At 42.3% G+C, this 143543-nt stretch overlaps 4 protein-coding genes and 1 non-coding gene across 22 annotated transcripts; 2 read left to right on the forward strand and 3 right to left on the reverse strand.

Moving 5' to 3' along the window:
- Positions 1-7824: 7824 nt before the first annotated feature.
- Positions 7825-15774, reverse strand: TMEM230 (transmembrane protein 230). 16 transcript variants are annotated; one of them, XM_081559172.1, is made up of 6 exons: positions 15507-15774; positions 14426-14575; positions 13579-13692; positions 13147-13225; positions 12145-12267; positions 7825-8917 (listed from the first exon to the last, which is right to left on the reverse strand). In XM_081559172.1, exons 3-6 carry the CDS (start codon positions 13599-13601, stop codon positions 8777-8779), a joined length of 366 nt encoding a protein of 121 aa, XP_081415298.1. In that variant the 5' UTR covers positions 13602-13692; positions 14426-14575; positions 15507-15774; the 3' UTR covers positions 7825-8776. The 16 variants fall into 16 exon arrangements, with proteins under 16 accessions (XP_081415298.1, XP_081415293.1, XP_081415289.1 ...); XM_081559167.1 differs by having other exon boundaries at positions 15356-15774; XM_081559163.1 differs by having other exon boundaries at positions 15324-15774.
- A 500-nt stretch (positions 15775-16274) lies between these two features.
- Positions 16275-28085, reverse strand: PCNA (proliferating cell nuclear antigen). Of its 2 annotated transcripts, XM_081559159.1 has the most exons (7): positions 27827-28085; positions 21777-22020; positions 20531-20628; positions 20326-20393; positions 19400-19594; positions 17523-17646; positions 16275-17434 (listed from the first exon to the last, which is right to left on the reverse strand). In XM_081559159.1, exons 2-7 carry the CDS (start codon positions 21995-21997, stop codon positions 17355-17357), a joined length of 786 nt encoding a protein of 261 aa, XP_081415285.1. In that variant the 5' UTR covers positions 21998-22020; positions 27827-28085; the 3' UTR covers positions 16275-17354. The 2 variants fall into 2 exon arrangements, with proteins under 2 accessions (XP_081415285.1, XP_081415284.1); XM_081559158.1 differs by lacking the exon at positions 27827-28085 and having other exon boundaries at positions 21777-22186.
- CDS2 (CDP-diacylglycerol synthase 2) lies at positions 27898-81845 on the forward strand. Of its 2 annotated transcripts, none has more exons than XM_081559155.1 (13): positions 27898-28126; positions 67560-67696; positions 68985-69081; positions 69837-69934; positions 71943-72082; positions 73883-73941; positions 74577-74659; positions 77486-77573; positions 78073-78141; positions 79038-79190; positions 80655-80774; positions 81210-81313; positions 81555-81845. In XM_081559155.1, exons 1-13 carry the CDS (start codon positions 28070-28072, stop codon positions 81685-81687), a joined length of 1338 nt encoding a protein of 445 aa, XP_081415281.1. In that variant the 5' UTR covers positions 27898-28069; the 3' UTR covers positions 81688-81845. The 2 variants fall into 2 exon arrangements, with proteins under 2 accessions (XP_081415281.1, XP_081415282.1); XM_081559156.1 differs by having other exon boundaries at positions 28036-28295.
- On the forward strand, positions 73462-73563 carry LOC145533604 (small nucleolar RNA U6-53/MBII-28). The gene has a single exon (XR_014074191.1). It is a non-coding gene; the product is annotated as a small nucleolar RNA U6-53/MBII-28 (small nucleolar RNA).
- Positions 81846-99263: 17418 nt separating the features above from the next.
- Positions 99264-111766, reverse strand: PROKR2 (prokineticin receptor 2). The gene is made up of 3 exons (XM_081559157.1): positions 111579-111766; positions 108793-109393; positions 99264-102311 (listed from the first exon to the last, which is right to left on the reverse strand). Exons 2-3 carry the CDS (start codon positions 109248-109250, stop codon positions 101615-101617), a joined length of 1155 nt encoding a protein of 384 aa, XP_081415283.1. The 5' UTR covers positions 109251-109393; positions 111579-111766; the 3' UTR covers positions 99264-101614.
- Between the last annotated feature and the right edge of the window lie 31777 nt (positions 111767-143543).

Below are 143543 nucleotides of genomic sequence, written 5' to 3' on the forward strand. Positions count from 1 at the left end.
TTCCCATTCCAGGATATCTGGCTCTAGGTGAGTGATCACACCATCGTGATTATCTGGGTTGTGAAGATCTTTTTTGTACAGTTCTTCTGTGTATTCTTGCCACCTCTTCTTAATATCTTCTGCTTCTGTTAGGTCCATAGCATTTCTGTCCTTTATTGAGCCCACCTTTGCATGAAATGTTCCCTTGGTACCTCTAATTTTCTTGAAGAGATCTTTAGTCTTTCCCATTCTATTGTTTTCCTCTATTTCTTTGCATTGATCGCTGAGGAAGGCTTTCTTATCTCTCTTTGCTATTGTTTGGAACTCTGCATTCAAATGGGAATATCTTTCCTGTTCCTTGCTTTTCGCTTCTCTTCTTTTCCCAGCTATTTGTATGGCCTCCTCAGGCAGCCATTTTGCTTTTTTGCATTTCTTTTCCATGGGGATGGTCTTGACCCCTGCCTCCTGTACAATGTCACGAACCTCCGTCCATAGTTCATCAGGCACTCTATCAGATCTAGTCCCTTAAATCTATTTTTCACTTCTACTGTATAATCATAAGGGATTTGATTTAGGTCATACCTGAATGGTCTAGTGGTTTTCCCTACTTTCTTCAATTTCAATCTGAATTTGGCAATAAGGAGTTCATGATCTGAGCCACAATCATCTCTGGTCTTGTTTTTGCTGACTGTATAGAGCTTCTCCATCTTTGGCTGCAAAGAATATAATCAATCTGATTTTGGTGTTGACCTTCTGGTGATGTCCATGTGTAGAGTCTTTTGTGTTGTTGGAAGAGGGTGTTTGCTATGACCAGTGTGTTCTCTTGGCAAATCTCTATTAGCCTCTGCCCTGCTTCATTCTGTACTCCAAAGCCAAATTTGCCTGTTATGGCAGGTGTTTCCTGACTTCCTACTTTTGCATTCCAGTCCCCTATAATGAAAAGGACATCTGTTTTGGGTGTTAGTTCTAGAAGGTCTTGTAGGTCTTCATACAACCGTTCAACTTTAGCTTCTTCAGCGTTACTGGTCGGGGAATAGGCTTGGATTACCGTGATATTGAATAGTTTGCCTTGGAAACGAACAGAGATCATTCTGTCGTTTTTAAGATTGCATCCAAGTACTGCATTTCGGACTCTTTTGTTGACTATGTTGGCTACTCCATTTCTTCTAAGGGATTCCTGCCCACAGTAGTAGATATAATGGTCATCTGAGTTAAATTCACCCATTCCAGTCCATTTTAGTTAGCTGATTCCTAGAATGTCAGCATTCACTCTTGCCATCTCCTGTTTGACCACTTCCAATTTGCCCTGATTCATGGACCTAACATTTCAGGTTCGTATGCAATATTGCTCTTTACAGCATCGGACCTTGCTTCTATCATCAGTCACATCCACAACTGGGTTGTTTTTGCTTTGGCTCCATCCCTTCATTCCTTCTGGAGTTATTTCTCCACTGATCTCCAATAGCATTTGGGCACCTACAGACCTGGGGAGTTCCTCTTTCAGTATCCTATCATTTTGCCTTTTCATACTGTTCATGGAGTTCTCAAGGCAAGAATACTGAAGTGGTTTGCCATTCCCTTCTCCAGTGGACCACATTCTGTCAGACCTCTCCACCATGACCGATCTGTCTTGGGTGGCCCCACATGGCATGGCTTAGTTTCACTGAGTTAAACAAGGCTGTGGTCTGTGTGATCATATTGGCTAGTTTACTGTGATTATGGTTTCAGTGTGTCTGCCCTCTGATGTCCTCTCACAACACCTACCATTATCTCTTCACGGCTGCTCCGATCTACTTAGAATAGCAAAAATTTTTCAAATTACTCATTGATAGTACTTATTGCATTTAGCCAGTTCAGGTATGGATCTCTTTCTCTCTCAGTAAGCTGAAAACTTCTGGAGGAAGTGGACATTCCTATTTGATGTCTAGGCAAATGTTAATAGTAGATGTCCCCAAATATTTCATGGATATACTTAAAATTAGAATTCATGGTGAATAAACAGGCAAATTTAAATCAAAGTCTGGAGATAAAATGAAGGTTAACCCTAACCAGTAAGACTCATGGAAGACCTAATTGTATCAAGATGGACTTGGGAATTCCCTGGAGGTCCAGTGGTTAAGACTCAGTGCTTTCACTTCCATGGCCCAGGTTCAATCTCTGGTTGGGGAACTAAGATCCTGTAAATCGCATGGTGCAGCCAAGAGAAAAAAAAAAGGATAGATTTGTTTTCAAAGCTTGTGGTCTACTTTTCTGGTTAATGTTAGAGTTGTTTTAGTAATGACATATTTTGCCCCCAAAGTACTCTTAAGTTTCAAGTTTTGGTGACCTGAGCCTTACTTAGTAAATGTGGTTTCACTCTGCCAAGACTGTATGTGATTTTCACAGACGTTGTGCTTGCCTTGTTTTTCTAGATTGCAAAATCTGTATCTCTGTATTTTGAGGAGTTAACTTCATCAGAGAAGGCAATGGCATCCCACTCCAGTACTCTTGCCTGGAAAATACCATGGATGGAGGAGCCTGGTAGGCTGCAGTCCATGGGGTTGCTAAGAGTTGGACACTACTGAGCAACTTCACTTTCACTTTTCACTTTCATGCATTGGAGAAGGAAATGGCAACCCACTCCATTGTTCTTGCCTGGAGAATCCCAGGGATGGGGAAGCCTGTTGGGCTGCAATCTATGGGGTCGCTCAGAGTTGGACACGACGGAAGTGATTTAGCAGCAGCAGCAGCAGCAGCAGCAACTTCCTTTATTGCCAATTAATGAGACTGGAGGAGAGTGAAGACTGCCTGGTTCCTTGATGGAGGCGGGATGCAAACACCTTTCAGAACAACACAATGGAATACCATCTTGAGTCAGTATTCAGAATGAGCTTGACCTAGGGCCAGCATCATTCCATGGCTCTTTTGGTCTCACTGTGGTTTCTCTCTCCATTGGATAGGGAAAATACTTGTAATTTTCTGACATCCCCAACAAGCAGAAACTTAGAGCTCTCAGCTAAAATGTTCAGATCATGGTCCAGGGGCAGGAGTAGGGAACTATGTCCAGAGAGATCTAACTAACCACCAGCTCCACAAGGTCATCCCTCCCACCCAGGATGAGTTATTGTCTCAACTCGGCCTGGCCATAAACCCTCCTAGGCTATGATGGTGAGTTTGCTGCTGCCATCTTTTCAGTTGTTTGGGGATAGTGGTCCTGTGGGTAGTGATCTCAGAGCAAACTCAGTGGACATCAATCTGAGAGAAAACTCTTTTGAAGGATTAGCATCTTGGCCAAGAACTTTTATCTCCCAGACTGGCGCATTTTCTAGTTGGCTCTTTCCAAGTTAGTGACAGCAATGAAATACTGGAGGCATCAGAGACCCATGGAGACAGGGAGGAAAGCCAGCAACTCAGTGTTCATGGTAAATTTCTTAACCACCAGGTCGGCCTCCCCCAGACATCAAGACAAAACATCCTGTCTCTAATTAGGTCATAAAGTATACGTTGTCCCTTCTTCTGGCCTTCAGAGCACCAAAGTGTGCTTCCACTCCTGCCATGGATCTTCCCCATCTGTGGGAATTTTTCTGTTTCTATTTCTCAGTGCTCACAAAAATGAACCTTCACAAAGCTTTCCTGCATTGTTTCTGTGCCACTTCTGTGAAGCTTTCCCAAGACCCTGGTGGTTACTATTTAGCTAGAGAATAACGGTGGATGGAGGAGGGGCTACCCTTTTGGGTACCCTCTATCCCTATCTATTGGCACTACCAGAGGAGGTCCAATTCTAAAAGGAGGGAATGGATTGAGGCACGGGACACCCCAGATCAGTGCTCCTCAGGCACTGACAAGGCAATGACTCCCCGGAGGTCTTGTTGGAATGCAGGTTCTGATTTAGAAGTCTGGGGCAGGGGCAAGATTCTTCATACCCAACTAGCTCTAGGACACTGCTGATGCTGCTGGTCCACAGAGCACACTTTGAATAACAAGGGGGCAAGACTGAGAAGTGAAAGTGCAGGAAGAGGCCCAACAGGGACCATGGGAGGAAGAGGCCACAGGCTCTGGGAGGGGTGGTGTGACGGTACTCTCCAGCCGCATCACCTCACCTGCACAGCCTTCCTTGCAAGGCCTCTGGCGGTCAGTGTGTTGGTTACAGTGAGATGCCATGGTCCTTCCCTTCCCTTGTGTTCAGCCAGAGCAGGACCAGAGCAACTATATGCTGGAGAAGGGTGGGGGCTGAAGACCTCCTCACTCCCTCCCACAGGCAGCTGTCAGGGAAGGGGGCAGGACTGCCATGCTGGCTCTGCCCCCTGGCTCTGGGTTTACTCCACCATGGAACAGCAGTTTTCCCAGGTTGGCCTCAGGGATAACAGATAGGCTCTCTCCTCTCCCTGTTTCATTCCCAGCACTACTCCCTGAAGCCAAAGGAGTGAACATCTTCCCTCTCAAACAGCAGCTTCCACTTACTGCGTGCCAGGCTCTGTGTGAAACACCCTCCCACATTGTTTTATTTAACCCTCACAATTACCCTGGGCTTCCCTGGTGGTTTAGCAACAAAGAATCCACCTGCCAATGCAGGAGACATGGGTTTGATTCCTGGGTTGGGAAGATCCCTTGGAGTAGGAAATGGCAACCCACTCTAGTATTGTTTGGGAAATCCCATGGACAGAAGAGCCTGGCAGGCTACAGTACACGGGGTCTCAAAAGAGGTGGACAGGACTTGGCAACTAAACAGCAATACAGTTACCCTATGGGGTAGGAACTGGTTTATCCCCACGTTATAAGGAAACTGAGGATCCAGAAGAAATTTGTGCAATACCTTGTGGCAAATGAGACAGTCTATGCCCACCCCACGTTGGCATTAAACCATAATTGAACTACACAGTGAGGCTAGGGGCCAGTGGGACTGAATTCAGGAAAGAAGCCTTAGGATAGGAATTTAGATGACAGAGCAAATCAAATAACGTGAACTGACTTGGTTTATGGCCCTCTGAAGGTAAGCAGAGTCAAAGCTGTTCTTGTCCCTTTACCTGCCTCCCTCACTGTACCAGTAATGGAGGTTCCTCTGTGCACAACCTGGAGGAGGGGACTTGGAGGTGGTTGTGAACTGGGCTCAGTGGCCTGAGCAGAGGGTGTCACGCAGAGACTTGACTCACCAGGTAGCATCAAATCTATCTACAGAGTAGCCGTCCTCCCCAGCAACTGAAGAGGGTCATTTAGGAGATTGAATGAAACAATACCAGCCCATCTGTTTGTACCTCAAAACACTGCATCCTGGTGCAGAAATGCGCTGGTTCTTCATTCAATAAACCTAAATGCCCACAAGCACTGTATTAGACTTTGTGGAACTGTAAGATACACTCTTTGCCCTTATTGAAGAAAACTAACAGGATGGAGAAGGCAATGGCACCCCACTCCAGTACTCTTGCCTGGAAAATCCCATGGATAGCGGAACCTGGTAGGCTGCAGTCCATGGGGTCGCTGAGAGTCGGACACGACTGAGCGACTTCACTTTCACGCATTGGAGAAGGAAATGGCAACCCACTCCAGTGTTCTTGCCTGGAGAATCCCACGGACAGAGGAGCCTGGTGGGCTTCCATCTATGGGGTCGCACAGAGTCGGCCACGACTAAAGCGACTTAGCAGCAACAGGTTTGATACAAAAGAAACCAAGCAATGGTGTGGACTGCAGTGAATTGGACAATTCTGCTCAAAGCTGCTTCACTTACTATTTTGCTCCAATTGGTTGCCTCTGAGCAAGAAAAATCTATTGATTTTTTTTCAAGAAAAGCCCCAAATCAAGTTCAGCTGAACTTTTCCATTTTTAAAACAATTCTAGCCAACCTCTGCTCCTCACTGACCAAGCCTTATCTTTTCCTATAATACTCAGCACCTAAAAATTCTTGGCAGAAAGGAAGCAACCAATATGTTTCTAGCACACTGACCAGGTAAAGCTTATCCAGAGAATGGGCCTGAAACTGCCATCATATGTATTAATAGAACAGCTGACACAACTGGGGATTTTTAGCCTTGGAAATGACTAGCGAGAGGCATAAATGCTGTTGCAAATAAGAAAATCCTTATAAATCTAGGGCACACTTTGCTTAAACATGAGTCCCAAATATTAACTTTTTACCTAAGAATCTTTCTCAATTCAGGGTTTTCCTAAATATTAAAATAAAGTAGAAACATGTAATGAAATTGCCTGGCACAACATTTGGCAAAGCATTCAAGAAACACTGACCATTATTATGGAGGTTTATACATTTTCTATAAAGCACAAGAATATACCATTACTGTCATTGCATAGTTACATAAAGTCTGATTTTGGCTTAATAAAAAATACTTCTGTAACAATTCCAACTACAGTATGAGATTATGAACCTGAATGTTCAAATACAATAGCAAAGGCCATTCCTCAGGGGATTGAAGATATGACTACCACTTCAGGAATCTGACTATTATGGTCTCTGTTCTTAGGACCCTATGACTACACGCACAACTTGGAAAACTATACATATGATGTGCATTAAAAAGAAATGTGTGGCTAATCTCTGGGATACAGAAAGATACACAAAACTGAGTATGTAGGGAAAAAAATTATAGAACTATAGAATGGGAGTCAGTTGTTTTTGAAAAATAGATACAGATAGTGCTTAGAACATTTCTAGAAAGGGATACAAGAAACTTACCTAGACAACCTTGGGAACTGGCTGTTTACTCCCTGTTTACTCACCATTCCATTTTTATTTTCCCCCCCTTATTAGTAGTATCATTACTCTTAAAAAATGGCCAAATAATTTAGTTTGGCCAAACCCTTCTGGTTCTTAGCTTTGCAAACACTGCCAAGGATACTAAGCTTTATACATTTCTTCACATTTTCACTGTCACAGCCCAAGAACTTTAGACTACTATACTCCCCAACCTACTCTCCCATTACCAAATGCACCTAACCTTGGTGGCTGCTTCAGGTCACCCTCTCACTGTCCCTCATTTCCTAAGTCTTAGACTAGATTTTTTTTCCCATTTGTGCCCACTGTGAGGGTGTAACAGCTCTTAGATACCACACCAACACTGGCTCCCAAATTTCTAACTATAATTTTGACTCCCTTCTCAAACTCCAAACTGCATATTGCAATTGCCTACTTGGATGTCAAGTAGACATCTAAATTTAATATATCCGAAGCTGAACTCATCTTCCCCAATACCGCCACTCTACCTACAGTCCTTCAAATCTTAAGCCAATGGCACTTCCAGCCTTATAATCATCCAAATCCATTCATTCTGTTCAGTCGCTCAGTTGTGTCCAACTCTTTGCGACCCCATGGACTGCAGCACGTCAGGCTTTCCTGTCCATCACCAACTCCTGGAGCCTACTCAAACTCATGTCCATCACATCAGTGATGCCATCCAACCAACTCATCTGCTGTCATCCCCTTCTCCTCCCACCTTCAATCTTTCCCAGCATCAGGGTCTTTTCCAATGAGTCGGTTCTTCGCATCAGTTGCCAAAATACTGGAGTTTCAGCTTCAGCATCAGTCCTGCCAATGAATATTCAGGATTGATTTCCTTTAAGATTGACTGGTTGGATCTCCTTGCAGTCCAAGGGATTCTCAAGAGTCTTCTCCAACACCACAGTTCAAAAGCATCAATTCTTCACCACTCAGCTTTCTTTACAGTTCAACTCTCACATCCATACATGACTTCTGGAAAAACCATAGCTCTGACTTCAGAATAAAACAATGACTGGAAAGCAGTCTAAGCACAATGCTAGTTAACTAAAACTGAAGGTTGTCCTGGGGATTGGGATCCAAGACATATAATCATTCAACTGTTTTCTAAAATATGTTAAAATTAATTTTTAAGTCTAGGATTTAGATTTTGACATTTTAATTTCTTTTGAATACAAGTCACATTTTGCAAGCTAGGAGGCAGATCAAGCTAAGGCAGTCCAGTCCTCTAGAGATCCAGGCCAATTCTTAAAATCTTCAGCAGAATGACATTAATACAAGGTGCCAACAACAGGGTTATAAACTCTAAATAATAACCATTCGTTTACATTTTTTCCTTAGGAAACAGCCAAAAGTCTAGTCCATAAAGGTATGATAAAAGAACATCTTGATCTACACAGGACAGAATGATCCAAATTATATGCTGGCCAGCCTATCAGTGAGCCAGATCAGAGCTGGCCAAGGATTGGTATACAGAGAAAGGTGTTTACATTTTGAAAATTTGCTTTGAGGTTTAAAAAATTGCTAGTTGTTGTTAATAAGAAAGCAAGTAAAAAATATTATAGATGCACCACACTGATATTTGATTGTGCCAAGGTCTTCCACTAGAACACAAAGTTAAAGAGTATGGGGAGAAGACACTTAGATATTTTCAAAATAAATTACTTAGTAATAAGAAATCTGACATATCGCATTCTTCCATCTGCCATAAGAACATTCTGACCATGAGGACTATTGTAAAGAATGCTCAACTCCAAAAAGGGTGGTGGCAGAACACTTTCCACTACAGAATAACCTCCCACTTTCCCATACAATTAATATTGCTACTCTCCCATGATGCATATTCATACGGAAAACCTTTGTCAGGAGCTTTCTGCTAGAGCCAGAAAATGAAAAATAAGAGAATGCCCGAATGACAGTTACTTGTGAGCTTAGTTAACATCTTTCAGGGTAGACCCATAAAATGTGGCCACTGTTTTGTTAAACATCTGCCAACTGTAGAACTCCTTAGCCCTTAGTCATAGTTTCTGCTCAGTGTCTTAAAGCTGGGCTCAGTTCCATCTGTGACTCTTTTCTTCAGGGCTGGGGTGGGTGCTAGTCATCAAAGTCTGGAATGTCATCGTAGGAGTATCCCCGGTAGCCTTTGGATGCATAGTAGGCGATGCGCAGGTGGTAAAATCCTGGCAGGAACACCAGGATGCCAATGATCAGGACAGGAACGGCCCGGTCTGCCCCCTGGTGGCAGAAGGAAGCAAACATTACCGCCATGCAAGTTATTAAATTTTAAAATAAAGTCATGGGTCCAATTCATAAATCAGTTATCATATACTTTTCAGAGCTTTGGGAAGTACACTACCAAGAGAAAAGGTTTACATCTCTTTGTCTCTTTAACAATTGCAGAAAAATTGCAAAGTACTAAAATTATAAAGAAATTATTCATGTTCATCCACAGATATTTTGCCTAATTTTTACTCCTTTAAAGTTTTTAGTTGTGAATATACCAAACTCTGTGCCTTGTTTTTTGTCCCTCATTATAACACAATCTGGGTTTCCCTCGTAGCTCAGTTGGTAAAGCATCTGCCTGCAATCCAGGAGACCCGGGTTCGATTCCTGGGTTGGGAAGATCCCCTGGAGAAGGAAATGGCAACCCACTCTAGTATTCTTGCCTGGAGAATCCCATGGATTCTGGCAGGCTACTGTCCATGGGGTCACAAGAGTTGGGCACGACTGAGCGACTAAACCATCACCACAACACAATCTATAAAGATCTGCTTTTAGCAGAGCTATACATGCAATGTATTGATATATTGACAGGCTGCTTCATTCAAAACTGAAACAGGATTCTTTACCTCAGATGGTTATTGTGGAAATTAAATGAGGTAATTGATACATGTAAAGCAAGTAGCTTCAGCTGGCACACAATGACAATAAATGCAAGCTTAAGACCAAAGGAAGAGAACTTGAAGGGGATTATTTGAACATTAAAAATGATGGTCTACAACTTTCATAATTGACATACTTGGTGCTATTTCTATTATCTTATTTTACATTTTCTACTTTTCTGTTTATTTTTTTCAGGATTTCGACTGTACATCCATAAGGAGATATATCCTAAGGATTAAAAGAGTTGCTAAGAAAACTTACAGTGCACTCAGCCTTCTTTTACTTAGCATTAATACTGCTGTTACTTTTAAACTGCTGCTGCTGCTGCTGCGAAGTCGCGCCAGTCGTGTCCAACTCTGTGCGACCCCATAGACGGCAGCCCACCAGGCTCCTCTGTCCCTGGGATTCTCCAGGCAAGAATACTGGAGTGGGTTGCCATTTCCTTCTCCAATTACTTTTAAACTATTTAATGTCAAATAAGGCATTAAGAAATTATTTCAATATCATTGGGATAGACATACATACCTACAAGCAAAGAAATTAAGTTCAAACTGTAATCTTAAACTTGCATGGGAAATATCTAATACTACAGCTATTATGACATACTGGATTGGGCAAAAAGTTCATTTAGGTTTTTCCGTAAGATGTTTTGGAAAAACCCAGAAGAACTTTTTGGTCAGATCAATGTCTATACAATATATCCTTGTTTTCTATAGGATACCTATTTCCTAATTCTGTCTCTGAAAAAGCCTAGAAAAAATGAAAGCCAATAGTAAACGGCATCATTAATGCCCAGTTTGTGAGCTCTAAATCTACTTCCCATAAAGAAACCAGAGCTCCTTAGTGAAATGGCTGTTTAAAAGTTGGGGGACAGAGAATATACAGATGGGCCTGGGATAATGTGCTGAGCCAGAAAGCAAGAAAACTATCAAAGGCTTTGAGAACCCATGTGTAATAGCAAACACAGAGCATCCCTATGAAATATTCTTTCTAAAAGAAAACTAAAGTAGATCTAAACCTAAGCAAGTTCCTAAATCTATCAGTACACAAGAAAAAGGGGAATAGAAAAACAAGGTAAATTGTATTAAGACAATACCCCTAGATTTATGTAAAAACTGTTAGAGATGCATATTGAAGATGCACACTTAATAATGATTTACCAGCAAATGTAAATCTGGTATTTGCTTTAGTATATATAGGGAAAAAAGTTGGGGGTATAGATGAAACAAAAGGTCACTAACTGTTGATGTTCAGCTGTGGATATATACTGGGGGTTCATTATGTTATTTCATGTACTTCTGTTTTGTTTTAAATGTTTGCAATAAGAAGTGAAAAAACCCCAAACCAAACCAAAAACCAAAACAATCTAATAAGTGATTTTCTTAGTTAACACCTTTATCCTTACTTATAAAGTAGTCTTTTATAAATCACACAAGGTGAAGTGCTATTTGTGATCTCACCTCCACTCTCAATTTTTACATCATTAATAAAGTTAACTGAAGGCACAGTTCTGAAGTTTGATGTTCAAATTTAGATAGCACTAAGTAAGTCTCTGGTAGCCACATAATACTTTTAAAATAGCTAAAGACAAATTGCTACACAGCTAAAGCAAATTTATATACATCTCAAAAGCCATATGCAGCCATTTTATTGTGACAGTCTACTATTCCCAATTCCAAGGATTAATGCCCAGAGTTTTAGCTCTTTGCTGTGTTCCCTATACAAAGCAATGTGACCATCATCCTCTGGTCTGGTGTGTGTTGAAGATCAGATGCGAACTATGGTCCATATTAGTTTAGATGCTGTGTATAAGCATCTGTATTGGGCTTCCCTGGTGGTTCAGATGGTAGAGAATCTGCCTACAATGAAGGAGACCCCGGTTCAATCTCTGGGTTGGGAAAATCCCCTGGAGAAGAATATCCTCCAGTATTCTTGCCTGGAGAAACCCACGGACAAAACAGCCTGGTGGGCTACAGTGCATGGGGTCACAAAGAGTTGGACATGACGGAGTGACTAACACTACCACTACTATAAAATCCAAGAGAAAGAACCACCAAGAACCACTTTAGGTTTCTAAGGTATCATACTGAAGCTCAATAGGAACTTCAACCAAATCCAATTTAAGAAAGATCTGGTCCATGAGCCAAAAGTCTTGCCTTGGTCAGTGGCCCCAGACCTATACAAGCCTCACTGCTTCTGCCCAAACACTAACTACAGTTTTATGTCTGTGGCATTGCAAAGTTACAACAATAGCATCCCACTCCAGTTACAAACTTTATCACTCAGGAATCCTCAGTGCTCGACTCAGCTGTGCTGTTCCAAACTATGACAGTAGGAAAACTACTCACATCTCAGAGGGAAAATTTGCCTACCTGCCATACCTACATCATAGGAACTGTGAGAGAAGTTTGTTGAGGCTCAAAGGAAGAAATATCTTGTTACCTGAGAACAAAATCTTAAAAAAAAACCAAAAACACCCTTTTCTTCTTTCTGCTGAAATATGCTGTACTAGATATAAGACAACAGAGTGGCTCACATTTTAAACATCTTATGGAAATCCCACAAGCCCCTCAGCTTACCCCTTTGCTGATATAGCCTGCCAGCAGGAGGGAGCCTATGATAATGAGAAAGGCGCCAATCAAAAACAGCACTGTAGCAAGCGCAATGGCCTTATATGGGATCTTAGGAGGGCTTTTCTTAAACTGGAAGAGAAACAAACAAAAAAAGACAAGGAAGAGCATTATGAATATACCAGGACTCAGATACTTAAAAGCAGGGAGGGTAAGAAGAATCAATCTTGGTGTGTCTTGAAGTAAGTCCTACCACCCAGTGTAGCTCTGGGAGAGAAAGGAAAAGGACTGCAGGAGATGAAGCTCCAGTTATTGCTCTAACAATAACTCGAGTAAGGAAATACCAGCAGAATGTTATTTTTTCTAGTTCTAGTCTCATTCCACAGACCACTCATTGTAGTTAAAAAAAATCATTTTCTTACAAAAACAAGACACTTTATGTTAGACATGTTTTTAATAAACATGCCTTTGCACATGGAAGGCTGTACTAATCTACAGGGATTAAGAGTGAACATCAAGCTCTGGAAAAGTAAGAAAGAAAAAAATGATTTCTGGCATTCAAAGTTAAGTTGGCATCTAGTCAAAGTTTTAAAAACAGCTTTTTCTGAAGCATCAGTTGCCTGCCCCACAGAGCAAGTAACCTGCCCTATTAACAAGTTCAATTCAAGGTTAACATTCAAAGACAAATTTCTAAGGTTTGGCTCATGTTTGCGTGTGACCGAACTGCCTGGAAGCTTTTCCAGCCTGCTTAAAAAAAAAACACAAAACTCTCTCCTTCAAGTGTGGGTCCCAAAAGTACAAAGAATAATTGATCTCTTCATACTGATACTTATTTAAAAGGATGGGGTTCCTGCTACTTCTTTGATCCTAGTTCCACCTAAAATAGTCTAGTCTAAAGCAAAGTGGGCAAAAGGAGATGCTACATCATTAAGTATTTTATAAACAATATCAGGGAGGACACACATTTAAAAAATATTCTCTGTTTTACTTACTGTTTGCCACAAAGAATACCTTTAATAAATTGGATCTCATGACATCAGGAAAGAAGGAAGATTCCCACAATCTGCTGGCTTTAGCAGTGAGTTTCTCCCTTAAAAGATGAACTGGTTTTGACTGAAGTGTAAACAAACTGGTAACACAGTCTTTAAAAAATTCTACCTAACAAAAGATAATCTGATTATTTCCAGATAAACTAAATAAAATTTGCAACTATTGGACTCTGGCATCACAGCTAAAATTTCTCAGAAATGGACAATATTTATACCGGTTTGAGACTGCTCTGCCAAGGTCCCTCTTTCTGCAGGCTATGGCTGAGAGTCTCAGCAGTTTCTTTCCTGCCGCTCCCTCTAATCTCTAGGAACAATCCGCAAAACCTGGAAGGCCTCCCTGCTAACTCAGCATCAACAGAGCCAGCTAATCTCATCAGGTCCTTTCTGCATTTACCTGAAGGTCAATGTAGCCATCATCTGTACTAGAGAGTCTTGAGTATTTCACTTTGCTACTGGGAATTCCAGTAGCCAGGTTGGTACGAGACGGCATCATAACACGCTGACACAGCTACAGTATGAAAACAAAGGAAAGTATTATTGTCTGCAGGCTACAACAATGTGTTTGTTATACATACTGGAGTTCTGGGCTGCCATGTTATACTAGTAATTGGCGATTTAAGCTCCACTGCTCTTAGAGCCTTATATTCCTTTGACATGAAAACATTCTCATTATGCCTCTACTCTAGTTTCTCCTGGTAGAATGAGGATCAAGACATTTGCCAAGAACCAGACTTCATATTTATTTTGCCATTAATGTTTCTCTGCCTCGCCATTAATGTTTCTCTGCCTCCTAATTTTTTCAAAGTCACAAGAAAGTAGGTGAAACAGTGGTCACTTAAATCCATCTGACATTTCAACCATTCTGCTACAGTACTGCCTGTGCCCCCGTCCCTGCATCCAGAAAAAGAGGAGCATATACTCAAGTGATTCTCTTATTTGACGAGGACAGAGGAGAGAGGGTGGGAAATGAAATACATTCACATCAGCATTTTGCCTATTTCCCTCTGATGGATATTATCCGTTTAAGGCAAAAGATCTGTAAAAGTTCTTGTAAATTTGGATAAGCTACTGGCTACCAGTATTATACCAGTGTCCTCTGATTTGCCTGTCTCTCTGCTCCACCCCAGAGGGCTTCCTCGTCGGCTCAGCAGTAGAGTCCAATGGAGGAGACCCATATTCAGTCCCTGGGTTGGTAAGATTCCCCTGGAAGAGGGCATGGCAATCCACTCCAGTATTCTTGCCTGGAGAATCTCATGGACAGAGGAGCCTGGCAGGCTACAGTCCATGGGGTCGCAAAGAGTCCAACACCACTGAAGTGACTGAGCATGAATGCACTGCTTCACCCCCAAGCAATGCAAGTAGCAATTTCACTTTCCAGGTTACTTCTTCAGCTACATCAAAAACAAAACAAAACAACTCTGAATAAATACTTGGTTTTTGTCCAAACTAGTCAAAGTTGACTCCCATAATGAAATCGTGGCTATTACGTCACCAGCTTAAAAGACAGTAGATAAGATTAAATTGAAAAACATTTGTAATTCGTGTACTTTTCCTCCTTAAAACCACAAAGTTATGTGAATGAAACAAGTAAACCTATTTTGATCATGAAGTTACTTGATTTCTAAAAGTGAAACATATCTAAGCACTTTATATATACTTAATTCTGAATATTAATGAGCTGTTTTAAGTGGCCTGCAGTCAACCTAATTAGCATTATAAAGGAACTGGTGCTAAACGCTCCTGTTCCTTTTTAATAATTTTGTAATGATGCAGAAATCAAGTACTGAAAAAATAAGAGTGTGCTTTCTTATATGCTTTTCAAAAATGGTTAGATCAAATTATGTCAAAAACTATGTTTTTAAGGGTTGTGATCCTGATTACACGATAATCTAAATTTAAATCTATAAAACTTTTTAAGTCCAAACTACCAATAAGTGGGGGGTTTTGAGAGCATTTAATCACCTCTGATTTGTATCAGTCTTTAAAAAAGTTTACATACTATCATTAACTATTCATACACTGCATCAAAACATAAAAATGGGCTTGGCGTGAGGAATACGAGACGATTGCTTATTGGTAGCAGAGTAAGAATTCGAAAAGAGGGAAAAGGAAAAACGTAAAGCAATGTTTTCTGAGTACCTGCCCAACAGGCTTTTTTTTACCAGCCTCACCGGAATCCCAAAATTTCTTCAGCACTTGAATGTTGCAAGAATTTTTAAAGCATCAGCAAAGCACTTAGCACACAGCTTCGTACTACGCGCCTCTCCACACTACTTCCCCGTCCGCTTCCAGACCCAGCCAGCAAGAGAAATAAGAACCGACGTGAATTTAGATGGAAAAATCTGGTTTCAGGAAAGCGGCCAGCCGTGCCCCGGGAAGGTGAATGCTCCACACCGAGGACTCCAGCCTTGACTGGCGGAGAACGCAGTCCGGGCCGCGCCGCAAGCCTGAAGAGAGCGCTTCCGCTTCCGCTTCCGCTCCCGCACAGCGAGCACGCACGTCTTATCCGGGGCCCGAGCGCGGACAGCTCGCTCACGGTGGGCAGCTGGAGCGCCCGAGGCCTCCCCCAACTGCCACCCCGCCTCGACCAGCAGGACGCCGGAAATGCCGTATTTTGGAGGCTGCGGGCCGGACGTGGCGTCAACGGGGGCGACGCCTTCTCATTCTACTTTCTCCGGTATCAAGCCCGCCTTCTTTCCAGCGGCCTGCAGGCGTCGGGTCTTACCGCTGCGCTAGCGGGCCGCGCGAGTCCGGTGGGTTCCTAGGCAGCGGCGCCGCCTGGGTCACAGTCAGGCCCAGGGCTACCCGGCCAAGTGTTTCTTTCTGGCCACCCAGGCAGTGTAGAGAGCTCAGTGGCGCTGCGAAACGCGGAAGCCGAGCTGACGAAGCTCCAGAAAGCTGGAGCTGCCAGGTCTCCATGTGCCCAAGGAAGGCCGCCTTCCCCGGGGTCTGCGCAGCGGTCTCCGTCGCCGTCTACCTCACCCACTAGTCTCGAGTAGCACCCCACATTCTCGCGCTTGTTTCCTGCACATCTTCGGGCCATTCCCCATTAAGAAGCCTGCCCACAAGGAACATTTTGCAATACATAAAGCTCTTTAAAATGTCAAGCTTTATTAAAGTATAATTTACATATAATAAAGTACAATTGGGTTAGTTTGACAAATGCAGTTTCAGAGACATCACCACAGTGTAGATAAAATATTTTTTTCACTCCAAAAGCTTCCATCAGGCCCCTCTGCTGTTACGTCTCCTTCCCCAACACACCCGGAAGGTAATTTATCTACTGAATACAGTGAGTTCTACCACCGAATAACTAGAATAGGTGACTTTGTAGCACAATTACTGCTGCGCCTTTTTCACTTTCTTGGTTGACTTCCGACACCCACGGAAATCATTTTCATCCTTCAAGGGAATAAGTCCTCCTCGCCCCCGCCCCCAAGTCTACTTACACTAGAAAAACTATTTTTGCACAAACATACTTCTTGGGACCTATCACAGATCTACTAACACTTGCAAGACTACTGTACAAGGCTCCCTAGGCTAAAAAAACACTGCCCTAAAACAATGCTATAAGTGGCCTTATAAAGGCCACTGAACTTTGCAAACATTAAGCTTCTGTAAAGTGTTAGTTTCTGCTAATACAAAACTATTACATGTGTTCTCTCTTCATTTCTTGAGCTCAACTCAGAATACCAAAGTAAGTTTGGCAAATGAATCACCCCAAAATACTTGCTGTATTTGAAATACTTTAGACTGAAAAAATAGAGCAGTTACATGAAAGAGTTGCTTGAACTGTAATTTGTTTAGGATACTTGCAATCATTGTAGTCCAAATGAAGGCACTGTCTTGTGATGCTTAAATTCAAATGACTTTTATTTAAATTGAAAACGATACTTAGAACACATTTAGAGTCAAAACTCTTTTGTTTATAAAAACTATAAGGATTATTCCTAGGTAAGGCAGAAGTATTACTAGGTTAACAAGACCAGATTTGACTTTGGACTTTTCTTTAAACAAGTTGTAGAGAATGGAGAAAAAAAGTTATTTACAGAAAACAGTATCTACATATGTACTCAGAGGTACAAAGACAAAAGAGACTTAAGTGTGTGCTGGCATCTCAGAAGCAGTTCTCAAAGAGCTTAGTTTTATTTCTTTGAATTTTAAGAATGTCTAAGATCCTTCTTCATCCTCGATCTTGGGAGCCAAATAGTACTTTAAGTGTCCCATATCAGCAATTTTATACTCTACAACTGAAAGAAAATGGGAACATAGTTAATTATTGAGAAGTACCACATACACTACCTACAAAACCAAGATTCAACAAGTTTATTATCTTACCAAGGGGTACATCTGCAGACATACTGAGTGTTACTGTAGGAGAGAGTGGAGTGGCTTTTGTAAAGAAGTTCAGGTACCTCAGTGCAAAAGTTAGCTGAACTGGTTCATTCATCTCTATGGCAACCTTAGGGAGAAAACAAAAGATTCATTATACTGAACAACATTAAGATAACTGCAATCCATTCATTTATAGTATACATTAAAAAATAATCAGCTAATAAATAAAGGAATAAAATATATTAATATATTACAATTCTGCAAACCCTAATGACTTAATGATTATAGACAAAATTTATTATGGTTGATAAAAATCACAAAGATAGCCAAATACCTCATGTCTCCTATAGAGGGACACACCACTATCTATAAAATGTTCTCGTTCTCCCACCTCTAAACACCTTGAAAATCATCAAGCCCCTAGAGCTGTATCTATCAGAAAATGGATCTGAAGAACAGACTAACTGACATAAGGAACTCAGTGGGCAAAATCCAGACTTTGGGAAATTTGATAACAAATGACTTAGCTTCTTCAACAAATGAAATTGTAATGGAGAGAGGGAAATGGAAACTGGAGAAACAATAGATTAAAAGAAACCTAAGGAGCACATCCCAATCAAGTGTAATGCTGCTGCTGCTGCTAAGTCGCTTCAGTCGTGTCCGACTCTGTGCGACCCCATAGACGGCAGCCCACCAGGCTCCGCCATTCCTAGGATTCTCCAGGCAAGAATACTGGAGTGGGTTGCCATTTCCTTCTTCAGTGCATGAAGTGTAATGTATGGACCTTATTAAAAATCTTGATTCAAATAAACTGAAATAACAAGGGAAGCAGGAACACTGAAAAATTCCTTAACATAAATTTTCTTAGATGTCATAAAATGTTTATACTATAATAACAGTAAGATATTCATGTGTGAACTTTTTAAATTTCTGGCTGTGCCTCACAGCTTGCAAGATCCTAGTTCCCAGACTAGGGATTGAACACATACCCTCATCAGTGAAGGAGTGGAGTCCTAACCACTGAACTATTGAGAGAAAAACAAAAATCAAGATTGGCAAGGAAATGAGATGTAATTTAGAATAAAAGAATTAGCTCCTGGAGTTTTGTTACTAATATATATTTATTACATATATATATATTTAAACTCTTTATTTAAAAGTTAGTATATAAGGATTACATAAGAGCTAGATTTTCCCGCCAACCAGATCCTTTTATTGAGTTGCTCAATTATTCAGTAAAAACACAGTAAATACCTCCAGAAAGCCAAGGGTAGCCTCCCAATCATATTCTTAAGAGTATGTGGTAGACTGATACACAAAACCATTGTTCTGTAGTTTATACAAGTTGCACTGAATTTGCATTCCCTTCTCACAAATTTAAGTTAGATGGCATTTATAGATCAGTTACAGATTTCAGAAGTGTCTTTCAATTCTCACAAATCAGTTACTTGAAAATGCAAATTGTTTTTCTTTAGAGCTTTCTTTAATCTTAGCAATTACCTTGCTATGGACTGAATGTTTGTGTCCACCCCCCATCAAATTCACATTAAAACCAAATTTCCAATATGATGGTACTGGAGGGGACTTTGGGAGGTGCTTAGGTTAGGAAGGCAGAGCCCTCATGAATGGGATTAGTGCCTTTTAGAGACCCCAGAGAACTCCCCTACCCCTTTCACCAGGTAAGGAGGCTGCTGTCTTCTTAAACCGAGAAGCAGGCCCTCGTCAGACACCAAATCTGCCAGCTTCAGAACTGTGAATAATAAACTTTTGTTGTTTATAAGTCACTCAGTCTATGGTATTTTGTTATAGTAGCCTTAGCAGACTAGGACATAACCCAGTGTAATTCTTCAAAGTATTTTGTTTACTTAAAAACTACTTACAGCTTCCTCCTCTTTATCAACATTACTCGTCTGTGACAACTTAATATTTCCATTTCCAAGTTCTCCACTTGCAGAAAATTTCACTCCATCTTTTGCACAGGAAATTACAACAGCATCTCCAATATGACTGAGATCTCGGCATATACGTGCAAATTCACCAGAAGGCATCTTTACTACACAGCTATACTCTTGTTCCTATAAAACAAAGAAATGTAAAGGTCATGGAAATGAAAGATTTGGCACCCTCACTTCCTGAAGATTCAACATCTAAACAAGAACTCAGAATTCAAATTTTCTAATTACTCTGAAATATCATTCATTGTGCAATTTCTTAACGTTCTCCTAAAAAAAAAAAATGCAGATATAAAAAAGTATAGGAATAATCATACTAAGAAACCAATTAGAACTTAAACTTTTAAAAGTAAATGCACTATCCAGGGAACAAGAGCCTTCACCTAATCACTCTATAGGAGGTCTAAATCAAGAAGACATTAAGATATGGCATACAAATGGTAACAGCACAAATAGGTTTGCTTTCCAAAACAAGAGCATGTTAGGCATTGTAAACATCTGAACACATCTTCTATTGATGTTGATAAAACCTAACCATAATGAATTTCTGCTAAAATAGCTTTAAAATCTCCTCTCAATAAAAATCAAGCACTCTAGGAATAATAATTTTTTTAAAAGATGCAGAGGCTAATGCAAATATGTCCTTGGCAGCAATGAATTCAAACCAATGAGCCACTGTAGAATACCATAATTTAATAAAATGACAAATATGTAAATACCCTACTCTGGAATATACATGAGCAGATACATAGAAAAGTTCTGTTAGGAAGTAAGCTTTAAATTATTATATAAATATGTTATGTAACTATCATGACTGTGTACAGCATGCTCAATCAGAAACTTCTGATACTCACTGGAATTCCAAGTTGTTCAACATCTAAATCCATTAACTTCATTTCATAGTCTGAAACCTTTTCCTGATCTACCAAAAGAAAGCAAATTTGAAGAAAAATATGTAAGTTTACAACTAAGAGGTATATTTACAATCATCAGACTTGGGAAATACTGACATTGCATTTTAGTTTCCTCTACCATAACTTAGCAGAAGGGTGGACTTACTTGGAGCTTCAAATACTAGTGCCAAGGTGTCCGCGTTATCTTCAGCCCTTAAGGTAATGATGTCTTCATTGCCAGCACATTTTAGTATTTTGGACATGCTAGAACAGAGAAGACAAAAGGTTTTAAATCAACACCATCTTCTCAAGATCATTAGTTTTCTAATGGAATTAAAATCAGGAGTTATCATTTTTAACTATTAGTTGCTGTTGTTTAGACCCTAAGTGGTGTTTGACTCTTTTGCGACCTCCTGGACTGTAGCCTATCAGGGTCCTCTGTCCATGAGATTTCCCAGGCAAGAATACTGGAGTGGGTTGCCATTTCTTTCTCCAGGGGATCTTCTCCACCCAGGGATCGAACCCTCATCTCCTGCATTGGCAAAGGGATGCTTTACCAGTGAGCCACCAGGGAAGCCCTTAACCAGTACACCACCTGTCAGATTGGTGAGTCAGGAAAACCTACTGCACGGGGGGATATGCAAGCCGGTCCGGACATTTTGGAATGCAATCTGGCAGTATTTATACCCAAAAGGCCCACAACATACCAAGAGCATTTCACTTCTGGATATAAATAAAAGAACACTATTTTATGAATTTCAAATCCCTTATGGTGGGTGAAGTAAATTATCGGGCCAACTAGCTTTAAAAATGATCTAATAAACCTATTAAAGTACACTGAATGTACTATGGGTATTCACCGTAAGCTTTTAAGATTTCAACATGGCATTTATAGTAAGCTTTAAGATTTAAACATGTATAGTTCAAAAGTTGAACGCCACTGCCCTGGAGAAAAGTTTCAAGTCCAGGATCTTAGGGTGCTCACCGCAACTTGGCAGTAATAAAAGAAATACTCTGGTCCCTAGGTAGGGCGACAGAACTGGGATATACTATAAAGCACTTTCAGTCAACCAGGACCAAGGTTTCTCATCCAAGTCGCCTGCACTTAATGACCAAAGAGTTCTGCAACAGTCTTTTCCTGGCACCGCAAAGTCCATCATTTTCCCGCCACCACCCGCTTTGTGACTTTGGCGCGGAAAACAGCCGGTTCGCTGTTCGCGCTGCAGCCAGCGCGGGCTTTGCAAACCGCGCGCTCCGCTGGGTCCCGCCACCACCCCCACTCCGCAGCAGGCCAATGAGAAGACGCAGATGGCCCACGCCAGCCAATCAGGGCCCAGGCTCACAGGAGCTCCCGCCAAGAGCCAGAGGTAGGAGTGGACCATGGCCCGGATGTCCGAAGCTTTGGAGCTCACCTAGTGAGGTTCACGCCCATGGCCAAGTTGCGGTCGCAGCGGTAAGTGTCGAAGCCCTCGGAGCGAAGGGTTAGCTGCACCAAGGAGACATGAGACGAGTCCATGCTCTGCAGGTTCACACCACTCGAGCTGATGTCCCAACAGGCCTCGTTGATGAGATCCTTAAGCGCCTCCAGCACCTTCTTCAAGATGGAGCCCTGGACCAGGCGCGCCTCGAACATGGTGGCGGAGTCGCAATGACACGCTACAGGCAGAAGGAGTGAGAAAGGTGTAGCCGGCTTAGGCTTCAGAGGATGAGAGCGAGAGGCGGAAGACGACTACGAACGCCTGAGACGAAGGAAGCCACTAACAGCTCGCCGCGCCTGCAGCCGTTTAATACTGCCGCGTCTCCTAGCGCGCGCTACGCCCCCGCGCCCCTTGTTGATACGTCATCACGCTGCCCTCTCGCTGCCTGGGCGGAGAGACTGTAGAGCCAATCCTGTCCCTGCACTGCACGAAACCCGCCCCACCCCGAACATCCATTGGAGGATGCGGGTATGGGGGCGGGGCAGAAGCGCAGCGCTTCGGAGGCCGGGCGGATAGGCGTGCGCTGGAGTCCTGGCCTTTTTGCCTTGTTCCGGCACCCGTTAGAGGAGTCCCTGTGAGTGTGAAAATCAGTCCTAGACTGGGCGGGAATGGTTGGTGAGCTGCGACTCTGTGGTGCCTCATCAGCCTCCTGCTTGAGGGGTAGAAAATTTACAGCCGTGAGTGAAACGTAAATCCAGCCTGTGTGCTCAGTCTCATCAGTTTGTCTGACTCTTCAGGAAGAAAAGCCACCTTGTAGCCTGAAGAGTGTAGCTGCTTTAAGGGATGTACAGTTATGATAAAAAACAACAAAACAGTTAACCTCCCCACCACCAGCTCTTAAACCTCCACAAATTGATATCATTTATTGTATGTAACTTTCTAACTTTTTTTTCCTCTACAAGTGTATATCTTTTAAAAAACAAAAATGAGTTCATGCCATAAAGAATTCAGCAAAGTGCTTACTAAAGTATGTTTAATTTTATGCCAGGTTCATGTTTTGTTTATCAGCACCTCTTAAAAAGATGGCATCATATCCTACAAATGTAACCTGACCTAATTGCCAACCTCTTGTAATTCTGGCAACTCCCTGAAGTAGTATTTCTGGATATAGGAGCTTACGCATTAAATTTTTGATAAACATTAACTAAGTTGACTTCTAAAAGATTGTAATTTACATTCCAGCCAAGACTATGAGCATGCTCCTTGCCCCTAATTTTTCTAACTATAGTTATTAGCAATCTAATTTTTAAATCTGTGCTCATTTGTGTGGAAATTTCAATTTGCATATTAAAAGACTGGTGTAAATTGTATATCTTTCATACAGTTCTTGACCATTGCATGTTTATATTTTTTCTATTAAACTGTCTTTTTCTTATTGATTAAAAGCATTTCATATATCAATCATCTCCGTATTATAACTATTCCCCCTTTGTTTCTTTTTTCCTTTGTTTACAGCATTTCTTTTTAGTTGCTTCTAATGTTTTACCTTGGTCTGTAGAATTCTTTAGTCTTTCTACCATGTATGGTGTGGATTTGGTTTTATTCATCCTGTTCATAGAATTTTTGTATTCCTCAGCCAAAGGATTCACGCATTTCATAAAGTCTAGAATATTGTCAACCATTATGGTTTCAAAAATTGCCTTTCCCTACTCAATGCTCTCCCTCTAGTATTTCTATTAGATGTGTCTTTAATTGAATTTAAGATACCTTCAATTGTAAGATGCTCCATTTTATGTAGCACAAGAAAATAAAATAAGAAACTATCCTGATTTATCATTTAGATTTTCTGTTTTGTTATTATCATAGAACTTTGACTTTTAAAAACATTTGTATCATATATCACTTTTGTGCATATGATGCACACATATATAATATATATGTAAAAGCACACACATATATAGAAGCACTCGTAATATATCTTAACATATAGTCTCTCAGTCAGTTGCTGATACTGCTGTTTTTCCATATATCACCGTTGTCAAGGCTGTGAATGATGCAGCACTCTTAACAGTGATACTGGGCTTCTCTGGTGGCTCAGTGATGCAGAGTCACCTACTGGTGTAGGACCTCTGGGTTCAATCCTAATCCTGGAAGATCCCACATGCCTTGGAACGAGGGTCTATGCACCACAACTATTGAGCCTGTGCTCTAGAGCCAGGGAGCTGCAACTACTGAAGCCTGAGTGCCCTATATCCCATGCTCCGAAACCAGAGAAGCTATCACAATGAGAAGCCAGTGCACTGAAACTGAAACCAAGAGTAGCTCCTACTAGCCGCACCTAGAGAAAGCTTGCACAAAGTAACAAAGATCCAGCACAGCCAAAAATAAATAAATAAAATTATTTTAAAAAGAGTGCTACTATGTTGTTTCTGGAATTTATTCCAAGACTCTGCCACGCATTTGTAAATTTTGATGCTAGCACTAACTTCCTTTACGTATGATCAACTATCCTTTTGATATATATATATCAAAACACAACAGTTTCATCTTTTGTGGGTATTTTCCTTTCTAGGTCATTTTGGTGTCTGGGTTCCTTTGCAAAATGTGGAATGCATTTATTCCTCCAGTGAGAAGTATTTGCTTCACTAATAACATGTGTACTCTGTTACTCTGTTTCTGTGCTTTCTGCTTACATAATAGCATTTTGGTTTAATGCCAAATCAAAGTGTTATTAATTTGAAGGTATTTTAAATGGCAATTTAACTCCACTCATGATTTAAGAATGGCTATGAACTGTGGTCAGATATGGCCTTCTGAGTAGTTAGCATTTTACCAGAGAAACTAGCTGTTTGGAGAGTGGGAGAAAGAGTATTCTTGGCTGAAAAAATAACATGTTTAAAAGGACAGCATGCTTAGAAGGTGTTCAGATAGTAGTTTGTTTTAAAATTCAAAGCTTTTTGGACTTCCCTAGTGGCACAGTGGATAAGAATTCACCTGCCAATGCAGGGGACTTGGGTTTGATCTGTGGTTCACGAAGGAAGATTCCACGTGCCATGAGCAACTAAGCCCATGTGCCACAACTACTGAGCCCACACTCTAGAGCCCACAAGCTGCAAGTACTGAGCCTGAGTGCCTAGAGCCTGTGCTGGGCAATAAAGGAAACCACCACATTGAGAAGCGTGTACACTGTGAGAAGCCACCACAATGAAAAGCCTATACCCTGCAGTGGACAGTAGCCCCTGCTCGCTGCAAATAGAGAAAGCCCAAGAAAAGCAACGAAGACCCAGTGCAGCCAAAAATAAGTAAATAAATTTGAAAAAATTCAAAGCTTTTTAATAAATATTTTCCCCCAGTTTTATTGAGATGTAATTGATATATAGGCTTCCCTAGTGGCTCAGTGGTAAAGAATCAGCCTGCCAGTGCAGGAGTTTGATCCCTGGCTTGGGAAGATCCCCTGGAGAAGGAAATGGCACCTACTCCAGTATTCTCGCCAGGAAAAATCCCATCGAAAAATCTCTGTGTAAAAGCCCACAGAGGATCCTGCTGGACTGTGGTTCATGGGGTCGCAAAGGTTTGGACATGACTTAGGGACTGAACAAAAACAACTGACATAATAAAACTCAAAGATTGATAATGTCTGGAACACACTGAACAACGGGGAGAGAAGTTGCAAAGAGAGGCAGGGCTGAGATCTTATAGCACTTTGCAAGCCTTCTATAAGTGAAAAAGTTATCAAAGGAAGCTTTGACATGAGACTTCTATTTTATGAGGATTACTTTAACATCTAGTAAAGGTGCTATTCTAAACAGTGAGAAAAATGAATTAAATTATGATAAAAAATTCATTAAACTTCTAGGAAAGAATAAAGCTATAGACTCTTCCTAATTGTTTACTGAAATAAATTCGACAGATTAATTAAAATTCAAATATGTGTAAACTCAAGAAATGGAAAAATATATTGGTAAATATTTAAAAGATCTTGCTGTGGACTTCTAAACATAAAAGGAAAAAACACCCCATAAAGCATAAGGAATGACTACATAAGTTTTAAAACTTCCATATGCCTAAAAACTTGTGTTGGTTAATATATTTGAAGTTTTCACAATAGAGAAACCCAATTCAATGTATCTAAACAAAAACCAAAGGTCTTTGGCTTTCAGTGTCTAAGGTCCAGTCTTAGTAAATGTATGAAAAAATAGTTTGCATTCTGAAATTGTGTGCACTGGTTCTCCAGTTAGGCTGGGTTTCAAAGCAAACAGCTGAGCTTCCAGGAGGACTGATGTAATGCTTACTTGGATGTGACTTTTCACATGTTTCCCAAAGGTGAGAATCTTGTTACTAACACTTTCACTTGTCTTAAAGGATGAACTTGTGGCTCTCTCTATTGACATCCTTTTATATCCTATAGCTAATAAACCTTGTATAATTTATCCAAGAAGTGTCTAGTCTTCAAGAGGTGATCACTAACAGTCAAAATAGTGGTCACACAGTCCCCAACAGATTAAGAGTTTAAAAATTACAATCAGCATGTTATCTACTTTTATAAATAAGACTAAGACAAAATAAAGCACAAAGCAAGGCTTTCTCTAAATAAATAATGGCCTGAATGGAGTGGTCTGTTTCTCTCAAAAAACAAAACAAAACCAAGTATTTGTGCAATGTTGTTAATAGGGAACAAAGCATACCCTGAATTCAGTGTTCCTCCACACCTGTTTTGGGCTTCCCTCGTGGCTCATCGGTAAAGAATCCGCCTGCAATGCAGGAGGGAGACATGGGTTCTATCCCTGGGTCAGGAAGATCCCCTGGAGGAGGGCGTGGCAACCCACTCCAGTGTTCTTGTTTGGAGAATCCCGTGAACAGAGGAGCCTGGCGGGCTACAGTCCACTGGGTCGCAAAGAGTTGGATACGACTGAAGCGACTTAGCACGGATGTCACGTCTACTTTACTGTAGACTGTAAGCAGTGTTACAGGCATTTGGGGATCTAGTTTCATAGAAATCAAGAAAATAAAACATCCTTTCCAGAATTCTCACTATTTTCCCCAAACCTCACAGTTCAGGTCAAAATTGCTAACACAAAATTGCATCCCCTATGTGTGCAAATTTCTCTCCTTGTTAAATTACAAGATGCTAAGGGAAGAGGCCCCATTTTATACTTGTTTTACATCACTTACAAGGCAGCGAACAGGAACTGCTGAGGGCAATGCTGAGCAACACAGATATTAACAATTTAAGAAGGCCGGGGGTATGCTAGAGCGGGCATTGGTGGCAAACAGATTTATGTTCTAATTCTTAGTGGGCACTTTTTAGCCGTGATATCTTGGCTAAATCATTTTCTTTTAGGAGAAACTTCATTCATTAGGGACTTGGGATGTGTCAGGTACAGAGGGGATCCGGCTGTGAACAAAGTAGGCAGCATTCCTCCCCACCTAAAAAGGTCTTTCAGTAGTTCAGAAGGCAGAAAAGAAATCTGAATAACCATGGAAAACCCTAGCTGTAAAGTGAAAATCATATCCACTTCCAAGTGTTGTGCAGTTTAAATGAGATAAGTTAGATTACATAGTTCAGTGCCCAGCACATAAAATAAAGCAGACGATACAGACTTAAGTTTGACTTTCACTTCCTTATCAGTTCAGTTCAGTTCAGTCGCTCAGTCGTGTCCGACTCTTTGCGACCCCATGAATTGCAGCACGCCAGGCCTCCCTGTCCCCTTATCAGTAATCTCCTCCTTTTACACAGGTGGGCTCCCCAGGCCTTTCCGCTCAGGGCCTAATAAGCGGATACTTATCTGTGTGAGGGAAAGTACTGACTAGGCAGGCTGGAGACCGGGGAGGTAGTCTATTACCCCCAGCAAGTTGTTAACCTCTAAGATCCGAAACGCACGCCTTTTCCGGCCCCCTTATGCTACTATCTAATAATGCACGCCTCTCCACTGCGTTTCATTTGCCCCGCCTCCGCCCCGCCTTCCTAACGGGTTCGCGCCATTGGTGGATCTCCCGGGCCGGGATGGCGGTGGCGCGCCTGCGCCCTCGCTCCGGGCCTTTACCAGAAAAGGAGCTAGCAGGCAGAGGCTGGAGAAGGCTGGTCAAGCTCCGCCCGGGTGAAAGGGCGGCGGCTGCGCCGGGCGGGGCCGAGTTCCAGGGCTGGCAGCTGGGCTGCGGTGGGGCTAGCGAGCCGCTGCGTAGCTGCGCGCTGCTTTGGCGACTCGGGGCTGGCCGAGCAGAGTCTGCGCGCCGGCCCCGGCGTCTGCGCTACGCGGCAGCGGCGACTAAGCGCTGGTGTCTCCAGCATGACGGAGCTGAGGCAGAGGGTGGCCCGCGAGCCGGAAGCTCCGCCCGAGGACAAGGTAGCGGCGGCACCGGGTGGGCGCGGCCGCGGAAACGGCGTCCCCCAGAAGTCCGTGGGGGGCGCGCACAGAGGGGTCTTCTCTCCATTTGACTCTGGCGCGGCCGCCGGCAGCATCGGGCCCCACTAGGGCGGACAGTCCTTGGGTGCAGGGTCCTCCGGAGCTCGCGGTAGGGTTCAGCAGGTCGAGGTCCCGAGGACACGGCTCTGGGGTCCGGTTGGGATTGGTATCTCCGCGGCGCAGGAAGGAAAGCGCGGGAGGTTGGGCACGTCCGCCTGCCTCGCTGGGCTGATAGGGGCGGGGGGAGGGTCCCCACTCCAGTACACCTCCCCAGGCCTTCCCGGGTGTGAAGACGTCGAGACCCCGCAAAGATTCCTCAGAGCGTGACTTAGCCTCTCTGATCTCCCGTTAATTGTTGAGGGGTGAAGGTGTGTCAACACAAGGCCATGGGATTTGCCTGTTAGGGGATTTAAACCCCTTCTCGAAAGTTAAATCTGTTGGCTTTAAGCAGAGAAGTCATGCAGTCATTAGGTGTTGAAAGGTATATTCCCCAAAGATGGACTTGTTTCGTGCTTCAGATGTGGGCTTTGTTGGGGTAGAGAGGAGGGTAGAACAGAGGCCATCTTGGGGGGGGGGTGAGGGATGAGGTGAGTAGATGTCTTTGGTTGAAGTGAAAGGTCTGTGTAGGGAAGTTGAGGAAGGTGAGGAGTGGCCTTGTTACTGTGGACTCCAAATGACAGCACAGACTTCGTGGTAGTATTTCAAGCCTGGAGTTAGTTGTGGTCAGGAGCAGTGTTATTTGGTGGATTGATGACAGTGATGTGTAAACTGGACTGAGGGAGCCTGGACCAGAATGAAAGAGAGTGTCTAACTCGTGGGTTGCCAACTGGTGACCCGCAGTTGTTTTCTTTGGTCCCTGTGTTGCTTTAAAAAACCAGAATATTTCTCCCAGCCATTTGAATTTATTGCCTGTTTTGGATCATTGGAAGATCTGCCATCATATTCCCAGCTGATTAATGTTTGGCTGGAACTGAGGAACAACTGCTCCCACCAATCCCTGTTGCCCGTACATCAGGCCCTCAATACCCATTTATGTAGCTTTCTATTTTAGAAAACCGGAGGAAAGGAACATTAGGGAGATATCAGGAAGGAAGAAAGCCAAGATTTGATGTCAACGTGTCAACAGCAGTTACACTAGAAGGGTGAAAGATAATGGAATTTGATTTCTAGAATATCTTTTGGAGAAAAAATTGGTTGCAAGTTGAGGAGTCACTTACAGAGACAAGGTACTTTGAAGTTTCTAATCTTCCCATTAAATACCCTAGTTTGGCCTGGAAGAGCTCTGTTGCCACCATGCATATGCCTACTGGGACGTTACCAGATGTTTTGAGGCTGTATAGTCCTGTATAGGGTGAGAGATCAGACTTGATGTTAATGGGACTTTGTGGTTTTAGGTGTGAGAAGAGCAGTCAAAAAAGAAAGCATGATACCTAGTGGGCTGTATGTTAAAAAGCTACTTGTAAGAATTAGACTTAATGGTAAAAACAAGCAAACCCACATACCCCAAAACCGTGAGGTTATGAGATAAAACAAAATTTCTACCCTCCCCATCCAACTGCTTGGATCCATTTCTCAGACAAAAGTGCCAGCTGATTATTAAGTACTTTCCCATCCCCTGTTTTAGGTAGGGAGGGTATGAAGAACTTAAATTTTTTTACAACTTTGCTTCAACTGCTCTTATGATGAGAGAATGCCTGGGGCTTTGAAGTTCACTGAATGCTTGTTGCCCCACAAACACTTAGTCCATTAGCTCAGAACAAGGCAGTTGCTCCATTGCCAATATTTCTGGATTACCGTGCATGGGATTTTTTAATAATAAAGATTCCTTTTAAGAACTGTAAAATGCTTTATTTGTCTTTGATGAATGTATGCTGTGCTTAGTCACTCAGTTGTGTCTGACTCTTTGTGACACTGGACTGTAGCCTGCCAGACTCTACTAGCCATGGGGATTCTGCAGGCAAGAATATTGGAGTGGGTTGCCATGCCCTCCTCCAGGGGATCTTCCCAACCCAGGGATCAAACCGAGGTCTCCCGCATTGCAGGTGGATTCACCACCATCTGAGCCATCACATGAATGTATATAAAGTATTTAAATTAGGTTTATTTTATTTCATAGTTTGAAAAACTTACTTCCATGATTCTGACTTTGCTGATATTCTTGGGTTAAAATTTAAGAAAATCAAAAGTAGTAAAACAAAGGTATCTTTTAAGGGAAATAAGTGGTGAAATTCAAGCTTTCTTATTTCATAGTAGAATTCAGAAAACAGTGTCAGGTCAATTCATTCAAAGATTTGAAACAAATTTGAAAGATTTAGGAAAAAGTGCTACAGTTGCCTAACTGGTGTGACAAAATTTAAATAAACAGTCATTTCAAAATAATCTGGGGAATGTGTTTATTATTATAAAAGTCAGAATGTGTTATATTTAGCATCCTAGAATGGAATTGTCAAGCCAGTTGCTAATAAAGGAAATTTTTCCTCTGGGAACTGTGCTTACAATTTTAAAGTCCCAAAGCACAGTATTGTTGCCAAACGAAGAAACTTGGAGTTTAAGGTTTGGAAGTGATCTTCCTCGCATCAATCCATGTTTGTCCATTGGGCTTAGGAAAGGAGAGGATGGAACTTGGGCCAAAACATTGGCATCTTAAAATTTATGATTGGGTTGGCATTTCAGGAGACTTTGTTTTGGAGGTTAGAAGGAAGGATGTTTTCTGCTGTCCTTAGGTGCTAGAGTGCTGTTTAAACTAGAGCTTTGCTCATTCAAGGTTTTCTTTCTAGATCAATGAAACCAGTATAAAGATGAAATAAAGGCGTCATTTAGAAAGGGGAGTTTAGATTTTAACTAAAGATGGTGGTTTTAAGAGCAGGGGCATAACAGTCAGCTAGAGCTATCATCAGCCTGGACAGTGCCACTTACCAGCTGTGTGTGTGTGTGTGTGTGTGTGTGTGTGTGTGTGTGTGTGTGTGTGTGTGTGTGTGTGTGTGTGTGTGTGCGCGTGCGTGCCACTTACCAGCTGTGTGTGTGTGTGTGTGTGTGTGTGTGCGTGCGTGCCACTTACCAGCTGTGTGTGTGTGTGTGTGCGCCACTTACCAGCTGTGTGTGTGTGTGTGCCACTTACCAGCTGTGTGTGTGTGTGTGTGCCACTTACCAGCTCTGTGTGTGTGTGTGCCACTTACCAGCGTGTGTGTGCCACTTACCAGCTGTGTGTGTGTGTGTGTGTGTGTGTGCCACTTACCAGCGTGTGTGTGCCACTTACCAGCTGTGTGTGTGTGTGTGTGTGTGTGCCACTTACCAGCGTGTGTGTGCCACTTACCAGCTGTGTGTGTGTGTGTGTGTGTGTGCCACTTGCCAGCGTGTGTGTGCCACTTACCAGCTGTGTGTGTGTGTGTGTGTGTGTGTGTGTGTGTGATATCACTCAGTCCGTGTTGCTCGGTTGTGTCCAACTCTGCCACCCCATGGACTGTAGCCTGCGAGGCTTCTCTGTCCATGGAATTTTCCAGGCAAGAATACTGGAGTGGGTTGCCATTTTCCTACTGAAAATGTAGGAAATGAGCTGTGTAACTTTGAGCAAATACCATACCAGCTGTGTAACTTTGAGCAAATCACTTAACTTGCATAAAAGCCTCAGCTTGTTCATCTCTAAAATGAGGGTGATAAAAAGTAGCATGTGCTTCAGAGGATATTCATGTGGATTAAATGAGTATGCATGTTACATATGTAGAGCAGAAAAAGTCACATTGTGCTGTGTTAAGCCTAAAAGATGATGCTGTGAACGTGCTGCACTCAATATGTCAGCAAATTTGGAAAACTCAACAGTGGCCACAGGACTGGAAAAGGTCAGTTTTCATTCCAGTCCCAAAGAAAGGCAATGCCAAAGAATGCTCAAACTACTGCACAATTGCATTCATCTCACACACTAGTAAAGTAATGCTCAAAATTCTCTAAGCCAGGCTTCAGCAATATGTGAACCGTGAACTTCCAGATGTTCAAGCTGGTTTTAGGAAAGATAGAGGAACCAGAGATCAAATTGCCAACATCTGCTGGATCATCGGAAAAGCAAGAGAGTTCCAGAAAAACATCTATTTCTGCTTTATTGACTATGCCAAAGCCTTTGACTGTGTGGATCACAGTAAACTGTGGAAAATTCTGAAAGAGATGGGAATACCAGACCACCTGACCTGCCTCCTGAGAAACCTGTATGCAGGTCAGGAAGCAACAGTTAGAACTGGACATGGAGCAACAGACTGGTTCCAAATAGGAAAAGGAGTACGTCAAGGCTGTATACTGTCACCCTGCTTATTTAACTTATATGCAGAGTACATCATGAGAAATGCTGGGCTGGAAGAAACACAAGCTGGAATCAAGATTGCCGGGAGAAATATCAATAACCTCAGATATGCAGATGACACCACCCTTATGGCAGAAAGCAAAGAGGAACTAAAGAGCCTCTTGATGAAAGTGAAAGAAGACGGTGAAAAAGTTGGCTTAAAGCTCAACATTCAGAAAACTAAGATCATGGCATCTGGTCCCATCACTTCATGGGAAATAGATGGGGAAACAGTGGATGACTTTATTTTGGGGGGCTCCAAAATCACTGCAGATGGTGATTGCAGCCATGAAATTAAAAGACGCTTACTCCTTGGAAGGAAAGTTATGATCAACCTAGACAGCATATTAAAAAGCAGAGACATTACTTTGCTGAAAAAGGTCTGTCTAGTCAAGGCTATGGTTTTTCCAGTAGTCATGTATGGATGTAAGAGCTGGACTGTGAAGAAAGCTGAGCGCCGAAGAATTGATGCTTTTGAACTGTGGTGTTGGAGAAGACTCTTGCGAGTCCCTTGGACTGCAAGGAGATCCAACCAGTCCATCCTAAAGAGATCAGTCCTGAATGTTCACTGGAAAGACTGATGCTGAAGCTGAAATTTCAATACTTTGGCCACCTAATGCGAAGAGCTGACTCACTGGAAAAGACCCTGATGCCAGAAAAGATTGAGGGCAGGAGGAGAAGGGAACGACAGAGGGTGAGATGGTTGGATGGCATCACTGACTCAATGAACATGAGTTTCGGTAGACTCCGGGAGTTGGTGATGGACAGGGAGGCCTGGTGTGCTGCGGTTCATGGGGTTGAAAGGTTGTTGCTGAACCACAAAAAGACGCCGGGATTCTTGGCCTCTGGAGGGGAAGAATTCAATCTGGGGCCAGAGACAAGGCCTGATTGCTCGGAGCTTTAGTGTAATAAAGTTTTACTAAAGTATAAAGGAAATAGAGAAAGCTTCTGACATAGGCATTAAAAGGGGGCAGAAAGAGTACCCCCTTGCTAGTGTTAGCAATGGAGTTATATACTTTCCAATTAGTTATTACAGTGAATCGAAAGAATGTCTGGAGGTTTTAAAGACCTCACTAGATCTACTCCCATAATTCACATTTTGAGATAACAGGATTAGCCAGAAGGTTTTTTCCAGTGACTGTCCTCAAGCAGGATACATTATTGTAATATAATCTTAAGGAATGTAGAGGGAAAAAAAGTTTGTCCTTTCTTCCTCCTCGAGAATTCCAGACCCCTCTCTCCTTGGGGACCCCTGGACTTCTTATCAACCTGCCTAGGAAATAACTGTCTCAGGGTTGCTAAGAGTCGGATATGACTGAGCAACTGAACTGAACTGAAATGTGTTAAGCTGTTGTTTCTGGTTGAAATGTAGTTTTACAGGAAAAAACTAATATTCACCTTCTGCTCTTGGAAGATGATTAAATCTTCAAGTTATAGAAGTTCAGAGTAGTCTTTTCCTGTTTATCACCTTTTAAAGAAAATTTTATAGACAGAGCTTGGCCTTTTATGACCCACCTTTTCATTTCATTTTCTTACTGAATTTTTCAGTGCTCAGAATCACAGTCAAACTTCAGCTGTAGAAGGAATATTGCTGCATGCAATTGTCTTCCCCTAATAGCTTTTTCAGACCTCCCTCATGGCTCAGAATCTGCCTGCAATTCGGGAGACCTGGGTTCGATCCCTGGAGAAGGGAAAGGCTACCCACTCCAGTATCCTGGCCTGGAGAATTTCAGGGACTGTATAGTCCATGGGGTTGAAAAGAGTCGGACGTGACTGAATGACTTTCACTTTCATAGCATATTTTAGAATAGTGGTAGATAATTAAACATAGTTTTCTGCTAGACTTTAAAAGTGAACTCCTGAAAAAATAAAATCTTATTTTCAGAGCTCTGACTACTTCAGATGCAGGAGAAATGCTTTATTCTTTCAATCTTTTTTTTTTTACATTGAGAAATAATTTAGGTTTTGAATAATCAGTAAACATTAACTGTGGCTCTCAGACTTAAATAGAAAGAGAAGATGAAAGATTAACTTGTCATATAACCCAGTATTTTAAGTTGCTGATCAAACAGTATAATTTTATTTTAAAAACTCAGTTACTTTCCAACTTATGGCTACTTAAAATTAGGTTTTTTCAAAAAAACACTTTGTTTAAAATGTTTTGTGTCAATTTATGTGATATTTCATTAGCCTTTAACATTTTAAAAAATATTAAATTGCTCTTATCAGATGTTAGAACTAGAAGGGATTTTAGGGCTAGTTATTTTGTAGCAGAGTAGCCTGGAGAGCTTGTTATTTGCTCAATGTCTAACCACAGCTGGGTAGATGCCGAGTTGTTAATAGTATGAAGGTTTTCTGATTCCTTTTTGCTCATTATGTTGCACAATGTTGCCTTTTAGGATACAGACTTAATTTACAGACTTTAAAAGTTTCTGCATTGATTGACTTTGATTTTTTAAAAGCCCAAATATCCTTTTTTTTTTTTTCACAAAAATGGCAAAATCTTTCAAAATGCCAAATATATATATATGTATATAAACGTGTGTGTGTGTGTTCATGAGTGAACATTGAAACTCTGACAAAACTTTTTTTTTTGGTAGAAAAAGTTGATTAAGTCCTGTTTTCCTGGTTATTGGAAAAGTGGTGATTTATATATTTTAAGTTCACCCCTGGGAACAGCCACTCAGGTATCCTTGAAAGGAACTCTTAGCAAGTTGTCAGCTCCTCACTCTGAGCTTCATGGGCAGCTACTCAGAATAAATGCTTTCTGGTTGATGGGTCTTAGTATTAGAACTATTTATCCTAGCAACAATGTCATTCAGTATTTACACATTTTCTTTTAGAATGTTCACTGAACCCAAGGTCTGCTGTATACAGTCTCACTAACTCTGAGAGAGGGCTGGTGTCTGTGCTCATGGGGAAAACGTCCAGGATTTTGTATCACTTTTGGCTCCAAATAATCCATTCTTTCTCCACTGATTTCAAGAAATCATAATTTCGAATGTATCTGGGAAGCTTTTGAAATGACTCTCCTAATTTTACAGTGCACATAATCATCCTTTAAACTGAAAAAAATAGTGCATCATTATTTCTGATTTTTGCACTCTGCTATCTTTTCTAAGATCCACATAGATGGAGTGTATTGAATTTGTTAGTGTTGCAGAGGGCTTGTCAAGTAACTCTCCTGCGCACAGTTTTTTTTAACGTGCTCCCCGTGCTGTGCCAGTCTCCCCAGCCTTCCTGCCTGGTGCTGGAGGCTGTGGGGGTAATAAAACACAGCTTTTCGCTTAACAGACTGTCTGGTTTGGAAAAGAGACTCTTGACTATTAATTTTGCCAGCCTCTCCTTGGAAGAATACTGATTTGTTCCCGGGGTTGGGTTGAGTTCCTGCCTTTCAAGCCTTGCTGTGCAGTAGTTGCCTCGATGGGGTGGTGGTGCGGCACCAGCCAGGGCAGACCTGGCCCCCATTAGGCAGTTCACCCTGACACTCCCTGGTCTTTGTTCTTCTGCTCAAGTTTGCCTCAGCAGTGGGGATGGCATAGGGCCCACTCAGTTGAGTGACCTTTTATTTATTTATTTAGAGTGACCTTTTAAGGAAGGTTAAACTTTGTGTTATTTTGACTAGACAGTGTGTGCATGGCTTAGAATTTGAAAGGTGACGGTGTACACTGTGAACCCTTCCCTCCTACCTCCCTGATTCTCCTCCCCAGCAGCAGCCTACCCCTGCCAGGAAGTAGTGCTCATGAGCGCCTGCTGCTGGCATGGAAGGACCCGAACTGTCCTTTGAATTTGTTGCTCTTTGGCAGCAACTCTTTTGTATTAGAGTCACCCAAGGACCATCCTGAGACTTCTCTGTGAAGACTTTGCTGTGTTTTTGAAAGAGCCCTTGAGATTTGAGATTTACTGGCAGCGTTCTCTGCTCTTGGGTCTCTGACATTGAGAGGATATGTGTCACTGACCTGAATCCCTTAGTGGGTGGCTCTCAAAGCCTTGTACCCATAGTCTGTGTCCTGCTAGTCCTGTGATTTTAGTGATCTGCAGGAAATTGCTAGGTATATGTATACCTCAGTCAGCACAAACTTACTTTGTCTCAAATCTGATTTTCTCCTTTTAGACATTGACCTTCCTTCTCCTGTCTGCTCTGCTCCAACTGGGAATCCATTAGTCCCTGTGTCTCTGCTCCCTCATCTAGTCCAGGCCACAAGTTCACATCAGATGATACCTGGATTCCTTATCTATTGCTTTTCCATGTTTAAGATAGTTCAGGACTTGATGCCTGAACTAGTTGTAAATCCTTCTAATTGAGTTACCTTCCTTCAGAATTTACTCTCAGCCCCTTCTAGTCGTCCTGACCTTTCTTTGAACAGCTCTGAAACTACTCTGTGAGTTACAGAAGGAAAGAAAAAAATTCTGACCCTCTTTTCAGGTCTCTTAAATTTGGTCCTTTATGATCCTGTCTCTTAACCAACCACCTTCCTGCTTGGGGCCTCTGTGACATGGATCTTGCCTCTTGCTATTTCCAACCCTAGGAAATATGCTTGTTTTCTGTCACCCCTCTTTCCACCTCTACCTATTGAAGTCCTGTTTTCTCAAAATCTGTTTAAGATCTTCGCTTATCTCAATATGCTCCTTGCTATTCTCTGGAACTGCATTCAGATGGGTTTGTCTTTCCTTTTCTACTTTGCCTTTTGCTTCTCTTCTTTCTCAAACTAGGCTTCAGTAGTATGTGAACCAAGAACTTCTGGATGTACAAGCTGGATTTAAAAGAGGAAAGGGAAACATATTAAATTGCCAGCACGGGTTGAATCATAGAAAAAGCTAGAGAGTTCCAGAAAAACCTCTACTTCTGCTTCATTGACTATGCCAAAGCCTTTGCCTGTGTAGATCACAACAAACTGTGGAAAATTCTTAAAGAGATGGGAATACCAGACCCCCTTACCTGCCTCCTCTGAAACCTGTATACAGGTCAAGAAGCAACAGTTAGAACTGAACATGGGACAACTGACTGGTTCAAAATTGGGAGAGGAGTACATCAAGGCTGTATATTATTACCCTGCTTATTTAACTTCTATGCAGAGTACATCATGTGAAGTGTTGGGCTGCATGAACCACAAGTTGGAATCAAGATGGCTGGGAGAAATCTCAATAAACTCATATGTACAGATGATACCACCCTTATGGCAGAAAGTGAAGAGAAATTAAAGAGCCTCTTGATGAAAGTGAAAGAGTGAAAAAGCTGGCTTAAAACTCAACTTCCAAAAAACTAAGATCATGGCATCTGGTCCCATCACTTCATGACAAGTAGATGGAGAAACAATGGAAACAGTGACAGACTTTATTTCCTTGGGCTCCAAAATCACTATGGATGGTGACTGCAGATGGAAAAGGTCAGTTTTCATTCCAATCCCAAAGAAAGGCAATGCCTAAGATTGCTCAAACTACTGCACAATTGCACTCATCTCACACGCTAGTAAAGTAATGCAAAAATTCTCCAAGCCAGGCTTCAGCAATACATGAACCGTGAACTTCCCAAGCTGGTTTTAGAAAAGGCAGAGGAACCAGAGATCAAATTGCCAACAGTTCAGTTCAGTTCAGTTGTGTTCGACTCTTTGCGACCCCAGGAGCTGCAGCATGCCAGGCCTCCCTGTCCAACACCACCTGCCGGAGCCCATCCAAATTCATGTCCATTGAGTCGGTGATGCCATCCAACCATCTCATCCTCTGTCGTCCCCTTCTCCTCCTGCCCTCAATCTTTCCCGGCATCAGGGTCTTTTCCAGTGAGTCAGCTCTTTGCATTAGGTGGCCAAAGTATTGAAATTTCAGCTTCAGCATCAGTCTTTCCAGTGAACATTCAGGACTGATCTCTTAAGGATGGACTGGTTGGATCTCCTTGGAGTCCAGGGGACTCTCAAGAGTCTTCTCCAACACCACAGTTCAAAAGCATCAATGCTTTGGCCCTCAGCTCTTTTATAGTTCAACTATCACATCCATACATGACCACTGGGAAAACCATAGCTTTGACTAGACGGACCTTTATTGGCAAAGTAATATCTCTGCTTTTTAATATGCTGTCTAGGTTGGTCATAGCTTTTCTTCCAAGGAGCAAGCTTCTTTTAATTTCATGGCTGCAGTCACCATCTGCAGTGATTTTGGAGCCCAGAAAAATAAAGTCATCCACTGTTTCCACTGTTTCCCCATCTATTTCCCATGAAGTGATGGGACCAGATGCCATGATTTTAGTTTTCTGAATGTTGAGCTTTAAGCCAACTTTTTCACTCTCCTCTTTCACTTTCATCAAGAGGCTCTTTAGTTCCTCTTCACTTTCTGCCATAAGGGTGGTGTCATCTGCATATCTGAGGTTATTGATATTTCTCCCGGCAATCTTGATTCCAGCTTGTTTTTCTTCCAGCCCAGCATTTCTCATGATATACTCTGCATATAAGTTAAATAAGCAGAGTGACAGTATACAGCCTTGAAGTACTCCTTTTCCTATTTGGAACCAGTCTGTTGTTCCATGTCCAGTTCTAACTGTTGCTTCCTGACCTGCATACAGGTTTCTCAAGAGACAGGTCAGATGGTCTGGTATTCCCATCTCTTTCAGAATTTTCCACAGTTTATTGTGATCGATGTAGTCAAAGGCTTTGGCATAGTCAATAAAGCAGAAATAGATGTTTTTCTGGAACTCTCTTGCTTTTTCGATGATCCATCGGATGCTGGCAATTTGATCTCTGGTTCCTCTGCCTTTTCTAAAACCAGCTTGAACATCTGGAAGTTCACGGTTCATGTATTGCTGAAGCCTGGCTTGGAGAATTTTGAGCATTACTTTACTAGCATGTGAGATGAGTGCAACTGTGCGGTAGTTTGAGCATTCTTTGGGATTGGAATGAAAACTGACCTTTTCCAGTCCTGTGGCCACTGCTGAGTTTTCCAGATTTGCTAGCATATTGAGTGCAGCACTTTCACAGCATCATCTTTCAGGATTTGAAAGAGCTCAACTGGAATTCCATCACCTCCACTAGCTTTGTTCGTAGTGATGCTTTCTAAGGCCCACTTGACTTCGCATTCCAGGAAGTCTGGCTCTAGGTGAGTGATCATACCATTGTGATTATGTGGGTTGTGAAGATCTTTTTTGTACAGTTCTTCTGTGTATTCTTGCCACTTCTTAATATCTTCTGCTTCTATTAGGTCCATACCATTTCTGTCCTTTATTGAGCCCATCTTTGCATGAAATTTTCCCTTGGTATCTCTAATTTTCTTGAAGCGATCTCTAGTTTTTCCCATTCTGTTGTTTTCCTTATTTCTTTGCATTGATCGCTGAGGAAGGCTTTCTTATCTCTTCCTTGCTATTCTTTGGAACTCTGCATTCAGATGGGAATATTTTTCCTTTTCTGCTTTGCTTTTTGCTTCTCTTCTTTTCCCAGCTATTTGTAAGGCCTCCTCAGACAGCTATTTTGCTTTTTTGCATTTCTTTTCCATGGGGATAGTCTTGATCCCTGTCTCCTGTACAATGTCACGAACCTCTGTCCATAGTTCATCAGGCACTCTGTCTATCAGATCTAGTCCCTTAAATCTATTTGTCACTTCCACTGTATAATCATAAGGAATTTGATTTAGGTCATATCTGAATGGTCTAGTGGTTTTCCCCACTTTCTTCAATTTAAGTCTGAATTTGGCAATAAATCAACTTATGGAAGATGCTATCTCAGAAGGTAATGGGACCTAAGTTTTTTTGAACAGTAAATATTTATACATACATTTACCATTTTATGGATTTTGCTAAGCTCTTTTGGTGATATTTTTTTAGTCCTTATATAGGTTTTCGAAACAACTAGCAATGTATATTTATAACCTATTTCTTTAAACATAGCGAAATCTCAGGCTTCTTTGCCAAAAAGTAGCCCTTGCCCTGTTTAATTGCAAGTGACTGAAAACCAAAAATGATAGAGGATTAAACACAATAGAAATGTATTTCCCTTACATCAAGGAAGGTTAGAGGTTGGAGAAGGAAATGGCAACCCACTCCAGTACTCTTGCTGGGAAACTCCCATGGACGGAGGAGCATGGTAGGCTGCAGTCCATGGGGTCGCTAAGGGTCGGACATGACTGAGCGACTTCACTTTCACTTTTCACTTTCATGCATTGGAGAAGGAAATGGCAACCCACTCCAGTGTTCTTGCCTGGAGAATCCCGGGGACGGGGGAGCCTGGGGGCTACCGTCTATGGGGTCGCACAGAGTTGGACATGACTGAAGCGACTTAGCAGCAGCAGCAGCAGCAGAGGTCAGTAGACCAGCAGCTTCATAATGTCAAGGATTCAGTTTCCTACTCTTGCTCTTCAACCATCCTGAGTGTGTGACTTCTGCCTCTAGTAAAGGAAGGCTGCTGCAGTTCCAACCATTGCATCCATATTTCAGAAAGCAGGGCAGAAGAAGAGGGCTGCTTCTTTCCTGTAAGGACATGTCCTTGAAAATGCTCACTGTTTCTTTGTTTCCTTGAAAAACTCACTGTTTCTTTGAAAATGGTCACTGTTTCCTTGAAAAACTTACTGTTTCTGCTTACAGCTTATTGGCCAGACTTTGTCACATGTCTTCCTCTGGTTGTAAGAGAAGCTGGGAAATGGCCATGTACTTGGCTAAGCATTGGGGTTCTGTTACAATGGGGAAAAAATGAGAATAGATGTTGGGGCAACTAGTGATCTCTAAGCACTTCCAAAGGTTTGAAAATGCCTATTAAAAATGGGCAGGAGATCTGCTAAGCAAAGAAAAAGAAAAGGTGGGGGAAGATGAGGGCAGAGCATAGAAGAGATCAGTGATGGCTGAGGGTCTCCTCCAGTGGTGGCAGGCAGCTGATTTCATGGACAGTGAGGCAGCAAGGAAAGGGGGACTGTTTTGCAGGTTTGGGGATGGGAAGGAAGGGGCTGAAAGAAGAAGGCTGAGAGCTGCCTGCTCAGTGGGAGAACTGTTGAGGCACAGACCTTGAGCATCTTTTGGATGGTGCAGTACATAAATGTTTGGCAAACAAAGGAATAATATGTAGAAAAGTTCCTGCATCCTTGTAACTCCCAAGATGGATGTCTAGTACCACTTTGTTAAAAATAGAGGAAAATCCAGGCCCTCAGTTCCTGTCCATCATCATCTAATTTATATCTTTTGATCTCTATAGGCTGGAGCAGTAATTGTTGTTTAAAATGATGCTCTTAATTCTTGCAAGTTTGTATGGTGGAAATAGCCAGAAATGGTGCAGCTTTAATAAGATGACTTTGAATAGAGGTTATTGCCCATGTACCCCCTTCCCACTATTGCAGCAGAAATGTGTATTTCCTAGATGTTGGAACAGTAACTTGCTGGAGGTGACAGGGCTACTGGCAGGGCTGGCATTGAAACCCAGGTCTCCTGTTGCCACATGTGTCATGTGGCAGTTCTCTTTGAAGAAACAAATTAGATTTTAGTAAGTACAGTCTTCAAAATAATGTTGCTGCTAAGTCGCTTCAGTCGTGTCCGACTCTGTGTGACCCCATAGGCAGCAGCCCACCAGGCTCCCCCGTCCCTGGGATTATCCAGGCAAGAATACTGGAGTGGGTTGCCATTTCCCAAAATAATGTTAGACAGTGTTCAAAATAGTGTTAGACAGTGTTCAAAATGAGAAGTCCTTGGTGGAAAAATAACTAAAGGATGAGATTGAGAAATAGTCTTATATTGCATGTGGAGACTGGCTGGCTCAAGTTCTCATTGCCTCTGGCCATTTTTTTTTTTTTTTTTTTTTGCCAAAATAGTCTTATATTGCATGTGGAGACTGGCTGGCTCAAGTTCTCATTGCCTCTGGCCATTTTTTTTTTTTTTTTTTGCCATGGGCTTAACACTTTCTTTTTTCCCTTCAGTTGCAGGTTTATAGTGTCTCATCCTACTTTGACGTGAAGGTGTTTTTAGACGCTCCTTCTTTCATTGCTGATCTTTGGCTACTTTGAATAGAATCTCCCACCATGGTCCTGTCTGTGCTGTGTTTGGGTCCAAGTCTGTGTCCTCCTATAGTTTTGGGAGAGAAAATCCCACATGAGTTTTATCTTCTCACAAGGTTGTCAGTGAAACACCCAGTTTCTCTTGAACAGTTGCTATTAACTCTTGTTTGTTCCACAGATTTCTTTGTACAGAGACTTTTCAGTTTGCACATAGTGGTCTAGGGAAAAGGTGCCCCTGGGGAATAGCAGTTTTGAGAACTTCTGACAAAAGAACCATTTCTTCCGCAGATATAGGCTCTTCTAGGAACTTTACATCAGACAAGTGACACCTCATCTTTTTGTAGGGTCCTGCTTGAGCCCTAGGAGCTTTGGTTAGACATCTTGTTTCCTAGATCTCAGGGAAGAATTATCCTGATTGTTTAGTTTGGTGTTCTAACATGGCTGTTACATTTCTCATTGGTCTTAGGATCTCCAAAAACTAGAATGAACCACCACTTGAAATTGAAAAAACAGGTTTTTAGTGTCCCAGCAATCAAACAGGGGATAGAAAGCCAGGATGGTTTGAGATTTTTCAGGGTCCTTCCTTTTCAGGAAAATTGGCCTAGCATTTCCAGCCTTTGTTGTCCACTAATATCTTTTGACTTTGACGAGGTCAGCATAGGTAATGTGGTTGTGGAAGCTGATCTTAGGACTGATTCTTCTGATTGCTTCAAAGATTCTCTTATTGCCTCGTGTGTTCATCTGTGTGTGATTCTAGGGATCATTCATCATTCTGAGATGTTTAGCACTGTCTGGTCAGAAGCAGAGGCAAGACCTTGGTACAGGGGTACATTTGAGCTGCAGGAGCAGGAATGAGTCAGGGGTCCCAAAGTACAATGGGGAGGCCTTGGGTGCCCTGCCATAGAGCTTAGGGAAAGACAGTAAAGGTGTCAGCACAGAGGAGTGAGAGGCTTAGATATATTCATTTTGTACTTTTAATTTTTATTTATTTTGTATTTTGGCTGTGGTGGCTCTTTGTTGCTGTATGTGGGCTTTTCTCTAGTTGTGGTGAACGGGGGCTACTCTTCATTGTGATGTGTGTGGGCTTCTCTTTGTGGTGGCTTCTCTTGTTGCAGAGCACAGACTCTAAGGCACGTTGGCTTCAGTAGTTGCAGTGAATGGGCTCAGTAGTTGTGGTGTACAGGCTTAGCTGATCCGCAGCACGTGGGATCTTCACGGACCAGGGATTGAGCCAGTGTCTCTTGCATTGCAAGGCAGATTTTTTAACCACTGGCCCACTAGGGAAGCCCTATAATTTTTAAATTATGGAAGCAATACTTGTGGGAAATGTGGAGGTGACAGGAAACTATAAATGTGTGTAAACTACCCAGAAGATAACTGCTGTTAACATTTTCATCATGTCCTGTTAATCTTTTTCCTATGGTTTTAAAATGGCTGTTTGGCATTCTTTCCTGTCTTTGTTAAACAAATAATGGAATAATCTTCTATTGTTGGACATATAGCTTATTTCTTCCTATAAATAATGCTATGATGAACATCCTCATAAATTTGGTCTCTCTGGATATTCACTTAGGATAGTGTCTTAATATGGAATGACTACATCAGAGATATGAACCATTTAAAGGCTGTTTGTACATATTTCCAAATTGCCTTTCAGAAAGGTGGTACTGATAAACATTTCCAGGAGTACTGAATGAGTGTACTGTTTTTTGCCAACCTTGGTCTACAGTGAATATTCTTTTTATCTATTCCTTCAGTCTGATGTGAGAAAAATGGTTTTTTTGTGGCCATTTTATTTATGTCATTTACAAATACAGGTTATTTGTATTTAGCAAATTGTCTTTCTCTTTTGCTGATTTTTCTATTGGTATATTCACATTTTTCTTATTGATTATAAGGGTTTTTTTTTTTTAAGTAATGAAGTTGAAAGATCTAAACTGTGGTATTGTTCTTAAAGGATTTTTGGAAATGATTATCAATTTTTCACAGACATGCCACTAGGATAGTCTAGAGGAGATTTGGGACAGTGGCATGCTCAGTAGGGCTGTGATATTATTACACGGCCTGTCATGCCGTGACCAGCTGGTGACTTGTATACATTTCTAGAGGTGTACTTACTGGATTATCAGAAGCTTTGGCTCCTATTTTATAGGGATGAGCAAAAAGGCCTAAAATTCAAGTTATAGTCTGTACTGTGCAGGGCTAAATGTTAGTTTCTTTCTCTTTGCCTTAGCATTCTGTCCCCTGGGCCTCTTGGTTTCCCCAGTCATTTTTCCTCCATGGTGTGTCCAGAGAATCTCTAACACAGGAGGACCTATGAGTATCTCAGGGTTAGCCAGCGGGGCCATGGGAAGGCAGCGGGGGAGTCTGTGCCTCACTCTGCACCAGTCTGTGAGAGAGGAACTGGTGATGGTGGCCACTGAGTTCCTTGGGGTCTGCAAACTGGAAGCAGGGACATCTCAGCCAGCACAGGCCCTGCAGACTGCAAGCAGACTGGAGGCTACACTGGTTAGGAGGCCTGTGAGGCATGGAGCCCTTGTCCCCTGAGGCCCAGCTCTGCCCCAGTCTCCTCTGTGGAACCCTCTTGACTACTACACCCTATTTCTTCATTCTCCTCCCTTCTCCAGTCTTCTGTGGAAATTGTCCAAATCCTGGTTAGGTGCTATCTCCTCAGCAGATGAAATCTTTGGAGTTGGGCTCCTTGTCTTGGATTTCTGTAGTTCCTATGAGCTCAGTCAAGGCACGTTGATCCATCATGGGGGTTCCTGGCGAGCCTAAAGGCACAGCTTTCCTTTATGTCTTGGTCGTAAACTCCCAGTTGCTGTTGGACTTGGCTGTTCATAGACCTTAAGTGACTGGGAGGTTGAGTGGTGCTGAGTCAGCTGTGAAGTTTAGCAACTGACTGGGCAATCTGAACGAGGCCTCTGGTTTCAGGAAGAATTTGTTGAGCTTAGTGATTAGAGTTGTGGAACAAAAAGAAAACATTGGCAGATGAGTGTTTATTTTTAGTATTGAAGTATCATGCTGCATTAACATATGATATGCTCAGTATCAATCCCAATGTTTGTTGGAAAGTGTTTGGAATTTTTAAAGTTAAAAAATGGTAAAACTAAATGGTTCAGATGCACAAAATTTGGACTTGCTACAGAATATAAAGTACAATTTAAATGCATAAAAAGGGTAAACTAAAAATTATTGTTGGGGAGGAGGAAATTTCCCCCTCTACCCCTCTTAAATTCTGATGGCTACACTAATAATAAAATTGATGGAGGACAGACTAACAGGAGAAAAAGAAGCATTTTAACTCAAGTGCATGGAGCTCCCATAGGAATGGGACCTAAAAAGTGGCCACAGCAGGTAGCTTTTATGTTTTTCAGACTATTTGTGAAGAATTGACAGGATGAAGAAACTTAGGTTTTGGATGCCCAATTAGTGAAGAATCTAAATGGAGCTTGACCTTGGCGTAGTGAATTAAAGAAATGACAAGGTTAGTTTATATAGGCTTCTTGGGTAAATTCCCTGTCTCTTGGATATGAGGGTGTTCTCTTAAAGCTCCAGATGCAGGGAGTGTACCTTTCACATGAGAGATTTATTTCTTGCTTTCAGGGAGACAGAAAAAAGGGTTGGAGTGTCCCTTTTGCATTGGCTGTTTCTTAAATAACTAATTCAAAATAATTAGTATACCATTGTGGCATATTTTAGGGTGGCCTGCCTGAGACTCAGTAATGGCCTGCAGGTGTGACAAATGGCTTAGACTGAACACATCTTCTCTCTCACCATGCAGCAGAGCACTGTGGTGACTTGGATTTTCCTCCCTTCCTAAGGAAGCCTGTGGATGGATTTCTTCCCTTCTCATGTCTTTCTCAGGCTCCAGAATACCGACCTGTAAGGCCTGAATACTGAGCTTCTGGTGATTGACCAAGCCTTTCTGGTTAAGAGATTGTTGCTCCCAGCCAGGACCTCTCAGAATAAATGCTCTGGAATAGCTGGGACTGATGTGCACAGTCTATGCCCAGAAGTTCTTGATTGGGCACTGAGCCTGAGGGCTCTCTCAGGCTGTAAAAGTTTACTGGCTCTGTCCATTCTTAGCACAGGCCCAGTTATAAGAGCCTTGGATAGAGGCTCCACCCGTGATTGAGTTCTCTGGAGGAGAAGCAGCTAGGAAATGCTCTCAAGGCAAGAACTGATTGATAGGGAGGATAGACTCTAGGATTTAAGTTCAGTTCAGTTCAGTCGCTCAGTCGCTCAGTCGTGTCTGACTCTGCGACCCCATGAACCGCAGCATGCCAGGCCTCCCTGTCCTTCACCAGCTCCCAGAGTTTACTTAAACTCATGTCTATTGAAGTCGGTGATGCCGTCCAATCATCTCATCCTCTGTCATCCCCTTCTCTTCCCGCCTTCAATCTTTCCCAGCATCAGGGTCTTTTCAAACGAGTCAGTTCTTTGCATCAGGTAGCCAAAGTATTGCAGTTTCAGCTTCAACATCAGTCCTTCCAATGAATACTCAGGACTGATTTCCTTTAGAATGGATTGGTTGGATCTACTTGCAGGCCAAGGGACTCTCAAGAATCTCTTCCAACACTGCAGTTCAAAAGCATCAATTCTTCAGCACTCAGCTTTCTTTATAGTCCATTCTCACATCCATACATGACTACTGGAAAAACCATAGCCTTGACTAGACAGACCTTTGTTGGCAAAGTAATGTCTCTGCTTTTTAATATGATGTCTAGGGTGGTCATAACTTTTTTCCCAAGGAGTAAGCGTCTTTTAATTTCATGGCTGCAATCACCATCTGCAGTGATTCTGGAGCCCCCCAAAATAAAGTCTGTCACTGTTTCCATTGTTTCCCCATCTATTTGCCATGAAGTGATGGGTCCGGATGCCATGATCTTAGTTTTCTGAATGTTGAGCTTTAAGCCAACTTTTTCACTCTCCTCTTTCACTTTCATCAAGAGGCTCTTTAGTTCTTCTTCACTTTCTGCCATAAGGGTGGTGTCATCTGCATATCTGAGGTTATTAATATTTCTCCCAGCAATCTTGATTCCAGCTTGTGCTTCATCCAGCCTAACATTTCTCATGACGTACTCTGCATATAAGTTAGTTAAACAGGGTGACAATATACAGCCTTGACATACTCCTTTTCCTATCTGGAACCAGTCTGTTGTTCCATGTCCAGTTCTAACTGTTGCTTCCTGACCTGCATACAAGTTTCTCAAGAGGCAGGTCAGGTGGTCTGGTATTCACATCTCTTTCCGAATTTTCCACAGTTTATTGTGATCCACACAGTCAAAGGCTTTGGCATAGTCAATAAAGCAGAAATAGATGTTTTTCTGGAACTCTCTTGCTTTTTCAATGATCCAGCAGATGTTGGCAATTTGATCTCTGGTTCCTCTACCTTTTCTAAAAGCAGCTTGAACATCTGAAAGTTCACGATTTACATACGGTTGAAGCCTAGCTTGGAGGATTTTGAGCATTCATTTGCTAGTGTGTGAGATGAGTGCAATTGTGTGGTAGTTTGAACATTCTGTGGCATTGCCTTTCTTTGGGATTGGAATGAAAACTGACCTTTTCCAGTCCTGTGACCACTGCTGAGCTTTCCAAATTTGCTGGCATATTGAGTGCAGCATTTTCACAGCATTATCTTTCAGGATTTGAAATAGCTCAACTGGAATTCCATCACCTCCACTAGCTTTGTTTGTAGTGATGCTTTCTAAGGCCCACTTGACTTCACATTCCAGGATGTCTGGCTCTCGGTGAGTGATCATACCATCTTGATTATCTGGGTCATGAAAATCTTTTTTTTATAGTTTTGTGTATTCTTGCCACCTCTTCTTAATACCTTCTGCTTCTGTTAGGTCCATCCCATTTCTGTCCTTTATCGAGCCCATCTTTGCATGAAATGTTCCCTAGGTATCTCTAATTTTCTTGAAGAGATAGGTCTCTAGTCTTTCCCATTCTGTTATTTTCCTCTATTTCTTTTTGCTGATCACTGAGGAGGGCTTTCTTATCTCTCCTTGCTATTCTTTGGAACTTTGCATTCAAATGGGTATATCTTTCCTTTTCTCCTTTGCTTTTCGCTTCTCTTCTTTTCTCAGCTATTTGTAAGGCCTCCTCAGACATCCAATTTGCTTTTTTGCATTTTTTTTCCTTGAGGCTGGTCTTGATCCCTGTCTCCTGTACAATGTCACGAACCTCCGCCCATAGTTCATCAGGCACTTTGTCTATCAGATCTAGTCCCTTGAATCTATTTCTTACTTCCACTGTATAATCGTAAGGGATTTGATTTAGGTCATAGCTGAATGGTCTAGTGGTTTTCCCTATTTTCTTCAGTTTAAGTCTGAATTCTGGTTCATGATCTGAGCCACAGTCCGCTCCCGGTCTTGTTTTTGATGACTGTATAGAGCTTCTCCATCTTTGGCTGTAAAGAATATAATCAGTCTCATTTCAATGTTGACCATCTAGTGATGGCCATGTGTAGAGTCTTCTCTTGTGTTGTTGGAAGAGGGTGTTTGCTATGACCAGTGCGTTCTCTTGGCAAAACTCTGTTATCCTTTGCCCTGCTTCATTCTGTAGTCCAAGGCCAAATTTGCCTGTTACTCCAGGTAACAGGTTACTTGACTTGCTACTTTTGCATTCCAGTCCCGAATAATGAAAAGGACATCTTTTTTGGGTGTTAATTCTAGAAAGTCTTTGTAGGTCTTCATAGAACCGTTCAACTTCAGCTTCTTCAGCGTTACTGGTCAGGGCATAGTCTTGGATTACTGTGATATTGAATGATTTGCCTTGGAAACAAACAGAGATCATTCTGTCGTATTTGAGATTGCATCCAAGTACTGCATTTTGGACTCTTTGGTTGACTATGATGGCTACTCCATTTCTTCTCAGGGATTTTTGCCCACAGTAGTAGATGTATGGTTATCTAAGTTAAATTCACCCATTTCAGTCCATTATAGTTTGCTGATTCCTAAAATGTTGACGTTTGCTCTTGCCATCTCCTGTTTGACCGCTTCCAATTTGCCTTGATTCATGGACCTAGCATTCCAGGTTCCTATGCAATATAGCTCTTTACAGCATTGGACTTTGCTTCTATCACCAGTAACATCCACAACTGGGTGTTGTTTTTGGTTTGGCTCTCTCTCTTCATTCTTTCTGGAGTTATTTCTCTACTGATCTCCAGTAGTACGTTGGGCACCTACCAACCTGGGAAGTTCATCTTTCAGTGTCCCATCTTTTTGCCTTTTCATACTGTTCATGGAGTTCTCAAGGCAAGAATACTGAAGTAGTTTGCCATTCCCTTCTCCAGTAGACCACATTAACCTGAGCATAAAAGCACAGGGTCTGTATTATTGGGGAAGATAGCCTCTCTTCATTCATTAGCTCCTGAGGTCTGCACAGGTAGAAGAGCAATAGAGATTCAAGGTGTTAAAAACAAGACAACAGGTCCCAAGTGGAGTCATTTATTCTAAGCTCCACATCACCAAACCATGACTTAGTTACTGTTCCAGAAACTGAATCTTCGACTACTCACTCAGGAGTTACCTAATCAGCACTATTTAGAGTAATCTGCCTGATGGACTCCTGCCATTCCCTCGAGGAAAGTAATATTTCCATAACCAATCTATTTTTTTTTTTTTTTTTTGCCATACCGCATGGGTCTTAGTTCTGGAACAGGGATTGAACCCGTGCCCCCTACAGTAGAAGTGCAGAGTCCTAACCATGGACTGCCAGGGCATTCCCCCAGTCCACTTTTTTGCTAGTATAATTTCCTTGTTCCCACTCCTTTCTGTGTATCAAAGTCTTTCATTTTGTGCAACTCCTGGGAACTCATTTCTTTCTGCTAGGTTAGATGTTGCCTGATTGTGATTGATACCCCAAAATATCTTTAAAGTATACTTCAGTTGAGTTTTTTTTTTTTTAAATAAAGGAAATGTAGAATAATTATCAGATTAAGCATCCGTGTTGTGAGGTGTACAATCATTTTTGGGTAGATTTGCCTTTAAATGGCTTTAATAGAAAGCTATTTTTTTATTGATGAAACTGGTATATTTTGTTATCTAGAAATTTCACTGTGGACTAGCAGATTTTTCCTTAATGCCAGGTAACAGAAATGTTAGTTTATTCTGTTCATCAACCTCAATCCTCGGCTGAGATGGAATTGGGTAGAGGTGATAGCCAGGCTGTTCAGTTTGAAGATTGAGTGGCCATCACTATTGCCTGTGTTGTTAAGGTGGTGAGTAATTTCATTTTTTGTTGATGCATCTGTCTGTCTGTGCTTAGAGCAGAAACTAGCTTGGAGAGTTCAGCTTTTGGAAGCCCAAGCTGCAGGAGGCAGGTATTTTCTTTTTGGAAGAATATGTGCAGGGGAAAACAGTAAGCAGCTGCTTAAAATTGTCTTCTCGGTTTTACTACCCACCCCTGTTCTCCTGTTTGATAGCTTATCCTTATGACATTCTCAAGAATTTTACATTCCTTCCACATAGAATCTGCAAATCTATGTAAATACGATGAGATGGGGACATTTTGTGCAAAGTAGTTGGCTATTGCAGTGTGATATTTATGCCTGCCAGTTTAACCTACAGACTCAGAAGTGGATAATTTCTTAGTCATTCCTTAAACTGTCTTCTTTCTTCCCTTCCTCCCTTTGTACAGAGACATTTATAGAGGACTTTCTACCAGGCAGTATTGTACACCAAGGGGATATAGCAGTAAATAAACAAAGTCCCTTCCACATGGAGTTCATGTTCTAGTGGAGGAAACAGACAAATATGTAATAATTTCAGGTGGTAATGATTTTATAAAGAAGAATAAAGCAGGTGTTTCTTAATATGAAGCAGCATTTCAGAGTTTGAGCATTCACAGGGACCTTCCAGCATGCAGTCTAGTTGGCTTAAAGGATAGATGTGTTCTGATTCTGCCTAGAATATTTCCTGTTATTCAAGGGAAATGAGTGGAAATGTACACAGACCTATACATTCTTTGGGGCAGCATTGAACCATTTTGTGTTTAAAAGGTTTCACTTTGCCAACTTATTCTTTATTCCTTGGTAACACATTAGTTGCTGTCCAGAATACAGCTCATTATCATTTGAGTTTTATCAGTGTCCCTCCCCAAATAATTTTAATCTTTGCGAAGGGCTGAAAATGTAGTCCTTTTTGTCATTAGTTACAATTGTGTAACTATAGTTGTAGAGTTATCTTTCCTACCCAAATGGTGGTAGCCATTATTCTCGGTTTTGTAGATAAAGGTTGATGAATTTGATTAAAATTTAGTGATTTTAAAAACACTCATTGAGCTTTTACCAGATTCTAGGCAAAGAGCACTCAAGGTAAAGAAATGATGAGCTTGAAATCGAAATTAGATTATGGAAAGTGCCTCTTAACATAACTACAAAGTGCAGTGAAGAGTAGGAGGAGGGATGCATAATGTGCTGTGGGAACTTGATTGGAAGAGAAAACTGACTGGTGAGAAGCGTAGGGTGTTAGTTTCCTGTAACTGTTCTAACAAATTGCCATAAACCCAGAGGCTTAAAACAATAGGAAAGTATTCTCTCGCAATTTTTGGAGACTGGAAGGCTGAAATCAAGATATTGGCAGGACCATACCGTTCAGAGGACCATTCCTATCAGAGGCTCTAGGGGAGAATCCATTCTAGGCCCCTTTCCAGCTTCTGGGTGACTCTTGGCATCTCTTGGCTTGTGGCCACATTTCTCTCTCTAGCCTGTCTTCACATTGTCTTCTCTTTTGTTTCTGATCAGATCTCCCTCTGTTTCTCTCTTATTTTTTTAAAAAATATTTATTTTATGTATTTGGCTGTGCTGGGTCTTATTTGCGGCATGTGGGATCTAAGGAGCTGAACCCAGGCCCCCTGCATTGGAAACTTGAGTCTTAGCCACTGGACCACCAGGGAAGTCCGTGCCTCTCTCTTATAGATACATGTGATTCCACTGAGGGCCCACCCAGATAATCAGGATAAACACCTCCTTTCAAGATCCTTAACACATCTTTTGCCATATAAGGTAATGTTTACTCTTTTGCCATGTAATATTCACAGATTTCTAGGAAGTCAATTTATTTTAGGGAGGCGTGTTATTTTTTTTTATTTTCCTGTTTACTGTAGATGGAAATCAGAGACGACATTCCTTAAGGAGTCTTAGTGCTCCTAAGATGGGACTTGATGAGTGAGCAGGAAGGAAAAGTGGCTGGGTGCAAAGTGGGAGAAAAGAGCAAGGGGGGAGGTCATCAGGGTCAATGGGTAGCTATGCTTGGTTGGAGCATGAGGTTTGTGCAGGGTGTAGAGGACAAATATTGGAGGACCTGAAGTGGGAGGCTATTTGTCATTAATAGACTAGGTGAAAATGAGTGGAAGAGGGGTATAATCAGAGCTGTGCTTTATGAAGATTAATCTGGGAGTGCTTTATGAAGATTAATCTTCCCCAGAAGATTAATCTGGGGAATATGTTTGAAAAGGGAGAAATTAGTGGAGAAATCAATTGGGAGGCCAGTGTAGTAGAGAAGTGTTGACATGCAGACATAAGCAAGTATACCAGGGGTGAGAATGGAATAAGGGGAGACCCTGGAATGTTAGTATCGTACAGTTTGAGTACTGATGAGGGGGATTTGGAGATGGTAATGAGATCAGTGTTCCCTATGGAGCACATCTCAGGTAGGTTAGGTTCTTGTTGGAAAACAGAAGAGCTAGTGTGGGTGGTAAAGGAGGTGATTCATTTTGGACATACTGAGTTTTGAAATGCTGGTTGGACATGGAGGTATCTTGTTGGCAGGTTGAAATGTAGAGCTGTAGCTAGGGAGAGAGGGTATAACTAGTGTTATGGAAGGTAGGTCCACAGAAGAGAGATTAGTGGTTAAAGTCTTGTGTTAACTGCTAATTTTATATTTGTATACTTAGCTCATCTTTCTAGCACATTGATTTTTTTATTTTTAATAGTTACTTTTAATCTATTTTTGTTTGCACTGAGTCTTCATTGCAGTTCATGGGCACTTTGGTGTTCAGTTCAGTTCAGTCGCTCAGTCATGTCCGACTCATTGCGACCCCATGAATTGCAGCACGCCAGGCCTCTCTGTCCATCACCAACTCCCGGAGTCTAACCAAACCCATGTCCATCGAGTCGGTGATGCCATCCAACCATCTCATCCTCTGTCGTCCCCTTCTCCTCCCGCCCCCAATCCTACCCAGCATTAGGGTCTTTTCCAATGAGTCAACCCTTCGCATGAGGTACCCAAAGTATTGGAGTTTCAGCTTTAACATCAGACCTTCCAATGAACACCCAGGATTGATCTCTTTTAGGATGGATTGATTGGATCTCCTTGCAGTCCAAGGGACTCTCAAGAGTCTTCTCCAACACCACAGTTCAAAAGCATCAATTCTTTGGCGCTCAGCTTTCTTCACCGTCCAACTCTCACATCCATACATGACCACTGGAAAAACCATAGCCTTGACTAGACGTACTTTTGTTGGCAAAGTAATGTCTCTGCTTTTAAATATGCTATCTAGGTTGGCCATAGCCTTCCTTCCAAGGAGTAAGCGTCTTTTAATTTCATGGCTGCAATCACCATCAGCAGTGATTTTGGAGCCCCCAAAAATAAAGTCTTGACACTGTTTCCACTGTTTCCCCATCTATTTCCCATGAAGTGATGGGACCAGATGCCATGATCTTAGTTTTCTGAACGTTGAGCTTTAAGCCAACTTTTTCACTCTCCTCTTTCACCTTCATCAAGAGGCTCTTTAGTTCTTCTTCACTTTCTGCCATAAGGGTGGTGTCATCCGCATATCTGAGGTTATTGATATTTCTCCCGGCAATCTCGATTCCAGCTTGTGTTTCTTCCAGCCCAGCAATTCTCATGATGTACTCTGCATGTAAGTTAAATAAGCAGGGTGACAATATACAGCCTTGATGTACTCCTTTTCCTATTTGGAACCAGTCTGTTGTTCCATGTCCAGTTCTAACTGTTGCTTCCTGACCTGCATACAGGTTTCTCAAGAGACAGGTCAGATGGCCTGATATTCCCATCTCTTTCAGAGTTTTCCACAGTTTATTGTGATCCACACAGTCAAAGGCTTTGGCATAGTTAATAAAGCAGAAATAGATGTTTTTCTGAAACTCTCTTGCTTTTTCGATGATCCAGCGGATATTAGCAATTTGATCTCTGATTCCTCTGCCTTTTCTAAAACCAACTTGAACATCTGGAAGTTCACGGTTCACGTATTGCTGAAGCCTGGCTTGGAGAATTTTGAGCATTACTTTACTAGCATGTGAGATGAGTGCAATTGTGCGATAGTTTGAGCATTCTTTGGCATTGCCTTTCTTTGAGTTTACATACAGTTTTTTTGTAGTTGCGGCAAGCAGGAGCTACTCTCTAGTTGTGGTGCATGGGCTTCTCGTTGCAGTGGTGTCTCTTGTTGGGAAGCATAGGCTCTAGAGCACTCGGCCTCAGTAGTTGTGGCGCATGGGCTTTAGTTGCCCCACGGCATGTGGGATCTTTCCAGACCAGGGATCAATTGATACTTGTGTCACCTGCGTTGGCAAGTGGATTCTTAACCACTGGCCTACCAGGGAAGTCCCACATTGATATTTTTAAGTGTTTATCTGTCTTTCTGAGCTTTGTGTCACTTGCATGTTTTATCAGTCTACCATCAGTGGTTTTATTTAAGTCATTAATGACAGAGGTGACTAGGAAGCAAAACAGAAATTGGGTGTTCAGTGTGATTACAGCTATTATCCCCCCACAACACATGTATTTATAGAAAAAGACTAGCGTGAAATATATCACAGCATTTTGATAATCTGGGCATTCTAAAGGTGTGTATCCCAGTTATCTTTAAGGAATATATATTACTTCAAGAAAAAAATTTTATTAAGGGTTGAAGTGATACATATCCCTAGTGCCTGCAAAGTTGATATTAATAATAAATTTCAGGCATTGGTAAGTGCTATAAAGAAAAGAAAGCATTCTGGGTCTTCTTGATGGTCCAGTGGTTAAAACTCTGTGCTTCCACTGCAGGGGGTACAGGTTTGATCCCTGGTCCAGAAACTAGGATCCTGCATGGCATGTGACCAAAATAAAAATAAAAATAATTTTTTTTAAAAAAAGAAAGCATTCTAAGGAGATAGAGAATGATGGAGATGGAGGTGGGCCATTTTTTTAAGTAGGGTGGTCAGGGAAGCCCTCTTTGAGGACATTAAATGAAGATTGAGTAAGGTGGGCTGATTGAGCAATGAGAACATTCCAGAGTTAATGTGAAGGCTCTGAGTCAGGAATTAGTTCAGTGTACTGAGGGACAGCAGAAAGGCTGTCAGTTCGTCCTCCCTGGAAATCACTGTTAGAGGAAAGAGATAAGAGAGGTAGGCTGGGAAGTTAAGCTAAGGTAGTGAGAGGTCATTAAAGGAATTTAACTCAGGGAGTTGAATGCACTGATATATATTTTAGGAAGATCATTGGTTATTTGTGAGGAGAATGGATGGTGAAAGGAGCAATTAGGAGACCATTGCAGCTGAGAGATGATGGGGGCTGGGATGAGCCTGCGTGCGTGCATGCGTGTGTGCTCAGTTGTGTCCGACTCTTTTGCGACCCTATGGACTGTAGCTAGCCAGGCTCCTCTGTCCGTGGGATTTCCCAGGCAAGAATATTGGAGTTGGTTACCATTTCATCCTCCAGCGGATCTTCCCAAACCAGGAATCAAACCCACGTCTCCTGCTTTGGCAGGCAGCTTCTTTACCACCGCGCCACCTGGGACGCCTGGTATAAGCTTAGTGACTGTGAAGATAGAGAGGATAGATTTGAGATATATTTTGGGCATAGAACCGACAAAACTTGAATTGTTTTTCGACTACAAATCATTTGCAGTTTGATTTACTACAAATCAAAGTAAATTTGCAATAAATTTACTGCAAATTCATTTTATATGAATGAATGAATTCATGCAATTCATTGGCTTTAAAACCATCCTCTGTCCTCATGCTGCTGCGCCTTTCAGGTGTTGGCATCATCCGAAGACTCCCATGAAGATGCAGGCCAGTGCCTTAGCATCTGGGGCTCTGCCTCTCCACCTATTCCCTTTTTCCTCAGGCTGGTGGGGGAAAGAGAGCCCAAGTGTTTTTTCTCACAGTTGTATAATTGGATGCTAGAGTTCTAATTTGATTGTGCCATCTTAGGCCAAGTGCTTACTCCAGAACAGTTATGCCCCCCCACCACATTGAGTTATACTGGGGTTAAAATGCCTGTTCATGAACTTGTCACTGTGGAAAAGGGTATGGGATTAAAATAATTATTTTGCACAGGCTACTACACAACGTGCAAGGGGAGGGGAGTGGATTTTAGAAGGGAGTCAGTTGCATGTCCAGTACTTGGGGAAAGATGAGAGAGGAATTAAGCAAATTAAGCACGACTCCTGGGTTTCCAGGGTGGTGCTAGTGGTGAAGAACCCACCTGCCAATGCAGGAGATGCAAGTTCGATCCCTCGTCAGAAAGATCCCCTGGAGGAGGGATGACAACCCACTCTAGTATTCTTGCCTGGAGAATCTCATGGGCAGAGGAGCCTGGTGGGCTATGGTCCATAGGGTTGCAAAGAGCTGGACATGACTGAAGCGACTGAGCACACAAAGCACCCAGGTTTCTGGCTTATGCTGGATATAGATTGTGGTGCCATCAACTGGCTAGCTAGGTGCTTGAGGATCAAGAGTTTTGTGGGCAATGTCAATAGTTCTGTTTAGATATGTTTGAGATGTCTGCGAGAACTTTCTGGTGGAGATGTCAGTAAGTAGTTGGAAATATAGCAGTTGGGTCTGGAGCTGGAGGAGAGCCTGGGGTTGGTGATATAATTATCAGAATCATTGGCATGGAATTGGTAATTAAAGCCAAGGTGCTGGATGGTAGTACTTAAGGGAGTGAGTGTAATGGGTCCAGAATTGAGCCTAAAGCCAGTCCAACATTTAGAGGACAAGTAGAGGGAAGATAATTCCTGTACTCAGAGCAGTCAGTCAGGTAGAATGAGAACATGGAAAGTATATATCATGCAAGCCAAGAGAACAGTGTTTCAAGAAAGACGTGTTCAACTAGATCTAATATTGCCAAGAGGTACCATAAGATGAAGACTGGAATGTGCATTTGGTTTTGTGTCTTCGAGGCTGTTTTGTTTACCTCATGTTAAGAAATTTTAAATTCATTTTTGTGCTCAGAGCCTGGGACATCACACTGAGGCCACAGTGGCTCTTCTCTGCTGAGGTTCGGGGTATCTGAAAGTCACATGCAGTTCAGCTGACCAGGCACTCTTTTTTTTTATTTAAACCTTTGTATTAAAGGAACCTTTCAAACACAAAAGAGAATAGTTTAGTCCGTTTCTTTGTACCCACTGTACAGAAAGTGAAAGTCACTCAGTCCTGTCCGACTCTTTGCGACCCCATGGACTATACAGTCCATGGAATTCTCCAGGCCAGAATACTGGAGTGCGTAGCCTTTCCCTTCTCCAGGGGATCTTCCCAACCTAGGGATCGAACCCAGGTCTCCCACACTGTAGGCGGATTCTTTACCAGCTGAGCCACAAGGGGTGTGAAAAACACACTTTTCCTTTTTTTTCAAAAAATATTTATTTATTTGGCTGTTGGGTCTTAATTGTGTCATGTAGGATCTTTCACTGTGGTGCACAGACTCCCTAGTTGTGGCGCACGGGCTTAGTTGCCCCAAGACATGTGGGGTCTTAGTTCCCTGACCAGGGATAGAATCCATGATCCCTGCATTACAAAAGCAGATTCTTAACCACTTACTTTGTCTAGTAATCTTTGTAGTAGGAACTGTTGGAGATGTGTGACACTGAGGCAAGTACTGGATATTGATTTATGATTTAGAGGTTCATCAGATGAGGAATCCAGTAGCTGGTCCTGGTTCCATTTTCTTCCTAAGGTCTAGGGAGTACATTTGAGCCCCGTTTCGAGATTGCAAATATGTTTCTCATCTTATTAACTCTTTTTATTTCTTACTTAACTCTTATTATTTTTTATTAACTTATTTCCCATCTTATTAACTCTTGGTAGTATTTGATAAGCTTTCTTCTTTGCATGAGCCTTGTTCTAATAATGAAGAAACTTAGAATTACTTTCTCCCCCAGTAAGGATGGGCTCATTTTTTTCTTAAATACTAATAGAGATGCCTGACTAGGTAACTGATGATAAGAGGACCTATTGGATTCCAGCAGGGCTTCCGATTTTTGGTGTCTTTGACTCTGAAGGACAGTGGAAAACAAGTGGTATCATTAGAACAGAACTGTGGGCAGAGTCTCCCAAGAAACAGAGGTGATTTTTCCAGCTCTGGGAGTCTCTGTCCTGAATTAAATAATGTCTTCTGATGATGATTGGTACTAGATTAGAGTTGTATGCTTGTTCTTTTAGAAAACAGATTTGTTTACCCCAGAGGGGGGCCTTAATGGGAAGGTGAAGAAAGGGTAATACCTGTTTGTTCTGTGTCATCCAAACTCTTGGTTTAATGTATGGGAGTAGCAGTTTTGAGGAGGTTGGGACCTAAAGCAACAGTGTCCATCTGGATTAGAAAGCCTTGTATTCAGGCAGGCTGCTTCTTACTTTTCTGAACTTTCTCAGACATACCTGTATTTTTTTTGAATCCCCTTATTATTTATTTGGCCACAAATGACAGAAAACCCAGAATAACAGTAGCTTACCAAGATAGAATTGCCCTTATTTCTCATGTAATAGGCAGTCCAGAATCCATACAACTTTGTTCTTGCTACATAGTTGTCCTCTGTAGGTAGTTTTTCCTGATGGTCTCCTCCTTTTATCTTGTTGCTTAGACATTGGTAATAGATGATTTTCACCTCATAGGCCAAGATGGTTGCTGGAGCTCCAACTAGCCTTTCCACAATTCAATCGGAATGGAGGAAAAAAGGTATAATTGCTCACAACACTTCTGCTAATATCTCATTGACCAGAATTGGAAAATGTACTCTTGGTTCTAAGCCCAGCTAAAAATCAGGGCTTCTGTTCTAAGAAAGAAGAGGAGATGAACAGTGGGACAATGGACTGCAACCCTATAATGCCTCATATAGTGCTTTTAAGAGTGTGGAAGATGTTGAATTGCTACATGTTGCCCAGCTCTGCAAATCTAGTAAACCCAGGATCCTCTCTGAATGATTGACTGTGGCTACTTAGGCACATGTGATGAGACTTGGCGTCTTCTCTGTACGCACCATGCCAGATGTTGGGAGGAAGTCAGCATATCCCCCTTTCCCCCACCGAGATTGTGTCTGCAGGAGGAGACCAAACAGTGTGGAGTGCATTCTTGAGGGAGAGCGGGGGCCACTGGGACACAGGGCAGCTGGGAAAGGTTTGGAGATCTGTTAGCTGAGATCTGAAGTAAATTATAATTGGCCAGAGGAGAGATGAGTTTCTAAAGAGGGCAATCTGCATAGACTGTTCTAGGAAGGAACAGGATGAGCAGAAAGCCTAAAATAAGAAAGTACAGCCTGTTCTAGGAACTGACTGTAGGTCAGAATGGCTGAGAGACAGTAGGCTGGAAGGGTAGACAAGACTCTGATCCCAAAGGGGCTTGTAGATCATTTAAAAAGTTGAGATCTAGCCTTTAGATGGCAAGAGGAGGAAGAATCACCTCTGTTTAGCCAAGGGAGCTCCAGGAGGAGTACTGGACAAGGAGTGATGCAGTCAGATTTTCTTTCCAGAAAGACCTTCCTGGTGCAATGTGAAGAGTAGAGTGGAGATAGGAATAGATTCAGGCCTGGAGATAAGGTGGCCAGTTGGGCTGTTGCAGTTACTGGAGGGGACAATGTTGGCTTAGGTGTTCCAGAGGCAGTGGGAATGGGTTCAGTTCAGTTTAGTTGTTCAGTGGTGTCCAACTCTTTGTGACCCCATGGACTGCAGCACGCCAGGCCTCCCTGTCCATCACCAACTCCCGGAGCTTACTCAAACTTACTCAAACTCATGTCCATTGAGTCAGTGATCCAACCATCTCATCCTCTGTCGTCCCCTTTTCCTCCCGCCTTCAATCTTTCCCAGCACTGGGGTCTTTTCAACTGAATCAGTTCTTCGCATCAGGTGGCCAGAGTATTGGAGTTTCAGCTTCAGCACCAGTCCTTCCAATGAATATTTAGGACTGATTTCCTTTAGGATGGACTGATTGGATCTCCTTGCTGTCCATGGGACTCTCAAGAGTCTGTTTCGGAGGTAGTGATCACAGACCAGGTGATAGCAGCCTGGGAAGGATAGGATAGGAGGGAGGAAGCACGAAGGGTGATTGGCCACCTTTTCATTTGAGTATTCAGGGGAAAGGGAATGAATTTGGTTTTGAGCACCTAGAGAATTTTAGGTATCTGTGGGACATCCAAGGGGGGACATCAAGTATGATTGGATATGTGGATCTGAAGCTCAAGAAGAGGCTGTTGGAGGCATCAGAGTGAATGAGATTACTCAGGGAGAGTGTGTAGTAGAACAGGAGGAGCACCCAGCACAGAACCTCTCGGAGCCCCTCAATTAAAGGACAAGCTGAAGAAGAGGAAGCTGCTGAGGAGAAACTGGCTAAGGAAGGCCTGGCTAGATAGGCAGGTGGGAAACCAGGAGGTTGTGCTGCTTGGAAGCCAAAGGAAGAATATTTCTCAATAATGACATCAAAAGTTGCTGCAAGGCCATGCTGGCAGCAGAGGACTGGGAATGCCCAAGGATGAAGGTGGCTTGGTGTGGCTTGAGGAATGAAGGTCAGTCAAGGGTGAAGGTCAGTCAAGGGAAAGGGATGGGGTGTTCAAAACTCTTCCCAAAGGTTCACTTGTGAAGTGGAGAAAAAAGTGCTTTCTTTGGATGAGCCTGCTTAAGTGGTGTAATATGAGGGCCTGGGGTGAGGGGGAGGCTGGAGGACAGAAGAGAGAGTAGGGAGATCAATGGAGCAAGGTGCTGAGGAGGGGGCAGGATGGGGGATGGCAGCATGTGGGCTGCTCCCAGTGTGGCTCTCCTGGGAACAGTTGTCTTCCCACAGGAACCCTCCTCTGGGCCCAAGACTGGCAGCAGTATATTCTCTGCAAAGAGCCCTGTGGCTCCTTGTAAATAGTATTGTCTGGAGGTAAAATGGTTCAGAGCCAGAGTTAGGTTTTAAAAAGCTGAACCTTCTGCACGTACATCTTTCCATGTCCTCTCTCTGGAGCTCTTTGGTGTGGAGAGCAGTTACCCATGGAGGTACTTTAAGGAAGCAGTCCATCTGGAGTAATTGAATGCATTTTCTGTGGATCACATTATTGATATGAAGCTTTTGAAGGCAGGGTGTGGACATTTTGGGGATGATTCTAAACTTTCCTCCCCTTTGATCCTTTGTTCAGACAACTGAATTTGTCAGATGAGGTGAGCATTAGAAAAAGCTAGAAATATTTTCTTTGCTGTTCCAAACACCATGCAGACACACACATACACTTTTTTCCCCCTCCAGTAGGAACTCAGGTGAAAGCTTACTTGGCTTTTTTCAGTGACAGGGACACATAGGTCTCCTACACTCATTAGGGATAAACCTGTCTCTGGTAATTTCTTTCCTGGAGGTGTGTGTGTAAGTGGGAGAGTTGATTGCCCTGGTAGCTGGCGTGTGGCCAGCTACACGGCTTAGTTAAGAAGATGGCAGGTGGGACTTCCCTGGTGGTCCAATGGTTAAGAATCTGCCTTCCAATGCAAGGGACACAGGTTCAACCGCTAGTTGGGGAACTGAGATCCCACATGCTGTGGAGCAACTAAGCCGGCGTGCTGCAACCAGAGAGGCCCCTGTGCACTACAGTGAAGACCCAGCACATCCAAAAAAACAAAAAAGACGGCTGGCCTGATACTTAATAGAAAGATTAGGCTCAGCCTGATGATTTTCCTCCAACACAAGATTTATAATTTCCATCTAAAGCAGTGGGAAAAATAGTTTATGTAAGGTGTGAAGACACTCTGTAAATGAAACTTACAAATTTTAATGCAGCTTAGTATGCTCTAAACTGCTAGGGTTCTCTTCTGGGTTTCCCACCTAGATTACAGCAGTGAAAATGAGTCCTACAGATGCTCTACTGGGCCAAGCCGGGTCCTTTCTCAGGCCAGGAAGCCTGACCTTGAGCACAGGGGCCTCCCTCCTCCCCTTATTACTGCTCCTTGGCCCTCCCTCACTGCCATCTCTTGCTTCTGTTGAAGAAGGACTTCTGTGCTATCTGAGCCCTGGTTCACTGGTGTCTGGGCAGTTGTGGGAGGTAGAGGGGACCTAGAAGGCTGGTAGGGGAAGCTTTTTAGGCATGAGTTCCTCTAAAAATGTTGACAGGTCTTATCTGAACCCTTGGTGCCCAAGGCTTTCCATGTGTCTATCATATCACAAAGTGTGTCTGCCTTAGAGTCTTAAGTGAACCAGAAGGAAGGAGGCCTCAGAGGTAACTTTTTCTTCTCCTTTTAAAGCAATGCTCTTGTTTCCTGTTTACACCAGCACCACAGCCCACTTGGGAAATGGCTGCAGGACTGTGGGAGGATGGGCGGTGATTGAGATAGAATCTGAGAGATAGGGTCTGCTCTATTCAACCTCTGATCTGGGTCCTTGGGTTGAAAAGAAAGGGAGGAGGGGATGCCTGGGAGCTGAGCTGAGCTTGGAGCAGCAAGGCAGCCTTTCCCCGCTACCGTGTGCTGGTCCCAGAGCTCCTGAGCTGGATCCTTAGACCCTCAGCTAGCAGGGAGAGGTGATGAGAGTGGGCACTAGTCTGGCTCTGCTACAAGGGTTGCTGCCAAGGCAGGGGCCTGTCAGACCTGGCACATGAGCTGGAAATCTGAGCTGATTTTGTCATGTGCTCAATGCAGTCCAGACACCATGGTCCATGGTAGGTTAAGAAGAATTAATTTAGCTTATTAGTCCAATAAATCTTTGGGTTCGTACTGTGTTCCAGGCACTGCTTAGTGTGGTGGGAATCAAGAATCCCAGGGTCACTGACCCACCACTGTGTCTGACATGTATGTGATGTTTTTACCATGTTCCCCAGCTGTTACAGCCTCAGTTATATACAAGTTTTGATAGGTTCATCATAAAGTAGGCACAGGAAAGGAAAGATGAACGAGGTAAATAGGAGTAAGTTCTAATGTTTCCTTCCACACCTCAGTGAACTGTGCTGTACACATCCCATGTCAGGGAGTGTTGGTAGGTACTGCTGGCTGTGTTTCAGACCTTCACCTTTATGGGAACTTTGAGAAGTGGATCATTTTTAAGTTGGGGCCACCTGTTGGATGAATGAAAGACAGGAAAGAAGAAGCAAGGCAGGCAGATGCTGAGTTCACAGAATTGATTAGCACACAGGCCCCAGCAAGACCTGATAAGCACTATTCTTTCTCCACTCCACCTTCCTTGGGAAGGATGCCCAGGTTGCCAGGGATGGGTGTTTAGGGTTCTTGGGCTCCTGTCCTGTGTGCCATGGTCAGCCTGGAGAATGGGGGTAGGGTGGAATTTAGCAGGTCCCTGTTGCTCTTCAGTCCCTTTATAGTTTTAATAGACTTTCACTGATGTTGCATTTGATCATTCCAGCAACCATGTGATGTTGGGGGCGCTTTCCCCAGGGGGAAGACCAGGGACTGGAGGCCTGTGCTGATGTAATGAACACCAGAGCTGGGAATTGACTGACTGCCTCTGCCTCCTGCAGAAGGTCTTTCTTGGCATCTGCCTATCTTTCCATCCCCTGGAGGAGCAAACCAGTGAAACACTTGACATCTCTGATTCTTGGTCCTCACATGTGCCACTTTCTCCTGGGCAAAAACTTGAGCTCCAGGTGTTTGACTCCTGCTGGGTCCACTACAGAAGCTGCTGCCAGCACTCACCTCCTCACTGAGGTATAAGCAGCCCAAGTGGAAGGCCCTGCCCACATACAAGGAGTAGCCAGAACAGCACAGGGTTTCCAGGTTCTCCGAGGTTTCTGTTCCTTCGTCTGCTCTCTTGGCAGCCGCGCCAGGAGCCCTGAGAGTTGGCTGACTTACCCCACCATGATTCATGTCTTCCCAGGTTGTGCCCTTTCCTCCTGCACAGGGATTTGCCCTCCTGCCTTTTCCGGCTCTGTTTCAGCTTATGGGAGAGAGGTTGTCTGTGTAGGTGTTTGTCTCCTGCTCCAAGGAGACCTCCAGTTAAGTGCTCTGAGGATGCTTATTCAGTGGCCTGGGCTGAGGCCCAGGACCCTGGCGTTCCTTACTTGCTTTTAAAAGTGAAGTCGCTCAGTCATGTCTGACTCTTGGTGACCCCATGGACTGTAGCCTACCAGGCTCCTCTGTCCATGGGATTTTCCAGGCAAGGGTACTGGAGTGGGGTGCCGTTTCCTTCTCCAGGGGATCTTCCCAACTCAGGGATCGAACCTGGGTCCTCCCACATTGCAGACAGACGCTTTACCATCTGAGCCACCAGGGAAGCCCTTACTTACTTAAAGGCAGGTAAAAACTAGAAAGTTAATCTCCTTTAGGCTTATTTCTTTAGTTTACTTCATTTCTTAGTTGTTCATCCCACGTCTCCTGATGTCTTGACAGTAACAACAGTCACTGTGTCTTTGTGACATTTCTCTATGTCCTTTTACTGCTTTCTGCTTCAGGATACCTCTCTTCACTGCATCTCTTCCTAGTAAGGAAGGAGAGGAGTCAGATACGGCGTTATTTGGGCTGACGTTTGTAAAAGGGTCTGCAAGGTCCAGAGACTTAGTACCAAGCCAGAGCTCCCTGCAGGGGCTCTGCTCGGGTTCCTTCCTGCCCTTCCTAGCTTGGGGACCGAGCAGCCTTTGTGAGTTTCCTTGACAACAAGATGGATAAGTTAAAAATAGCTGGTGCTAGAGCTTCCCTGTGTGTGTGTGTGCACGTATGCATGGGTACGCGCTTGCAAGCATATGCACCTACATACATACCCTCTCACCTGCTGTTGTCAACTCAGTCCCTGTGGCTTCTGCATACTCCTGGAGAACATCTGTGGGAGGCCTTAGTGGGGCCCTGGTACTTGCATTTTGCAATTCCTTGGTTTAGGGGTCAGATCTAGATAATCCCACAGCATTGTTACCTCATATCCCTGATGGTCACTGATGGGAAAAGGATGATAATGTTAGCCTACAGCATGGAAATCTGTTCTGAATGCCTCCGTCTTCACTAAGTATGACTGGAGAGAGAGAATCCTAGTTACACTTAGGGGCATTGCTGCATTTCAGAACCTTGTGGCGCAGTGGAATAGGACACAGCTCTGGGTGTGGGTCTGGTTATATCTTTCTGGAGAACCCTTACACAGATAAGGAGGGTCCTTTCTGGGCTCCTTTTATTAGGTAAGGAAGTGGAGTACAGCACTTGGGTGACTTGTCCACTGGCTCAGCCTGGTGGAGGAAGGAGCATTGACCTCATCAGCAGCAGCTGTGGCTCTTTCCCTCAGGTGCTACTGATGAGGACACCTCCATAAGGTCATTTTTTGTTGTTGTTTTGTTTTTTTAAATTGAAGTATAGTTGACGTACAGTGTTGTGTTAATTTCTGCTGTACAGGAGAGTGACTCCCTAAGTTCTTTACCAAAGCCCCCTGTTTCTGTATCAGCAATCCTGCAGTAGTTAAGCCTTCTGTTTTGTGGTATTATCTCAGTTGTAAGTTAATTTAGAAACAGCTGTTTCTATGAGAGCGGGGCTGCTTTACCGTAGCTGGAAAAAATTCCTCTCTTGCTCCACCACCTTCCATGTATTTGTCAGCATCTGTGTGCCAAACATGAGGATATCTCGTCTTCAGGGGCCTTATGGTCAGTTGGGGCAGCAGACAATTACAAAATCTCCCACCAACTCCCCATTGTGGCCAGTGCTGAGCGAGAGGGAAAAGGTCTGATTGTAGGTGAGAGAAGGACTGAGGTGGGGTGTTAGGGTTTACAGGAGACTGGGGGAACATGTTAGTGATACAAAGTACTTAAATTTGGAACATATTAATAAACTCCTACACATAAAAAAAGCAAGGAAACCCAGTAGAAAACTGACCAGTGACTTGACAGGCACTTCACGAAAGAAGACATCAGAATGGCCAAAAATGTGTGAAATGGTGCTCAATTTCATATATTTATTAGTCACTAAGGAAATTCAAATTGTTCAATTTGAAAAAAAGATACAACTTTTTGTTTGTTCATGTATGTAATGAAATCTTTGATGGTTCGGTGAAACATCCTGTTGCCATTTCCAGTTTACTTTGTTCTGAATCACTTAACTGAAGAATAAAATGGATTCTGAGATGCTTAAATAAAAGGAAATGTAGTGGAATGAACACATTAAAATCAGAGACCTTTTATAGGAGATTTGGGGCCAACTATTGAATTTCTCAGAGCCCTTGTTTCTTCATTTATAAATAGTGATCTTTCTGTCTGCCTTTCCTTCCTTTCATAACTGCTAAAATGTTCACAGGTACGGGAAATACTCTCAAAATTCTGAAGGGCTACTCAAATACTATGTAGTATCATGACTTTGATCCCAAGTGATTTGATTTCTCCTGCACCTCTGCTCACAGCATCTATTCTAAATTCCCCTAAGAAATAAAAGCTCGGTACTTTGGATGGAGGACCTGCTGCTGGCAAGCTCTGGTCCCTTCATACAGTCTGGGGAGCAGAGTGAGTTCCTGCAGGCATTTCCTTACCTGACTGTGACCTGGTGGCAACTCTGTGAGTGACATCGAAGTGTCTGCTGACACCTAGGCCTGGTGGCAGGGAGAGGGTAGTGGCACACACCAGTCCTGGTGAAGTGTTTACTAGAGTTAGTGGTCCCATAGGGCTTCCACACCTGACTGGGGCTGGCCTCCTCACGTGGTGGTCTTGTGAACCCTGGAAGTAACACCATGGGTTTTCGGGAGCTCTGTTGCAGGGGGCAGTAGCCTGCACCCCCAGCTTCCCCTGAGAGAGCCTGTCCAGAGCCACTAGTTGTCCCGTGGCTCCAAGAGTCCACAGCTTATTGTGGTATTGTGGCAGAGCAGGGGCTATTCCCTGTGTGACTTAGGTGTTGGTGGAGAGGCCTTTTCAAAGGTAGATGGGTCCTTTTGGATGTCTATACCCAGTATCCTACTCAGCGCTTTTGATCTTTCCCTCTTCTGTTTTTCTGCTGTGCAGGAGTCAGAGTCAGAAGCAAAGGTAGATGGAGAGACTGCATCGGACAGTGAAAGCAGAGTGGAAGCTGTGTCCCTACCGCCCTCTGCAGATGATACCCCGGAGGTCCTCAACAGGGCCCTTTCCAACTTGTCTTCAAGGTAGCTTGGCTTAATCATGCAAGTACTTGCTGATGGCTCTGGGTCTGCAAGTGTCATGGAAGACCTGAAGCCCTTTAGAGAGCCCACAGTCTTGTAGCGGGAGCCCACATCTGTTAAAGTGTGAGGCCCAGGCCTGCCCACTTTCATTGGTTATAATATCCCCTGCCTCTGCTTAAGGCTTCATTGAGTGTCATCTAGTACTTATCAGTGACTACAAGCACAGCCTGAGTGGATCTGGCCCTTGAAGGGTACTCTAGGCTGGCTGGGAGGTACTGTCCAAAGAGCAGGAATACATGGACATAGGAGTAGTCACTGATAGAGCACATGAAGATAAATGGTCCTTGGGGTTTGTGGCTAATGGGCAGGCTGCTTTCCACTGAGGAGCCTACGTTTCTAGTTCAGAGTTCAGTTTTCCTTCTCCCCCACACATCTGTTTTGGACAGTCCTTAAATTCTCCCGTAAGAATTAAGAAACATCTCAACTTTGGTGAATTCAGGGTTCAAATTTTGGTCCCTTGAGATTCTGGTCCTTCTGATACTAGCTGTGTGGGCAGACAAACTATAAGACCCCAAAACATTATATAAAAGTGTGCCTGGGCATGCCTCCCACACATTTGTCCTTTTGAAAGGCTGTATTGTGCAGTGATTAAGATCATGTGTTCTGGAGCCAGACTGGCTCCCAGGATTCAATTCCCAGCTTAAGCACTTCACAGGGTATCACCTGTACATCCATTTCCTCATCTGTAAAAGCTAGTAGTATTGAGGGTTGAATCAGCTAATACACATGAAAGTCCTTATAGAAGTGCCAGGTGCATATGTGCCAGGTGTGATAGCTGTTATTACCACTGTGTTTGATACTGTTATTACCATAGTGATGCAGGAGCAGAGAAATGTAGGATTGTGCTGCAGGAAAAATGTTAATAGTTTTTTCTCAGAGATGCCCATAGAAGCCATTTAAATAGATACATAGTGGGGGGGGGCAGGCAGACATTACATTTCCCTTGGGATTTTTGCCTGATTCCTTCATTAAAAAACAAGTTGGGTATATTTTTATGGAGGCCTTGAGCACTTGCTGAGTTTAGTGTAGTTGAGGTGATGGCTCTGATGAGGTGAGGTGACCTGCTCCTTCCAGCATATAGCTACTGCCTCTGTCAAGGTGAAGAACATACTCCTGGAAAGCATTGACCTCAGAGCCCTCTTATCCCAGAAAGAACCATCCCCCTTGAGTTTGTGCTTCAGTTCTTTTGGGCTCCTAACATGTTTTCTCCTTCCCTTCCTCTCTAACTTAGATGGAAGAACTGGTGGGTGAGAGGCATCCTCACTTTGGCGATGATTGCATTTTTCTTCATTATCATTTACTTGGGACCGATGGTTTTAATGATGATTGTAAGTGCCATTTACATGCTATTTTAGTTTTACCTTCAGTTTTCCCTGCATGTCTAGTCATTTTAAGTGCCAGGTGTTGGGTTGGTTCTGGGAATCACTTGAGGTCCTGGCTCCTCAGACCACATCCACCTTAGAATAGCTATGATTTCTCACCTTCCAGCAGCCAACTGGAGGGCCACTGGCACAGGCCAGTTGTAGGTGATTGAAAATCGCTTTAAAATTTGATTTTAGTCCTTCAGCTCTTTGGTCAAACTGGGAACCTGGCTATGATTCTGTGTGACTCTTGCTTTTGTTTATTGTTTTCCTGGGGCCTCCCTCATAAGCTTAGGACTTTTGATAAAAAATTCCAGTCCACAGTACTTTGCTCTGAGTCTTCCCATTGTCATAGACAGCATCAAATGACTATGCAACTGACTACTGAGCAGAGCAGTTTGGGACTTTTCAAGTATATATTTTTATTCCGAGTCAAAAGTGGAAGATATTGAGTCCTGGGGGATTCTACAATAAAAAGTTAATCAAAGTTTCAGAAGCATATATTTATTGTGAGAAATTGGATCTGCTCTGTGTGACATAAAGGGACTCACAACCCTGTTGAGTGATGTGAGAGAAAGAAGGGGAGCAGAATCATTGGAGGACTGACATTATTCTTAAATATAGTGGTTTTTCTTGAAGGCCTATGACCTGTTGGTTTCTGTTCCCACAGATCCGAAGAACTGAGGAGATAGCAAGTGTTTTAATTCTTTTGTGTTCTGCAGGTGATGTGTGTTCAGATTAAGTGTTTCCATGAGATTATCACTATTGGCTACAATGTTTACCACTCCTATGACCTGCCCTGGTTCAGAACCCTCAGCTGGTAAGCTCTCTAGCCCCACAGAGACCTTTAACGGGTTTGGACAAAGGTTTTGTGGTAGGTAGTTACAGTCGTGGTAGGTAGTTACAGTTGTGGTTGGAGGGAGGGGTTGATGGCCATGGACCTTCACAGCACCTTTGAGACCAAAGTATTGCCTAGGCTAGACTGAATGGCTGGCTTGGAAGGAGTGGTTCTTCCTTAAAAGAATCCAGACCAGCTGTATCTGTGACCATATTTGCATCAATATTTGGATTCCTTAGATTGCACAAGGGCCCCTGTTTTCTAGATCAGTACATTTTTCATGCTCTAGTATCCCAGCATCCCACAACAGTCATCTGGGAGTTGTCAATGCTGGTGTTGCTGTTTCTGAAACTTGGCTCCCTCATCCTTAAAATAGATAGTAGAGACCTAGTCAGTGCTTTTTAACCTGTGGTTTTGGAGTCCTAGTTCCTTGGAGGTTCCTTGGGTGCCAGTGGACAGGAGTGAGACTGAATGCCGGGGGTCTGGGCTCCTCAGAGGAGCTCTGCTTTCTCCTCCTAGGAGAGGGCTTGGATGTCCTTAGGTTTTTTTTTGGCGGGGGGGACACTGTGTTATGTGGCATGTGGAATCTTAGTTCCCTGCCTAGGGATTGAACCTGGGCCTGGCCAATGAGAGCAAGTCCTAACCACTGGACTGCCAAAGAATTCTGGGCTTGTCTGTCTTGAAGCCAAAACAAAACCTGTAGTGCGGATGATGTCCAAGAAACCTTCCTGATCTGAAACCCTTTGCTGTACTGACCACACTCTTCCGAGGTGGTGACGTGTGAACAGTCCTGAGAAGACTTAGGGCAGATACAGACTCTTACTCTGCTGTGCTGGGTCTCGGGCATTGATTTCATAACTTAATAGGCCAGAGAGTAGTATTTTGGGCCCCAGCAACTTGGTTATGGCCAAGGGAGCTGACATGCTCGTACTTGGGCTGGAGACATCCTTCTCAGAGATGCTTCCTTGTCACCCAGCAGCCACAGGGCCTGTGCCTGCCCCCTGGGTTAAGATGTAGGTCTCTCTTGTGGGTCTCCTATAGCTGGAAAGCAATGTTATGAATTTTATTAACATATTCAGGATGTTTGACCCCTGACTGTGGTCACTGTTCAAAGGAAGTGTTTTTCATGTAACAGAAAACAAAGCCTGTTTGGGAGTGCTTGAACTTCCACAATTAAAAAAAAAAAAAAAATGGAAGAGATAAGAGAAGCTCTCCTCGTTCTTTGATGTCTGGATATTTACTGAGTGTATAGAGTTGGGTTGCTCATTCTCATACTCAAACACTAGTGAAGCTGCACATGTATATGGACCATGGCTTCTCCCTCCTTGGAGCTCCCTCTAGTTGAGGAGAGAGGTTATAAACAAGTGAAGAATTAATGCTAGTGAAAGATTTGTGTGTCAGAGCCGGGCATCAGAGAGGAAGACAGTCTGAGATGAAGCATAATTAATTGCTTAGTGAAAAGAGCAAGTATTTCTCACTATAGAAATAAAGGCAGGGGAGGCAGACACCACATTCGATTATGCAGGATTTTATGAAGACAATGGTGTTTGAGCAGTGAGTGATAAAGTGGGTAAGGCAGGGAGAAGAAAGCAACCAAGCAGACAGACAGAAAGCCAGAGAAATTTCGTTCTGATAGGCATGCAGAGTTCCTGTCAGGAAGAGTGGAAGTAAGGCCAAGGAGGCAGGATGAGGTACCTTTCTGGGGATTGTCTTACAGATTGAGTGTTGTTAGACCTGGCAATGCTATAGAAGGGGCAGAAACTGTCAAGTTTGTGATAAATGGAGAGTGAATGAAAGCCACAAATTTCTAGATAAACATCTCACCTATAGGGTCACCAGAGAGCAGGGATCTGTGGTCTGCTTGTCCTGCTGTGGGCTGCCTGGGGGGCTCTTAGGGGCTGGGTGGCCTGCTTACTCTGGTCCTAACAGCCTTGCTGTAAGGGAGGGGCCACATGTGCTCCCTTTGGCAGTGACCTGTCTTCCTCAACAGGTACTTTCTGCTGTGTGTAAATTATTTCTTCTATGGCGAAACAGTGACGGATTACTTCTTCACTCTGGTCCAGAGAGAGGAACCTCTGCGGATTCTCAGTAAATACCACCGATTCATTTCCTTTACTCTCTATCTAACAGGTATGTGTTAAGTGGCTTGTGAGTTGTTGCATATGTCCTGTTTTTGCATATCTGCTGAGTTGGAGTTGGGGCATTTCTTGGTTCATGTAAAGTTGTGATGACTTAACTCTGACCACACAGGGAAGCAGAACTAAGGATTCTGCCTTACATGAGCTGTAGTAGCTCTTTACTAAGAGAAAGGAGGCTGAGGGGCTTGTGTGGTTGTGGGGGCTGTAGTTTGTGCCACCTGTCCGTGTGTTTCAGCCTCTGTTGAAGGACCCCATAGCATTGTTGAATCCTGACTCTCTTGTTGGCAGAGATTCTGCAGTGTGACCAGAACAAAACCATCCAGAAACTTGTATTTGAAAAAGGACTTTTCATTGACATATACACACTATTGTATATAAAATAGGTAACTAATAAGAACTTACTGTATAGCACAGGGAGCTCTGTAATGACCTATATGGGAAAAGGATCTAAAAGGTGGATATATGTATGTGTATAATTGATTCACTTTGCCAGACACCTGAAACTAACACAACATTGCAAATCAACTATATTCCAATAAAAATTAATTTTAAAAAAGGGACACTATTAGAAACTTTATTGATTTGGGTTTAAAAAGACCTGTGACTTCAGAAGAGCCAGGAGCTTACTCTTTGAGTCTCAATTAGCTCTCCTGTAACCTAGAGCTAAAATGGCAGAGTTACTATGAGGATTTGATACGCTATATTGAAATTTGACAAATGGTAAACTGCTCCGTCAGTCTAAATTCAGTTGAGACTATACAGGAGTTCAAATAATGCTAATGTTCTTCATGGTTACCCTCAAAACCAGTTTGAGGCATATGGGAAATTTGTTCTGACTCTGACCTAAATTTCAATGTGACCTATTTTTTCATCAACTTGGTAGTGATACTTGGCTCTCTGAATGATACCTGGCTACTGAGTATGAAGTCTACTGCTGAGATGTCTGATGTGTTGAGGATAGTCAGAAAGCATGCCTCAGAGCCTGGAAGCAGCCCCACAAAGGGAGGCCAGAGGTCTAGAACAGTGATATGCTCTCTTCTGGGCAGGGCTACTTTTGAGGGACCCAGCACACTTGTGGGTAAAATCCGTTTTCTTCCTAGAGGTTTTAGTCATGTGGGTCAGTAGGAGAGAGATGCAAGGATGACCTTGGCCTTATACCATGTGGATCCCCATTCTGCCAGACCTGTTCTTTAGGACAGAGATTGGTTTCTTAAGGTCCAGATAATAATATTACAGGTTTTGGGGGCTTTGGAGTCTCTATTGCAGCTCCTTAGTTCTCTATTGTAGCACAAAAGAAACCCTGGGTAACATGTAAACAAATAGTTATGGCTGTGTTCTGATAAAAGTTTGTTTATAAAAACAGGCAGCTAACCTCGATGATGAGTTGCCATGCTAATAACTGAGCTACCAGCTAGGGCAGTGTTGCCCTACTTTGGGTGCCAGCGAGTTTAACAACAACAACAAAATACTGGCAACTGGCCTGACCATTATCAGCCCCTGTTCTAGAATCAAAACATTTCTATCTGGTGAACAGTATCCTAAGTTGAGTGTAATCTGTAAAATTTTAAAATATTGTCTTCCTTTGATTGTCTTGAAGTAGTCATTTTTTCCTTCTGACTGCCTATCTGAATAACTGATTTTATTCCCTTGGGCAATGGATTTGTGCCCTGGTTAACTGTTGCCAGGAAATTAGCAAAGGACCATATGACACAGCTAAAGGAAATGACTAGGACAAAGATAAATGCAGAATGTGATTCATTTTGCCCTTTCTCTTCCTTCCTTCTCAAACTAGGATTCTGCATGTTTGTGCTGAGTCTGGTCAAGAAGCATTATCGACTGCAGTTCTACATGGTAAGGGTAGTGTCAAAATGTGTCATTGTCAAAACTCTTGACATAAGTGAAATTCTGCGGAAACTCCACAGCCCTCTCATCCTTTCTGTGATAAATCAGAACTTTGGAATGTAGTCTGTTCTTGTGCATCTGAAACCTGGCAAGTTGTGCAAACTTCATCCCCTGTGAAGTTTGGTGGCTTCTTATCCACCCAGACCTAATTACTATTATATACCCTAAGCAGTCTCTCCTGTCTGGATCTGAGTGTGGCCTCTAGGTAAGGCTCTAGGTGAAGCTTTAGACACTGACCATAGATATCCTGCCTGGTGTATTGCTCCCTCAACTTAAAAACACCCCCTCTCTGAGTGTCCTAATCTCTCAGTAAATACTTACTAAGAAGTACCCAGGCTTTTGGAGCATAAAAGGACTAACTAGTGGGCCACATGCACCCTCCTTTTGTTGGGAACTGTAGCTGGGAAACATAGTTCTTCTCAGAGGCATGTTCTGTAGCTTTTCATTTCCAATAAGACAGATACAGAAGCAGATATCTTTCCTACCTGTTTCTCAACAATTTTCTGTTTGATACTAGCTATTATTTGAAGTTCCTTTCAAGGTAAACTGATAGGTAAAGTTTATCCTTTTATCTTCTTTTGCAGTTTGGCTGGACCCATGTAACATTACTGATTGTTGTAACACAGTCACATCTTGTTATCCACAACCTATTTGAAGGAATGATCTGGTGAGTGATGTTAGTGAGGGGCATTTTTCCTTTTATTTTGGGGGTGTTCTTATGTATAGGAGGACTGAGAAACCCCAGTTGCTAAGTTGGCAGTTCTCACCCGAGCATATCAGTGGCCCCTGCAGGCCTAGTTACAACACAGATTGCTGGGCCCCACTTTTGATTTTCTGCCTCAGTAGCTATGGGGTGAAGCCTGAGAACTACATTTCTAGTTCATTCCCAGGTGATGCTGATGCTGCTGGTCAGGACCTACACTTTGAGAACCACTGTTCTAAACCAACAGGTATAGGGATATTTAAAGAGTCCAGGACAGTGCACCTGTACAGCAACAAATATGAAAATCTAGAAGGAAAAAATCATTTCCTGGCAAGAGGACACTGAGTAAAAGTCACAAAGAAGAAAACTTGAACAGATCAATAATTATAAAAGAGCTTTGAAGATTCCATAAGAATCCACACCTGGAAAAAATGACCAGTGATAGCAGCTGAGTATTTACTTATTTACTGATGACTGCACACAGGCTTTCTCTAGTTTTGGCAAGTCTTATCTAACCCTTAGTATTAAAGCTGATAAAAACACAGGGAGAAACAAGAATGATAAACTGATTTTTTTTCCATGATTATAGCTATACCATTCTAAATAAACTATAGCAAATAGAATCTGGCAATGTGTCAAAAGAATAATATACTTAGTAGATTTTATTCTGCAAATGTGATGATTTCAGCAAGAAATCTATCACCATTGATAGAAATCAGTAGGTTGACTGAAGAAGCTATGCTTTTAGTGAAAATGTGAAGACATATCCTAGTGTGTAGAGCCTCTTGATGAGGGTGAAAGAGGAGAGTGAAAAAGCTGGCTTAAAACTCAGTATTCAAAAAACTAAGATCATGGCATCCAGGCTCATCACTTCATGGCAAATAGATGGAGAAAAAATGGAAACAATGACAGACTTTATTTTTGGGGGTTCCAGAATCACTGCAGACCATGACTGCAGCCATGAAATTAAAAGACACTTGTTTCTTGGAAGAAGAGCTATGACAAACCTAGACAGCATATTAAAAAGCAGAGACGTCACTTTGCCAACAAAGGTCTGTTTAGTCAAAGCTATAGTTTTTCCAGTAGTCATGTATGGATATGAGAGTTGGACCATAAAGAAGGCTGAGCACTGAAGAATTGATAACTTTCAAACTGTGGTGCTGGAGAAGACTCTTGAGAGTCCCTTGGACAGCAAGGAGATCAAACCAGATTTCCTAAAGGAAATTAACTCTGAGTGTTCATTGGAAGGATGATGCTGAAGCTGAAGCTTGATGCTGAAGCCACTTGATGCGAAGAGCCAACTCATTAGAAAAGACCCTGATGCTGGGAAAGATTGAGGACAGGAGAAGAGAGTGACAGAGAATGAAATGGTTGGATGGCATCACCGACTCAATGGACATGAGTTTGAGCAAACTCCGGGAGATAGTGAAGAACAGGGAAGCCTAGCATGTTGCAGTCACAAAGAGTTGGTCATGACTTAGCCACTGAACAACAACAGAGATACTAAAGTACTGTGGTTAAGATCCCAGACCATGCCTTTGTTTCTTGTTCTCAGAATGAAGATGCTGTAATACCTACTGCCTGAGGAATAAGTTAGTAAAAATATATAAAGAGCTTAGAACATGTAAAGACTAGCTCATCTAAATGTTGAGTTTTAAGCCGATTTTTTCACTTTCCTCCTTCACCCTCATCAAGAGGTTCTTTAGAGCCTTTGGGCATTATCGTGTTTAAAACAATGATAATGGCATACTGTTAGGGCATTGTCATGTTTAAAACATTGGGAAGGCACACTCTTCCTCTCTTTCAGAGTGTTGTTAAGTAGCTCCAAAGAGAGGCTCATGCTAAGTTCTCATCTTTAGGGCTAGACATACCACTTTGTTCTAGAGTGAATCATATTAAAATCTCTAATTATTGGTTTTTAGATGGAACCTTCAAGACTTGATTACAGTTGTAGAGCAGAGAATATGTGCTGGAAGCCTCAACAAAGTAAATAATATGGGTGGTTGGGTGGGTATAGGTGCTTTAAATCTCTCCCTTAACAAACAGGGAGTCAGAAAAATAAAGCCTGTGGTTGAAGGGCTAGGATTTATGTATATTATGTTCAACTATAGAGGAAATTTAAAAAATTTTAAAAAGTGACTGTCAGAGAATAGAGAGTGAGGAGAAGAGAGAGCTGGCACAAGTGTGGAAACTGTCCCCCTTTTTTGTGTATGGTAGGGATGATCAGACCACTAGCAGAAGGAGGCAGAGGAGAAATCTGGCTATATGCACTTACGTATCAGATCTTGGTCTTGCTGTCTGTGTAGTCCTGGGAGAAAGTTGGGCTCATTAGAGCTAGTAATAAACAGTAAAAAAAAAGTCAATTATGAAATAGACAATAAATGTAACAGAATAATGGAGGTAACTACTAGAAGAAGAAGAGTCAGAAATGATTAGAAGTAATTATTTTGAAGAATAGAGATAGGGATAGGGATAGGGGAAACAAGGACAACTTCTAATTTTTTCTTTTCTGTACACTTAAAAATTTTATATTACTTTGTAATGAAAAAAGAACATGACATTTTATATAGAATACCACCTCCATTTATTCAGTAGTCATTCAGTAAACATGCGAATGCTGCTGTGTGCCAGGTACTCGGTGGCATTTTTTTTCTTTTAAACTTATTCCTTAATGGGTAATAAGTACTATTTGGTTATTTTGGTACTGAAATTTATGAATAGCATTGTTTTGTGGACTTTGGAGGTATCATCTTGGTAGAGTTGATTACTTACTTTGGTTTAATTTCCTAGGTTCATTGTCCCCATTTCTTGTGTGATCTGTAATGACATCATGGCCTATATGTTTGGCTTCTTCTTTGGTCGGACCCCACTCATCAAGGTAAACGGATCACCCTAACATGGACCATTACCATGAGGCGAGGGTAGTGCTTTCAAGTAGATCAGCTTGGGAGACAGAAGAGATCTGCATGGCGTGTACATCTTCATGTCATCCTGGAGAAAGGCTAGTAATAAATTAGATTCAAGAGAAAAGCCAGAGGAAGACTTAACAATTACTCATGTGGAAAAAGAAAAAAAAGAGCTGATAGAGAAAATATTTTATAGACTGTGTAGGTACACTTTTGGGGCTTTGATCTGAATTTGAATGTTGTCATTTAATTAGTTTACTGTTTTATAACTAAATTATTTGACCAATTTTAACAGAAAGGAAACTGAGGGCTCTCAGGCTATACAAGGAAACCAAGTATGGGGTATTTTAGAAAGTGAAGTGGTTAATTGAATGAGATTTTTTTAATAGTAGAAAGACTTTAAATAATCATTATTCCCAAAGCCAGAGTTATCAAAATGCATTTTGTTAAGAACTTGCTCTCTGTCCACAGCTGTCCCCGAAGAAGACCTGGGAAGGCTTCATTGGGGGCTTCTTTGCTACTGTGGTATTTGGCCTTCTGGTAGGTAGTGGCTCCCAGCTGGGTGAGGGTTGGGTAGAGGCCTCCCACCCACCTTCCAAGCCTCTCCCGGGTTAATGAGCCTGTCTCCCAAGGCCAAGGACTCTGTCCTGCTGAATGGTAACCTTGCCCTGTAGCAGGGCGTGAACCTGGCACGGGCAGCATCAGCTGTCCTCTCTCTGCCAGTCTTCAAGCAGGGTTGTGGCAGTAGAGGAGCAGAGGCCACACACAGCTTGTACTCCTCTCACGCTGAGGCCTGGTGATACTCAGGAGATGGCGTTCATGTCCAGGCTTTTGTTACTTTGCCTGAGAGTAAGAGGTGAGGTGGGACATGCCATTCTAACCCAGATTTTCTCCTGCGTGTGCTTTGCTTGGAGGGGAGTGACTTCTCAGCCCTTTCTAGAGCACCATTCTCTGCTTCGGACCTTCAGGCCAGTCTTTCCCCTTTTCAGGGTTGTCTAGCTGTCCTTCAAGACTCACTTGCCTCTTTAGTGGTCTTCAGCTTCTTTCCTCTTGGTTGTCGCCCTCTCACTATACTGCCCCCCTCACCACTTGTCATTTTGAATTAAGAGATCCTGAGAAAAATAAACCATAGGTTCTCCAAATAGGACAAAACTTCTTATAGTTCTTGCCCAGATTCCTTTAGGTCTTCCCTGGATTTATTCAGGACCTGGTTGTTTGAGCAAGTACACTGAGGCCTCAGTAGGCCACAAGTCTCTTTCATTTTTTTCCAGAATTCAGGTAAAATAACACATACGGTGAAACATGAACCTCTGATTTAATGCATAGCTTGCAATTAGGGTGCTAGGTGCTGTGAGGAGCACGGCCTAACCAGGTGCCTACTGCCCAGGCAAGATGGCTGGAACTTATCTCCTTTGTCTGTCTGCTCTCATCCTCAGCTGTCCTATGTGATGTCTGGGTACAGATGTTTTGTCTGCCCTGTGGAGTACAACAATGATACCAACAGCTTCACTGTGGACTGTGAGCCCTCGGGACTGTTTCGGCTGCAGGAGTACAACATTCCTGGGGTGATCCAATCGATCATTGGCTGGGTATGTGCCACTCACATGGGGCAAATGATCCTCGGCTGGTTAGTGACTACAAAGAGAGAGCCCCCTCTCCACCACTGCCTTCCCTCAAAAGACCAACTTCTTCCCTCCCCAAAGCTGTAAACCCCAGGATGGAAGGGAATTGCTTAAGTCAGTTCAGGGTAAGGACAGGAGGAGATGTTTCCTCCTACCTCAAATTATGAAGACCAGAGTTCTGAAAGTGTGCTTTTGGTTCCTGGGGCACCCTGAGATGCTTTTAGGGTATCTGTGAGATCACAATTGTTTTCTTCATAACATAATGACATCATTTGGTTTTTCATGTTGTCATCATTTGCCATGGTGGTGCAAAAGCAGTGGTGGGTAAGCCTGCTGACACCTTAGCAAGAGTGAAGGCAGTGGCAGCAAACTGGACTGTCATCAGCTTCATTATGCCACACACTCACAAGAAGACCCATCCAGCTTATCTTAACAGTGTCTTTGATGAAATAGTAAAATTATTAACTATATTAGATCTTGATCCTTGGCTATACATCTCCTAATACTCTGGTGCCAAAATGGAAAGTATACATAAAATACTTCTGCTGAATGCTGCAGCACGGTGCTTACCTAAAGGAAGAGTTTGTGTGCACCTGTTTGAGTTCTGAGCTGTACTGGCGGCTTTTTTATGGGGACATAAATTTTAATTGAAGAGAACTGAGAAACTATAGGTTTTCATATATGGGTTTTTGTCACTTCCAGAAAACAACTGACAGTAATTGTTACCAATGATAAAATTTGGTTTTCAAGTAAAAATTAGAATTTTGGAAAATATATACCTGCCACATAAGTTTGATAACTTCTTAATACTTAAAGGCTTTTCTGATGGGATCTGTGGTGATTTTAACATATGACATTTTGACATTGTATGGCAAAATGTGTCTATATATGGCAGATTTATGTAACTCATTGAACCAATATTTTTGAAATGGCCAGTGCATGGTGTTACACAGTCATACATGGATACAATGATCTATTCAAAGTGCAATATAGACCAATGGATTTTAATGTGAGAGTACAAAAAAATTATTGATAGGATTTCAGATTCCACATTGCACCAACTTTTTAGAAACCTATCACTTGTCAGGTTTTGGTGTAGTATCAGGAAAGAATCCCTGTAATTGTCTGAAAAGACAGTGCTAAAATAATCTTCCTTTTTTCAGTGATGTATCCTTATAGGACTGGATTTTCTTCATATACTTCAAACAAAACATATTGCTGTAGACTGAATGCATAATGTGTTAATGTCCTCTGTTAAGCAGTGTATTAGAGATTTAGCAGAAACAGAACTCCTAAACCAGTCTATTTCTAATTTTGGGGGGAGATATAGTTTCATAAAGAGGTGGGTTTTTTGTCTTTTTTTTTTTAATGGTAACAAGTAATAAGCCTGGGCTGGCAGGCATCTGAACTGATTTCATTTATTCTTTTTAGAAAACAGTCCGGATGTACCCCTTCCAGATTCACAGCATTGCCCTCTCTACTTTTGCCTCGCTCATCGGCCCCTTCGGAGGATTCTTCGCTAGTGGATTCAAACGAGCGTTTAAAATCAAAGTAGGAAAACCCTTTTTGTTCCTCTCGTTGTCTCCCAGCCAGGCCCCTTCACCATCTTCTGCCTCCCTCCTCCTGTCTCACCTCATCAGCTACCACCCCCTTCAAAATACCAGGTTGTGGACCCTGGCTGTTAATGTGTGTGCTCTTCACCCATGCATGGAATTTAAGTAGGATAAAGGAAGATACATTGTTTCCAAGAAAATTCTGTGGTTGGATTTTGGTTTTATGATAATCTTTTATGTTATTCTTTCTTCAAAAGAGATATTTTATAATTTAATAAGATTGTATACTATAGCTTCAGCACCTGAATCAATACTTTTCACTTTCTGTTGCCTTCAGCTATTCAGTACAGTAGGTGGACACTGAGGTGTGACCATAGACAAGGCTTTGACTTGGATGAAGCCAGGCTTACCAATCCTTTCCTTCCTCTAACAGGACTTTGCCAATACCATTCCTGGCCATGGAGGCATCATGGATCGCTTTGACTGCCAGTATCTGATGGCCACCTTTGTCAATGTGTATATTGCTAGTTTTATCAGGTATAGTACCTTTCCATCTGAACCAAGTTGGCGGGTTTTAGAATTTCATCTACTTCTCAGTGTGAGTGAAAAAATCCCAAATATGAATGCAGTTTTCAGTTGCTATTAGTTATGGATTCTCTGAGGTCCCCTACCCTCCACTGGTAGAGAATCCAGAAAGGGAACAGCCACTAAAATAATCAGGCCCTTGAAGTTGCTTGGCCCCTGCTTTGCTCAGTGTTGTTTCTCCATCCTCTTGCAGGGGCCCAAACCCAAGTAAGCTGGTTCAGCAGTTCCTGACCTTGAGGCCAGATCAGCAGCTCCATATCTTCAACACGCTCAAGTCTCACCTGACCGACAAGGGGATGCTGACAGCTGCCACGGAGGACAAGTAGGGGCCACCGAGGGCCAGGAGAGCAGAAACGGGGCTGAGTGAGGAGCAGGGCTCCCAGGCAAGCCTAGCTGGACAAAGACAAGCTTCAACTCACTTTTTTTTTTTTTTTACCAGTGTTTCTATTTGTGGATTTAAAAAAAAAAATCTGTGTATACAGTCTATATGCTTATGATTTGGGTTGTGAGTAACCTATAGCTTTGAGCTGGAAAGAAGTCAGTTTTTGTTTTTAAAACCAAAGCTTAACATCCTGGAAGACAGTGTTGCCCAGCTCTGGAGTGCCTGCTTGGTGCTTCTAGCTCCTAAGCTGGAGCTTCCATTTCTGGACCTGATCAGAGTGGATACTCATCTGTGTTTGTCTAGTTTAGGCCCCCCACCACTGGCTGTCTTTGTAGCTGACCCCCAGCAGGGAAGAGGTGCACAGCTTGGATGTCTTTACTACTGGAGTGCTTTTCCTGGGCTTCTCAATAATCCCTGCCTTGGAGCTACAGGAGAGTTACCTTCTGAGGGAAGAGGAATGAAGACTTATTAATCAGATAAGCATTCTGTTCACGAAATCCTGTGGACTGTGAGCTCTGCTTTTTGATATGGATTCACCTCACTTCATCACAGATTGAAGAAGTTTTCAGTTTTAATTTTTTTCAAAAAGCATGAAAAATAATAATAGTCTGGAAAAAAGCCACACTGTTCTATTTCAAGTGTATGCAGTAGGATGTACTGTAACTAGGTCTTTTCCCACAGGGTTTAGGCTCAAGTGGCTCCTATAGGGCAGTTGGCTAACTGGGTCTTTTCAGGGATGATGCCGTTCACATTTGTGCTATAGACTTGTTGCTGCTGAATCCTTTCTGGGGGCTTCCTCATTAGGCAGGGAGCAGAGGGCTTCTTGTTCACACACCCATGCCCTTGACCTGGCTGACCACCCATGTAGCTGCTGTGTTGTATATATTAATATATATATATATATATATATATATATTACTCTTAAGGCAAGTGTATATCTGTGTGTGTGCTTTAAAAATCACTTATTTCTTACAGTGATTTCAATTGTACCATGACTTCTTCACTGAAACCACAAAGTCCTGCTTACAGCTCTGCATAACCCAACTCAGAGGTTTGAAGCTTCTGAAGATTAAATGCACACTTGTATAATGTGACCGGTTTAAATGTAGCTTGTATTTTACAGGGGGACCTTTTTCTTTTTAAATTGTGATTTATTTATTTTTTTCTTTTAATTAGAAGAGTGAGGTTGACTTTTGGAATATACATTCTTTGTCAGGATAATAAGCAAGGGGATGGAGGAGAGAGAGCTTGGTGCCCAAATGTGTTTCATTATTCTGTGCCATGGTGGTTCTCATTGCCAAACGGAGGTGTAACAGCTTGTTTCAGCACCTTGAGCTGGTGCTGCTTTTCTTTGTGTTTATCTCAACCTTACTGTATCTGTGGACGCTCGCAGCCAGCCCAAATCACTGAAGTGTCCAGCACAGGCCAGACCCCTCTTGATGTCTCTGTTCACAGTCACTGTGTGACCTTCCACATGCAGCGGCTTCTTTCTTCTGAGCTTTTATTTCCATTTCAGTAAATGGCTTTTCTGTTTTAAGTCTAAGGCCCCCTTAAAAACAGAATGTGTTTTCAGTGCTGGCCATGTGACACTGGGCAGGACACATCACTCTGTGGGTTCTCATTTTCTGAGCTGTCTTCTAATTCCCATATTCCATGATTCTGGCTAAGCAAGTATACGTATCAGAGGCTGGTTGCAGGTATTGAGTCATATCCTGGGCACACAAAAATTAAGTGCTTACAGGCCTTTTCTAAATACTTTTCCTTAAAATGCTTGTCCTCAGCAATAAATCTTAGAGTGGAGTAGAGTAATGAATCTAGTTTTCTGAATGAAGAATGAGCTTGGTTCTCCAAACCAAAGTTAGGATAGCACTTCATTTGTCTCATGGTGCCCCACTGCAGGCAGATAGGTGGGTCCTTGGGGACAGGAAATCTCAGCTGGGACCTAGCAGAGAGCCACCTTTGAATAGGGCCGCCTTTGGGATCAGGGAGCCTGGCACATACCTGTGGACATGGCTGCTGATGAGGGTTCCAGGAAATGGCAGCTGGAAGCTCAACAGAGCTGCCATCCAGAGAGCCTGAGTGTCAACTAGGGTTTTGTTTTCTTCTGATTTCCCACTTGCTTTCTGGTGAAATAGGGGAATTTTGTAGAAAGTAGCCAGGAGACAGACACCACCTTGTGTCTATATAGCACATTGGTTTTCTTCCTCCCATTTATTGAAAATCTTTCACCAAACAGACAAGTTTCCAGAGACTATTGTAACACACTGCTGTGCACATCTTAATGAGTGGCATAACTTGCTCTAGATCCATTTTGTCTGTGTGTGTGAGAAATAAAATGTGACAAATTGTATGCCCTCTCTTGTTGTGAATTCAGTTTCTTCCCTATATGGTTTTATGTTTCCCACTTGATTTTGTGCAGCCCTTGTTTAGAGATTTTTGTTTTGTTTTGTTCTGTTTTCCAATTTGAATTCAATGCATTCTCACAATAGCCTTCTGAGTTATCTCAGTTGAAAGGCATGAGCACTTTACTGATGAGGAACCTAAAGGCTTGGGGGGAACTTGAAATTGGGGGGAACTTGAAATTAGTAGGTTTGAAACCTAATGTCTCTTTCAGAAGGGGCAGATTGTAATTTTTAACCTTACACAGGTAGACTTGGAAACAATTTATGGTATTTTATTTTTTACCCACTGGGCTTTTTATCATGTAACTTATTTTTTTTTTATCATGTAACTTATATTGTATAAGGAGATTCCAAAAATACACTTGAATAGAAACTACACAGACCCTTTGATTTGAGTGAACTAGCTGCTGAGTTAGCCGGAGACTGATTCGAATGGATCCTTAAGTTCAGATCCTCAGACTGTCAGTGAGACCCTACCAGGCTCAGGAGCATCCCTGACATTGCCGAGGGTCAGGGGTGTGTGACTGACTCAGGGCAAAGAGCGTCATTGCTTAGAAAACTGGAAAGCAGTGGCCTTGCTCCATAAGAAGCCTGCCCAAGGTTGGTTTCCAAGGAAGTAGATTTGCATTACTCTAAAGATGTGGCACACCTGAAACTTCCTCTTGGGTCTCTGATATCTCAGGCACCATTGCCTTTTGTTTTGGAAGTAACTCAAGTTATGCCCACCTTTCTTGTGCATTGTGATTATGTGCTGAGGAAAGTGGGGAGTGTGGAGGGGATAGTTTCCCCTAGGCCCAGGGTTCCTGTTCTTCCACAGTCAAGGTGGGAAGAAAAGGCTATGAGGAGGATGTCTAGGTGACTTGTACACACATCACAAGACAACAAACCGTAGGCTAACCTACTGTGCTTCTCTGCAGCAGGGGCTCTGAAAGAGTGTCTGGAAAAAACCATCAGCTCTGAAGAGAGAGTCTGACTCTTAGGCACTATTCTGCCGTTGTCTTTGTCAAAACAAACTTCCTTTTCCCTTGATCACTCTCCATGCAGTTACCCAGCTTTTGCTTATTAAAGAGATTACCCACTCCCACCTCCTGACTTGTTTCCCCTTGTTGGATGGGGGCCTTGTGGCACAGCTACACAGGATGCTGAACTTGGACCAAGTGGGGATAATGAGCCTAATTTAAGGGCTCATCCTCTTGGTCCTGGACCCTGCTTACCCACATTCCCTGCAGAAGATGGGCCCATTCTCAGCAAGGAGTGTAGTCCCAGCTGCTGACCGCCTATTTCTATTTGAAGGTGGTTCCATCTTTCTGTTCCTCCCAACACTGTCCCTTAACCCTTTCAGGTTGACCAACAGTGACCTTATTCACCTGGGCTCTCAGGTGGGGTAGAGTCTTCTCTTCTTACCTGTGACTGCCTCTTGACAGAGTAAGGCTTTCACCTGTCCACGTGTCACCATGTTTTCAAAGGCAAAGAAATTCCAGCTGGGAGGGTGCTTGGAAGGTATACTTTGGGTGCTGAAGTGTTGATGTTTTAGGACATGTAGATAATTTATGAAAATAGAATGCCAGAATATGTGAGGTCTAGAATTTCATGGCCAGTGGCTTTCACATCCATTGGCTCTTGAAAACCCTGCCTCGGTTTCCCCTCTTACCAAATGCCTATCTGTTGAGGCTCCTTTTTACTTGAGTCATTAAGTTACTGGCAGTGTGTTTATTAATAATTGTAATAATAGTGCTTAAAAGTGCCAGGCATAGTGCTAATGATACATTATCTCTTTTAATCCAGAAAACACCTTTGATCAGGTACTATCTCCATTTTATACACGAGGGAAATGAGGCATCATGACAGGCTAAGTGCAGTGGTTATGAAGATAGACTTAGGGCTCAAATAGCCCTGGGTTTGGGCAGGTTACTAAGTACAATTCCAACTCACTTGGCTCTGATCATAGCACCTCCCTTTCAGGATTGTTGTGAGGATTTTGAGATAATGCACGTAAGCATGTAGCACAGTGCCTGGCACATAGTTTTTATTGAATCCTGCTGGTAACTTGAACACAGAGTTGTGTAACTCTGGAGACTGGTTCTCAGGCACTACACTGCCCCTACCCTGTATGCAGCCTGAGTGTTCAAAGTCTAGACAGTGACCACATTCTCCTTCAGAGAGAAGCAGTGCAACCTTAACACCTGCCTACAGCAGCTGAGTGCTCTCCACTTCATTTAGAAAGCCAGCCTGATGAAACGAGGATGTAGACATGTTCCTGAATTCTCCCTTCCTAGTAGGAATGGTTTGCCTGAGGTCTTGCTCACCTCCTGCTGCCCCTGGTCTGATTTCCATGGGAAAGGAGGCCCTTTCCTCTTGCCCAGTGGTGCCGCCCTCCCTGTGACTTGACTCAGTGTTCCCCTCTGCTCTGTGCACACAGCTCAGGAACCTGCAGCACTCCTCTGGGCTAGTGGACGTGGTGGGGGCCAAGAGGAGTGGGAGAGAGACCTTCTCTGTAGCAGATGACAATACAAAGGGAAGGCCTAAAAGTTTTCACTTATGTCCTTACATATAACAAGTCAGGGGCTTTGTGTTTCTTGCTTTCTTTAGAGTGTTAACAGGGTGGATGCAGGTGGCCAGTAGGGGATAGATGATGGGGGTTGTTTCTCTTGGATTCTAGTCTAGCGAAGGATCACAGGGGTGGTTCATGAATGGAGACTAAGCACTACATTGAATGAAAACTATTTCTTCAGGTTTTCTGAATGCAGACAGAGGAGTGGGGGAGGATATGTGTGAAGTAGACCATTCTTCATAGAAGAAATGGCATTGACAGGAGGGATCCATGAAGGTCTTGAGCGGATAGAATAATAATGACCTAGAACCACTGGCTTGACTGGACTGTTTCCTGAGTGTTAGTGTGGAATGAAGACCAGTCCCAAGGGCCCATTGTGTTTAAGTGATAGTCTCTCCCTTTCAGTTAACTGATGAAGTAATAATTATGACAGGAAGCAGGCACATGGTTGTGGAGGGATGGTAAGCAGCTGCTGTGATGGACGTATCCTGGGCCTACCCTCCCACTCTTCTGGATGCGTGCTTGCAGGGCCTGGCACTGGCACTTCCTCACTCATTGTTATATCTAATGGACCCAGGCAGCTTTTTATCTGTAGAGAAAAAAATGGCTCAAAGCTGGGGGGCAGGGACCCTCTGGGCCTTGGGCTAACGTTGCTTCTGCTGTGGTCTCCCAGGTATCAGGCAGGGCCGAGCTCTTTGAAACCTCCTGAGCACTTCCCTTATGTAGTGCTCAGAGGCTGCAGTTGGTTTAGCAGCTGGTGAAATTCTTTGCGGACATCACCCATAGTGCAGTCCCCGTCCTCGGCTGCTGGAGTACCCATTTCTCACCTCCATTAAGTTCATGTGCTGGTTTTGCTGGCTCTGTACCAGGGAATGCCAGGATAGGAAGGGGGTTGAGAAAGTACATACGTCTTCTTAACAAGGATGTCCTTTGTGTGCTATTGCATTTAAATCCACAGACACAGTACTGGGTGGCTGCCTTATGTCACAGTGGCTGGGTATCTTGGAGCTGATTACAAAGGCAAAGAGGTGAGCAGGCATCAGGGCCAGTATAATCAAAGGACTTGGAGCCAAGAGAAAAAAAGCCAGGGACAGAGTACAGTGGTTTGTTGTTGTCCAGCCAGAGCACTGTTGAGAAGCCCCAAGGGTGGTGGTAAGAAAAGCATGGGCAGAGGAGAGGCCAGCCCTATGTGTCTTATGGATGTGGGGACCAGGAACTGGGCTCAGAAGCCCATCCATGGAGACTCAGTGCTCATGGCTTGTGGATTCTCTTCTGGAGTTGATGATGATACCACGTTTTAATTTTATTTGATGTTTAATACTTGCTAAAAACAGGAGGGGAAAACAAAACTGTTAGAGACAAGAGGCCCCTCTATTGAAGATTGTTGGGAAGCCTAGTGGTGTTGGGTGAGTCAGGCACTTTCTCAGTTCTGTTCACCCTGAAGGTCTGTTTAATGAGAAGGTTTCCCCAAACGTAGAAGTGATCTCCCTGGCCCCACTGGGACGTGCCTTGTAGTCAAATGTAGCCCACTGCAGTGTCTCAGACAGTAAAGAATCCGCCTGCAATCCAGGAGACCTGGGTTCGATCCCTGGGTCAAGAAGATCCGCTGGAGAAGGGAATGGCTACCCACTCCAATACTCTTGCCTGGAGAATTCCATGGACAGAGGTCCTTGGGGTCGCATAGAGTTGGATCCCACTGAGCGACGAACACTTTTTTTTTGTCCTGGCCCTGCTTCTGGCATTTCATTAAATCTGTGTGGTTTTGCCACAGCTGACCTTTCTCTGTCACTGATCAGTATTGAACTGATTCTCTTTCAGTGCAGTGTCAGATCATGATAAACCGTACCTTGGAAAGTAATCGTATTTATATATCTGGATCTTCCTGCTACACAAATAAACACCTGTTAAAATCTAGATCGTTTGTGGTATCTGGTGGGGAAGTGCTGACTTACTATGAGATATGGGGGTTGTTTGTATGGAACCAGTGTCACTTCCCAGAATGCTGCCAACCAATCCCTGCTTCTAGAGACATCCTCTGCCCTTGACCTTCACCACTTGCTCTCCAGCTTTCAGCTTTTCCTCCTCCTGCCTTAGCTGCTCCTCCTCAGTTGCTTTTCTGGGCATCTCTCCTCCCACCAGTCCTGCCCTGAGATGGTAGATTCTGCCAGAGACTCTCTCCCCGCAGCCGCTGAATGCTCTCCTAGGTGTTCTTGCCCACTCTCAGGGCTCTAGTCCTCACAGTCCTGTGATTCCCAAGCCTATATCCCTAACCTCATGGGCCTGTGATATCTCTTCTATTCATGTGGACTTTGCATGGCCAAACCCAGGACCTGCCCCAGTCCAGTATTACTTGACCACCATCAGTTCTGTTCTAGGAGTGATCTCCTCAGCAATCAAGGCCTGCCCATTCTGCCTTCTAAGTATTCTTCAGATTCATCCTGACTTCCAGCTGGCTCCCTGCTGCCTAGTCGCCTTTGGTTTTCTGGGTATCAGGGGTTCAGGTTAGAGGTGGGGAAGGAGGTGTAATAAAGCTGGAAGATGTGGGAGAAGGACCCAGGAATCAAGCCCAGTGAATCTAAAGTCACATGAATCTAAATTACAGGTGATTGTTATTGGTCTGTGCTGGTGCTGAAACCTGGGAGGCATTCTCTGGGAAAGGAGAAGGCAGCGGTCTCTCATATTGGGAGCAAAGTTGCATCTTCACTCTGGGGAATCCTTCTGCATCGAGCAGAGCTCAGTCTCAATGGAGTGGAAACCCAGGGCTGTGCATGAGATCAGAACCAGACAATAGTCATGAGAGAGAGCTAATTCCACCAGAGAAACTGGAGCAGGTAATATGGATAAAGGCAGGAAGGTTTACGGTTACTCTCATGGTATTAGAGAAGCCTGAGTAGGGATAAGATCAGGGACAGGCAGGAATAGACAAAAATCAACTGATGATAAATGCATGATGGCAGGATCACAGCTCATGAGTTATGCAGCTTTGGCTGGCTCTTTAGTGCTTATGGGGAAGGAGAGGATTATTGTGATAAAGATAGGTAAAGACGATTGAGAGATTGGGACTGACATATACATACTACTATATGTAAAATAGATAACTAATAAAAACCTTCTGTATAGCACAGTGAACTCAGTACTCTGTAATGGACTATATGGGAAAAGAATTTAAAAGAGTGGATATATGTACATGTATAACTGATTCACTTTACTGTGTACCTGAAAATAACACAACATTGTAAATCAACTATGCTCTAATAAAAATTAAAATAAAAAATGGGTAAAGACTCTTGAAAGCAGAAAAGACAATTGCAGAATGTATTTAGGAAGTAGGTTGTCAGTGTGTTATGCACAGAGAAATTCTATTCGTAATACATGATATTTGACTGGATTTGTGTAAAAAGTTATCCTTGGACCAGGCTCCCAGCTTCCTAGTCTTGTGTCAGTGGAGTTTCTTTTCAGTCTTTTATGAGATATTCACCTGACAGTAGCCAGGTCTTCATGGCTCCCATCTCCACCTCTGCTCTCTTTGTTGCTGGTGACCCGAATGCCTGGACACCACTCTCCCTTTACCCCCTTGGGTGTTGCTGCTTCTCTGTTTGCATTAGCACAGGCTGAAGTGGGAGCAGAGCATATTTCCCTGTTCTGTCCCATCCCCTAATCCTTTTCAGCACCTCCACAAAAGGTAGAGGGTAGATAGGAGGTGTAGATTTCCATAAAGAAGTCAAGTGTTTAATATCTCAATTTATTTCTCTGTAACTGAGATTAAATTAGCTCTTTAGCCTTGATTTCTACATTTTGGAAGAAAAATGGATTTTTGCCAATTCTTATACATACATGAATCTAAAATCTGGGGCTTTAAATTTATTTGATTGGCCTATTTGTTTATCCCTTCTGTGAATACCCCACTCTTCCAGTTTTACCATAACTTTATAATAAATATTGCTGTCTGATGGATTAAGTCCCTTCTTCAAAAATGTGCCTTGAAAAAATATGTGCTTTGGTTTGAATTTGGTATAAGCTTGTCAAGTTCACTGTTGATTTTTCTTTCTGCATCTTGTAGTCAACTACCTTTTTGTACTCTCTTATTAGTTTATTAGGTTTTACTAGGTTATTCTGAGTTTTATTTGAAGACAAGCATATTATCTGCAAATAATCGCAATGGTATTCTTCTTTTCTAATCCTTATAATGTTTTTTCCTTTGTCCTATTAGGCTGACTTCTAGTAGTTTGAATGGAAGGGATGAGAACAGACAGTCCTATCTTATTCTTGCTTTAAAAGGGGGCACCGATTTGTTTTTAATGTTCATTGTGGGACTCCCAGTCACTCTTTTAGAAATTCTGTTATCTACCTAAGGGGTTTGCCTCACCCAGGATTTGTCCCTCTCCCCTTGGCAATACTTTCCCTGGTGCTAAGGAACTCCATCCATGAGAATTTCCTGGGGATTCCAGAAAGGCAGTGCAAGGTAGCTGTTGACATTGCAGTTTTCACAGCACAGCCCAAGAAGAGCTTTTGCTTCCAGAGCTTCTCCCCATCTGCATTTTTTGCAGGCACAGCTCTTCATCCTCTACATTTTCCAGTGAGTGTCTGTTGAATCAGGTAGAAAGGCATCTCTCTCTCTCTCTCTTTACCCCACCTCCTTTCCTTCTCACTTTCCATTCTCCTTCTCTCATGAAAGACAAACGATATAGTTAAAACCCACAAGGAGGCAGAATAACATTTTTTTTCATGCTCCATAATTTCCAAGACCACCTCTTCTCAGTGAATTAAACTTCACATTTTTATGTGGAAGATCCCTGGTTCCTTTTTTTTTGTCCCAATCTCCTGCTTCAGACTGTGTACATGGGTCCACTGGGAGTAAGACATAGCACTACCTCTTAGGGATTGTTCTCTCAGCTCTGCAAAAACCAACTTTGAAAATCATTGAAATGGCCACAAAGAGGCTCAAAGTCTTAGCCAAGGGCTACCCTCCTTTCCACTCTGGGATAGGGACAGAGTGTGGTTTTCTTCTTGTAATGCTATAGAGCAGATGAGGGGTATCTTTCAAGTTCAACTTTTTTTTTAATGGGGGAAAAAAACTGCTTTCCTAGACATGTGATCTCCAGTAAGTGTGGGCTGTTGTTTGGTTAAATGTATGTGTTTTCAACGCAGACCTTTCTTTCCAAGGGCTTTCAATTTGTGGCAGACATGTAAGAAGGAGGGGCTTCACGGATGCTGCAAAAAGTGGCAATTTGATCAACTCAAACCTTGGGCTCTGATTTTATTCAACTAGCACTCAAAGTTATGTCTTGTGACAAACAAAAATATGAACTTGAAAGGTTACAGTCAATTCTCTTTATTCACAGTAGTTATGTTCCATAAAGTTACCACAAACAATGAATATTGAACTATTGCTCTAAGGGAATTATAAGGTTAGGTTCCTGCAAGCCTCTGGTCACAATATTTTCGTCAACCAATCAATACATAACCTTGTTTTATGTGTATTTCTGTTCAAAGACATTTTATTTAAGATATACTGTTGATTCACAAACACTCATGGCCCACAGTACTGCAATTCATGCCTCAACAAAGCTTATCTCATACATATATTTTCTCTTTCATCTTGTACTTAGATCACTGAAAGTCCTTCAGCTGTCATTTAAACAGCAAAACTGATACCAAAAGCATAAGAATGCAAAAACCATGGCAGTACATAGAACATGAAAAAGATACTTTTTACACTATGAGAGCTGACACAAGGAAGTAGAGTGTCAGTTTCTTTGATCTCTGCTGGGAACATGAGCACTGGGTGACTCACATTTTCCCCTGCTCCACGCATGCCTGTGAATGAACATGAACATGCCATGAATATTGATTTTGGGGTTACAAATATATTTTAGCATGCAGCAGAATTCACAAATATACTCTGAGAATAATGAGCACTGGCTGTACATAGAAAAGAGTCTGTCCATCTATTTCTTAAAAATACGTTTGTTAAAAAAAAAAAAAAAAAAAAAAAAAAAATACGTTTGTTTCTTAAAAACAAACATTGTTTGAACAACTCTTGGATGAAGTTAGGTGCTTAGTGATTCTAATAGCTATTCACAGGGGAGCCTTGAGAACAACTCATATTTCAATTTGTCCAATGATCTCATTCCTGCCTCAAGGACTTCTAGGCTGGTCAAGGGTGGGGAGGTTTAACCATCTTTAAATGATGGAGTGAAATGACACTGAGGTTTAAACATGCCTCCACATATCGAATGTGTCTCATAGAACCTGGCAACAGAGAAGGTGGCAATATAGGTGCTTTCCTATTTCCTATCCTCTCCCCTAATTTGATCACCTCTTCTTTTTTCTTTTAAAAGAGGTGAGGATAGTTGGTAATGGGGAAGGTATGAGTGAACTCATAAATTTCTAAATTTTCAAAGAAGAGTCATCCTGAATTTATTGCAGATGCTGTGAAGTTCTACAGAGGCAAGTACTTGGCTTCTGACATGTTTTCTGACATTTTTATAGCCTGAAAGTTCTGACAAGTGTATCCAGTGGGAGGGAATTCAAATAGTTCTGCTTTGACTTCAGTCTGATGTAGGCCTTTGATCTCTTTCTGTGGCAACCAGTTCCACCCTGTTGTCCTACAAATCAAAGACAGAGATGGAGCCATCACTTGTTGAATAGCTGAGCACATCAGTGTTGTTACTTGGGGTTGACTTTGCTGTCTGACTGCCTAGGCTCTGCCTGATCCTTCTGCTTTTATTGCTCTCTCTAAACTTGACCCCTAGGCTGCGCTGACTGGCAGTATTAGCTGTCCCTTTCTGGACCACCTGTTATATGCCTTCCAAATCAGCCTCAACTTATAGTTGTCCTCACTAATACACAGGAGAGTAAATACCCAGCTGGAGTCAAGCAGTTTGGGGAGTACCAAAGTGCTACTGATTATTCAACCTTAAAGATGGTGATGGAGTTGGTAACTGGGTGAACTTGTTTCCTATTATTGCTATAACAAATCAACACAAACTTAGTAGCTTAAAACAATACAAGTTTATTCTCTCATAATTCTGGAGGTCAGAAGTCCAAAAAGAGTTTGTGAGGCTAAAATCAAGGCGTCAACAGGATTGCATTCCTTCTGGAGACTCTAGGGGAGAGTTTGTTTTGCTACCTTTTTCAGCTTTTAGAAGGTATCTGCATTCTTTGGCTTGTGACTCCTTCCTCCATCTTCAAAGCACATCGTTCCAGTGTCTGCTTTTGTTGTCACACTTCCTTTTTTCTGACTTTGTCCTTGTTTTTCTCTTATAAGGATGCTTATAATTACTTTGGGCTCCCCCCAGATAACACAAACTTATCTCCTAGTCTCAAGATGCTTAACTTAATCACACAAAGTTCCTTTCCCCATAAGATTACATATTGACAGGTCTTAGGAATTAGGATGTGGACATATTTAGGGGGTCATTACTGAGCCTACCATATTGGGGAATACAAGACTCAGTCAGAAGTACTTCACTGGGTTTGTAAACCCAAAGTTAAGAGATAGTTTAGCTAAAATCTTGCTTGGAGCAAAGGAGTCAGGCTCAGCTGCAGTAATGTGAGAACCAGAAACATCAGCACTGGGTATTTCCATGATGCTATAATAAGAATAACTGTGGAGTAGAACCGTGGGGTTACCCCTTCTTTAAATGAAGCTCAGAGATCAGGAAAGTGATGGCCTAATTATAAAATAAAAGTTCTGCAGTGAAAACTGGGTACCTGTGGGTGGTAATGCTTTCCTGGGTCAGCTATGGACCCCTCAGTTTTCTCTTTCTCTTGATACTCCTACAACTCTCTGCAGATGGTAGAGGGTGGTGATATAATGAGGTGGCAGAGCAAGGTGAGAGCTAATTCCCAGAGTTCACAGCTGCCTCTATATGATACAATAACCATTTGCTGAAATAAAATAAAAATGCAGAACTTCAGGCATACTGTCTGAGTAAGAATGCCAAATGATGCTTGAAGCCTTTTGTGAAATTTTCTGTTAGCTGTTGTAGCTCAAACATCAAACACCAATGAGGAAGGAATTCATCTAAGTATTTCCTGTCCATGGAATTCAGGGGTCCAGATCTTTAATAATCTTGTCTTCTGTAGGTTCAGTCAAGTAATGGCTAAAATCTTTAGATTGACATAGATGTTTAACTAATCAAAATACCAAAGTATTGAAAGTTTAACTGAGATAAAGAAAATTTAGAGCCTTACCTTTGGATATCCTTAATTATATCACTGAGGAGGCGTAACAAATAGCTGAGAAAAGAAGAGAACCGAAAAGCAAAGGAGAAAAGGAAAGATATTCCCATCTGAATACAGAGTTCCAAAGAATAGCAAGGAGAGATAAGAAAGCCTTCCTCAGTGATCAATGCAAAGAAATAGAGGAAAACAACAGATTGGGAAAGACTGGAGATCTCTTCAAGAAAATTAGAGATACCAAGGGAACATTTCATGCAAAGATGGGCTCAATAAAGGACAGAAATGGTATGGACCTAACAGAAGCAGAAGATAGTGAGAAGAGGTGGCAAGAATACACAGAACTGTACAAAAAAGATCTTCACAACCCAGATAATCATGATGGTGTGATCACTCACCTATCACGATGGTGTGATCACTCACCTAGAGCCAGACATCTTGGAATGTGAAGTCAAGTGGGCCTTAGAAAGCATCACTACGAACAAAGCTAGTGGAGGTGATGGAATTCCAGTTGAGCTATTTCAAGTCCTTAAAGATGATGCTGTGAAAGTGCTGCACTCGATATGCCAGCAAATCTGGAAAACTCAGCAGTGGCCACAGAACTGGAAAAGGTCAGTTTTCATTCCAATCCCAAAGAAAGACAATGCCAAAGAATGCTCCAACTACCACACAATTGCACTCATCTCATACGCTAGTAAAGTAATGCTCAAAATTCTCCAAGCCAGGCTTCAGCAATACGTGAACCATGAACTTCCAGATGTTCAAGCTGGTTTTAGAAAAGGCAGAGGAACCAGAGATCAAATTGCCAACATCCATTGGATCACAGAAAAAGCAAAAGAGTTCCAGAAAAGCATCTACTTCTGCTTTATTGACTACACCAAAGCCTTTGACTGTGTGGATCACAACAAACTGTGGAAAATTCTGAAAGAGATGGGAATACCTGGCCACCTGACCTGGCTCTTGAGAAATCCATATGCAGGTCAGCAAGGAACAATTAGAACTGGACATGGAACAACAGACTAGTTCCAAATCGGGAAAGGAGTATGTCAAGGTTGTATATTGTCACCCTGCTTGTTTAACTTTTACGGAGAGGACATCATGTGAAAATGCCAGGCTGGATGAAGCATAAGCTGGAATCTAGATTGCAGGGAAAAATATCAATAACCTCAGATACGCAGATGATACCACCCTTATGGCAGAAGCGAAGAGGAACTGAAGAGCCTCTTGATGAAAGTGAAGGAGAATGAAAAAACTGGCTTAAAGCTCAACATTCAAAAAACTAAGATCGTAGCATCCGGTCCCATCACTTCATGGAAAACAGATGGGGAAAGAATGGAAACAGTTGAGAAACTTTATTTTCTTGGGCTCCAAAATCATGGCAGATGGTGACTGAAGCCATGAAATTAAAAGATTCTTGCTCTTTGGAAGAAAAGCTATGACAAACCCAGACAGCGTATTTAAAAGGAGAGACATTACTTTTCCGACAAAGGTCCGTCTAGTCAAAGCTATGGTTTTTCCAGTAGTCATGTATGGATGTGAGAGTTGGACTATAAAGAAAGCTGAGCAGTGAAGAATGATGCTTTTGAACTGTGGTGTTGGAGAAGACTCTTGAGAAGCCCTTGGACTGCAAGGAGATCCAACCAGTCCATCCTTAAGGAGATCAGTCCTGAATATTCATTGGAAGGACTGATGCTGAAGCCGAAGCTTCAGTACTTTGGCCACCTGATGTGAAGAACTGACTCATTTGAAAAGACCCTGATGCTGGGAAAGATTGAAGGCAGGAGCAGAAGGGGTCGGCAGTGGATGAGATGGTTGGATGGCATCACCGACTCAATGGACATGAGTTTGAGCAAGCTCCAGGATTTGGTGATGGACAGGGAAGCCTGGCGTGCTGGAGTCCATGGTGTCACAGAGATGGAGACCACTGAGTAAGTGAACTGAACTGAACTGAGGCGTTTTTTAAGACACATATTTAATCCACATATAATCTTATGCTGCAAGTACTATGATCATTCCCATTTTACAAGTAAAGGGGTAAGAGGTAAAGTGAAAGTTATTAAATAAGAATTACTATTTGAATATGATTCTCATTGTGAATCCAAGTCTTTCCATACACCTCGTTTTTCATCCTGCTCTTTATCCTGCTGCCAGTGTTTGTTCTCCCCTAAACATCTATATTCTGTCTGTCTGTCAAATCAAACTATTTGCTGTTCCACTTATATTCTATCTCATTTCCCCTCTTTTATGTCTTTGCTCTTTCTATTCTCTTTGTCTAGAATACCCTCTCCCCATCATTCTCTATCTTCCAGAACTCTGCCTAACAACCTCTCTACTCCATACCTTTTCTGATTCCCATGGTTGGAAGGAATCTGTCTTCTAAATCCTCTCCATTTTTGTGCTTACAGTGTCTCTACTTCAACATAGAATTAATTATGTATCATTTTGAGAGTCACTCTCAGATTCAGACTTGCACCCACACCTTTGTTCCTCCACAGCAGTCAGCACAGAGACTAAATAAGTGAGTGGGTGGAAGATCTTCTGCACACAGTGGACCATTCCTGCTGCAGAAGTCAGTCAAAGAATTGTATCAGGAACTTGCCTGGATCCAGAGCTGGAAACCTACAAACAGCATTACATGAGATCCTGGAGATGACCTCTTGCATCTCAGACTGTGACTCACATGTGGAAATTCAGTACAAGGAATCAACAAAGGACTGGATGGACCTTGTGTCTATATGACCTTATATTCCAAAACTGACCTCCTCACTTCTTGGAGGCAACCCCCCTGCCTACTTTCCCCTAATCTGATGATTATTCTTTTCAAGTTCCAATGAATCTCTCACCTCCCACCAATTTGTTATAGCTGAAGCAAGTGCCAAACACATTTTCCCCCCACGGTTCTTTACCGCTTAGAAAAATTGTCCTGTATTTGGAGCTCTTTGAGCATCTGTAAAGGAGTAATTGGTTCAAGCAACTCCAGGAGGTGATGTGTGGCCTGGTAGGTGTACCTCAGGAGAGAGGCTGACCTGGTGACCAGAAGGCATTTGGTTCCTGGGTGGCATGAAGAATGATCACTGCTCACTGCTTGTGTGATGATTACACACTCTGGCCTTGGACTTGCTTTGTCTTCCAATGTGAGAAAGCCCTTTTCCCCACCACCTACTTTTCCTGTGGCCAAGGCCTCTTCTCATCATAATCTGCTTTCCCACCTGGCTCCAACACCACATCCAAATAGCTCCATGTACATTCAAGCTAAATGTGCTCAGACATCTCCCAAAGGGGGCACTTCTCTCATTAGGAGAAATGAAAGGCGGGAGCACTAGAGTTGTCCTGGGGTAATTCTGGTTTCTCTGGAACCCTGGCATCTAGATTATGAAGTCTGTTGGATGAGATGCACTCTGCTTGCCAGAGGGAAGGAAGGTATCTTTTATGCAGTTTAAGATTCTCTCAGGAGGTCAGGAACCAGTTTAAATGGCCCTCTAAACATTCTTAGAGGAAGTCCTCTCCTTTGGATTCAGAAGGGCAGTTACTGGACCAGACTGAGACCTGGGGCACTATTTTGGCTCCAGCAAGTGTTAGCTGTGCATCCTTAAGCAAATCACTTCCTCATTTGGAATTCATATCTTCTCATCTAAGACTAGTGAGTTGAATTACATGCCCCAAAAGGCCTTTTGCTGCTTTGGCGTCCTGTTGAGTGTGTGTGTGTGTGTGTGTGTGTGTGTGTGTGTGTGAGATCTTGAGTTCAAGGGAGAGATAATGGTTAGATTGAGGAGATTTGATTCAAAGCCAACACTTCCCCCTAAAGATAGAACTCACTTTAAGTTTTATAATCACATCCCATGTGTAACTTGGAGAAGGCAATGGCACCCCACTCCAGTACTCTCACCTGGAAAATCCCAGGGACGGCGGAGCCTTGTAGGCTGCCGTCTATGGGGTCGCACAGGGTCGGACACGACTGAAGTGACTTAGCAGCAGCAGCAGCATGTGTAACTTTTTCCTTCATAAGTCTGGAATTGGTTTTTACCCCTAAAGGGCCTGAAGCTATTTTTTAATTTCTTCAATTTGAGAATCAACTTATTATTGATGTTGGATGCTGAAAGAAAAGTCTCTAATAGCTTCATCACAAAGCCATCCTTCTTTTATTCTGGCCAAGGAAATGGATCTCTCTTGCCAAACGAGATTAAATTTTCAATAGCCCCCAATATAAAATTATATATAAATATTTATATATATCAGCACATTAAAAGTATCGTAAGCTTAGCATTAATTAGTCTCAAGAAGAAAAGGGTAAATGCAAGTGCTATTCATTTATTACCTTAACACCAGTTAGATCAATGAACAGTCTCCATGTAAACAGCATTATTCATTAAACAAACAAGATGATTTTAAAATGAAGTTTTTTTTTTAATTTTTAAAGAATGAAATGAAGTGGGAGCGTGTACGTGAACGTGAATGTGAACATGGAGTAGTGGTTCTCTGATTGGTTTGCATGCATGAGTACTCTCTTGGGCTGGCAGCTTGAGAGATGTGACTAAGATGAGACTGGTTGCTGATGTGAGCTACTATTGTTCTAAAAATGCCTTTAAGAACTTCCTTCTCTGTTTCAAGGTTTAATTGTTTAAATGGCTATTACTTCATTAATATCTAAATATACTAACACATAGAAGATTAGCAGGGAAAATGCTTTAATAGTGTAGTTAAGATCCCATATGTTAATTATTTCATCTGATAACAATGTAACACTTTTATTCACTGGAAACTCACAAATCACACTGATATTTACAAAAGTTGTTTCCATTAAATTTAAATGAAGAGAGGTTAGTATGTTTTAATATAAAAAGGATAAAGGGGGCTGAATTCTTTTGACGGATACAATCAGTAACAGTCTACTCTTAAAGAATCATCTTATTAGGAGAAGAGTCAGGATAGGAGTAATAAATAAAAATGCAGTTATTACATTTGTGAAAATGCAGATAACCCCAAATATTTACTTGCTTGGCTTTAGAATAAATCGTATAGTTTTTTAAAATCAGAATTTATAAACAGTTTGGCTAGCCTAATGTTAAAGTGAGCTTACGTTTTCTGAGGGTACAATAATTGGGTTGAAAGTGAGTCTGCTGGGTGGTGATAGAGGAAAATGTTGGTTGAAACATCACTGTTGGATAAAACACCAACGATTAACTAAATACACATACACACATAAGCAAACAACTAAATAACACCTTAACTACAGAAAAGTGGGAATTGTCCAAATGTGGGTCATTTGAGTCAATCCCAAATTAGTTCCCATTTGTATAGTCTCAGCTTCAAAATGAATCCAGAAGAAATGAGGACAAATATACACAATTACCACATATATGTGATAATACAAATAGATTTAGGCAACTCTGGAGTGTGTTGTTTGGCAACATGCAGGGAAGATTGTCAAAACACTTCTATGATCACAGGGATACTGAAAGTCAGGGGAGGGGGGTTACCGAGACTCTGAGGTCGAATCTTCCTGATTATAACCCAGGACAAGGATTCTCTTTTTCTCCTGATGTAGAGTTCAGAGATCTGCAAAGAGTTCAGGGCTCACTGGTTCACAGAATAAGGATGAAAAAGTGGGAGTGTTTCTCCATAATAAGCCACAGTGGATGGGGTCCAAACAAATTTTTCAATACCACTTATCCATTCTCGTCACTTGTATAGCTGAAAATCACTTTCATAAACTATGACCTCAGTGGTCTCTCCCAACAGTCCTGTAAGGTAGTCCTGTTTTATTGAACAAAACTGAGATGCAGAGAGAATAAACATCTAGGTCACATGATTTAGAACTTGAACCCAGGTCTTTGAATTCCAAGTAGAGCTCATCTTCGAAAACGAGGGTGTGTTCTAGAAAAATGGTCCAAGCCTTAGCAAAATGGCCACACAGATTGCATTCATTGCCAGTGGCAAACTCCACCCTTTTCTCCTTGATACTGGAGTTTCTGACATCATTTACTTTAAGGTGTCAGGAACTGGATGTGTTCCTCATTTCAGGATTGTCTATCTTCACGCAAAAGAATGATGAGCTTTCAAGGATCAGAGGAAAAGAGATTTTTTGGCTCTTTTCTTTGAAATGACACCGTTTTAGATAACTAATGACCTGATTATAAGAAAAATTCTTTTCTGGCAACCAGAATCCAAGAGAATGTTCTAAGGAAATCATAAGATCTGAGTGGAAAAGCTCATTGTGATGGCATAAACTGTCTCCCCATGAAGCTGTAAACCCCACACTGTAACTCATGCTTTTATCTCCATTGTTCTATATTCTGTTGGCTTCTGACTTTCCTGCACTGACTGGATACAGAATGAGGTAAGATGAAGTATGAATCTAGGAGACCAACCACGGCCTCTGTCTGACACCTAAATATCTGGATATAACTTGATGACTCCAATGACTTCTGCCAATTCATTTTGCTATTTAAATATTTTTACACACAGTAGGTAATCAGTAAATGTCAGCTCCTGTTGCTCTCTAATCTCGCTGGTATGGTTGTGCACAGTACGTTGAGCAGGTATCAGTAAATGTTAGCTGCTGTGGTTTGTGTCAAGCCGCACTGCATTTTATGACTGCAGAAGCATCCAGCTCCTTGAGAGCACTGAAGTGTGAAAACAGTTGCCCTTTCCCCGTGCAGCCTGTGAACTTGGTTATTGGTAAACTGTGCTCCGAGTACTGGCTTTTGGGTTTTCAGTTATGAAACATCAGTGGGTCACTTCAGCCTGATACAATCCACCTCCTCCGTGGCCGGCAGGCGGCTGGTTTTGAGGTCGAGGTCTGCACTAGACTTACTCCCACGGTGGGAGGGCCGCCAGTGGAGCAGGAGCATCTTCCTGAAGTACTTCATGGTGTTGTTCTTCACTGTCACGAAGCACACGGTGTTGAGCATGCTGTTGCTCATGGCGATGCACTCCACAACATAGAACGCTGTAAGGTAATGCTTTTCCTTCACGAACACAGTGGGGAAGAAGTCGCGCACAATAGTGAAGCCATAGAAGGGCGCCCAGCACAGAACATAGGCCGTGAGGACACACACGAGTACCAGTACTGTCTTCCGGCGGCAGCGCAGCCGCCTCTGGAGCTGCTCAGTCTGGAAGCCCGGGACCGCTTTGAACCAGAGCTCCCGGGAGATCCTGGCATAGCACAGGGTCATGGTGACCACGGGGCCCAGGAACTCGATGCCGAAGACAAAGAGGAAGTAGGATTTATAGTAGAGCTGCTGGTCCACTGGCCAGACCTGGCCGCAGAAGATCTTTTTCTGGCTTTTGACAATGAAGAGGACGGTTTCCTTTGCGAAGTAGGCTGATGGGATGGAGATGAGAATGGATACCATCCAGACCAAAGCGATCAGGAAGGAGGCCGTTTGATAATTCATTCGTGGTTTCAAGGGGTGAACGATAGCGAGATATCTGGTGGGGATGGGAAGCATCAGTAGCAATGATGTATGCTGACAGATGCTTGTAATCATTATTAGTTTTTAACTAACCCAAACACCCACAGTAGCAGACAAAATGGCACAATGATTCCCCACCTACCTATTTTCCACCGTCAACATACTTCATTTTATTTTAGCAACATTGTTTGGCATTTGGAGGAAAGGAAAGGTTTAGTGGGAACAGTACCGGATTTGGGTCAAACAGATAGAATGAATCCTGGCTTTTTACCTGATTGGCTTTGGGGGTCTAGAGTGAATCAGTCTCTTTGAGATTCCTTTCCTCAAATGCAACATGGGATAAAATGACACCTACCTTGCAGGGCTGCTGTGAATATTAAATGTTACAATGTCTGTGAAATGTTTGGCATGTACTAGATATTCAATAAATACATGAGATCTATCATGATTATAAAGCCTATCAATACCAACTGACTTTCCAGCTTGCCATTCTGCCTAAGAATATAATTCTTTCAAAACTCTTCAATTCACGTATCTCCTGGTGTAGAGGCAAAAGAAGGTCTGTGGACTAGGACTTTCTCTCCACTACCCTCAGGTGTCATTCTGCATTACAGAGCTGGGGGGTAGGGGTGGTCTAGGGTGGAATCTGAACAATCTAGTGAGATGTAAATGACTTGTCCAAGCTCACTTGGTGCAGGGAATGGAATGTAGGCTCCTGATACAAACCTTTTACACCCACCTTCATGGGCTGTCTCAAGCTCAGATGAGAACGTGTGTAAAGTTGCCTTGACACCATCAAGCAGCATATAGCATAAAGCTTTTATCAACTCTTTCCAATCAGCAACACTGCCTGGGAAAGAGGTTGGAGCCCTCAGTGGGAAATGAGCTCATTTGTGTAGGTTGAACACCTCCTTTCTAGAGAAACCTAATAACACCTATTTAGATGATTTAGTGCCCTGGAATCATTCTTGTGCATTTTATGGGTCAAGAGGAAGAGGTGGTGGAGGAAGGTGGAGGAAGAAAAGAGGCATGAGGGGCTAGGAAGAAGCAGCTCAGTCTTGGAGATGAACATATACCTCATACCTGGAGCTTGAGTCAGGTTATGGCCAACAACAGGAAGACACCCATAGATTTCTATCTAGCCTTCCCTGGTGGCACAGATGGTAAAGCGTCTGCCTACAATGTGGGAGACCTGGGTTTGATCCCTGGATCGGGAAGATCCTCTGGAGAAGATACTCCAGTATTCTTGCCTGGAAAATCCCATGGATGGAGGAGCTTGGTAGGCTACAGTCCATGGGTCCCAGAGAGTCGGACACGACTGAACGACTTCACTTTCACTTTCACTTTACACTTTTTGGTGACTAGACCCTTTGGTCACTTTTCCAAGTTTCTGACTTGACCAAGAAGGCCTTCTGGAGTGCTATTTCTGTCTGTCCCTGGCAATAATCTGTCATGAGGTTGTTTTATCTGCTTTTGCCTTCCCCTTGCCCACTGGCAGCTCTGACCCATAGACTTCAATTAGGAGATCTCATGGTAGCCTGGTTCACCCCAGGTTGCAGCTTTCTGAAGACCTGAGACAAAACTGGATCTCATCCCAACCACTGGCTGCACCCTAGCTACATAAATTAATGAGCAGTGCTTGCTAGAGTTCTTTACCCATCCATGGGTCCCAGTTTTTCCAAGTTAACCTGCACGAATTGCCTGGATAGCACAAGGCTCACAGGGCTGGAGATTGGGAGAAGTGGGTTAGCTCATCCTTCACTGGGGCAGGGACATCTCACAATCATTGTCTTTGCCATGCTGAGTGTATCAGTTTCCTGTTGCTGCTAAAACAAATTACTATAAACTCAGTGGCTTAAACAAATTTATTATCTTATAGTTTTGAAGTCTGAAGTCTGACATGTATCTTACTGGGGTAACATCAAGGTGTTGGTAGGCCTGTGTTCCTTTCTGGAGGCTCTTAGGGAAAAATCTCATTTGTTTTTCCTTTAGGGCTGCCTGCATTACTTGGCTTATGGCCCCCTTATATATTCAAAGCCATTAATGATCAGTCAAGCCCTTCCCACAACACATTACTCTGACACTGACTTTTCTGCCTCCCTCTTGCACATTTAAGGACTATTGTGATTACACTGAGCCCATCCAGATAATCCAGTATAATGTCCTTATTTTATGATCAGCTAATTAGCAACCTTAATTCCTCTTAGGCATAACATGTTCTGGGAATTAAAATGTGGATATCTTGGGGGTCATTATTCTGCCTCCCATAGTGAATCCAAAGTCTTACATAATGCAGAACTAGTTCAGGACTTAATAACTCTCTCAATCTGATTTCAGCATGAAAAGTATCTCAGTAACCAATGCTAAAGAGAATTTCTACAGCCCTACTTACTCTGCTGTCAACTCTTAAATTCTAATTCCTTTTCACTCAGTAACTTATTCCTTATCCTATAGCATGCTCCAAAATTCAGAGCTTTATTTTATGATTTATTGTCATCAAATAAATCATAAAGAACACTGCCTAGGCATTATTCAGAAGCCCTGGATTTTAGCTCTGTACCTAAATCCTCGGATAAATCACTTATGCCCCTGGGACTTAGTTTCTTCATCTGTGAAAGGGAGATAAAAATAACTTTACAGACCACCTTTTTGAAAGGTTCCATTTGAGAAGGTACGTGTACATAAAGCATGCTGGAAGCTATAATACTTTGTTTAAACTCATCTTTTCCTATGACTCTTTCATTGGCAAGAGGGACATCTGTAAAGTCTTTGTTGCCATCTATCTGCTTGCTGTGTGTTTCTTGAGGTCAACACTCTCCTTCTGGGGTCTCTGTGACTTCAAATAGCATCTCTTCTAGGCCCTCTGCACATGAACATTGCGCTTCTCCTGCTGCCAGTGTCAAAGTTTGTTCTGAGTATGGTGTAGTCCCCATGCCTACAGATGAAAGCCAATTATTTAATATTAATGTCATCTTAACAAAAGTAAGAGTTCGGCCATCATCTATCTTTCTTATCATTTTGCCTTATTTTTCAATTGGTTTGAAAGTGAGTAAGAAAGAGGGATGCTATTTATTAGAGTCATGAATTTTAAGAGCTGAAATTCCATGTGTGCTTTGACATCTACAAAAAGTTTAGCTGTGAGTTCCTCTGTTTTCACCAGATGTATCCCTCCTCCTGGTGGGAAAGGCTCCTGTCCTGCTAGTTTCTCTATTAGTGGGAATAACTGCACCCCCAACCCACAACTAATGGGTTTCACTTCCCTGCCAGTTGGCAAAATCATTCAAACAAGCCAATCACATCCTCCCATGGGAGCTAAGGTCACCTCAGTCTCTTGTCACTGAAAAGCCTGCTGTCCACAGCCCCTGCTGGTTCATTCTATTCCTGAGTGCAACTCCCACATGGCACACATGGTCCTGCCCGGTGTGCAGTGTTCTTATCCCTTGGGCTGGGAGTATATGAGACCAACCAACTGCTGTCAGCCTCACTGTTCTAGCTTCAAGTATTGTGTGTTCAGTCATCTACTACTATTGGAGCTATAGAGTCCTGCCTTGATCAACAGAGTATAGAAGGTGGTCAGAAGAGCACACTCAAATTACCACAACTTCCTCATGAAGTGTTTCCAGACTGCATCACCAACATAATCATCGTGCCTTCCTCTGAGTTACTCTTAACTTATCAATAGATTATTCTAGTTTTTGTGTGGAAGTAAAGCTCCCAGAGGTCAAAGACTGTGTCTTCTACTACTTTATGTTTCCACACACATAGGCTGGGCATACAGTAGGATTCAGCAACCTGTGGATCTACCAGGTTGAAGCAGAGGCTGTTGATGCCCCCTTATATCCCTTTGCTTTTATCACTTCAGTGCATACCTGTCCACTCCCACTGGCTAATACTGGCATTTCTTTGTCAGAAGGTCTTCTCTGGCTTCCAGAGTACTCTTGGTAACCTGCACAGAATTTCCAGAGGCCCTCACAAATGACTTATGAGGTTTGGTATATAAATAGCTCAGCTCCCTCACCCACCTCCCACTCCTGGGATAACTCTGAGGTGTGATCTACACCAGCTCCAAGAGTTCCGTGGCAAGAATAAGCATCAGTTTCCCATAGCGGAAATTTGTTCAGTGACATAGCTTTTGTTGACTGCCTTCCCTTGCTGCATTTCCCATCTCCCTGTAGGTGCTTCCTGGGTGCTACCCGCACATGAATCCTTGTCTCGGGGTCTATTTTGGGAGTAAACCAAACTAAGGCACAGGTTTGAGGGTCTTTGCTAAGCACAAAGGAAACATAAAGATGGAAGATGTGGTTATTGTGCTTAAAATACAGTGTCCTTTGGAAAAGACTATCTGTGTCCCCAGACATGAGACTGAAAGACAGATTGGCATCAGACTACAAAGACTAAGACTCAGGATTTGGCGTGTGTTCTACAGGCATTGAAACTTTCGGAGGTTTTGTAAGGAATGAAATATATTAGAAAGACTCTTCAATGGTGATATTCTGATGCTTATTATGGATGAGTATGGGTTTCAGGGGGCAGTCAGGATCTCCTGAAGGGGTGAAGAGACAAGTTAAAGGAGCATGGTCCAGCCATGACTTGCCAAGAGATGAGGCTGGAGGGACTATTGCCAGGACCTGTTGTAGGGCTGCATCTGGCAAAAGGAGTGTGTGGGTGGGGGTAGAATGGGGAGAGAAGCAAAGGATGATGGTAGTATTACCTGCTTGTGTGACTGGGAGATGGTGGGACTGCTGACAGAGCTGGAAGCTGACTGAGGCAGAGCTAGTTTGGGGTGGAAAAGGAACCACTCCTGTATTGTAACAGGATGTTTACTTCCTGAGAATATCCAATATTTAATTAAAAAAAAAAAAAGCCCTACAACTACATTATAAAGACAAAGATTTCAATGGAACAAAGGGGATGAGGACAGTGGTAACTCCCACTTGAGCAGACAACAGAGTCACTCAGGGAATTGGGTAAAATGCAGATGCTTAGGCTCTAGCCAGGGAATTCCCATTCAATAGGGCCCCAAGAATCTGACTTTGTGTCATTGTATCAAACATATTTCCCCTGGGGTATTTTGTGTAGTTGGTTGATACGTAAGTTTCATAAACACTGGGTTCAGGGCTTGAGAGCCTCACAGTTGTGATAACAAAATTGTTTTTTTCCTACAGGAATTAAATTATAAAAAGGAAGATGCCTCTTACATCTGCATGTGTTTTATATTATCATAAATGAAAAAATCAATGGGTTGATTAAAAAGGACAATGGACCTAAATAGCACTGAGAACTGGGAAAAACAAGTTGAAAGGTGATAACAAGGAAAAAGATGATTAAAAATACATCATCAAAATGAATTTCAGCATAACTCACAATGATGAACCAAGAAGACGTGACGCGAATTGGCTTCTTAAAAAGAGCCACTGGTGGTTCAGTGCTGGCCTACTACTGTTTACCTAAATAAAACATGTGTCAAATTTGTCTGAAGCTGTAATTAGAAATTTTACTTTATAAATTTACAACAGATCAAGGACTTCCAGAACATATCATGCAAATATATGCAGATAAGCAGAGGGATGTATGCAAAAAAGAAAGGCAAGACTGTCCTTCTCTCTTTTTTACAAGCAAACCATGCAGTAATCCCATTGTAAAATCAGCTTTGCATCAAAGTCACCAGAAACCAGAGTACATACTGTATTATTCCATTTTTGTGAAGTTAAAAAATGGGTAAAATGAAACTGCTGCTGCTGCTGCTGCTAAGTCGCTTCAGTCGTGTCCGACTCTGTACGACCCCATAGACGGCAGCCCACCAGGGTCCACCGTCCCTGGGATTCTCCAGGCAAGAATACTGGAGTGGGTTGCCATTTCCTTCTCCAGTGCCTGAAAGGGAAAAATGAAAGTGAAGTCGTTCAGTCGTGTCTGACTCTTAGCAACCCCATGGACTGTAGCCTACCAGGCTCCTCCGTCCATGGGATTTTCCAGGCAAGAGTACTGGAGTGGGGTGCCATTGCCTTCTCCTAAATGAAACTATGACACTAGAAATCAGATTGATGGTTGCCTGGGGTGGGAGGATTGACTGGTAAGGGGCACAAGGAAGTTTTCTAGGGGATGAAAATGTTCTATCTTGATTTGGGTTGTGGTTACAAGAAACACTTTACACATGCTGCCTTGACTGGAAGCTGCCTTGTCCATAATGTAGCTAAGTAGTAACTTGCTTAAACCTGCTGTTTTTGCTTGTGTGTTGGAGAGGCTCATGGTTATATGACTTGCCTGTATCTGAAGCAGATGTGGTATATGGCGGCATGGCCGAGAGCTAGGGGTTCAGGAGACTCACTCTTGCCCACATTTGGGAGAATATGAGCCACAACTGGAGAAACCGACCCTCGTTTTGCCTCGATAGATCGGCAAACATTTGAATCTGGAGTAAAGCCAGCTGTTAGAGCTGAAGTGAGGAAAGAGGAGACCTGGGCTACCTCCATCATGTTTCCCATGCCTGACATCCTCACCTGTCAATAGCGATGGCCAGCAGGGCATTGGTGGAGACGTAGAGTGAGACGGTACGCAGGTAGTTGATAGAGGCACAGAGCACATGGCCATGCTCCCAGGAGAGCTGATGCACCACGTAGTAGTCCATCTCAAAGGGGCAGCAGATGATGGCTACCAGGAAGTCGGAGATGGCCAGGTTAGCAATGAGCAGGTTGGTGAGGTTGCGCAGCTTTTTATAGCGAGTGAGGGCAGTGATAAAGACAAAGTTGCCAATACCACAAATCAGCATGATACCCACAAGTGCCACCCCGATAACGATCTTGGCTGCAAAGAAGGTCTGAGTGTTGGTCATATCCTCATCCTCATCCAGAGGGAGGTCATAATCACCATAACTGAAGTTGAAGGGGAGGGAGGAGGCATGTTCTTGGGGTATACTGAAGTTGGTTGGAAAACTAGCATTTCCATTCTGGGCTGCCATGGTGAAGCTTGCCAGTGAGCGGTGTGTGGGAGACTCCAGGGCCTGCAGACTCTGAGCTAGGGTCCAGACCTTCTGCTCTCATGAGGTCAGAGATCCTAGCACCCTGCCCACATCCTTGGGGAGTCAACATGCCATCCTCGGTCCTGGAAGGAGACACAGCCAGTTGATAAGATACAGGTGAACACCTAGTAGCATCTTCTCAGAGTCCCCCCAGGTGTAGGCAAACCAGATCCAGTGTCTACCCTCAGGCAGAACTGCCCATGGTACAGTGGGGGAGGACACATGATATCTGGAAACTGGGAAACCCCTTACTGACTGGCTGTCAGGAGGGATTTGGGCATGGGTTGGTTTGGACTCCCCAGAGACACCCAAGAAGAATGTATATCTTTGCTCTCTGCCCGGGGGCCAAGACCAGTTTGACTGCCCAGTCACCCTCCCCTGCCCCCCAGGAAGCCCCCACAGGGGTCTTTCAGAAATTTTCCCCAGCTGCTCAGGCAGCTGACTCAGGACTCTATGGGAGTCACAATGTTGTACCAGCTGTGGCCAAGGACAATGAAGCCAGAGAATGTGGATACAGTAGGGTCTTTTCTCCAAAGCAGGGACTGCTTCCTCTCTGGGCCAGTTCACAGAGTTGAAAATCACCACTTTCACATCGACAGGCTGAATCATCTTGGGCCAGTGATTTATGCTCTCTGAATTTCAGTTTTCCTATAAACCCAAATCCTGATGCCTAGCCCAGGGCCTGGCACAGAGGAGGGGCTATTGAAGGAATGAATGAAGATCCCAACCAAGATTCTGCAGGTAGAGAAGCCTGTGGGTGGGAGGGAATTCTCCTGCTGCTTCCTGAAGCCATTTTAGAAAAAACTCCTGTCTGCTTCCCTTCCCTGCCTCCACTCTTTTGATCTGCTCCCTCACCAGGCCCCCAGTTCCCTTTCCAGCCTTGACTGGGAGGCACCACATCTCCTTAACGAATTTGTGTCCTCTGAAAGTGGTGGCCGCTCCAAAATATTGCTTAACTGAAAACAGCCGCCCAAGGGGATGGGGGGTGGGGGTGGGGGAAGTGTCAGTGAGGATCCAGGAGGGCCTGAGGGCTGACGTGTCCCTTATGGCCTAAGTTCTCTACATTCGTGATGCCTCCAGATGCCCATGGGGGAGGAAATAAAGTCTCTGAAGTACTGAGCCCTCAGAAAATAGGGTACCGTTGGGTTCGAGGTGTCCGAGGCACTGGGAAAAGAATCCAGACCCAGCACCCGCGGAATACCACCCCTCACCTGCCCCCCAAACCCCCCCCCCCCGCTCCCCGTGCGCATCCATCTTCCCCCACCTCCTAGCACACTGAGAAGGACTCCCAAGAGTGGGAGCCACGGGATGCTGGAAGCAAGAAGCGGAACAAACTGGACAGTAGGTTTGGTTTGGTCCAGCCCTGTGAGAAGATGGGGAGAAAGAAGGACAGAAACTGCTACCCCCTCATATCCACCCCGCACCCCCAGCACGGACAGCAGTCGCAGGATGGCCAGTACACTCCAACCTGCCGCGCGGCAGCCTGCTGTGTACCCGGCCGCTTGCTGTGTACCTGAGGGGAGGTTCAAGACCGCAGCTAGAGATAACTTCGTTTTGGATCGCCTCTCTGTCTCACCCAGACCCCCGCAGACATGCTAAACCGGAGATCGAGAAGCTGGACTCGCGCTCTCTGAGATTCTACTTTCGGCTGCTCTTTGGTTCCGGTCCCGGGACCCGGGAGGAGACGCAGGGCTCCCAGGCTGGAGCCGGGCCACTTCCCATTACCTCGGGATGCTCTCCCTGCCCTCGACCAACCCGCTCCGGGATCCTGGTTCTTCCTCTCCCTTATTAATCACTGGCACGGCCGCGCAGTCGCCGGAGGCGCTGCCCTGGCAGGGGCGGGAATCAAGTCAGAAATTCAGGCTCGAGAAGCAAAGCATGTGAGGCCTCCAGGCGAGAAGAAAACTGGGAGAGAGGAGCTGCCGAGCGGGGATTTTCCCAGAGACACTTCCCCTTTCCTGCTCACCTTCCCGAAGACGCTCCCCTGCCCACGCCCTCCCCTGCGGTTTGGTGCTCGCCCCGCGGCCCCACTACCCAGGGGCTCCCACCGTCCGCGGCCGCACTGCCTAGTCCCAGCCTACGGTCCCCTGCCTGGTCATCCCGCACCCACTCCTCTACTGCGAGCCAGCCTGGGCGCATTCGGAAGGCGGCAACAGGCAAAGCGGCCCGAAACCCCCTGAGAAAGAAGCGGGCGTTTGAGCCCTCAGCCCGAGCGACGCCCCCCACACAGCCACCGGAGCCCGGGACTGCGCCAAGCTCTGCACTTACCGGCTTCCGCGCTCTCCCCACCAGCGGTCTCGGGAACCTGGACTTGCGCTTCGAAGGAGATGCCCCTATTCTCCCCCAGCGCCCTTCCCAGGCGCATCGTGGTCCCCGGGTTCCAGCTAGAGTTCGCGTTCCGCCCTCGCAGCTCTTCCCGGCTTCTGGGGCCCGGCTGGGTGCGCCAGCTCCGCTCTGGGCTCCGCCCCAGGGTCCCCGCCTGTCTCTGCGCCGAGGCGGAGGGTGGCCTCTCGCCTTGCGCACCTAGTGCTCCCAGGACTCGGGACGCACGAAGTTCTAGCCGCCTTGGCGGGGTCGGTCCCTCGAGAGGGTTTCTGAGCCCTCGTACCTCAGTGTGAATGGGACCTCAGTAGCCGTTTAGATATGACGCAATTCTGAGGAACCCGCGAGGCCCTCTGTACCCCTGAGTAGCGCCCCACAGGGATCCTGTCTTCCTGGAGCCCAGAGACAGCATTCGCTCCTGCTGCATACACTTTGATTACTTCTGGACGAGCCTAGGGTGCATTCCATCGTTCGTTCTGGAAGCTGTGTGCTGGGGAATGGGGCTTTGGGGTTGTGGGGGAGGAGATTCCTCTGGAGGAAGCTGGAGACTCTGGGAGGCTTGCCCTGCTCAAAACACCGACCTGAAGAACTCACTAAAAGCTGCGATGCCCACAACTGCCAGAGACCTTGGTCATTCAAAACCATCCCAGTTGGGGTCCTCCTGTCTTTAAGGAGTCTCCTGAGTTCCTCACGTTGTTTACAACAGGTTCTGATTTTAGGCAACTCCTATGGTTTCTCTACTGGAGAAGGCAATGGCACCCCACTCCAGTACTCTTGCCTGGAAAATCCCATGGATGGAGGAGCCTGGTAGGCTACAGTCCATGGGGTCGCTAAGAGTCAGACACGACTGAGCAACTTCACTTTCACTTTTCCCTTTCAGGCACTGGAGAAGGAAATGGCAACCCACTCCAGTATTCTTGCCTGGAGAATCCCAGGGACGGCGGAGCCTGGTGGGCTGCCGTCTATGGGGTCGCACAGAGTCGGACACGACTGAAGTGACTTAGCAGCAGCAGCAGCAGCATGGTTTCTCTGGTCTTTGGTTCCCCTACACATTGAACAAGGGGATTAAACTCTCAGGACCCACAACTGATGGCTGGTAGCTGCAAAGCAGAGGGAGGCTCTGGCTTTACAGAATTGGAACTGGAAGCTGTGGCAGGAGACTGAAGGATTGAAGGTATTTCCTGCTGTTAAATCCTAACCAATGATTATCGACAGTTTGGAATATGGACAGGTCAGGTCTTCCCATCTTTTTACGGAGTCTGGGGTTTCAGAACTTTATAGATAGTCTCTTGGGTTAGTTAAAACAAAACAAAAGCCCTGTGTTGTCCAAAGAGGACATATTTCATAATGGATATAGTCCAATGGGATGTCAATTTCAAATTTCTGAATGGATGATTCAGAAAACTTTTGGGTTGTGACATTACGTGATTCTGCCTCTCACCTTATGTAGAACTAACCCCACCTTCCTTCTTTTCTTTAATATTTTTACTTTATTTTTTCAGATTTATTAGATAGAGTTGATATATAACATTGTGTAAGTTTAAGGTATACAACGTGATGGTTTGATACATGTATATGTTGTGAAATGATTACCAAAATAATGTTAATTAACATATCCATCACCTCACATAATTTTTTTTTTTGGTGGTGAGACAGTTTAAAGTGGTCAACTTTCAACTCATCACCTTTCGCGTATATAATACAGTACTGTTAACTATAATCACCATGCTGTAATTAGATATCCAGACCTTACATTGATACTATAACTGCAAGTTTGTACCCTTCAACCAACATCTCCTCATTACCTCTCCAGCCCCTGACAACCACCATTCTACAATATTCCATCATATGTATATCTCATCTGTTCATACATTCATGGACACTTAGGTTGTTTCCATGTCTAGGCTATTGTGAACAACACTGCAAAGAACATGTGTGTGCAGATATCTCTTCAAGGTAGTGGTTTTATATTCTTCTGATATATACCCAGAAGTGGGATTGCTGGATCATACGGTAGTTCTATTTTTAATTTTTTGAGGATATTTCACAAACTTTTTTCATAGTGGCTGCACCAATTTACATTCCAACCAACACTGCACAGGGTTCGCTTTTCTCTATAACCTTGACAAAACTCGCTATCTTTTCTCTTTTTGATAATAGCCATTCTCACAGGTATGAGGTAATATCTTACTGTGGTTTTGATTTTCATTTCCCTGATGATTAGTGATATTGAAGCATCTTTTCATGTACTTGTCCATTTGTATGTCTTCTTTGAAAAAAATGCCTAATCAGGCCTCTGACCATTTAAAAATCAGATTATTATTATTGCTATAGAGTTGCATGAATTCCTCATACATTTTGGATATTAACCCCTTATTTGGAAGATGGTTTGCAAATATTTTCTCCTATCCCATTAGGATGCCTCTTCATTCTGTTGACTGTTTCTGTTGATGTGCAGAAGCTTTTTAGTTTGATATAATCCCACTTGTTTGTTTTTGTTTTTATTGAGTGTGCTTTTAGGGTTATATTTAAAAAATGGTCACCAAGACCAATGTCATGGAAAATTTCCCTGTTTTCCTCTAGGAATTTGACAGTTTCAGGCCTTACATTCAAGTCTTTAATATATTTCAAGTTAATTTTTGTGAGTGATGTATCTAGGGATCCAATTTCATCCTTTTGTTTGTGAATATCCAGTTTTCCCAACACCATTTATTGAAATGACTATCTTTTCCCCATTGAGTATTATTGGCTACCTTGTCAAATATGAGTTAAATGTATGTACATGGATTTAATTATGGGCTCTGTATTCTATTCCATTAGACTATGTGTCTGTTTTTATGCTGGCTCAGATGGTAAAGCATCTACCTTCAATGTGGGAGGCCCGGGTTTGATCCCCGGGTTGGGAAGATCCCCTGGAGAAAGAAATGGCAATCCACTCCAGTATTCTTGCCTGGGAAATCCCATGGATGAAGGAGCGTGGTAGGCTATAGTCCATGTGGTCGCAAAGAGTCGGACACAACTGAGCGACTTCACTTTCTTTCACATACTATTTTGTTTGTTATGCTATGCTATGCTAAGTCATGAAGAAGGCAATGGCACCCCACTCCAGTACTCTTGCCTGGAAAATCCCATGGACGGAGGAGCCTGGTAGGCTACAGTCCATGGGGTGGCTAAGAGTCAGACACGACTGAGCAACTTCACTTTCACTTTTCACTTTCATGCATTGGAGAAGGAAATGGCAACCCACTCCAGTGTTCTTGCCTGGAGATTCCCAGGGATGGAGGAGCCTAGTGGGCTGCCATCTACGGGGTTGCACAGAGTCGGTCACGACTGAAGCGACTTAGCAGCAGCAGCAGCAGCAGCAGCATGCTAAGTCACTTCATCGTGTCTGACTCTGTGTCACCCCTCAGACTGCAGTCCACCAGGCTCCTCTGTCCACGGGATTCTCTAGGCAAGAATACTAGCGTGGGTTGCCGTTTCCTTCTGCACGTTTATTATAGCTTTGCAGTATGGTTCAAAACCAAGAAGTATCATGCCTCCAGCTTTTTTCTTCTTTTTTCAGGATTTATTTGTCTATTCCAGGTCTTTTGTGACCCCATATGAATTTTAGGATTTAAAAAAAATTCTTCTTTAAATTTGTGGTAGAATTCATCAGCTAAAGCATCCTGTCCTGAGCTTTTCATTGGTGGAAGGCTTTTGATTATGATTTCAATCTCCTTAGTCACTATTGATCTGCTCAGTTTGTCTATTTCTTTATGATTCAATCTTGGTAGATTGTATGTATGTTTCTAGAAATTTATCAGTTTCTTCTATTAATGGATTATCCAATTCATTGTTATAGTAACCTTAGGGTTCTTTGTATTTCCATGGTACCAGTTGTAATGTCTCTTCTGTCATTTACACTTTTATGAGTCCTTTCTTTTTTTTCCTTGCTTAGACTAGCTAAAGTTTTCTCAGTTTTTTTATCTTTTCAAAAGCCAACTCTTAGTTTTATTGATTTTATTTGTCTTTCTAATCTTTATTTTATTTATTTCTCATGTAATCTTTATTATTTTCTTCTTTCTGCTAATGTTGAGCTTCTAACTTTTTTTTCTAATTCCTTGAGGTATAAATTCAAGTTGCTTATCTGAGATCTTTCTTTTTCTTAATGTACAAATTTATTGTTATAAACTTCCATCTTAAGACTACTTTTGATACATCCCATAAGTTTTGGTAGTTGTGACTTCATTTTTACTTGTCTCAAAGAATTTTATGATTTTTCTTTTGATTTCTTCTTCAACTCATTGATTATTTAGGAGTGTGTTGTTTAATTTCCACATAATTGTAAATTTTGCAGCTTTTTCCTGTTGTTGATTTCTGGTTTCATACCATTGAAGTTGAAATAGACACTAAATGTGATTTCAATCTCCTTAAATCATTGAAGCTTGCTTTGTGACCCAGTATACAATGTCCTGGAGAATATTTTGTGTGTGCTTGAGAAAATTGTGTATTTTGTTGCTGCTGTATGGAATGTTTTGTATGTGTCTGTTAGGTCCATTTGGTCTATAGTGTTATTCAGGTGTGCTATTTATTAATTTTCTGTCTAGATGTGTTCAATGGTAAATGTGGGGTATTGATGTACTGCTACTATTGTATTGCTATCTATCTCTCTCTTCAGTTCTATTAATATTTGCTTAAAATACTTAGGTGCTCCAGTGTTGGGTGCATATGTATTTACAATTGCTGTATACTCTTGATGAATTGACTCTTTTACCACTATATAGTAACTTTCTTTTTCTCTGGTGACCAATTTTGACTGAAAGTTCATTTTATCTGAAACTTCATTTCTATCACTCATTTTCAAGCTATGTGCATCTTTAAAGCTAAAGTGAGAGTCTCATAGGTAGCATACTGTTGGATCTTATCTTTTTTAACCCATTCAACCACTCTGTGTCTTTTGATTAGAGAATTTAGTCCATTTACATTTAAGCAAGAAAGTATGTTAGTCACTCAGTCGTGTCCAACCCTTAATGACCCCATGGACTGTAATCTGCCAGGCTCCAAGTAATTATTAATGGGTAATAATAGTAAGGACTATTACTATTTAACAGTAAGTAATAGTAAGTAAGTAATATATATTACTATATAATAGTAAGGACTATTACTAATAGTAAGGACTAATAGTAAGGACATACTATTGCCATTTTGTTAATTGTTTTTTAGTTTTTTTTAGTTCCTTAGTTGCTTTTTTCCTGTCTTTCTTGTCTTTATTTGTGATTTTTATTTATTTTTTGTAGTAATATGCTTTAATTTCTTTCCCTTTAACTTTTGGATAACTACTATAGGTTTTTTTCTTTGTGGCTACTGTGAGTTTTACATAAAACTTCATAGAGTCTTACATAAAGTTTTCTAGATATAACGTTTTTTAAAAAGCTGATCATAGCTTACCATAAACTACATATAAAAATGCTATAATTTTACTTCTCCCTGCATATTTTATGCTACTGATGTCATACTCCATATATTTTTATATTGCGCATTCATTAACATGCTATTGTAGCTATGGTTACTTTTAATATTATTTAAAAATTTTTCTACTTGAGATAAAAGCGATTTATACACCACCGTTACAGTATTGACTTCCCTGGTGGCCCAGACAGTAAAGAATCTGCCTGCAGTGCAGGAGAAGTCGGTTAAATCCCTGGGTCAGGAAGATCCCCTGGAGTAGGAAATGGCAACTCACTCCAGTATTCTTGCCTGGGGAATCCCATGGACAGAGGAGTCTGGCAGGCTACAGTCCATGCGGTCTCAAAGAGTCAGACAGGACTGAGTGACTAACACTTTTGCTTTCACTTTCATTACAGTATTAGAGTATTCTGAACTTGAGTATATATTTACTGTTCAGTTCAGTTGCTTAGTCATGTCTGAGTTTTATATGTTTATATGTGTTCATGTCATTAGCATCCTTTTGTTTCAATTTGAAGAAATTTCTTTAGCTTTTCTTGTAAGGCAGGTCTAGTGATGATGAACTTGTATACATTAAGCAGTTAAAAAAAAAGAGAAATCATGTAATGTCTACTCTCAGATCACAATATTATTAAACTAGAAGTCAATATCAGAAAGATAGCTGGAAAATCTCAAAATATTTGGAAATAAAATAACACACTTCTAAATAATACATGAGTCAAAGGAAAAATCTCGAGAAAATTTAAAATATTTCAATTAAATGAAAATGCAATTCATAAAAATTTGTAAGATACAATAAAAACAGAGGTTTGAAGAAAATTGAGTAACATAGAATATATACATTAGAAAAGAGGAAAGATCTAAAATAAATCATTTAACCTCTACTTTAGGAAACTAGAACAAGAGCAAATTAATCCAAAGTGAGCAGAAGAAAATAAATAAGAGAAATTAGAACAGAAATGAAAGAAATTGAAAACAGAAAATTAATAGAGAAAAATCAATGAGACCAAAAACTGGTTTTTTGAAAACATTAATAAAATTTATGGGCTTCTAGTCAGGCTAAGAAAAAAAAAGAGAGAGGATACAAATTGCTAACACCAAAAATGAAAGTGGGGATGTTACTGCCAATATATTAAAAGAATAATTAAGGAATACTTTGAACAACTCTATGCCCCCAAATTAGATAACCTAGATTAAAAATGACTGATGTTTTGAAAGACACAATCTGCCAAAGCTCACACAAGAAGAAATAATCTAAGTAGGTATACATGTATTAAAGAAATTGAATCAATAATTAATAACCTTCCAAAACAGAAAACATGCTCAGATGAGTTCACTGGTGAATTCTAACAGACATTTAAGGAAAAAATTACACCAGTTCCCTGCAATTTCTTTTAGAAGATAAAAGCAGAAGCAGTAACTCCTCACTCATTCTATGAGGCCAATATTATCCTAATCCCAAAATCAGACAATGACATTATAAGGGAACTACAGATCAATATCTCTCATAAACATAGATGTGAAAATATTCAGCAAAATATCATCAAGTTGAATCCAACACAATAGAAAAAAGAATTATATACTGCAACAATGTGGGATTTATCCCAGGTATGAAAGACTGGTCCAACATTTGAAAATCTATTAATGTAATCTGTTACATCAATCTGGAGATGGAAATGGCAACCCACTCCAGTACTCTTGCCTTGATAATCACGTGGACGGAGGAGCCTGGTAGGCTACAGTCTATGGGGTTCAAAGAATCAGACACAACTGAGCGACTTCACTTTCACTTAAAATTACATGATCTTAATGGGAATAGAACTGCCATATGACCCAGCAATCCCACTGCTGGGCATACACACCGAGAAAACCAGAATTGAAAGAGACGCGTGTACCCCAATGTTCATCGCAGCACTGTTTACAATAGCCAGGACATGGAAGCAACCTAGATGCCCATCAGCAGACGAATGGATAAGAAAGCTGTGGTACATATACACAATGGAATATTACTCAGCCATTAAAAAAATACATTTGAATCAGTTCTATTGAGATGGATGAAACTGGAGCCCATTATACAGAGTGAAGTAAGCCAGAAAGAAAAACACCAATACAGTATACTAATGCATATACATGGAATTTGAAAAATGGCAATGATAACCCTATATGTGAGACAGAATAAGAGACACAGATGCATAGAACAGTCTTATGGACTCTGAGGGAGAAGGTGAGGGTGGGACGTTCTGAGAGACTAGCATTGAAACATGTATATTGTCATGTGTGAAACAGAACACCATTCCATGGTCGATGCATGAGACAAATGCTCAGGGCTAGGGCAATAGGATGGCCCAGAGGTATGGGATGGGGAGGGAGGTGGGAGGGGGGTCCAGGAAAGGGAACACATGTAAACCCATGGCTGATTCATGTCAATGTATGGCAAAAACTACTACAATATTGTAAAGTAATTAGCCCCCAACTAAAATGAATAAATTTATTTAATAATAATAAAAAGAAAAGAAACATTACACTAGGGAAAACTACCCTCTTTGGACAAACATTATTTGTTTTCAGGACCAAAAGATGTCTCATCAACAAATAGAGAAAAGTATTTCTAAATTGATAGACCTTATATGAACATCATTGTCTCTAGCAAATAAATGACTATTACTGTTAAAAAAAAATTACATGATCTTATTAATAGATACAGAAAAAGCATTTAACAAAATTCAACACTTATTCAGGTGAAAAAAAAAAAACACCCTCAGTAAACTAAGAATAGACTTGAACTTCCTCAGCCTGATAAAGAATATCTACAGAAAACCTAGCCAAAAGCTTTCCCACTAAGACCAGGAACAAGGCAAGGATGTCCTCTTTCATCACTGCTTTCAATATCATACTAAAAGTCCTCACTAATGCAATAATAAAGGAAAGGAAATGAAAGGAATACAGATTAGAAGCGGAGAAATAAAACAATCTGTGTTGCAGATGGCATGATTGTTTATATAGAAAATCTAAAAGAATAAATAAAAAACTTTCTCCAACAAACAAATGAATATAGAAAGGTTGCAAGACACAAAGTTAATATACAAAAGTCAAATGCTTTCCTACATGCTCACAAGGCACAAGTGGAATTTGAAATTAAAAATGCAATACCATTTACATTAGCTTCCCCACAAAACAGAATACTAACAAAATAGGACAAAATTTAAATGAGAAAAACCACAAAATGCTAATGATAGAAATCAAAGCATAACTAAATAAATTAGCTATCCTATATTCACAGATAGGAAGATTTAATATTGTCAAGATGTCAGTTTTTCCCAACTTGATCTGTAGATTTACCACAATCCCTGTCAAAATACAGCAAGGTACTTTGTGTCTATTGACAAACATGCTAAAGTTTGTATGGGGAGGCAAAAGACTCAGAATAGCCAACACACTCCTAAAGGAGAAGAACAAGTTGGAGTGCTGACACAACCAATTTCAAGCCTTACTATAAAGCTATAGCAATCAATACAGTGTGGTATTGGTGAGAAAAAAGGCGAATAGATCAATGGAATGGAATAGAGAGTCTAGAAATAGATCCACATAAATATAGCCAAATGATATTTGACAAAGGAGAAAAAGCAGAACTATGGAGAAAAATTCCAACAGATGGTGCTGAAGGAACTAGACGTCCACATTAAAAAAATATAAAGAATCTAAGTAAGGCTTTACAGCTTCACAAAAATTAACTCAAAATGGATCACATACCCTCCTTATAGAGAACAAACTAGTGGTTACCAGTTGGGGGGAGAGGGAAGAGGAGAGGGGAAGTAAAAGGGTAGAGGATTAAGAGGTACAAACTATGACATATAAAATAAGCCGCAAGGATATATTGTACAACATGGGAAGTATAACCAATATTTTATAATAACTACAAATGAAGTGTAACATTTAAAATTGTGAATCACTATATTTTACATCTGTAACTTATATAATATTGTATATCAACTATACTTCAATAAAAATAAATAAAAATTAAAAACCCCAAACCCAAGAAAAATGGATCACATACCCAAATGTAAAGTACGAACTTATAAAATTGCTAGAAGACAGCATAAGAGAAAATTTAGATAACCTTGAGTTTGGTGATGACTTTTTAGATACAATACCAAAGGCATGATCTTTGAAAGAAAGAATTAATAAGATAAATTTAATTAAAATTAAAAACTTCTCTGCAAAAGACACTGTCAATAGAATGAAAAGATAAACTACTAGCTTGGGGAGAAAATATTTACAAAAGATATATCTGATAAATATTTCTTAAAATATGCAAAGAACTCTTAAAACTCTTAAATATAAAAACAAATAGCCCAATTAAAAAGTGGACCAAAGACCTTAACAGATACCTCACTGAAGAAGGGGCTTCCCTGGTGGCTCAGATGGTAAAGAATCTGCCTGCAATGCAGGAGACCTGGGTTCAATCCCTGGGTTGGGAAGATCCCCTGGAGAAGGGAATGGCGATTCACCCCAGTACCCTTGCTGGAGAATTCCATGGACAGAAGAGCCTGGGGACTACAGTCCATGGGGTCACAAAGAGTTGGACAAGACTGAGAGACTAACAATTTCACTTTCACCAAAGAAGATTATACAGATGGCAAATAGCAAATGAAAAGATGCTGCACATCAGATGTCATCAGGGAAATGCAAATTAAAACAACTATGAGATACCATTAGTAAGAATGGCCAAGACCCATAAAACTGACAACACCAAATGTTGGTGAGGGTGTAGAGCAATAGGAACTCTCATCCATTTCTAGTGGGAATGCAAAATGGTACAGCCACTTTGGAAGCCACTTTGTGGTTGCTTTGAAACTAAACATATACTTACCTTAAGATCAAGCAATCATGCTCCTTGGTATCTACTCAAAGGAATTGAAAACTTATGTCCACACAAAAACCTTCACATGGATGTTTACAACAGTTTTATTCATAACTACCCAAATTTAGAAGGAACAAAGATGTCCTTCAGTAGGTAAATGGATAAATAAACAAGTACATCCAGACAGTGGAATATTATTCAGTGCTAAAAAGAAACAAGCTGTCTAATCAAGCTATGAAAAGACCTAGAAGAATCCTAAATGTTTATTATTGAGTAAAAGAGGCCAATCCAAAAAGTCTACATACAGTATAACTCCAACTATATGACATTCTCGAAAAGGCAAAACTACAGAGTCAGTAAAAAGATCAGTGGTTGCCAGAGGTTAGCAAGGAGGTGGGGATGAAAAAGTGGAACAGAGAGAATTTTTAGGGCAGTGAAACTACTTTGTGTGTGTGTGTGTGCGTGCTCAGTCACGTCTGACTCCTTGTGATCCCTGTGGACTCAGCCCAACAGGCTCCTTGTTCCATGGAATTTTCCAGGCAAGAATATTGGAGCAGATTGGCATTTCCTACACCAGGGGATCTTCCTGATCCAGGGATCTAACCTGAGTCTCCTGCATCTCCTGCATTGGCAGGTGGATTCTTTATCATTGAGCCACCTGAGATACAGGTTTTTATACATTTGTCCAAACCCATAGAATTTTCAATATCATGAATGGACACTAATGTAAACTATGAACTTTGGGTGATAATGATGTGTCAATGTAGGTTCATCAGTTGCAACAAATGTATCACTCTGATGAGAGATGTTGATAATAGGAGAGGGTTTTTCCAGTAGTCATGTATGGAGGTGAGAGTTGGACTATAAAGAAAGCTGAGTGCCGAAGAATTGCATAGGTGCTTTTGAACTATGGGGTTGGAGAAGACTCTTGAGAGTCCCTTGGACTGCAAGGAGATCAAACCAGTCCATTCTAAAGGAAATCAGTCCTGAATATTCATTGGAAGGACTGATGCTGAAGCTGAAACTACAATACTTTGGCCACCTGATGAGAAGAACTGACTCATTTGAAAAGACCCTGATTCTGGGAAAGATTGAAGGCGGGAGGAGAAGGGGACGACAGAGGATGAGATGGTTGGATGGCATCACCGAATCAATGGATATGAGTTTGAGTAAACTCTAGGAATTGATGACAGACAGGGAGGCCTGGTGTGCTGCAGTCCATGGGGTGGCGAAGAGTCGGATGTGACTGAGTGACTGAACTGAACTGAACATATGTGTGGGGGCACAGAATATAGAAGAAATCTCTGTATCTTCCTCTCAATTTTGCCGTGAACCTAAAACTGCTCTAAAAAGTAAAGTCCATAAAATTTGAGCTTACTGGGAATTAAATTGAAAAAAGAATGGATATATGTATATGTATAACTCATTCACATTGCTATATAGCAGAAACTAATACAACATTGTAAAGAGACTATACTCCAATGAAAAGTTTAAAAAATGGGTATAGATTTTCTGGAGCTTGATTTGTCAAAGTATATGAAAAACCTTCAAACTTTTACATGCTTTAATATAGAAATTATATTTTTGTACATTTGTCCTATGGAAATAATGAGTGAAGCAGATAAAGATTTCACCACAAATAGCTTTTTTAAACTTTTTATTTTGTAGTAGGGTATAGCCGATTAACAATGTTGTGATAGTTTCAAGTGAACAACAAAGGGACACAACCATTCATATACATGTATTCATTCTCCCCCAAAGTCCCCTCCCATCCAGGCTACAACATAATATTGAGCAGAGTTATATCCCATGTGCTATACAGTAGGTCCTTGTTGGTTATCCATTTTAAATATAGCAGTGAAGATTTCACTACAAATATGTTAATAGCTCCAGTATTCTTGCCTGGAGAGTTCCATGGACAGAGAGGCCTTGTAGGCCCCAGTCCATGGGGTCTCAAAGAATGGGACATGACAACGACTTTCACTCACTCACTCACATTAATAGCAGCATTGTTTAGTATAACAAGGAATTGGAAACAACCTCAACCTGAATTTCCCACAATTTGATTAAAGCATGGTAAAAATGTCTTTTATGAAATACCATGTAATCATTACATTTTTGTACCAATAATAAACTCACATGATTCAAAAATCAAAACATACACAGAATTCTGCATTGAGAAGTATCATGCTCACTTTGTCCCCATCTATTTTGCTCCCCTTGTTCCCTTTCATTTGTTTTCTTTTTGCAAATATTTCTCATATATTCCCCTTTTAGAAATTTTCACGTCAAAATATGGAGTGTTTCTTCTTTCCTCCTTTTGCATTGTACAACTGTCTACTGTGCAGATATACCACAGTTTTTTAAAGCTCCCCATTGCTGGATTTTGGTTTAATATTTTCAAATTATGCCCATCAAATTACAAATTGTATTAATTCCCAATTTTTAGCTATTTAGTGCTATATGTGGTGTTATAGGAGAAGGTGATGGCAACCCACTCCAGTACTCTTGCCTGGAAAATCCCACGAACGGAGGAGCCTGGTGGGTTGCAGTCCATGGGGTCGCTAAGAGTCGGACACGACTGAGCAACTTCACTTTCACTTTTCACTTTCATAAATTGGAGAAGGAAATGGCAACCCACTCCAGTGTTCTTGCCTGGAGAATCCCAGGGATGGGGGAGCCCGGCGGGCTGCCGTCTATGGGGTCACACAGGGTCAGACACGACTGAAGCGACTTAGCAGCAGCAGCAGCAGCAGCAGTAGTGTTATAATATGAAATTAAAGTGCTTCAATGAATAACTTTGTACATAATATCTTTTTGTATATGTGCAAATACAATTTGGATGATAAATTCCTAGAAGTAGTATTGCTGAGTCAAAGTGTGAAATCATTTGTAAGTTTGCTAGATATTGTCACATCAAACTCCATAGAGGTCTCACCATTTTGCACTCTCATGGTGAACAGCCTTTGGTAGAGATGAGTGCCAGGGGCTGAACCTGAACAAATAATCAAATATCTGTTGAGGCTGAAAAAGGCAATATTCAAAAGCATGATTTCTTGACAATGCCATTCTACCACACCTGTCCTCAGTTCCGAATGCAGTCATTCAAAGTATAGTATAGTCATTCAAAGTATAGCGAGGGGCACTGTTCCTGAGAAAATTACTTCAGGTTATTTTTTATGTGTTTGTATGTCTTTCATAAAGTAAATAATAATCACATTAAGAACGTGCTCTTGTTTTGACTTGTAGACACATTAGGTAGGGAACTACTACCTAGTAGACACTACTTTGAAAGTCTACTTTGTAGACACTACTTTGAAAGTAACTGTATTTAAGTTCTGTGAATTACAGTTGGAAAAGGTGGGGAATAATTAATGGTTCAAGGTGCATTGGCACTGGCATCCACCTTTCATTCAATCCACCTGGCTTTCATTTGCTGGTTGACTCACCCGCCCCAGGTAGAGTATTGTTTCCTCTCCGATTTCCATCTGCTTCCTATGTAGTACCAGATGATAGCAGTGAGATGAGGCAGCAGGATCTGTGCCTGCCAGGCATGCTCCATGTCTACCATAGCTTGCAGATTTTTGGTCCAAAACTTGTGTTTGTTTTTAAACTGTTTCTGAAGTTTCTCAGGACACTTAGGAGAAAGTGGCAGGAAGAGGGTGGGTTGTGTGGACAGAGTCCTTTCAAGAAGTAGGTCATCAACAGCGTTAAAGCTGGACTCACTGAGAATTCAGTTAATGAAATCCCCTTAGTGATAATGATCTTGTTCTCTGAAGATTCAGATGAATGAGAGGATTATAGAGTAGCTTGTAATAAAGATGAAAGTCTTTTGAGTCAAGAGCTATGTTTGGTTGAGTTTGGAAAGGATTTAGTTTTATAAGAAAGTACTAGGTATTTATGGTGACCCTCAGTTTCTTTAGTGTTTCCTCCTGCAGGTGAAGCCTATGTAACAAGGTGCTAATCTGACATTTACCTGAATTCAGGAAAGGATGGAAAAACTCCCCTCTCAGATATCATCTGAGGCAGAGTTTGGGTACATTCACATGGAAAAAATCCACATAATGTGGAAATGTAGAAAGCCAAAATCTAAATCTTTCCTCTGCCCTGTTTCCACTTATCCAGTCTCTTGGTGGTGACCCTTATTACTTAGATTTTATTATATACATACTGACTTTGCAAATGCTTGGGATCACTATGGGAGGAGTCAGGAGGGGGAGGAAATACATTTTCACTACAGGTAACATGGGGCTCTGAGTTAACTTGAATATAAAAAACAATGTGACCTTGGTTTTTTTATTGAGTCCAATCTTGTACTGCTTGCCATATGATGGGCCAATAAATTGAGAGTCAAGTTGTTAGAGCAAAGAATAGTGGGTTTATTTGGAAAACTAGAAGACCAAGCTAGTTGGTGGACTAATGTCCCAAAGAACCATCTTGCCTCAGTTAGAATTCAGGTTTCTTTTATGCTAAAAGGGGAGGAAGCAAAGTCAAAGATTTCTTGGTTCCAGTTAGCCTCTGGAGGGGATATGTTAATTTCTTCCTTCCTGCAGTTATTCACATATGGTCCTGGTCACGATGTTTCCTATGAGCTAAACAAAGGTATTTTAACTTAACACTCATTACCTAGGAGGCAGGGTTCCCACGGATGAGCCATTATGCATAATTTAAATTTATAGGCAACATCCCTTTAGTGATTAACTTAGAATACAAAGGTTCTTCCCTATTATAGTTTGTGCCCCAAGATGAAAGTAGACTGTCTTAGTTTGAGTTTCCATAAAAGCAGATCCTGAGACAAAGATTAGAGTGCATTGAGTTTACTGGGGAGGTAATCCCAAGAAATAATGTTAGGGAAGTAGACAAGTTAGACAAGGAAGGAAAGATAGCAAATAAAGTGTGTGAAATCATGCAAGTTCCCTTATGGGCAAATGGAACTGTGAATTCAGCTGGTGTCTCTGGGACAGTGTAGAACAAGCATCCCAGCATTCTGCCAGCAGAGGGCATGAGAGAGCTCACAATCAACTGTGGAGGACTACTCTTGAAGGGTGTTAATTCCCCAGTTTGTCCCGTCTGCCCAACCTGTGGGTAGAGCAGAATTTTGCGGTCAGAAAAAGTCCTCAAGTAAAGAGGTGCCAGTGCTGTTAGCTGGAAGACATGCACTGAAATAGTGAGTATGTGTGTTTGTGAGCACCCAGAACATTTGCAATACGAGTGTTACTTTGCATGGGTATGCTATAATTCTTGACTTTCTCTTTTCTTCAGGTCTCTCATCCTCCAACAGGTTTGTCTGAGTACATCCTTCTCATGAGAATGGTGGAGGTGCAAGAACAAGCAAATCTCAATGGATGAAGCCATGTCAAGCCTCTCCCTGCATCATATCTGCTAACTCATTCACTGAAATGAGTCACATGAGTTATTGTTTCCCACCTCTTATGGGAGGGTACTGCAAAGTTATATGGCAAAAGGGCATAAATGAAGAGAGGAATGAAGGATCGGTGCCAAACAATATAATACACTGCATTTATCTCCTGTGTCTTGGATCCCAGAGCTACCTGCCTTGTCCCTTCAGCTGCTGTTTTGATTTTGTGAGGCACTTCCTTGTCTCAGTAATTTCCCTTTTTGGAATCCTCCTACACTGTTGGTGACAATGTAAATTGAGGCGGCCACTACGGAAACCAGTGTGACGGTGGTAATTTAGTCACTAAATTGTGTCTGACTCTTGCAACCCCATGGACTGTAGCCCACCAGGCTCCTCTGTCCATGGGATTTCCAGGTAAGAATACTAGAGTGGGTTGCCATTTCCTTCTCAGGGGATCTGCCCAACCTAGGGATCAAACTTGTGGCTCCATACATTGCAGGCAGCTACTTTACTGCTAAGTCAATGGGGAAGCCCTTGGAATAAGTATGGAGGCTTCTTTAAAAACTAAAACTAGAGCTACCATATGATCTAGAATTCCACTCCTGGACATATATCTGGAAAAGATGAAAACTCTAATTTGAAAATGTACATGCACCCCAAAGTTCATAGTAGCACTATTTACAATAGTCAAAACATGGAAAAACCCAACTACAGACGAATGTTGTAAGAATGTGTAGTATATATATATACAGTGGTGGTAGTTTAGTCACTAAGTTTTGTCCGACTCTTGCAATCCCACGGACTGTAGCCCTCAAGGCTCCTCTGTCCATGGGATTTCCCAGGAAAGAACCATTTCATTCTCCAGAGGATCTTCCCAGCCTAGGGAGCAAAACTGTGTCTCCTGCATTGGCAAGTGGATTCACCACTATTAGTCAGCCATAAAAAGAATGAAATATTTGCAGGATCATGAATGGACCTAGAGATGATCATACGAAGTGAAGTAAGTCAGAGAAAGACATGTATCATATGATATCACTTACATGTAGAATCTAAAATATAGTACAAATGAATCCATATACAAAACAGAAGCAGACTCACAGACAAAACAAACTTCTGGTTACCAAAGAGGAAAGGGAGGGATGTGCGTGCATAGGCATGTTCAGTCATGTTTGACTCTCTGCGACCCCATAGACTGTGGCCTGCCAGGCTCCTCTGTCCGTGGAGTTTTCCAGGCAAAAATACTGGAGTGAGTTGACATTTCCTACTCCAGGGGATCTTCCCAATCCAGGAATTGAACTATATCTCCTGTGTCTCCTGCATTGGCAGGTGGATTCTTTACCACTGTACCATTGGGTAAAGGAGGGGGCAGATAAATTATGAGTATGGTATTGCTAATTGTATGTTAATTATTATTTGTATTGTTAATTGCATTGTTAATATGTTAGATCCAAACTATTATACATGAAATAGATAAACAACAAGGATTTACTCTATAACACAGGGAGCAATACTCAGTGTCTTATAATAGCCTATAATGGAAAATAATCTGAAAAAAATAACCAAATCACTTTGCTGTACACCCAAAACCAACAATATGTAAATTTCCCTTTTGGGCTTAATTTACCTAAAATTGGACTGTTGTTTGCTATCAAGGACTCCTAACAGATTCAGGTATTTTTATGTAGGAAAGAATAGGCTTGGAGAGGTTCAGCTGCAAAAGTCACACACTTTGTGGGTGCCAGAGTTGAGATGCAAATGAGGCTTCAAATCCCAAACTTTCCCCATAGCACTAACTTGAGAACTGTGGTTTCCCTAGTGCAAGGGAAAGGCGGCTGGGGTCAGGATGTATCACATAGGCTTTTGTTCTAGTGAACTCTACCTACCTCAAAGGGAGTGTGATATTGAAGCAAGAGCTGAACAAAACAGGATAATAATGATCAAGATTCCCAAGACCCATGTTTGACTCTGGGGGCTCTGCAGCCCAGACTGGCCATGTTGGCAATTCTCTTAGTGGAGTGTGTACCCAGAACTTTTTCAGAATACACACACCTGGGCCCAATGCTGGTAGAGTTTTATGCTATATATCAACAAGATTTTCCTGGCTTCTTCAGAAAAGTGTTCATCCTTCACCAGGGTTTCCACAAAAAAACAACATGAAAACTCAAAATACTCTGATATAAATCAATGAGCATTAAGTTCAGTTCAGTTCAGTTCAGTTGCTCAGTCATGTCTGACTCTTTGCGACCCCATGAATCGCAGCACGCCAGGCCTCCCTGTTCATCACCAACCCCTGGAGTTTACCCAAACCCATGTCCATCGAGTCGGTGATGCCATTCAACCATCTCATCCTCTGTCGTCCCCTTCTTCTGCCCTCAATCCTTCCCAGCATTAGGGTCTTTTCCAATGAGTCAACTCTTCACATGAGGTGGCCAAAGTATTGGAGTTTCAGCCTCAATGTCATAGGCACAGGAATCAGATGATTTATCTCAAAGGCACCTGGGGAGCAGTTTTTCACAAGGTCTTTGTCTCAACCAAGTGACACTAGTTGCAGCCACCAGAAGTGCACCTGAACGCTGGTCAAGGAGTGAAATCTAGGTGAGAGAGCCAGGCATATCTCATGGAACCCAAGTCAGAACTCTTGGGTCCAGAAACCCAGCTGGAGATCATTATGAACCTTGTATCTCCACATTGTGAGGTCTCTGCCTGGTTTTCCACACCTTCTCCTCTCTGTGTGTCTGCTCTCTCTCCATGTTTTCAGACCCAGTTGCATCTACATCTGCATTTATAGTTTTAAAGCCCAGGAATCCTATTTGCCTGGGAGAAAAAGAATTTAACTCACCCAGCTTGGATAAGGCATCTGGGGTGGATTAGTGTTACTTGGAAAAGGCATCCTTCCTTCAGGCAGGCAGATACAGCCCTGAGCCAGGGCTTCACTTGAGCCCAGCCACTCCCTTTCTTTGTGCAGGGTACAACACAGACAACTGCATGGAAGCCCTTATCCATCTGTGGTCCAATCATCTATGGCTGGGTGGGGGCAAGCAGAATTGTATGGACTCCCCCAAGCAAATGAGGGGGGAGATAGCACTCCTCCCCTCTACCCTCCACCTCCATAACAAAAACAGCTCTAGAATTTTCTACTCTACCTCTTTCAGGCAGATCATGTTAGTGGAGCGGAAGGTACTTTGTGCTGGCATATTCCACAAAGAAACTATAAACCTTTGTTTATATGTATAAAGAACTTGATTAAATCCAAGTTGATATATGTGTCACTATGTAGAGCTAACGGAGAAGGCAATGGCACCCCACTCCAGTACTCTTGCCTGGAAAATCCCATGGACGGAGGAGCCTAGTAGGCTGCAGTCTATGGGGTCGCTAGGGGTCGGACACGACTGAGCGGCTTCACTTTCACTTTTCACTTTCATGCGTTGGAGAAGGAAATGGCAGCCCACTCCAGTATTCTTGCCTGGAGAATCCCAGGGACGGGGGAGCCCGGTGGGCTGCCGTCTATGGGGTCGCACAGAGTCGGACACGACTGAAGCGACTTAGCAGCAGCAGCAGCATGTATAGCTAAAAAAAAAAAAAAAAAAAAAAAAAATCACCTGGGCTCACTCTCTACCATCAAATAACTGAGTAAAATACACGATAGCTTCTGAGCCTCACCACCAAGAAACAAGTAAAGAAACTAACAGTTCTTCTTTAGGAGGCTTTCATTCTAGAGACTGAAAGCATCTGGGATAGTATGGAAGTGGTGAGGCAGAGTCTAGAGTGCTTCTCCTGGCCCTGCTGAATGGACCAAGATACTAGGCTCAGAGAAAGCAATCAGATCTTTCCTTTTAAAACTCTGTTTGAACCCACTTCTATAAACCAACTCATTTTCTTGAAATCTGTTTGTAATTGTCAACCTTTTTCCCATATTAGACATAAAAACCCATCTGTATTTCAGGAAAGCCACTGACTTTCTGCATCTGTTTTCCCTCCCCATTCTCCACCCTCTCCCATGTTTGACAAGACTCAGGCTGTGTTAGGAGTCCCTTCTTCCCTTTTCTCCCTGTAGAGCAGGCTCTCCTGATCAGTCACTCAGGCTTCACTTCTAAGCTTTTCTGATGACATGGAATTTCCCAGTTTCCTTTGAATGCAATAGCCCATGATTCTTGCTCATCATCCTTTTAGACCCATACAGCTGGGCACATATTTCAAAATGTCATTCTCTTGTGAAATGACAAGTCATCAACCACCTTTTGTAGCTGGAGGTCAGTATATTTATAGTTAACCTTCGAATATTATTTGAGACTTTGGGACTGTTTGTAGTTTCTCTGTTTCAGATTTTATTGCCTATTTCTGCCACACAATAACCCTAACTTGATTCAAGGTGTTCAATACCAACTCGAGTTGGGTGGGGAAATTATGACAAGATATACTGATGGTTGTATTTACAACTTAATTGGTTGAATTGGCTATGTCTAGGGAAGGGAGTTTGTGTAATCTCTGAATCTTTTCTAACCCATCATCTGGTGTGTTATCTTTTTGTTCAGAGAATATTGTTATACAACATGTCTTATGTTGTAGGTGTGACAAAATTTAGACAACTAACTGTTCAGTGATGTCTTGGAGGATTTAAAAATTCTAGGAAGAAAACCAGTTTGGCTCATCTTAGAGATCTGTGGCTAAACAAGCTGCAGAGGATTTGTAGGAGCCAGGTCGTAAAATGTAGACGAAATCCCTGAGCAGCAAAAGACCCTTATGGAAAGCTCACAATGTAGATGCAATGACTTACCATGCACATGGCTTAGGAGTCCTGTGGTTGAGTCATAAAGCAGTTAGGATATAATGGCTAAGGAACTCAGAATAGCAAGCCAAGAATAGTTTTCAAAAGAAATTTAAAAGTATTTTCTGCCAGGCAAGTAGTTAGAGAATAGGGAATCCTCAGAGTGCAGAGGTCTATTGAGACAGTTATTACATTATTTAATTCTAAAATTAAACAATGGAATTATTTTTGGTAAGTTTCCAGGGTTCAGGATACACTCTGGAAGAGAAAAAAAAAGTATTATTGGATAATTGTGAAGTTTGGTTGTAAGATCTTTTTACATTACCTAAAACATGAAATTATTATGGGTAGAAATTAGAGATGAACACACATTTTGATGCTTTTGTAAAGGGTTGCTGTAACATGTATATTAGTGAGTAGATCACATGCTGTATTTTTGCTTCTCAATTACTCAAACTGCAGAATGAATGACTTACATCTGTTGATACATTTATATACAGGCACATTTGGTGGGTCTGGTTCTCAGGCTTAGCTCTGCATTAGAACGGTCCAAGGAGCTATCAAAAACTACTGATACCTGGGGACTACTCCCAGGGATTCTGCCATAATTGGTTTGGACTCTGGCCTGGGTATTGGGATTTTTAAAAGCTTCTCCAGATGATTCTAATGCACAGGAAAGTTTGAGCATTCCTCTATGGGATTTTCATACTACTTTAAACTCTTTGCAACAAAGTTATGATTTGAGGTCAAATTGATTTGCCTTCATTGAGGCTCAGTGTTTCTATTGAACAGTGTGTTTATGTTAATAACCCAACTAAAAACATTGGAATGTTCCAATATATTCTGTACATAGCTATCTTGTACTAAAATAAGCATATATGTAGATGGTACCACCCTCACGGCAGAAAGTGAAGAACTAAAAAGCCTCTTGATGAAAGTGAGAGAGGAGAGTGAAAAAGTTGGCTTAAAGTTCAACATTCAGAAAACTAAGATCATGGCATCTGGTCCCATTACTTCATGGCAAATAGATGGGGAAATAGTGGAAACAGTGTCAGACTTTAGTTTTTTGGGCTCCAAAATCACTGCAGATGGTGACTGCAGCCATGAAATTAAAAGACTCTTGCTCCTTGGAAGGAAAGTTATGACCAACCTAGATAGCATATTAAAAAGCAGAAACATTGCTTTGCCAACAAAGGTCTGTCTAGTCAAGGCTATGGTTTTTCCAGTAGTCATGTATGGATGTGAGAGTTGGACTATAAAGAAAGCTGAGCACTGAAGAATTGATGCTATTGAACTGTGGTGTTGGAGAAGACTCTTGAGAGTCCCTTGGACTGCAAGGAGATCCAACCAGTCCATCCTAAAGGAGATCAGTCCTGGGTGTTCATTGGAAGTACTGATGTTAAAGCTGAAACTCCAATACTTTGGCCACCTGATGCAAAGAGCTGACTCATCTGAAAAGACCCTGATGCTGGGAAACATTGAGGGCAGGAGGAGAAGGGGACGACAGAGGATGAGACGGTTGGATGGCATCACCGTCGATGGACATGAGTTTGGGTGGACTCAGGGAGTTGGTGATGGACAGGGAGGCCTGGCGTGCTGTGGTTCATGGGGTCACAAAGAGTCAGACACGACTGAACGACTGAACTGAACTGAACTGAAAGGAGAGCTAGCTGGCTGTGGACCGTCCCATCCCCCTGTCAGAGGCAGAGAGGCAGGCAGGTGACAGCCAGAGCTGGAAGACAAGGGACAATCTCAGGCCCAGAGATGGCATCCTCCACCAAACTGTGAGCAGGCTCCCAGTTGCTAACCAAGTTTTCCTTGGATCCTGGACGGTTGACATCTGCCAGGAGGGTCACAGCCAGAGATCAGCTCCCCAAAAGAGACACATGGCACACCTGAGATGGCTCTCTTGCAGCACGCCCAGGAAACCGAGCAGCTGGGACTGGGGAGGTGATTAAGACGCACAGCCTGGGCCAGTGCACTCACCAAGCACCTGGTCGCCTGAGCTCCTCAAAGCTGGGAAGGGCACAAAACACATGCCCAACCGAGTCTGTGCCTTTGTGGAGTCCCCGAGAACCAGAACCTGAGCAGCTTAGACCTGGGAAGTACACGAAACCCAGGGCCCGCTTTGGACAGTTCCCCTGCAGAGCAACCTGGAGCCTGAGCAGTGTAGACTGGGAAAGCACACATGCCATGAGCTGGGAGAAACCCAGTGTGGTCCATACACTGCAAGCACTCCCCACACATGCCAGTGATGTTTATTTGCAGTGTTCCTCCCTCTCCATAGCACAATTGAACAAGTGAGCCTAAACAAATGACCATCTTCACCTCCTTGTGTCAGGGCAGAAATTAGACACTGAAGAGACTTGCAAACAGTGGAAGCCAAAATAAACGAAGAGGGAACCACTCTGGAAGTGACAGGTGCAACAGATTAAAACCCTCTAGTTAACATTGACTAAGCATTGGAAGGGGCCTATAGACCTTAAGAAGTATAAGCTGGAACAGGGAAGTATCTGAAACTGAACTGACACCACACTGCCCTCAACAGCTCCAGAGAAATTCCTAGATACATTACTACTATTATCATTTTTAATTAAAATTTTTTTACTTTTAATTTCTTTATTACTCATTTAATTTTAATTTTTATAACCTACTATTACCTTGCAAAAAAGACCTTATTTTTAAAGCAAATTTCACATATATATATTTTATAATTTTTGTGATTGATTTTGTTTTGTATTTTTAATATTGTATTTTTGCGAGTCTACCTCTACTCTAGATTTTTAATCTTTGCTTTTTGGTATTTGTTATCAATTTTGTCCCTTTAAGAATCTACTCTTCAGTATCCATTTTTACTTAGGGGTATGATTACTGGCTTGATTTCTCTCTCCACTTTTGACTCTCCCTTTTCTCCTCCATGTCACCTCTATCTCCTCCCTCCCCCTTCTCTTCTCTACTTAACTCTGTGAATCTCTCTGGGTGTCCTGAGCTGTGGGAACACTTAGGGAACTGATTACTGGCTAGATTGGTCTCTCCCCTGTTGACTCCCCCTCTTCTCCTCCTGGTCACTTCTATCTCCCTCCTCCCTCTTCTCTTCTCTATGTAACTCCATGAACCTCTCTGGGTGTTCCAGACTGTGAAGAACACACAGGGAATTGATTACTAGCTAGACTGCTCTCTCCCCTTTTGATTCCCTCTCTTCTCCTCCTGGTCACCTCAATTCCCTCCTCCCTCTTCTCTTCTCCATGTAACTCTGTGAACCTCTCTGGGTGTCCCTCACTATGGAGAATCTTTTCTCAATTAACCTATATGTTTTATCATCTGTGCTGTATGGATGGAGTCTTGAGGCTACTGTAAGAATAAGACTGAAAGCCAGAGGCAGGAGGCTTAAATCCAAAACTTGAGAACACCAGAAAACTCCTGACTCCAGGGAACATTAATCGACAAGAGCTCATCCAAAAACCTCCATACCTACACTGAAACCAAGCTCTATCCAAGAGCCAACAAGTTCCAGATCAAGACATACCATGTTAATTCTCCAGCAACTCAGGAACATAGCCCTGAGCATTAAAATACAGGCTGCCCAAAGTCACACCAAACCCATAGACACCTCAAAACTCACTACTGGACACTTCATTGCACTCCAGAGAGAAGAGATCCAGCTCCACCCACCAGAACACTGACACAAGCTTCCCTAACCAGGAAATCTTGACAAGCCACTCATCCAACCCCATGCACAGGGAGCAACCTCCACAATAAAGAAGAACAACAAACTTCCAGTATACAGAAAGGCCACCCCAAACACAGCAATCTGAACAAGATGAACAGGCAGAGAAATATTCAGCAGGTAAAGGAACATGATAAATGCCCACCAAGCCAAACAAAAGAAGAGGAGATAGGGAGTCTACCTGAAAAAGAATTCAGAATAATGATAGTAAAGATGATCCAAAATCTTGAAAACAAAATGGAGCTACAGATAAATAGACTAGAGACAAGGATTGAGAAGATGCAAGAAATGTTTAACAAGGACCTAGAAGAAATAAAAAAGAGTCGATAAATAATGAATAATGCAATAACTGAGATCAAAAGCACTCTGGATGGAAACAATAGAATAACTGAGGCAGAAGATAGGATAAGTGAAGTGGAAGATAGAATGGTGGAAATAAATGAAGCAGAGAGGAAAAAAGAATTAAAAGAAATGAGGACAACCTCAGAGACCTCTGGGACAATGTTAAATGCCCCAACATTCGAATCATAGGAATCCCAGAAGAAGAAGACAAAAAGAAAGGCCATGAGAAAATACTTGAGGAGATAATAATTGAAAACATGAATAGTTGAAAATGGGGAAGGAAATAGCCACGTAAGTCCAAGAAACCCAGAGAGTCCCAAACAGGATAAATTCAAGGTGAAACACCCCAAGACACATATTAATCAAATTAATGAAGATAAAACACAAAGAGCAAATATTAAAAGCAGCAAGGGAAAAGCAACAAATAACACACAAGGGGATCCCCATAAGGATAACAGCTGATCTTTCAACAGAAACTCTTCAGGCCAGAAGGGAATGGCAGGACATACTTTAAGTGATGAAACAAAAAACCTACAACCCAGATTATTATACCCAGCAAGGATCTCATTCAGATATGAAGGAGAAATCAAAAGCTTTACAGACAAGCAAAAGCTGAGAGAATTCAGCACCATGAAACCAGCTTTTCAACAAATGCTAAAGGATCTTCTCTAGACAGGAAACACAGAAAAGGTTTATATACTCTAACTGAAAACAACAAAGTAAATGACAATGGGAGCATACTTATCAATAATTACCTTAAATGTAAGTGGGTTGAATGCCCCAACCAAAAGACAAAGACTGGCTGAATGGATATAAAAACAAGACCCCTATATATGCTGTCTACAAGAGACCCGCCTCAAAGGAAGGGACACATACAGACTGAAAGTGAAGGGCTGGAAAAAAGATATTTCATGCAAATGGAGACCAAAAGAAAGCAGGAGTAGTAATACTCATATCAGATAAAATAGACTTTGAAATAAAGGCCATGAAAAGAGACAAACAAGGACACTACATAATGATCCAAGGATCAATCCAAGAAGAAGATATAACAATTAAAAATATATATGCACCCAACATAGAAGCATCACAATATGTAAGGCAAATGCTAACAAGTATGAAAGGGGAAATTAACAGTAACACAATAATAATGAGAGACTTTAATACCCCACTCACACCTATGGATAGATCACCTAAGCAGAAAATTAGCAAGGAAAGACAAACTTTAAATGATGCAACAGGCCAGTTAGACCTAATTGATATCTATAGGACATTTCACCCCCAAAACAATGAATTTCACCTTTTTCTTAAGTGCACAAGGAAGCTTCTCCAGGATAGATCACATTGGGGGCCATAAATATAGCCTGGTAAATTTAAAAAAATTTAAATCATTTCAAGCATCTTTTTTGATAACAATGCAGTAAGATTAGATGTCAATTACAGGAAAAAAAGCTATTAAAAATACAAACATATGGAGACTAAACAACACACTTCTGAATAACCAACAATTCACAGAAGAAATAATAAAGAAATCAAAATATGCATAGAAACGAATGAAAATGAAAACACGACAACCCAAAACCTATGGGATTCAGTAAAAGCAGTGCTAAGGGAAAGGTTCATAGCAATACAAACTTACCTCAAGAAACAAGAGAAAAATCAAATAAATAACCTAACTTTACACCTAAAGCAACTAGAAAAAGGAGAAATGAAGAACCCCAGGGTTAGTAGAAGGAAAGAAATCATAAAAACTAGGGCAGAAATAAATTAAAAAGAAACAAAGGAGACTATAGCAAAAATCAACAAAACTAAAAGCTGGCTTTTCAAGAAGATGAATAAAATAGACAAATCATTAGCCATACTCATCGAGAAAAAAAGAGAGAAGAATCAAATCAACAAAATTAGAAATGAAAATGGAGAAATCACAACAGACAACACAGAAATACAAAGGATCATAAGACTACTATCAGCAACTATATGCCAATAAAACGGACAACTTGGAAGAAATGGACGAATTCTTAGAAAAGTATAACCTTCCAAAACTGAACCAGGAAGAAATAAAAAATCATAACAGACCCATCACAAGAACGGAAATTGAAACTATAATAAAAAAATCTTCCAACAAACAAAAGCCCAGGACCAGATGGCTTCACAGCTGAATTCTACCAAAAATTTAGGGAAGAGCTAACACCTATCCTACTCAAACTCTTCCAGAAAATTGCAGAGGAAGGTAAACTTCCAAACTCATTCTGTGAGGCCAGCATCACCCTAATACCAAAACAAGACAAAGACACCACAAAAAAAGAAAACTACACGCCAATATAACTGATGAACATACATGCAAAATTCCTTACCAAATTCTAGCAAACAGAATCCACTTCAGTTCAGTTCAGTCGCTCAGTCGTGTCCGACTCTTTGCGACCCCATGAATTGCAGCACGCCAGGCCTCCCTGTCCATCACCAACTCCCAGAGTTTACCCAAACCCATGTCCATCGAGTCAGTGATGCCATCCAACCATCTCATCCTCTGTCGTCCCCTTCTCCTCCTGCCCCCTATCCTTCCAGCATTAGGGTCTTTTCCAATGAGTCAGCCCTTTGCATGAGGTGGCCAAAGTATTGGAGTTTCAGCTTCAACATCAGTCCTTCCAATGAACACCCAGGACTGATCTCCTTTAGGATGGACTGGTTGGATCTCCTTGCAGTCCAAAGGACTCTCAAGAGTCTTCTCCAACACCACAGTTCAAAAGCATCAATTCTTCGACGCTCAGCTTTCTTCAATGTCCAACTCTCACATCCATACATGACCACTGCAAAAACCATAGCCTTGACTAGACAGACCTTTGTTGGCAAAATAATGTCTCTGCTTTTTCATATGCTATCTACGTTGGTCATAACTTTCCTTCCAAGGAGTAAGCGTGTTTTAATTTCATGGTGGCAGTCACCATGTGCAGTGATTTTGGAGCCCAGAAAAATAAAGTCTGACACCGTTTCCAATGTTTCCCCATCTATTTGCCATGAAGTAATGGGACCACATGCCATGATCTTAGTTTTCTGAACGTTGAGCTTTAAGCCAACTTTTTCACTCTCCTCTTTCACTTTCATCAAGAGGCTCTTTAGTTCTTCACTTTCTGCCATAAGGGTGGTGTCATCTGCATATCTGAGGTTACTGATATTTCTCCCGGCAATCTTGATTCCAGCTTGTGTTTCTTCCAGCCCAGCGTTTCTCATGATGTACTCTGCATATAAATTAAATAAGCAGGGTGACAATATACAGTCTTGACGTACTCCTTTTCCTATTTGGAACAGTCTGTTGCTCCATGTCCAGTTCTAACTGTTGCTTCCTGACCTGCATACAGGTTTCTCAAGAGGCAGGTCAGATGGTCTGGTATTCCCATCTCTTTCAGAATTTTCCACAGTTTATTTGTGATCCACACAGTCAAAGGCTTTGGCATAGTCAATAAAGCAGAAATAGACGTTTTTCTGGAACTCTTGCTTTTTCGATGATCCAGCCGATGTTGGCAAATTGATCTATGGTTCCTCTGCCTTTTCTAAAATCAGCTTGAACATCTGGAAGTTCACGGTCCATGTATTGCTGAAGCCTGGCTTGGAGAATTTTGAGCATTACTTTACTAGAGTGTGAAATGAGTGCAATTGTGCGGTAGTTAGAGGATTCTTTGGCATTGCCTTTTTTGGGGATTGGAATGAAAACTGACCTTTTCCAGTCCTGTGGTCACTGCTGAGTTTTCCAAGTTTGCTGACATATCGAGTGCAGCACTTTCACAGCTTCATCTTTCAGGATTAGAAAGAGCTCAACTGGAATTCCATCACCTACACTAGCTTTGTTCGTAGTGATGCTTTCTAAGGCCCACTTGATTTCACATTCCAGGATGTCTGGCTCTAGGTGAGTGATCACACATCACGACTATCAGAGTCGTGAAGATCTTTTTTGTACAGTTCTTATATGTATTCTTGCCACCTCTTCTTAATATCTTCTGCTTCTGTTAGGTCCATACCATTTCTGTCTTTTATTGAGCCCATCTTTGCATGCAATGTTCCCTCGGTATCTCTAATTTTCTTGAAGAGATCTCCAGTCTTTCCCAATCTGTTGTTTTCCTCTATTTCTTTGCATTGATCACTGAGGAAGGCTTTCTTATCTCTCCTTGCTATTCTTTGGAACTCTGCATTCAAATGGGAATATCTTTCCTTTTCTCCTTTGCTTTTCACTTCTCTTCTTTTCCCAGCTCTTTGTAAGGACTCCTCAGACAGCCATTTTGCTTTTTTGCATTTCTTTTCCATGGGGATGGTCTTGACCCCTGTCTCCTGTACAATGTCACGAAACTCTGTCCATAGTTCATCAAGCACTGTCTATCAGATAGTCCCTGAAATCTATTTCTCACTTCCACTGTATAATCATAAGGGATTTAAATTAGGTCATACCTGAACGGTCTAGTGGTTTCCCCTACTTTCTTCAATTTAAGTCTGAATTTGGCAATAAGGAGTTCATGATCTGAGCCACAGTCTGTTCCTGGTCTTGTTTTTGCTGGCTGTATAGAGCTTCTCCATCTTTGGCTGCAAAGAATATAATCAATCTGATTTCGGTGTTGACCATCTGGTGATGTCCATGTGTACAGTCTTCTCTTGTGTTGTTGGAAGAAGGTATTTGCTATGACCAGTGCGTTCTCTTGGCAAAACTCTATTAGCCTTTGCCCTGCTTCACTCTGTACTCCAAGGCCAAATTTGCCTGTTACGCCAGGTGTTTCCTGACTTCCTACTTTTGCATTCCAGTCCCCTCTAATGAAAAGGACATTTTTTTGGGTGTTAGTTGTAATAGGTCTTGTAGGTCTTCGTAGAACCGTTCAAGTTCAGCTTCTTCAGCGTTACTGGTCAGGGCATCGACTTGGATTACCGTGATATTTGAATGGTTTGCCTTGGAAATGATCAGAGATCATTCTGTCATTTTTGAGATTGCATCCAAGTACTGCATTTCGGACTCTTTTGTTGACCATGATGTCTACTCCATTTCTCCTAAGGGATTCCTGCTCACAGTAGTAGATATAATGGTCATCTGAGTTAAATTCACCCATTCCAGTCCATCTTGTTCACTGATTCCTAGAATGTCGACATTCACTCTTGCCATCTTCTGTTTGACCACTTCCAATTTGCCTTAATACATGGATCTAACATTCCAGGTTCCTATGCAATATTGCTCTTTACAGCATCGGACCTTGCTTCTATCACAGTCACATCCACAGCTGGATATTGTTTTTGCTTTGGCTCCATCCCATCATTCTTTCTGGAGTTATTTCTCCACTGGTCTCCAATAGCATATTGGGCACCTACCAACCTGTGGAGTTCTTCTTTCAGTGTCCTATCTTTTTGCCTTCTCATACTATTCATGGGGTTCTCAAGGCAAGAATACTGAAGTGGTTTGCCGTTCCCTTCTCCAGTGGACCACATTCTGTCAGACCTCTCCACCATGACCCATCCGTCTTGGGTGGCCCCACACGGCATGGCTTAGTTTCATTGAGATAGACAAGGCTGTGGTCTGTGTGATCAGATTAGCTAGTTTTCTGTGATTATGGTTTCAGTGTGTCTGCCCTCTGATGCTCTCTCGCAACACCTACCATCTTACTTGGGTTCTCTTACCTTGGACGTGGGGTATCTCTTCACGGCTGCTCCAGCAAAGTGCGGCTGTTGCTCCTTACCTTGGACAAGGGGTATCTACTCACGACGGCCCCTCCTGACCTTGAATGTGGAGTAACTCCTCTCGGGCCTCCTGTGCCCATGCAGCTGTCTCTCCTTGGACCTGGGGTAACTCCTCTCGGCCAACAGCATATTAAAGAGATCAAGTGGGCTTTACTCCAGGGATGCAAGCACTCTTCAATATTCACAAATCAAACTATGTGATACACCCTATTAACAAACTGAAAGATAAAAACCATATGATTATCTCAATAGATGCAGAGAAAGCCTTTGACAAAATTCAACACTGGTTCATGATAAAAACCCTCCAGAAAGCAGGCATGAGAGGAACATACCTCGACATAATAAAAGCCATATATAATAATCCCACAGCAAACATTATCCTCAACAGTGAAAAATTGAAAGCATTTGCCCTAAAGTCAGGAACAAGACAAGGGTGCCCACTCTCACCACTACTATTCAACATAATTTTGGAAGTTTTAGCCACAGGAATCAGAGAAGAAAAAGAAATAAAAGAAATTCAGATTGGAAAAGAAGAAGCAAAACTCTCACTGTTTGCAGATGACATGATCCTCTACATTGAAAACCACAGACACCGCCAGAAAATTACTAGAGTTAATCAATGAATATAGTAATGTTGCAGGATATAAAATTAACACATAGAAATTCCTTGCATTCCTATACACTAACAATGAGAAAACAGAAAGCAAAATTAAGGAAACAATTCCATTCACCATTGCAATGAAGAGAATTAAATACTTAGGAATAAATATACATAAAGGAACAAAAGACTTATATATAGAAAACTATAAAACACTGATGAAAGAAATCAAAGATGACACGAATAGATGGAGAAATATACCATGTTCATGGATTGGAAGAATCAATAGAGTGAAAATGAGTATACTACCCAAAGCAATCTATAGATTCAATGAAATCCTTATCAAGCTACCAACAGTATTTTTCACAGAACTAGAACCAATAATTTCACAATTTATATGGAAATAAAAAAAACCTCGAATAGCGAAAGCAATCTTGAGAAAGAAGAATGAAACTGGAGAAATCAACCTGCCTGACTTCAGACTACACTACAAAGCTACAGTCATCAAGACAGTATGGTACTGGCACAAAGACAGAAATATAGATCAATAGAACAAAATAGAAAGTCCAGAGATAAACCCACGCACCTGTGGACACCTTATCTTTGACAAAGGAGGCAAGAATATACAATGGAGAAAAGACAATCTCTTTAACAAGTGGTGCTGGGAAAACTGGTCAACTACTTGTGAAAGAATGAAACTAGAACACTTTCTAACACCATATACAAAAATAAACTCAAGAGGGATTAAAGATCTAAATGTAAGACCAGAAACTATAAAACTCCTGGAGGAAAACATAGGCAAAACACTCTCCAACACAGCAGGGTCCTCTATGACCCACCTCCAAGAGTAATAGAAATAAAAGCAAAAATAAACAAATGGGACCTATTAAACTTAAAAGATTTTGCACAACGAAGGAATCTATAAGCAAGGTGAAAAGACAGCCTTCAGAATGGGAGAAAATAATAGCAAACAAAGCAACTGACAAAAAATTAATCTTAAAAATATACAAGCAGCTCATGCAGCTCAATTCCAGAAAAATAAACGACCCAATCAAAAAATGGGCCAAAGAGCTAAAGAGACATTTCTCCAAGGAATACATACAGATGGCTA

Source organism: Giraffa tippelskirchi, chromosome 13, assembly GCF_054371585.1.
Source record: "Giraffa tippelskirchi isolate mGirTip1 chromosome 13, T2T-mGirTip1v1.2.pri, whole genome shotgun sequence".
Lineage (NCBI taxonomy): Eukaryota > Metazoa > Chordata > Mammalia > Artiodactyla > Giraffidae > Giraffa > Giraffa tippelskirchi.

What these genes read in the sequence shown, in the direction of transcription:
- TMEM230 (XM_081559161.1), bottom strand. Translation starts at nt 14,470, where the DNA reads ATGGACTGTAGCCTGCCAGGCTCCTCTGTCCATGAGATTCTCCAG. An exon ending in CTGTCCATGAGATTCTCCAG is followed by an intron (nt 13,693 to 14,425) that starts GCAAGAATACTG and finishes TTCATACTGTAG; the next exon opens with CTGTGTCAGCGTGTTATGAT. An exon ending in CAGGCTATATCAGCAAAGGG is followed by an intron (nt 8,918 to 12,144) that starts GTAAGCTGAGGG and finishes TTCTGCCACCAG; the next exon opens with GGGGCAGACCGGGCCGTTCC.
- PCNA (XM_081559159.1), bottom strand. Translation starts at nt 21,997, where the DNA reads ATGTTCGAGGCGCGCCTGGTCCAGGGCTCCATCTTGAAGAAGGTGCTG. An exon ending in ATGGGCGTGAACCTCACTAG is followed by an intron (nt 20,629 to 21,776) that starts GTGAGCTCCAAA and finishes TCTCTGTTCTAG; the next exon opens with CATGTCCAAAATACTAAAAT. An exon ending in TTGAACAACTTGGAATTCCA is followed by an intron (nt 19,595 to 20,325) that starts GTGAGTATCAGA and finishes TTTGTTTTATAG; the next exon opens with GAACAAGAGTATAGCTGTGT.
- CDS2 (XM_081559155.1), top strand. Translation starts at nt 28,070, where the DNA reads ATGACGGAGCTGAGGCAGAGGGTGGCCCGCGAGCCGGAAGCTCCGCCC. An exon ending in TCCAATCGATCATTGGCTGG is followed by an intron (nt 79,191 to 80,654) that starts GTATGTGCCACT and finishes TATTCTTTTTAG; the next exon opens with AAAACAGTCCGGATGTACCC. An exon ending in AACGAGCGTTTAAAATCAAA is followed by an intron (nt 80,775 to 81,209) that starts GTAGGAAAACCC and finishes TTCCTCTAACAG; the next exon opens with GACTTTGCCAATACCATTCC.
- PROKR2 (XM_081559157.1), bottom strand. Translation starts at nt 109,250, where the DNA reads ATGGCAGCCCAGAATGGAAATGCTAGTTTTCCAACCAACTTCAGTATA. An exon ending in CTGGCCATCGCTATTGACAG is followed by an intron (nt 102,312 to 108,792) that starts GTGAGGATGTCA and finishes CATCCCCACCAG; the next exon opens with ATATCTCGCTATCGTTCACC.